Genomic DNA, 134981 nt, shown 5'->3' on the forward strand with positions numbered 1-134981 from the left:
CCAAAAAATGCTAAAAAATTCATATGGATACAGTGTTGCATGACCGCGCAATTGTCATTCAAAGTATGATAGCACTGAAAGCTGAAAATTGGCCTGGACAGGAAGGGGGTGAAGGTGTCTGAACTTGAAGTGGTTAAAGGGCCCCAATGATAGCTGGCCCCTTCCTCTACCATCCTCCTTTTCTTGTGGACAGTGCATACCCATTCGGCCCAGGACTAGCATCGCAGCCATAAATATACTCTGGCAGTATAGTTCCAGCACTCGGTAGATTAAACTTTACTACTGCTCACTGCTGCACTTGAGGTGGCCTTGCTACCAGGGATGCTGTTAGAAACCATGTGGCCCCTTACAGCCAACCTTACAGGCCTCCCCAAATCACAGGGCGACATACAGCCGACCTAACAGGGCTCCCTTATCCCCACAAAAAAAACACAGTTTACTGTGCTTCAGTTATGAATAAACACAGTGAGTGATGATCACTCACTGTGTTCATTCAGGAGTGGAAGAGGCTGGTAAATTGCTGGAACCGATCCCCTATATGTTTCTCTCTGCAGCAGCTGAAAGCCAGCTGGGGGGAGGGGAGAGAGGAGAAGAACCCAGCTTTCAGCAGCTTCAAGGAGAGCCATAGAGGGGATTGGTTCCCGTAATTTTCCCGTTCACCCTTCCTGCCCACATCTGATTCACCCAGCTGCCTGGGCCCCCCTGCTGGCCTGGGCCCCGTACAGGAGGACTGATGGTACCCCCTTATCCATGGCCCTTCTTGCTACTGTTTATGCTGATCTGGACGCCAAATGCCATCTTATGCCTAACGCTTACTGGTAATCACTTTGTATGTGTCATTACCATTGTTCATTTATTTTATGCTTGCCTAGTTACCAACCAAATTGGGTGGCAATTATATTAAGTTTGCCTTTGCTACCGAGTTTGGTGCTGGTTTTCCTAGATATAGCACTACTATTGAGTACTGAGCATTACTTTCAGTGATTCCCTGTGTTGTATGTGTTTATCTGGTGTGTCAGAGGGGCTGAGGTGTGTTTATTTATTTATTATAGGTACTTATATAGCGCTGTCAATTTACACAGCACTTTACATACAGTATATATTGTATATTGTACATTCATAAGGTTCTTGAGAAGGTGAAGGCAAAAAACAGGGGACCCAGCCTATCCAGCTGCTCCTACGGGGGTAGTGCCCCAAACCACAACAGGAATGGGAAGAAATCCCTCCAAAGTGAGGAAATCCTGGGGTGCCCCCATTGGAAGATTTCCCATCCATTACTGTTCTGGGGACAACCCAAAATTTGGGATTTTCTTTTCCTTTCACTTTTGATGGTAATGGTAAACGTGACAAATAGGGTGAAATGCGCAGACAACAGTAAAAACCTGAGGTGTTGTGATCCATCTCCTCTATCCAAAAAAAAAAAAAAAAAAAAAAAAAAAAGGTTTTGCCTTTAGTTATAATTCAAAGTGGAACTTTACTCTGCAAATCGGCTGGGGATGCGCTTCCTCTACGGTGAATACTGCTGCCAGACTCATCCACCTTACTAACCGTTCCATATCTGCCATCCCTCTCTGCCAATCCCTCCACTGGCTTCCCATTGCCCAACGGATAAAATTGAAAACACTAACAATAACATATAAAGCCATTTATAACTCTGCCCCGAATTACATCACCGATCTTGTGTCCAAATATTACCCAAACCTTACTCTCCGCTCCTCCCACGACCTCCTACTCTCTAGCTCCCTTGTCTCCTCCTCCCATGCTCGTCTCCAGGACTTCTCCACAGCTTCCCCCATCCTCTGGAACTCTCTACCCCAATTTATCAGACTATCGCCTACTCTGCTCAGTTTTAGGTGATCTCTGAAAACCTATCTCTTCAGGGAAGCCTATCCTGCCTTCAACTAATCATGGAATCATCTCTTCCTCCTGCCAGTCCAACCCCCCACATATTACCTTTTGTACCACTAGCCCCTCCCTCTTAGATTGTAAGCTCCAAGGAGCAGAGCCCATCTAACCCTCTTATATTGAACTGTATTGTTGCTGTAAAGTGCTGAGCAAACTGTTGGCGCTATATAAATCCTGTATAATAATAATAACCAATGTTTTTATAAACGGGGGCTTTTCCTGTTTGTTTTTTTTTCCGCCTAGGCCAGAATGAGGTGTCATGCTCCAGCAGCCCCTTGGGACAATCTTGTCACATATCCCAGGAGGCCGTAGGAGTCCATTCAGAACAGCCGAAAGGCAGAGACACATGCATCATTGTGATGCGGCTGCCTGAACCTGAAAGAGGCTGCCAGCTGAAGAGGACCAAGATGGCGGCGCTGGGACACCAGCTATATCACCTAAACAGTGGATTGCTGCATGAGAACTATGAATCCACCGGCAGGTGTGTTTAAGGCTAGGTTTACCTTAGTGGCAGTGCTGCGGAATGCTTTTCAGAGACATTTGACAGGCAGTGAGGAGGCAATATGTCACTACATGCAATACATTAGGTTGCAGAGTGGTTGCGATGTAGCCTCATTCGCTGGAATGGGTTGCGTTCAGTGGCAGTACTATAGGGGTGGGACATGACATGGGGATCATTTTTCCTGTAGTTTGTATACACCCCCATTCAGTTGCCTTTGCAGCTTATGGGGAGCGGTTGGGAGACTTGGCTCAACCACCTAGTTTTTTTACTCCCCCCCAACTGCAAGTCTAAACGAGCGCTAAGGGCCAATTTACATAAAAACACATGCATTCCTGTGGGGTCCCATGCATTAGGTAGGTTTAGTGCCAGCAGTTTGTACTGCGCTTTACAATATAAAGGGAGCAGTACAATTACAATGTAATACAATACAAGAGGGTTAGGAAGGCCCTGCTCATAAGAGCTTATAATCTAATAAGGTGGGCAAATCATACAAAAGGTAATAATTGTGAGGAATCTTTTATTTTAAATAACACACGTTATATTTACCTGCTATATGCAGTGGTTCTGCACAGAGCAGTCCTGATCCTCCTCTTCTCGGATCCCCCGCTGGCTGTCCTGGCCCCTCCCTCTTGCCAATTGCACCTACAGCAAGCAACTTGCTATGAGGGCACCCATGCAGGCTCACTCCCGAGCCACTGCTCTGTGTGTCCATACTCACACAGACGCAGCTAGGCCCCGCCCCCCTGCTCTCTACTCATTGGCCCACTGGCTGTTTGACAGTAGCCAATGAGGAGAGAGAGACCCAGGACAGCTGAGGATCTCATACACACTGCTGGATCGAGAGGGGGCTCAGGGAATTATTGGGGGGACTGCTGCACAAAGAAGGTTTTTTTTTACCTTCATGTGTAGAATGCAAAAAATTCCAAAGTTCAGTTGTTAGGTGGAGGTGGGATAGGCTTCCCTGAAGAGATGAGTTTTCAGGCATCGTCTAAAGGTAGCCAGAGTAAGAGATAGCTGGACAGATTGGGGTAGAGAGTTCCAGAGGATGTGAGAGGCTCTGGATAAGTCCTGGAGATGAGAATGGGAGGAGGAGACCAGAGAGCTTGAGAGTAGGAGGTCTTGGGAGGAGAGGAGGGGACAATTTGGGTGATACTTGGAGCCAAGATTGGTGATGTAGCTGGGAACCGAGTTGTGGATGGTTTTGTATGTTGTTAGTATTTTGAATTTAATTTGTTGGGCAATCAGAAGCTAGCAGAAGGATTGGCAGAGAAAGATGGCAAACACTGAGCAGTGTTATTATACAGAATACAGAACACACAAGAACACGGAAGAAGTAGTGCAAGCACTACTTTTGCAAATCGCACCGTACCAAACTGCTTGGAGATTCGCCTTCTCTATTTATCCTGTAGACTATTATCACCAAGAGAAAAACTGAAAGAAACTTCCAAAATTTGGGTTGTCACCAGAACAGGACCAGAGGAGAAATCTTTTAATGGGGACACTAGTTCTGGTGACAACTAGGGATTTCCTCTCACTTCCTGCTTTGGCTTTGGGACAAGACGTGAAGGGAAATCTCCCCAATGGGACACAGATGGCAAAAAAACCTGACGGGGTTGTTAACTCTTTTTTATCCAAAATGAAAAAAAGTTTTGCCTTTAGTTACACTTTAGTCTTGGTTCACACTGATGTGGTGCGAAATTTGCAGCGTTTTCAGAATCGCACCCTGTTCATAGGAACTGATACTGGTGTGTATGTTAAGTTAACAACATCCCGACATCGGTCTGCAAAACGCGGTGCGATGTGCAGAATCGGATTGCATGGGTGTGAATATCCATGCGATCTGATTCTAGTGCGAACCAAAAAAAGGGTTCTGTGTGTTTTTGGTGCGGGTGCGGTGGGAATAGAGCCATACAAAATGTATGGCTCCGATCGCACCGCACACAAATCGCATGTGATTTGCACAGGAATGCGGTGTGGTTCCTGTGCGAATCACATGGGATTTCCGCACCACTGTAGTGTGAACCCAGGCTTAATGACAAACTGTAGCCAACTGGGTGAGTTGGGGAGGTAATCTGATACATTAGCAAGTTTGGAATGGGCACCAGTGGTTGTTCCCCTAGGGGCCCATCCTCAAGCTGTATAGGGCATCATGCCAGGTGGTCTAACACATTGATGCCCAGGCATGATTTCTATTGCTTCTCTACATCTAATGCAGTATAAGCACAGCCCATTTGGTCAAACCATTTCTACAGGTAGCTAATCAGCATTTGAGCTGAACAGGATTTTTTTATTGGCCAAGGGTTGATGGTTTTGATTAATGGAGTCTGGTGGTTCATGGCTGTATACCCAATCTCCATTTTACAATTCTTATGGTAAGGTGACCAGATTTTTAAAATGAAATCTGGGGACACCCTATTGACCATACCCACAAATCATGCTCACAGGAGCCAATGCCACGATCAGAAACCACGCCACAAGTTTTAGCACACCCTCAAACAATTGGTCACAAACTTTTGGAACAAGAAACAGACAATCTATACAGATTTCAAACTTCAGGCCCCAAGATATACAAGCATAGCTAAAATGAGGTGCACGTAGCAGCAGATCTAGCTGTCACTGCTGGAGGTAACCATGCTGTCATGGCCAAGGACTCCATTACAAAGAATGGGGACACATCCAGGGACACTTTTATCTGGAGATCACCTCCTAAATTCCAGAGGAATTCTGGGACACCTGTTTAGCTTAAATAATGGGAACTTGGCAGCCATGATGGTTCAGCAGTTTGATCCTCCTGCAGGATAGTCCTTGCAGTGATGGTTTACTGCCTACAGTCCATTATGTGACATGATGTTAGAATTTGTTACTTTGTTTCCACGCGCACACCGCACCGATATGAATCGAATATAGCAGCGGCTTGTTGTTCCGTGTCTTGTGTGTCGCAGTGGCCTCTCCCTCCTTGTCCTTCCCTGCGTTGTGGCCTCTCTCTGACCTTGCGATGGAATTCAGCCACCACGGTTCCCGGACTCCTTTGAAATCCCATCAGACATTTTTGGCCGCGCTGTGAGCTTGTTATAGAGATGAAGGCGAAGGTACCTTCAGGCCAACATCGAGAGCCGAGCACAGCAGGAAATCACAAGACTGCCATGAAAATGCGTTTTCTGGTCAAAGCCGAATGATTGGGAAACTGATGATGAACTACAAGGCCCATCATTCCTCTTCAGATGATGGCTCAGACATCGGCATTGGGTGTCTTCAGCAGGTTGTTGACTCACCTCCCATTTCAGTGTGAAATTATTGATGAACATCCATCTATATAAATCCACCAGAGGCAGGAAGCGAAGGTTTACTCACTGTATTGTGATATAAAGCGATGAGAATGAGACATTCACCAAATATTCACTGCAGGCCAATCTTCCTGTTTTTATTGTGGGTGATTGACTAACCTAGGCAGAATGTCTGAAGAATGTCACATTCTATCTACAGTATTTGTCTATCCACCCAACCACTATTTTTTTACCCACTTAGCATCTATCTATCTATCTATCTATCTGTCCGTCCGTCCATCTGTCCGTCTATCTGTCTATCCATCCCTTCATTTTTCTTTCTATCAACTCAACCACTATTTTTCAAACCACTTAGCCACTATCTATTTATTGCACCATTCTAGTTTGCTAGTTTGTTAGGTAAATTTAGTTGCCTCCTCTGTAGGCAGAGGAGTAAGGGTTAGTTAGTTGTGTTAGGAGGTTGTGTTAGGAGGGTTCCAGAACATAGTGGGAGGGAGGGCAGGTCTTTCAGCCTGAACATTTATGGCTCTCTAGCCAATCCCTGAGGAGGTGTGCTCAGTACATGGAAGGAAAACCCATAAATACTATGAGGCCTTGCAGGTAGAGAGCAGAGTCCAGTGTCCAGCCATCTGGAGATGAGAGAAGTCTTAGTAGTCCAGAAGATGGAGAGAAGTCTCAGGAGCCCAGTCCAGCTTTAGGATCTCAGCTAGACTTAGCTGAAGACCCACCAGAGCAAGAGTCAGCCTGAGCCAGCATGACGGAGACAGCCAGGGAATCGAGTCAGGAAGCTCCATGTGTGGGACTGGGTGAATCCTTGATCAAGCCATCTTTAAAAGAGAAGTGATTGTGGAGTGCAATACGCTACAAGTCAGGACCAGGTGCAGCCGAGAGCAGTGCAAGTCAGCCAGTGGCACACCACTACTGAGTGCAGCAAGGTGCAGTGCAAGGTACCAGGCATTGTACTACTGCTACTACAAGTACTACTACTACTACTACTAAGCAAGACACAGGGCATTGCAGCCAAAAGCTGCGCAGCACAGTTTGCAACCTGTACAAAGCAGCCAGAAGTTCAGCAGTCCACATGTTTTTTCAAGTTACAGTTTCTTCAGTTCGGGGCATCCCATGTTCCCATCCCTATCCAAGTTCATTCTTCCTCAATAAAAATACCAAAATCAAAACCCCCAGACTTTTTATTGAGCCTGAGGAAGAGTGGGGAAAATACCGTGTGCTTGGCTGTGGGTGCTAAGGGGGAAATAGGCCCAATCACAAGTGGCCCCTTTTGGGGGTAGCGCTACATCTACAGTTGTGTTCAAAATAATAGCAGTCAGACATCACTAACCTGATCAATCACTGTTTTTGGTAGAAATGATATTTCTACATGGCAAATAATTTACTAGCAGGTGTAGTAGAGTAATAGAAATCCAACAGACCCAACAGTCATGACATGCATGCTGCTGATTCTGTGTAATTGAATCACTAATTGAAAGGGGCATGTTCAAAATAATAGCAGTGTGGAGTTCTATTAGTGAGGTCATTCAGTCTTTGAAAAACAGGTGGCAATTATTGCCCTTATTTAAGGAAGGAAGGCAGCAAATGTTGTACATGCTGGTTACAGTGCATTTCTCTCTGAAAGTCTGAGGAAAATGGGTCGTTCCAGACATTGTTCAGAAGAACAGCGTACCTTGATTAAAAATTTGATTGGAGAGGGGAAAACATATAAAGAAGTGCAGAAAATGATCGGCTGCTCAGCTAAAATGATCGCAAATGCTTTAAAATGGCAACCAAAACCTGAAAGACGTGGAAGAAAGCGAAAAACTACCAATGGAATGGATAGAAGAATAGCCAAAATGGCAAGGACTCAGCCAACAATCAGCTCCAAGAAGATCAAAGAAGGTGTAAAGTTCCCTGTGAGGACTGTTACAATTAGAAGACGCCTATGTGAAGCCAAGCTATCTGCAAGAAGCCCCCGCAAAGTCCCACTGTTGAAAAAAAGACGTGCTGAAGAGGTTACAATTTATCAAAGAGCACATTGACTGGCCTAAAGAGAAATGGCGCAACATTTTGTGGACTGATGAAAGTAAGATTGTTCTTTTTGGGTCTAGTGGCCGGAGACAGTTTGTCAGACGACCCCAAACACTGAATTCAAGCCACAGTACACTGTGAAGACAGTGAAGCATGGTGGTGCAAGCATCATGATATGGGGATGTTTCTCATACTACGGTGTTGGGCCTATTTATCGCATACCAGGGATCATGGATCAGTTTGAATACATCAGAATACTTGAAGAGGTCATGCTGCCTTATGCTGAAGAGGAAATGCCCTTGAAATGGGTGTTCCAACAAGACAACGACCCCAAACACACCAGTAAACGTGCAACATCTTGGTTCCAGACCAACAAGATTGACGTTATGGAGTGGCCAGCCCAATCCCCGGATCTTAATCCAATAGAAAACTTGTGGGGTGACATAAAAAATGCAGTTTCTGAGGCAAAACCAAGAAATAGAGAAGAACTGTGGAATGTAGTCCAATCATCCTGGGCTGGAATACCTGTTCACAGGGGCCAGAAGTTGGGTGACTCCATGCAACACAGATGTACAGCAGTTCTCAGAAACAGTGCGACTACAACCAAATATTCATTAAGGGATTCAAAGGAAAGCAAAATCTTCAAACATTTTTCAGTTTATATATTGAATGTCTGAGTTTGTAAAGAAGAATACAAACACTGCTATTTTTTTTTTTTGAACAGTCTAATATTCACTTTTCTTCAAATGTTTTAGAGGAACAACACAAATTTGATATATTTTTCTTCATGTTTTGATTTGGAATAGAATGTGTCGTGTTCCCAATGCATTTGTGTGGATGGAAATAAAAGCTATTAGAAGGATTTTGAGCTTTATTCATTTTTTTCAACACACTGCTATTATTTTGAACACAACTGTATCTATCTATCTATCTATCTATCTATCTATCTATCTATCTATCTATCTATGTATCTATGTATCTATCTATCTATCTATCTATCTATCTATCTATCTATCTATCTATCTATCTGCAGTGTATCTATCTATCTATCTATCTATCTATCTATCTATCTATCTATCTATCTATCTAGTGTCAGCCCTAGAGTCTGCACATTTAAAAACCAGTTCAGTAATGGCAGCACCCATACTTCTGTCTTCACTGGTCACTTTAAAGAGAACCTGTCATCAATTTTACAGCAGCTGAACATAGCAATTTAAAATAATATATACAGAATAGTAAAAAAAGATACAAAATATAAATTTAAAATCTTACAAAAAAAACAAAAAACGAAGTTGAACCTAAGCTGTTAGGCAGCCCAGACATAAATCAGTTTTTTTTTGTTCAAACAGTGGGTTGAATAGAAAAAGCAAACTTAATTCCCCCATCTACACAGTCGAGGTGGATGGGGGATTCCTTCCCGCTGTGTTATTGTATTCTGACAGTGGGGAGACTTCCCCGCCTTTAGATCGGCATTGCAGGCTCTATCGTTACAGGGCTGATCAAGCGGCAAAAATCCAACACAGTGGTTGTAAAGAAGTTCATCGGTAATCGACTGTACTACCAGTCTGCTCATACACAGATCAAAATTCTTCCTACCCCTGCTGAACCAGACAAATTTCAATTCATGTATGGCCGGTTTTATAGTTTCCCAAAACTTTTTTTCTCCCTGCTATGGCTCCTCAGTCCTGCCAGTGTGAACTGAAGACATACAAGTGCCATCTATATTGTTCTAATCTCCTCTGCAGCATGGCGGCCTTATGACGGGCCCTTGTGAAAAACTGGTCGCAGAACGAGGAAACGTAAAAGGACAGTTTTATTCCCCACCTGATTGTCTGAAAAGAGGAAATTAAAGCAAAGAGTAAACCATGTATAAAAATATAACAGGGAAGACCACTAACAGATCAACTGACACTTTCCAACCGCATGGCCCTTTTTCTGGTTTAGACTCAAGTTCCCGAAGAATGAAATAATCAGCATCTTTCTTCTTCAATGAACCAAATCCTCCATTCTCCATTGCAGATAAGGAGAGAAATTGGTCTCATCTATGAGGTGTGAAGAATTTTACCGCAGAAGATGAGACGCAGGAAGCCCTGGAGTTCGCTATCAACCGCCATGAAATTGTATCTATTGCTGCAGCGCTTTCACAGCAAGAAACATGGATTATCCTAACAAAACGTAGAGGGAAAAGCCGTCTATCAATCACACGTCATCCACAGTATGAAATGATTCTCCTCTACGAAGGTGACATTGCGCTAGGTAGCCATCCAAAAAACAATGGTGACCGGGGGGAAGGGCCACATTTGTTATACTTTTAATTTTTTAGGGCAGATTAATTTCATACATTTGCGGTGTATTCTGTTAACATGCGTTGTGTGTGTAACACATCATAGCATATATTTTAACGCACGCACACGTTTTTTAACTGAGTCCCTGGGTCTTTTTCTTCCTAAATCCTAAGTACCCAGGCGGTCTGTATTTTTGCTTTGGCACTTTCTCTGTTTAACATTTTAATCGACCCTAACATAGTATACATCTGAACAGATAGGATTTTCATTCAGTAGCAGATTTGGATGTACATATTTTAATCCAGACCCTCCATACAGCTGTGCAGCAGCAGATCACTTCTGCAATCACCCAGCTATTGATCATCATAGCAGTGATCTATTGCTGCAACAGATGACTGTTCAGAGTCCTGAGCTTCTATATTAATGGGAAATGCTGTGAAACTTTTGATGTCACACTCCTTCCAGTGTAAGAGATTGTGGATGATCCACTAATGGAGCTCCTATTGAGCACTATGTAGCAAGATTGAAAATGCAGGAGATGATCATTTCACCTCCTGGGCTTAGTGCTGGATAGGTCCCCGCTATCGCTGACAGCCGGCAATTCCAGCGCTAGTGCCAATGGAAGTCTGCAGGAGCCTCAATGCACTGTTTAATTGGGCAACTATGTGGAAAATGAGGTTTAATGTTGATAAATGTAAGGTTCAGCACTTGGGGGCTAAGAATATGCATGCATCATACATACTGGGGGGGTACAACTGGGGGAATCAATGGTGGAGAAGGATCTGGGAGTTCTGGTAGATCACAAGCTTAATAATGGCATGCAATGCCAAGCTGCGGGTTCTAGAGATGGTCTTTAAAGGAGAATTTCAGGCAAAAACATGTTTGTACCATGCAGTGGGGTTGTGCCTAGGTGTGATAAGAGCAAAGATATACTTTACAATGCCAAGCTGCAGTTTCTAAAGCGAGCAAAATCCTCTCTTGTATTAGAAGAGGTATAGACTCCAGAGAGAGAGATATCATTCCCCCGGTACAAATCATTAGTAAGACCTCATCTGGAATATGCAGTTCAGTTTTGGGCACCAATTCACAAAAAGAACATTGAGGAACTGGAGAAAGTACAGAGAAGGGCAACTAAACTGATACGAGGCATGGAGGAGCTCAGCTATGAGGAAAGATTAGAGGAACTGAAAGTATTCTCTCTTGAGAAGAGGAGATTAAGGGGGGATATGATCACCATGTATAATACATAAGGGGGGATATGATCTCCATGTATAATACATAAGGGGGGATATGATCTCCATGTATAATACATAAGGGGGGATATGATCACCATGTATAATACATAAGGGGGATATGATCTCCATGTATAATACATAAGGGGGGATATGATCTCCATGTATAATACATAAGGGGGGATATGATCTCCATGTATAATACATAAGGGGGGATATGATCTCCATGTATAATACATAAGGGGGGATATGATCACCATGTATAATACATAAGGGGGGATATGATCTCCATGTATAATACATAAGGGGGGATATGATCTCCATGTATAATACATAAGGGGGGGATATGATCTCCATGTATAATACATAAGGGGGGAGATGATCTCCATGTATAATACATAAGGGGGGATAAGATCACCATGTATAATACATAAGGGGGGATATGATCTCCATGTATAATACATAAGGGGGGATATGATCACCATGTATAATACATAAGGGGGGATATGATCTCCATGTATAATACATGAGGGGGGAAATGATCACCATGTATAATACATAAGGGGGGATATGATCACCATGTATAATACATAAGGGGGGATATGATCACCATGTATAATACATAAGGGGGGATATGATCTCCATGTATAATACATAAGGGGGGATATGATCACCATGTATAATACATAAGGGGGGATATGATCTCCATGTATAATACATAAGGGGGGATATGATCTCCATGTATAATACATAAGGGGGGATAAGATCACCATGTATAATACATAAGGGGGGATATGATCTCCATGTATAATACATAAGGGGGGATATGATCTCCATGTATAATACATAAGGGGGGATATGATCTCCATGTATAATACATAAGGGGGGATATGATCTCCATGTATAATACATAAGGGGGATATGATCACCATGTATAATACATAAGGGGGATATGATCACCATGTATAATACATAAGGGGGATATGATCTCCATGTATAATACATAAGGGGGGATATGATCTCCATGTATAATACATAAGGGGGGATATGATCTCCATGTATAATACATAAGGGGGGATAAGATCACCATGTATAATACATAAGGGGGGATATGATCTCCATGTATAATACATAAGGGGGGATATGATCTCCATGTATAATACATAAGGGGGGATATGATCTCCATGTATAATACATAAGGGGGATATGATCTCCATGTATAATACATAAGGGGGGATATGATCTCCATGTATAATACATAAGGGGGATATGATCACCATGTATAATACATAAGGGGGGATATGATCTCCATGTATAATACATAAGGGGGGATATGATCTCCATGTATAATACATAAGGGGGATATGATCTCCATGTATAATACATAAGGGGGGATATGATCTCCATGTATAATACATCAGTGTTTCATATACTGAACTCATTGTAGAGCTAGTTACTCTGAGGTCATCACAGAGGACAAGGGGGCACTCTTTACGTCTGGAGGAAAAGAAATGTAATCTCCAAACACGGAAAGGTTTCTTCACAGTGAGAGCTGTGAAAATGTGGAATAGACTCCCTCAAGAGTTGGTTCTGGCCAGCTCAGTGGATTGCTTTAAAAAAGTCCTGGATTGCTTCCTAGATACAGAGAATATAACTGGATATAACATTTATAGGTAAAGTTGATCCAGGGAACATCCGATTGCCTCTCGAGGGATCAGGAAGGATTTTTTTGCCCTGCAGGAGCAAATTGGATCATGCTTTGCTGGTTTTTTTTTGCCTTCCTCTGGATCAACTGTGGGTATAGGATTATAACTTTTTTTTTTTTTTAATGGTTGAACTGGATGGACTTTTGTCTTTTTTCAGCCAGACTAACTATGTAACTGTTTTAAAACAGCACTTGGAAAAGCAACAACTGTTCCCTCGCCATTTTAAAACACTCAGCGCACCTCAACACACAAATGGTTCATCTCTATGCACTATGGAACACTGAAATGCACATGTTGCGGTGAGGTGCCATTCAGAATGTATACTGTGATGCACTCTCATCAATTCCTGGTGTGATGCAGCAAGACGTGATGTGCGCAGAAAGACGAGTGATGCGTGACCCCGGCTTTTTATATCTTTAGGGGCTTATTTACTAAATGTATTTGTTTTTGTGTGCACATTGGCACAGATTTTAGGGCATTACTTACTCATTTTCATGGGGCCATCAACCTGCATAAATGGGCCAAAATATGTACTTGCCTCATTTTCTTCCATTGTGCCCTGCGGTGTGCTGAAGGGCGGATGTGTTTTTTCAATCTGTTTAAGTGTGTTTGGGTGCCGCTAAAATGAATAGCAACGCAACATGCATAAACCGAATGCTGCACAATCTACAACAATGTGGAAATAATAATCAGAAGATATCAGGGAAAAAAACTATAGTGTGTCCTGAAGGTGGGACTGGGACACATTTAAAAAAATGATTTTAGGGCTTATTCACATTTATGTGTAGGGTTGCCACCTTTTCTTCAATCCAAACCCGACACAACAATTTCTCTTTGTATTATACGGTATAGGATTGTAAAAGACCTCTGACAGGTTTGAGCTCCCAAGGACCGTAGTAATTCACCTTGCAGCGTCACACAAGTGTACGCTGTAGTATGTGTGAACAAGGCCTTGCTATGTTTTTTTTCCCCTACAATTTGTTTTACTTTTTTTTCGACGGACGGATTTTTTTGATGACATCAACAGACCCCTGATGTCCTGTTTTTTTCAGACACACAAAGGAACTGAAAACATAGTCCTCATTCCCTTTTTCTGTAACCTCAGCTGCACTGCATATGAATGAAGTCTCTGTACAGAGACTTTTTATTCATTCACAAGCTGAAGCATAGTAAACACTGTTTGCTATGCTTCAGTGATGAATGAACACAGGAGCGATCGGTACCGACCACTCATTGTGTTCATTCAGGAAGGGGCTAGTAAACATGACAGCAGTATAAGAGGGATTGGAGCAGTGGGGGATCTACTTTTGGAGATAAATTTCTCTGTGGCTCCCTTGCAGCAGTCAAAGCCGTCAGGAGAGGAGAGAAGGGGAAGCTGGAAGCTGCAGGGTAGCCACAGAGAAATGGTGCTGCAGGGCTGCCACTGATGTGTCTGGGCTTCAGGTGAACCGAAACCTGGACACGTGATTCAAAACCTGGACTGTCCGGGTGAATCCTGGACAGGTGGCAACCCTACCTATGTGCATATTTTTGGAATTGTGTTGATGTAGGTTGTGGTGTGTTGCCTGTTTATTTTCAGTGGGCAACATACATCAGTGGGTCAGAGAAAAGTATCCAACTAATTGTTTTTTCCAGCTCAAGGCAATGTATGTATACTTTATTACATGTGCTGGCATGCCCTGAGGGGTGTTTTTTACTCCATGTGTGCGTGTCGGGGTGCATTAAATAATAAACAGTAATGCACTGGTACATGCATAGGAAGTACAAGAACACATGCACAACCACATGACAATGACTTTAACCTCCTCTCGCTGGAGGTATGCATATATGCCGCCCTAAGTAAACAGTTGTCTGTGCTGAGAGCGCTTGCCCTGCATGCTTCCAGTCAGGTACTGACAGGGACTCCGATCATGTGACCGCTATGATTGGCAGTCACAGCAGTCACATGATTGGAAAGCTCCCAATTGCAAGTATGCATCAGGAGCTTTCCAACCATGTGACTGCTATGACTGCCAATCACAGCGGTCACATGATTGGAATACCCATAGTTTAGAACCTCCTTAAGGGCCAGGAGGCGGTTGTGGGAAGGGGATAAAGGATAAAAATGGCAGTTAAAATGTAACAAAAAGCGAAACTTTTGTTGTTAGTTTTGGAAAGTGGAAATGGATTAGAACTCCTATCAGTTTTGATTGAGTAAAAGAAAATCCCACATTTTGGGTTGACACCATAACAGTAATAGAGGGGAAATCTTCCATTAGGGACACCCAGGGATTCCCTCACTTTGAAGGGATTTTCTCTCACTTCCCCTTTTGGCTCTGGGACAGGAAGTGAAGGGAAATCTCCCCAATGGAACACAGATGACAAAAAAACTGACAGGGATCCTCTAATCTTTCTTATTGTACTAAGAGCCCAGAAGAAGGGGGGGGGGGGGGTAGTTGTCCAATTACTTCAAATATTCTGTTTTGTAGCAGAGGATTGTGGGAAGTATGCAAAGTGAGCAGCCATGACAACTCAGGGGTTTTATCCTCATGCTGGTTAGTCCTGTGAATGGACAGCTGTGGCTCCATGTTTGACATTGGCAAATTCCAGAGAAGGTAGGGGCAGTATTTATCAGTGTTATCCTCTTATGGGAGAGCCTATACAACTACCCACAATTCCAGAACAAGGGGATTATGGGAGATAAGAGGAGTGCAATATACCATAATGACTCAGAAATTGCAGAGATTTTCCAGCATGCTGGTTAATTCTGGCAGCCTGCTCAACCCCTCCCTTTTCTCAGCATGAAGGTGATAATTGTTTTTATCATAGGAAGCAAGAGGATGACCCCCAATACATTGGCTTTATCAGGGTCTCTATGGATATGCTTGCTGAGTAAGAAAAATAATCATTTACAGCCATGCTGCAAATAATATCAGACTTACCAAAACTTACATTCAGCTGGGGTAGTACTGTGCAGTGCACTACAGAATTAGAACAGATACCGAGAATTATGGCCAACATACAGGACAAGAGAAGTGGTGCTGTACAGAGTCCATACATACAGAATAATGTCTTAGATTGTAAGCTCCAAGGATCAGGGCCCTCCTATCCCTCTTGTATTGAACTGTATTGTTGCTGTATTGTCTCCAGTTATATTGCAAAGCACTGAGCAATCTGTTGGCGCTATATAAATCCTGTATAATAATAATAATATATAAATCCTGTATAGTAATAATAATGAGAGATAATGAGAATTACACCCGGCATACAGGACAGGAGAAAGGCTGATTAGTGTCTGTAGACAGGGTAGTACACACATGCACAGCTGCAGCACTGGGGACCTGGTTTGCATTCCCTGCAGAACACAATCTGCATATTCTCCATATCTGTGCAGATTTCCTCCCACAGACCAAATATCTAGCTGTGGGGTACCCGGCATTGGACCAGACTGGCTGTAAGCAGTGTGTGTGTTTGTTGCATTAGACAGTATATACAATATATATATATATATATATATGTCACTTTTCTATATTCACATCTTTGATCGATCTCAGCTCTCACGCTTGCTCTGTCTGCGCATACCGTCCCCCCGATATTTCATGTACAATGGCACAGATGCATACCATGCCCACAGATCAGATCTATCTGCTACAAGCCTGTCTAGACAGTTTTCTCCGCCCCTTTCGCCAGAACCCGGAGGCTGGTCATGCCGAGGAAGCCAGTCTGATTTTCAGATTCACCGACTTCCAGATCCATTTAATTACAATATCGCCTTTTATTAAAAAAAAAGAAAAACAAGCAAAATAAATCATGCCAATTCGTCTGCTTACATGAAAAAAAAATTGAATTTATAAACCAGAATAAGGAAATGCTCGCTATCGTCTCCCTTTTATAAACTCCGTATCCGGCCAACCAACAAAGGAATAAAAATCTTGCTGCGATTTATGGTAAATGAATCAGAATAATGCTACCCAATTTTTCCAGGAGGTGCCAAGGACAGTATTCGGGTGACAGATGAGCACCAGGTGAGGAATTAGCAATGATTTGGTGGCAGAATCTTACATCTAGAGAGCGTTTTAGAGAAGAAAATGTCACAGCGAGAATTTCAATGTATCAAAAAAAATAAATAAATGGGGAAAAAAATGTATCAGCTTCTAAGGACAACGGGTAAGTCAGACTTTTGTCATGTAATGTTACTTTAGGATGAAAAATGTCAGGGAAGGTGATTGGCATCCTGATTCCTTCACATCTTCAATAGATTACAAAAAAAAAACCTCTAGATATTATCGGAGAGGCATCTTGGGCGACCCGTGTCACATGGTTTTTAAACTGGAGGTGCAAGGCATGATGGGAATTCCGATGAGATGCTATGAGGTCAGGCTGCATTGTACTGAGCTGTATGTCGTACGCTCCGGGGTACGTTGCGCTGCTCTCAAAAGGCGGAAAACATTAAAAGGAAAAAAGAAGACCTGGAAATATATTCACTCCAACCATTGTATGTTTTTTTTTTTTTTTCCTCTCCTCCTTCTCTCCGTTGTCGTCAGCTTGAATAATTCATTGCAAGCCCTGTCCCTTTAATTGCGGGGGAAAGTGGGTGGAGCCCCGCTGAGCCCTATGCAAATAAAGGCGAACATTAATCCCCCTGCAAAGTGCACAGGAGGTAACAATGCACCGGCAAAGGCGCTAGTAGAAAAGGGTCCCACGCCAGCCTCCGGAGGTGGGCGCCAACCTTGGCGAACGCACTTTTTTTCACCAAATTTCCCCCTCCTTCCCTGGTATCGATGAATGTGCACCGCTCTTAGCTCCCAAGAACCTAACTCGTGGATTTCACAAGCAAAACATCACAAGTTAGGGTCTCAGGGACTGAGAGGGGGGCTAGAGAACACCTAGGTAGCGGAAAACACAACCCTTGGAGGCGCCTCGGCACGGCAAGGGTTAAAGAGGCACCTCCGTGCTTCCGAAAGCATTTCCCACCATGAAACACAAAACGCCTCGATGTTAGCAGGCGATGACCCCCCACATGCCTTCTTGGGGAAGGAGGGGGGATTAGTTATCTCATTACGATTCTTGTCGCTCTGCCGTGATGGGGTAAAATATCAGCCGACCGGTTCCAGATAATAAAATCTGATTTTTTTTTTTTCCATTTGTTTTCATTGACCAGGGTAGTGATACAATAGACGATAGATGGGGGGGGCAGACGTTCTGATAAATATATATATAATGCTCAGCTCTACTCAGCAGGCTAAGCACGCTGCAGGTCCTCTCCAGGGTACTGGGGCCTCTCTGTTTCTTGGCTGGGTGTCAAGACAAGTCCTCACAGCCCTCTGTCATCTGTATCCACTAAACTCCGAGAAGGGGGGGAAGGGATCAGGGGAAAAAAAAAATAAAATAAAATCCCTTTCCAGCCTCAGTTCACCGACACCCTGCACCCCCTCCGGCCGCGCACCCCACCGCAGCGCGGCGCATACCTGCATGTCTGTGTGCATTGCACACATTGTCCGGTGCATGCACAGTGCAATGTAGCTCCCCCCCCCCATCCTCCTCCTATAGAGGCAGCTCTCCACATCCAGGTTTCTTTTCATGTTGTCTCGGGGGGCCCTGCGTTGGGCATCTTCAGGCAAAAAAAAAAAAAAAGGGGGGGGGTCCACATTAACCGCGTGGCGTAACCGGGCGAAAATATCGGTAAAGAGAAAAATGAAAAAGTCCTCAAGACGATGGCTAAAACCCAACGTTCAAATCAGGACGGCGGCGAAGGATCCACCGGTATTCTGAAATGCGATGAATAAGCCCCTTGCTTACCTTTCTCATCTTTTTTTATTTTTTATTTTTTCTGCAGCCGGCACCTTGGACGCGTTTCCCTTCTGCTCAACCGTAAAGCAGAGGTGATGTCCGCTCCGGCCGTCGCGCCCTTGCGTGCTCTTCTTTCGCCGGCCAGGCTTAACGGTGGTTTTTCTGGCCCCCGATTTTTCGCCTGGTGGGCCCCCTCGATGTACCAGCATGCAGCCCCTGCCTTGCAGAAACCCATTTCATCTTCAGTGACTCCCTTTGCTTAAGCAGAAAGAAGTGGAGAGGGCTGGATGGGGGGGGAGGGGGGGTGAGCGCCAACGAGGGGGAAGCTGAGGGACAACAGTGCGAGGAACAAATCATGGACAAGATGAAATTCTCCAGCCCACACCGCCTCCCCCCCACAACCCCCCTCCTTCTCCTTGTTCTGCTAGCTCTTTGCTCCTGGAAAGCTGCAGGCGCTGGTAACAGTACTTCCCTGCCAGTCATAACAGATTCTATGCATGCCCCCCCCCCACCCTGCACATTTACATTCAGGGACCCCCACTTCGCCTGCTCCCGATCCACCGCCCACCAGCGCTACCCATCCCCTTCTTCTGGCTGGTACCTGCGACTATCTCTGGTGCAATGCTCAGATGCCGCCTCCCCAGACACCGAAATACACCGGGCCGTCCCTTAAAAATACTCGCAGCCCAGACGCTGACCCCGTGTCCATTTTAAACCCAGCGGCGTGGTTAAAAAAAGCAACGGGATCGTCTCTTAGACCGCCGCTAGCATTCAACCCATTCGCAGCCATAGATTGGAGCCGCAAGGTCGTCGGTGAAAATAACTTCAGGTTCTAATGAGCCTCCTGGGGGTTAATGTGCTAAAAAAAAAAAGAGCCATTTATTTCTGCGTTCAGCGGAATTCTCCCACGTGATCGTCACGGAGGGGCGTAGAGATTTCGTGTCTGGCTTTTTTTTTTTTTTTTACCACGGTGGTAAGTTCGCCGAAAGCTGCCTTGAATGTGCAGTAGGTGACGTGCCAAGCTGGTTAGTGTTACAACGGACGTTGATGATTAGAGATAGGGAGCTGGTGTCGGTTACGCGGGGCTGAGCGGAAACTTTAGCTCGACTTCGGCCATCTTGACAGGTGTGACGTGCTACCTAGATGCATTACGGGCTAAAATCCAGGGTTGGAATATTTAGAAGTAGCGATTAGGCCAAGGTCAAAGTCAGGTCAGGCACAATTAGCAGTATTTGGATGCTTAGTGCTCTTGGAGATGCCTGCAAGGAATTGCCAGCATGCTGGAAAATATTGATACACATTGATGAGGAAAATAATGATCATAGAATGTTCTGAACTCAGATCAACAACAAGCAGATGTTCGATGTCTCTGTCTGTATTTCACATACGATAGTATACGTGGACCACAGAATACAGTTGTGTTCAAAATAATAGCAGTCAGACATCACTAACCGGATCAATCACTGTTTTTGGTAGAAATGATATTTCTACATGGCAAATAATTTACTAGCAGGTGTAGTAGAGTAATAGAAATCCAACAGACCCAACAGTCATGACATGCATGCTGCTGATTCTGTGTGATTGAATCACTAATTGAAAGAGGCATGTTCAATATAATAGCAGTGTGGAGTTCTATTAGTGAGGTCATTCATTCTTTGAAAAACAGGTGGTAATTATTGCCCTTATTTAAGGAAGGAAGGCAGCAAATGTTGTACATGCTGGTTACAGTAAATGTTGTACATGCTGGTTACAGTGCATTTCTCTTTAAAATTCTGAGGAAAATGGGTCGTTCCAGACATTGTTCAGAAGAACAGCGTACCTTGATTAAAAAGTTGATTGGAGAGGGGAAAACATATAAAGAAGTGCAGAAAATGATAGGCTGCTCAGCTAAAATGATCGCAAATGCTTTAAAATGGCAACCAAAACCTGAAAGACGTGGAAGAAAGCGAAAAACTACCATTCGAATGGATAGAAGAATAGCCAAAATGGCAAGGACTCAGCCAACAATCAGCTCCAGGAAGAGGAAAGAAGGTGTAAAGTTCCCTGTGAGGACTGTTACAATTAGAAGACGCCTATGTGAAGCCAGGCTATCTGCAAGAAGCCCCCGCAAAGTCCCGCTGTTGAAAAAAAGACGTGCTGAAGAGGTTACAATTTGCCAAAGAGCACATTAACTGGCCTAAAGAGAAATGGCGCAACATTTTGTGGACTGATGAAAGTAAGATTGTTCTTTTTGGGTCTAGTGGGCGGAGACAGTTTGTCAGACGACCCCCAAACATTGAATTCAAGCCACAGTACACTGTGAAGACAGTGAAGCATGGTGGTGCAAGCATCATGATATGGGGATGTTTCTCATACTACGGTGTTGGGCCTATTTGTCGCATACCAGGGATCATGGATCAGTTTGAATACATCAGAATACTTGAAGAGGTCATGCTGCCTTATGCTGAAGAGGAAATGCCCTTGAAATGGGTGTTCCAACAAGACAACGACCCCAAACACACCAGTAAACGTGCAACATCTTGGTTCCAGACCAACAAGATTGACGTTATGGAGTGGCCAGCCCAATCCCCGGATCTTAATCCAATAGAAAACTTGTGGGGTGACATCAAAAATGCAGTTTCTGAGGCAAAACCAAGAAATAGAGAAGAACTGTGGAATGTCATCCAATCATCCTGGGCTGGAATACCTGATCACAGGGGCCAGAAATTCGGTGACTCCATGCAACACAGATGTACAGCAGTTCTCAGAAACAGTGCTTATACAACCAAATATTCATTAAGGGATTCAAAGGAAAGCAAAATCTTCAAACATTTTTCAGTTTATATAGTGAATGTTTGAGTTTGTAAAGAAGAATACAAACACTGCTATTTTTTTGAACAGTCTAATATTCACTTTTCTTCAATTTTGTTTTAGAGGAACAACACAAATTTGATATATTTTTCTTCATGTTTTGATTTGGAATAGAATGTGTCGTGTTCCCAATGCATTTGTGTGGATGGAAATAAAAGCTATTAGAAGGATTTTCAGCTTTATTCACTTTTTTCAACACACTGCTAATATTTTGAACACAACTGTACATATACCATGTAATCAACATATCATAGTATACATCTGATAACTGGTAATACAGGGCCCAATACTGGACTCCCTCCTTCATGGTGGCACAACACAGGACTACCTCCTCCCTGGGGGCCCAACACAGGACTCCCTCCTCCCTGGGGGCCCAACACAGGACTCCCTCCTCCCTGGGGGCCCAATACAGGACTCCCTCCTCCCTGGGGCAGGATGAGTCCAGACATAAGGGTATGTTTAATAAAGTGAGAAAGATCTAGAAATAAAACCCAAATTAGGGCAGTTTCCCAATCCTTTCTTTCTTCCATCTTTCATCAATCCTCCCCTTCTTTAATTTTTATTCCTTCCTTCCTTCCCTCCTCTTCTCTCTTCCATCTTTCCTTTCATCTCCTTTGTTCCTTACTTCACTGTTTTTTCTCTCCTTCCTTCCCTAACTCATTCTTTCCTCCTCTCCTATCCTTTTTTTGCTTCCTCCCTCCCTCCCTCTGGCCTTCCTTCCTCCTTTCCTTATATACTCTTGCCTTTATTCCTTACTCCCTCCCTACTCTCCTTCCTTTATCCCTCTCGGCCTTTCTCCCTCCCCACCTTCCTTTCTCCATCCTTCTCTACCTTCATCCCTCCCCACCTTCCTTACTCCATCCCTTCTTGCTTTCTTTCCTTCCTCTATCACTCCCAACCTTCCTTCCTTTGTTCCTCTATCCCTCCCTACCTTTTTACATCCCTCCCCACCTTCCCCCCATCCTTCCCTACTTTCTTTTCTTCCTTCCATCCCTCCCCACCTTCCTCCATTCCTCCTTACCCTCCTTCCTTCATCCCTTCCTACTTTCCCCCATCTTCCCTTCCTTCCTTCCTTCCCTCACTACCTTCTTACATCCCTCCTTACCTTCCCCCATCCCTCCCTACCTTCCTTCCTTCTTCCATCCCTCTCCACCTTTCTTCCTTTTTCCATCCCCCTCCACCTTTCTTCCTTCTTCCATCCCCCTCCACCTTCCTTCCTTTATTCCTCCCTACCTTCCTTCTTTCCTCCATCACTCTCCACCTAGCTTTCTTCACCCCTCCCCACCTTCCCCCATGCCTCCTTACCTTCCTTGCTCCATCCCTCCCTCCCTTCCTACATTCCTCTCCACTTTTCTTTTCTCCATCCCTCCCCTTCCTTCCTTTCTTCATCCCTCCCTACTTTCCTTTCCCATCCCTTTTTCCATCCCTCTCCACCTAGCTTTCTTCATCCCTCCCTCCCTTCCCTCATCTGTCATTATCTTCCTTTCACCCCCGATCCCTCCCCACCTTCCTTCTTGCATCCTTCCCTACCTTCTTACATTCTTACCTACTGCCCCCCCCCCCCCCACACACACACACACATTTTCCTTGTTCCATCCCTCCTTTCTACACCTCTCCTTACCTTCCTTCCACCATCACTACCTTCCTTCCTCCATCCCTCTCCACCTTCCTTCCTCCATCCTTCACCTTCCTTCCTCCATCCCTCCCCACCTTCTTTTCTCTATCCTTCACCTTCCTTTCTCTATCCTTCACCTTCCTTCCTCCATCCTTCACCTTCCTTCCTCCATACTTCACCTTCCTTCCTCCATCCTTCACCTTCCTTCCTCCATCCTTCACCTTCCTTCCTCCATACTTCACCTTCCTTCCTTCATCCTTTACCTTCCTTCCTCCATCCCTCTCTACTGCCCTTACTCTATCCCTCCCTACCTTCTTTCCTCTATTTCTCCCTACCTTCTTTCATCCCAACCTACCTTCTTTCCCCCATCCCTCCCTCCCTTTCTTCCTCCATCCCTCCCTCCTTTTCTTCCTCCATCCCTCTCCACTTTCCTTTTTTCCATCCCTCCTGACCTTCCTACCTCCTTCTCTACCTTCCTTCCTTTTTCCATCTCTCCCTGTATCCCATCCTCCATTCTTCCCTGCTTTCTCCCCTCCATCCCTCCCCACCTTCCTTCTTCCATCCCTCCTTCCTTCCCCCCATCACTACCTTACTTCCTCCATCCCTCTGTACATTCAACTCTTCATCACTCCCCACCTTTATTCCCTCCTCCATCCATCCGTACCCTCTATCCTCCATCCCTACCTTTCTTCCCTTCTTTTCATCTGCCCCCCCCAATACTCCAGTTAGAAGAGGATGAATATCAGGCAATGAAATCCAAGCTCTCCCACATCTGTAGTGTGTAACCTCCAGCTCCAGAATGATGACATATGATAGAGATTTAGAGCAGTGACTGCAGTGTGGCATCCTGGGAGATTCCCACGGTCCACTTCCCACGCTGTCACTGTTAATTGGGCCATTGCTTTGTAGTCACAATGTTTACTTTGGCCTTTCACACTCACTTGACCTTCCTCAGACAGTTGTGTCTAAGAACAATCTGAACGATCTTTATTTGTATGATGCATCATATAACGCCTAGGAGTCGATTATAAATCAGAGGTAAATCACCTTCCTAGGAACCTAAATCCCACCCCCCCAACACTGTCTGTATGTAGAAGTCACTGAGCGTTCTGCCAGTAAATATCTGAGTAAGCGGAGAGGACGCGTGTGTCTGGAAGTGTAATAGGGCCCATTCACACCCCACAGTGTGCGTTAAAAACCTATTTGTAATTGTATTCACAGAGGCATGTAGCGAGGCATTGACGCGCGTTGTAACACTAATTTTGCAATACGCATGAAACAAATACGGCATGGCTTCATTTTTCCCCCATCGCACACCCAGTGCTTTCATGTAAATTGGGTCTATACACCATAGTATTTGCCACATGCTTGGGTTGGGCCTCTGCTGATCAACACGGAGCACGCAATTCATTTCACGTCTTTCTCTGCTACATCTTCTCACTACTGACAATTGGCGGTTGATTGTGATAAGTCTGAACTTTTATTACAGGGAAACAAAAACAAAAAAAAAATATTATTAATAATGATAATAATAATGTCATTGATGAGTTTTGGGATTTCACAAGTGTTTTATTCGTAATGAAGTCAAGTCAGGTAAAAGGAGGTGTGCATTAAATCTTTACTGTCAGATTTCCTTTAAGAACGGTTTATACATTCATACCAAGCACTCCCCTGGGGCTATTTGGAGTGTTTGTGGGCAGCTGATGACCTGGAAATTCTGCGTGCTGTGCCTAATTTAATGTGTCCTAATGGGACGCTACTTAAGCGCCCAGTGTGTGTACTGGGCTGGTGATTAGCTGCGAGGAGTAAATAGAACCTGTCCCCATTGGGCATCGTATTCATCTGGATCAGCACTCTTGATGTTACTAGCACTGCCTTTTCAGCGATACGTTTTTCATTTTTTTCATATTTACTTTTTTTTTCTCCCTGTCGGAGCTGAGAGTGTCAGGTAGTAAGCATGCTGTTATTCTCTTGAATTCTCTCCCTGGAAAAGAATACAGAGCAGCCCATTATCAGGCTGTAACAGCCCAACTGTCTGCTCACCTGCCTGAGCTCAGGGTTTATGACAAACAGTAAAAAAAGAGATTCGTATGATTGCTGTCAGTATTGATTGAAAGGAAAGAAAAGGCTTTTTTGAACTGATAGCTTTACTCCTCCACCAGCAGCCTGAACAGATCATCATTTATCAGTTCTAAACACACGCAGGGGACATGAGGGCCATAGGCCAGCCATAGATGGAGTGATTTTCTTTCCTCCACAGGTTGCAGGAAAGAAAATCGCTCTATTCCCTTGTCAACATAGTCAGTGTTGATGGGGGAATCTCACTAGCAGTTCTCCTGGGGAGCCGTTCCCACCTGGAGAACACATTTATTACTGCTATCACCTATAATAACCACTAACAATAATCACATGTAAAATCCAACAGGCTGGTTGTACCTAAGTTGATAGATCAATCAACTTGGGTACATTCAGCCTGCTCATACATGGTTCGGATCTGGTTCGATTTGAACCATCCCAAATGGAAGAAATATATATTTGAAATATATTCTTCAGATTTTTTTTAACATATAAAAAAGTAGATTTGAAATGTATTTTAAAAAATATATGTGTATTTATTGAAATATATTGAATATGGCCAAAATTGTAGCATTTCAATATATATATTTTTTTATTACAGGTACTTTTATAGCACCATCAATTTACGCAGCGCTTTACATATATATTGTACATTCACATCAGTCCCTGACCCTCAAGGGGTGTACAATCTAAGGTCCCTAACGTACATATATACATATTAGGGCCAATTTAGACAGGAGCCAATTCACCTACCAGCATGTCTTTGGAGTGTGGGAGGAAACCCACACAGGGAGAACATGCAAACTCCAGGCAGGTGGTGCTGTGGTTGGGATTTGAACTGGTGACCCTGGTACTGCCAGATGGAAGTGCTAACCATTTAGCCACTGTGCTGCCCATATTTTTGTTACAATATTTTTAAAATATATTTCACATATATTTTTCTTCCATGTGGGATATATGGCCAGCTTAGGCTGGCCATACATGGGTTGAAATGCGACCGATTTTTCATCCGAAAATTGGACCTAAGAATAATCAGCCAATTTTCACTCTTAGTTGGTCAATGGCACTGGCCGATTTTCGTGGTTCATCCCTTTTTCGGTGATTGGGCATGTTGGAAAATTCGTGAAAAACTACCGATTTTCGACTCAATGATGGTCAAATCGTGATTGTTTTTCCAAAAAGAATATACCCATGAGCCGTGACCTGGAAGGAACAGAAGTTGCGCCTGTTATATGGGGTGAACTTTATGACTTGGTCAGCTGATTTTTTATATCATTCATGGCACCATTGGATTACCGAGTGAACTACGTTTTCGATTTGCGGATGAAAAATCCTTCGGAATTCGAACCATGTAATACAAGTGAATATCACTATTTCTGAGTGGTAAGGCTGCACTAATATAATAATCCAAAAATGGAGATCCTAAGACTCTAGTGCCCAATTTTTGGCCCAAGGGCCACATGCAGCCCTTTGGTGATGATGGGCGGCCCTTTGATCTCAGCAGCCTGTAATGGGAGCATTGATTAGGGTAATAACATTGATCTCTACTAGCCTCATGTAACATGTTCCCAGTTTCGTATTGTCTTCTGCAGCATTTCCCCAGCCAACAATGTATCCTGTCCACACTCTCTGACCATCATTCCTCTATTAGGTTTCTTACAGTCTTCTCCAGCATTACATACACTCAATGGCCACTTTATTATGTACACCTTGCTAGTGCCAAGGAAATCTCCCCCACACCATTACACCACCAGCAGCCTGAACCATTGATGCAAGACAGGATGGATCCATGCTTTCAGGATGTTTACGCCAAATTCTGACCCTACCATCTGAATGTTGTAGCAACCAGTCTGCCCATTCTCCTCTGACATCAGCAAGGCATTTTCATCCACACAACTGCCACTCACTGGATATTTTCTCTTTTTCAGACCATTCTCTGTAAACTCTAGAGATGGTTGTGTGTGAAAATCCCAGTAGATCAGCAATTTTTGAAGTACTCCGACCAGCCCATCTGGCACCAACAACCATGCCATATTCAGAGTCATTTAAATCCCCTTTCTTCCCCATTCTTATGCTCAGTTTGAACTTCAGCAAGTTGTCTTCACCACATCTAGATGCCTAAATTCATCAAATTGCTGCCATGTGATTGGCTGATTAGCAATTTGTGTTACCAAGCAATTGAACAGGTGTACCTAATAAAGAGGTCGATGAGTGTATATTGAGCGTTATGTGCGGCCTTTTAGTTGATACCAAAAGCCGCATTTGAGGTCCTCTTTAGCTCATAAATTGACAACCACTGTCCGAAGAAATGCTAATTTCTGTCTGGTTCTCTATAAAGCTCACTGCACTTGTCAGGCTGTTAAGCCATGTGTGGATAAGTGTCCCAGCCTGTAAGATGACCTTCACCAGTCTGGGCTGACCTGGGCAGGACAAGAAGGATAAGGTAGCCAGTCCAGTGCCACTGGAACTACCACTCCCAGCATGAGGCAGCAGCTGATGGACACTTACCTTATGTCATGCCACAAAGATTGACCAGGGTTGCCATCTATCCAGTTTTCATAATCATTGTCTCGTTCTTAAATGTAGCCCACCAGACCTCCTCAAAATGGTGCTGTGCCAGTCATGTGCAGCTCTGTCTTCCAGGAGTGTTAGCAGCAGCTTAGTTGTGAATAAAGCCTGCAATCAATATTTGAAGACCACGTTCAGAAATATGAGGGGCATTCAAGTCAAACCGGGACTTCTGAGTTTATATAATAAAAGAACAAATTTCAAGGAGTGGAAACTGCATTTATTTTTTGACATACTCCCCTGCTTCATTTATGCCAGCGTTTAACTAATGCCTGTAAAGCTTCGGCATAGAAAGATTTGTCAGTACGCCTGAACCATCCCAGGACAATCGTGGTTGAATGTGTTCACCATTCCCACAGAAAGATTCATCTCGTGCAATTTCTTTCCAGGTTGATGTGTCGACTATCCATGATCAGGCGTTCCATGCAGTGAATGTTCACAGGAATGACTGCTATGGGCTGGGAACAGGGGCGGACTGACAACTCATGGGGCCCCTGGGCAATAGGGGATCATGGGGCCCCTGTTTCCTTGCCAAAACTCAAAAAAGCCTATGAAAAATGTACCAGGGGCATCTCATGGGGCCCCCTACTGACCCTGGGCCCCCGGGCAGTGCCCGAGTTTCCAAATGGTCAGTCCGCCCGTGGCTGGGAACCACCACAGCCGGGATCGCCACTGATGGACGTACAGCCATCGTCAAAACGTTTACACCATTCAAATGTCTTACTGCGGCTGAGCGTCTCATCCTGCACTGTGCTTGAAGTCTTCTGTAGATGTCCGCAGGTTTTTTGCCTTCGTTCACAAGAAATGTCATCACCACCATTGCTCCATGCACGCACTAGCACTGTTGTCTGCCATCTTGATTATCGGTCTCTGGACTGGCCCGTCACATGTGTGCCCCCTATCAGTAATAGGACACACTTGCCACTTACTATTGCGTGTAATCCCGCCACGCTAGCATCCCTTTTTATACCTGTAACATTGAAAGTCCCGGTTTGACTTCATCACCAGTCATACTTTTGTTATAATTGTTACATTGTATATTACTGTAAGATTGTATTATTATTTAATAGCTCTGTGTAGACACTTCAGCTGTTTTGGAACTACAATTCCCATGAGGCATTGCAAGACTAACAGCCACAGGCATGACTCACAGAGACAAGACAGGATTTGTAGTTGGTGTCAGGGCTGTTGTTAGAAACCGCAGGGCCCCATACAACTAACCTGACAGGGCCTCCCCCGTCAAAATAAAAAAAACACATTTTTATTACACTTCAATTATGAATGAACACAGCGAGTGATTGGTACCGATCACTCGCTGTGTTCATTCAGGAATGAAAGGGGCTGGTGAATGTGACAGCTGGGGGGAACAATTACTGGAACTGATCCCCTGTTGGCTTTCTCTGCAGCAGCTGAAAGCCAGCAGGCGGTAGAGGAGAAGAAGGTAGCTTTCAGCTGCTGCAGAGAGCCATACAGGGGATCAATTCCAGTAATTGTTCCCCCGTTGTAATGATCACCCTCCCTGCCCACATCCGCTTCATCCAGCTGCCTGGGCCCCTCTGCTGGCCTGGGCCCCGTACAGGAGGACTGGTGGTACCCCCTTATCCAGGGCCCTGGTTGGAGTGCCAAGGTTGCCTACCTCTAGTGTAGACTAAAGACTTGTCCTGGGTTTCTACAGATCAGAAGGTGACAACCCTGGGATTGGTGCACCCTTCCAGTGATAGGTGCTCCCTCAATTGCCAGGTAAGCGTTCCGGCTGTATCGGAGAACTGTGCCCAGTGATTGACACTACTGTCCTTGTAAAGGGATTTCTCCTGTCTTCTATTTTTACTTGTTACATAACTGCACAATAGGGAGCCTCCTGTTCAGTGTCCATTGCGGGCAGCACAGTAGCTAAGTGGTTAGCACTTCCACTTGGCAGTACTAGGGTTGTTGGTTTGAATCCCAACCATGGCACCACCTGCCTGGATTTTGCATGTTCTCCCTGTGCCTGTATGGGTTTCCTCCGGGTACTCCAATTTCCTCCCACACTCCAAAGACATGCTGGTAGGTTAACTGTTTAATAGGTATGTGTATGTATGAATGTGATTGGGACTTTAGATTGTACACTCCTTGAGGGTTAGGGACTGATGTGAATGTATAATATATATGTAAAGTGCTGCATAAGTATAAGTACCTCTGATAAATGAAAGCTGAACTTTGGGATATGTAAATATTGTCTAAATACAAGAGGAATGTATATTCCAAAGCTCCGAACACAAGTTACAATTTGATTGTACAATCTGCTTTAGATCTACCAACAACTATGTAGTGTAGGGGCCTGCCCGAGTAGCTACAGATTGATTGGATAGTTCAGGTAGGCCCTCATATTACATTTATAGTTTTGATAAATCTAAGGTGGATTGTACAAAGATTGTATGATCAGATTGTAACATGTATGGTGAGCCTTACTTGAATCTTGGTGTGCTTTATGTATTTCCTCCAGATCTGTGCTGTAATTTAGTGTAAAACGTTCCCTCTGTGCCGGAGCTTCCTGTAATAAAGACCAGGCACTGCTGCTCTCTCTGGTTGTGCAGGGTGACTGGTCTTGTCTCTGCCTCCTGCCTGTAGGCAGCCTGTAGTGGGTGGAGTCTGTTGGGCCCCTCCCAGAGCTCCTCTCACACTATGGGATTGGTTTATTAAAGGGAAATAGATTGTGCACTCTGTAAGTACAGTTGCTCCAGAGCTTAGTGAATGAGGTAAAGCTTCACTTTGCAAGAATGCCCAATCACATGAAAGGAACAAAAAACAGCATTTTTGCTTGTATATGATTGGATGATGGAAGTCAGCACAGCTTCTGCTCATATACTAAGCTCTGGAGCAACTGCACTTCCAGACTGCAACTGTACTTTGCAAAGTGCACAGTCTATTTGCCTTTAGTAAATCAACCCCTATGTACTGCGGTGATGGTGTCTCTGATACTTTTACAAGGTAATATCCAGGTTTTCAAGGACATTAAATACAGACAAAGTGGTTTTATATCCTTTGTGGCTACTGAATAATCTATTTAAAGGAAAAATGTTGTGCCTGGAGTTCAGCTTTAAATAAGTGCAGTTCTGTACTACCCCTAATGCATTTAAAGTGTTACTAAACCCACAACAGTACAATCAGTCTGTAGATGCAGTAAAGCACGCTTGTTATACTCACTGTGGAACCTAAGGGGTTAATCCTCTGCCTTGTGTAAAAATAATGTTTGATCCTTACTCTCTGATCCTCCCCTTCTTCCAGTGTCCCCCTCTCATCTCCTGGTAAGACATATCGTGTGGAGACACTCTGCACATGCTCATTTTGGGTGTATTGCTAGAGAGGTTTTTTTTTCTTGGGAGAGTACATGTGATCAGCACAGAGCCAATCAGCACTGTACAGACAGAGGTCAGGGGTTCTGCATCCTCTTAGAGCAGAACGAAAACTCCTCCTACAAGCTTTATCAAGTGCTCTGCTGGACACTGATAGAAGTCACAAGACTACTCTAACTGCTAATGAGAAAATAGTGAATGCAGGGTCTGGGAAGACAAGATATAGGGAATGCAGGGTCTGGAGAGACCAGATATAGTGAATGCAGGGTACGGGGAAACCAGATATAGTGAATGCAGGGTCCGGGGAGACCAGATATAGTGAATGCAGGGTCCGGGGAGACCAGATATAGTGAATGCAGGGTCTGGGAAGACAAGATATAGTGAATGCAGGGTACGGGGAAACCAGATATAGTGAATGCAGGGTCCGGGGAGACCAGATATAGTGAATGCAGGGTCCGGGAGACCAGATATAGGGAATGCAGGGTCCGGGGAGACCAGATATAGTGAATGTAGGGTCCGGGGAGACCAGATATAGTGAATGCAGGGTCCGGGGAGACCAGATATAGTGGAATGCAGGGTCTGGGGAGACCAGATATAGTGAATGCTGGGTCCAGGGAGACCAGATATAGTGAATGCAGGGTTCGGGGAGACCAGATATAGTGAATGCAGGGTCTGGGGAGACCAGATATAGTGAATGCAGGGTCTGGGGAGACCAGATATAGTGAATGCAGGGTCCGGAGAGACCAGATATAGTGAATGCTGGGTCTGGGGAGACCAGATATAGTGAATGCTGGGTCTGGGGAGACCAGATATAGTGAATGCAGGGTCCGGGGAGACCAGATATAGTGAATGCTGGGTCTGGGGAGACCAGATATAGTGAATGCTGGGTCTGGGGAGACCAGATATAGTGAATGCTGGGTCCGGGGTTTAGTAACACTTTAAATGCAGGACATGCTAAGGCTTGCGGTTCCACAGCAGCTGGAGATTCGCGGGTCACCTAAAGATCTGTTGCGTGTCTTTATGTTTTTCTTTTTACAAATTGCTGATAACTTTCTTCAAACAAGGATTAAGGGGTGACATGGCGCAGGCTGCGAGTGCCGCAAATGGGAGTTAGCTGAGTAAATACCGCCATCTGCTGGACACCTGTATTTACAGCAATCTGTCATCGGGGATTAGAGGGTCCTCATTTTTCCTGCAGGACAATGACATGTTTGTTGGAGGAGATTTGTAGAAATTCTGGAAGAGCCTGGGAGAAGTGTTATCTGAGACTCATCTGTGCCAGGAGTGACATAAGCATTCCCAGACTGGAGAAGAGACGCTTATATACAACAAGGGTAGAGAGTCGCAGAGAATTTGGCTCAGTCTAGTTTCGAGGAGGAATTTCTGTACAGATAGACATATGTGGGGGCTGCCATTACTCTGACCTCCTCTTCTAAAAATGCTAGTTCCTGGGCTGATCCAAAGGCTTCAACACTTTCTATGCTGATGTCCAGGAACTACATGCAGAGATATGGCTTTAAATATCCCATTCTTCTCACTTGTTCCATGTCAGTGACTCACCCCCAGATACAGCCAGGCAATTAGCATGTTCACACTGAGGTCATTAATGGTGGCCATGGTAGGTGTCTTCAAATAGAAATGCCAGGCTATATGCCTGGCAGTACTAGGGTTGTTGGTTCCAATCCCAACCAGGGCACCACCTGCCTGGAGTTTGCATGTTATCCATGTGCCTGCGTGGGTTTCCTCCAGGTACTCCAGTTTCCTCCCACACTCCAAGGACAGGCTGGTGGGTTAATTGGCTCCTGTCTAAATTGTCCCTAGTATGTGTATGTATGAATGTAAATTAGGGACCTTAATTTTTACACCCCTAGAGGGTTAGGGACTGATGTGAATGTACAATATATATGTAAATTGATGGGGGTATATAAGTACCTGAAATAAATGAACAAATAAATAAATATGGGAGCTGCCTATAGGTGCAGCCAGCCTCTTGCTCCAGACCCACTGCACAGCTGGACCAGTGATTTTACTTTACTTCCCACAGTGGCTAAATGGTTAGCACTTCTGCCTGGCAGTACTAGAGTCATCGGTTCAAATCCAAACCACGGCACCACCTGCCTGGTGTTTGCATGTTCTCCCTGTGCTTGTGTGGGTTTCCTCCGGGTACTCTGATTTTCTCCCACACTCCAAAGACATGATGATATGTGAATTGGCTCCTGTCTAAATTGTCCCTAGTATGTGTATGTATGAATGTGAGTTAGGGACCTTAGATTGTACACCCCTTGAGGGTTAGGGACTGATGTGAATGTACAATATATATGTAAAGCTCTGTGTAGACTGACGGTGCTATATAGGTACCTGTAATAAATAAATAAATACTTCCATTGTATTTCAGCAATACAGCATGGTCACTGACCGATAGGGTCAACCTGCTCACTCTGATCTCTCCTCCCAGCAAGTTCTAACTTTTATTTTCCAATATCAAAGAAATCCTTACAGCGCTGTGTGCACAATAAAGTGCTGTCAATCAATATATATCAATAGAAAAAAAGGGAAAACATGGAAAAGTGAAAAAAAAATTTTAAATAAAGAAAAGGCCACTAAATTGTATGGTCTGTGCCACCGCATGGCTAACATAACATGTCCGTGCAATCAGTTACAAATAAAATCGTGCTTCCATGCAATCTTCAAAAACACAACCATGTGCTCTTGTGCTGTTTTTCCAGTGATCCTCCACCACCAACACAGAGAAGTCAACAGATAAATATGGCCACCCACTACAGGTAAGTCATAATACGCTGGTTATGCTTGATTTATATGGCACCATCCACCACATCCTAGGATTGGAAGTTCCACTTGTCTTCCAGCCACATTTAGTATATTACATAAAGGAGGAAGTAAAGGGAGACCGCCATAGTGGAAAACCTTAAAACGTTTTTAAAACAATGTAGTCTACTCACAAGCCAGGCGCTAGCCCAGCACTAAGATGAATGCCGAAACCTCGGATGTCCACTCCATAACCGTATAGGGTTCCTCCATCTCAGGTGTACCACGTCACTTCTGTGTGTAATGTTCGTGATGATGTCACTTCCTTGACACAGCGTTTTGTCATCTGGACATTCTCTCTTGAGGTCTTCCTTCCAGGTACGTGGGCTTTGGCGGTATGAATGGCTGAGCTGCAATGACATCACTCCTACGCGTTCCGTCACCAGCTGCTGCCAGAGTAAATATCTACCATACCTATAGGGAAGCCTTATTATAGGTAAAATTCAACCAAGAGAGTTACTCCCACTTTAACCCCTTCATGCCTATGGGTAAAACCAGGGGCGGACTGACAACTCATGGGGCCCCCGGGCAATAGGGGATCATGGGGCCCCTGTGTCCTTGCCCAAACTCAAAAAAGCCTATGAAAAAGGTACCAGGGGCACCTCATGGGGCCCCCTACTGATCCTGGGTCCTCAGGCAGTGCCCGAGTTTCCAAATGGTCAGTCCGCCCCTGGGTAAAACCAATATTAATGCCTAAGCACAATTTTGCAACGTTGACATGTGTTAGTAAAACCGTACATATCATCACAACTACTTTGTACATCTGGGTGAATTATACCGTGTTTTTTTCAGGACAAATTGGGCTTTCATTTGGTGGTAAATGGTAATGGATATCTCCTGATTTTTTTTATTGTCAAAGGAAAACTGGGCCAAAATAGTAAACAAAAATAGTTTGTTTAAATTTAGCTGTGTTTTTCTTGTTACTACCATAACCTACCACCAAAGGACAACCCAAAATAAATTCTCCAGCTCTTGACGATCGCAGCGATACCATATATGTGTATGTTATTTGTTGTTTGTACCCGTAGTACAGCCCAGAAACGTAATACAACCTAAAACACACCGACGCAGACACTAATACTAATTTAAAAATTATCCTGACCTTTGACCTTGACCTTTTGACCTTGACCTTTAACCAAACACTAACCCTGGCACTGAACCAGATCAAACCTTGATCCAGGTATTTTTTAATATTTATTTATCTCTGTTTTTTAACAAACTCCCCCCCCCCCCATGCCAGGAGTTAGAGAGATACAACGTATAATATAATGTATATAATGATACAATGAATCATTCATAGAGAAACAAAAACCATGGGAGCCGGGCTGTACAGTGACTGATCACTGTGATAGCCAATCAGAGGCTATCACAGCAATTATGTGACCCAGAATCGGGAGTCCCAGATCCTGATCGTTAGAACGGGACCCGGGGCTCTCAGTGACACCCCGGTCTTTGTGCTGGGAGCCCGCTGAGCGGTGCACTCCAAGCACAAATAAAGGTACGCAAAAATGTCGCCCCACGGAAAAAAGCCCAGTTCTGTGAGGCCGAATATTTGTGTGACGTCGGCATCAAGGGGTTAAAATACATTTATGGAACTTTCCAGGGGAACAAATGATCAAATTGAAGGAAACGTTGCTTACCACCCCTTCTGAAAATGCTGCTTGCCTGTGTGCCAAAAGTTAGTGACACCAAACTCTGGTTTAAAAAAATTCTATTCAAATGTGTATTTAAAACTCACAAAAGTCCCTTCTGTTGCACTCAGCCTCCTCCAAATGTCCAAATACTTTTTTTCCTTTTTTTTTTTGCTGCTGTGATCTGACTTCCTGTTGTAGTCACATAGTTACATAGTTAGTCTGGCTGAAAAAAGACAAAAGTCCATCCAGTTCAACCTTTAGAAAAAAAAAAAGGGTAAAGTACGTTCATTGTCTGGTCCCCCTGTATGTAGGAACGTAGCCACTAGGGATGCACTGATTTATCGGAGGCAAAATCATATCGAGCAAAGATAATGTTATTGGCATTTTGCCGATAGGAAAAAAAGTGTCGATAATAGTGCCAATAATGGCTTCTCTGTTTTTATTATAAAAGAAATGTGTCAAGGCAACTCACATGCAAAGTGGCAGCGCATAGATTCTCATGCAAAGTTGCGTCCCATAGACTTTTATGCAAAACCCCCTTGTGACTTCAGTGCAAAATCGCGTCCCATAGACTTTCATGCAAAGTCATGTCCCCATAGACTGTAATGCAAAAATGCCCCCTTTTGACTTCAATGTAAAATCGCGTCTCGCAAACATTCTTGCAAAATCATGGCCCCTAGGCTTTCATGCAAAAACACCTGGTGCCTTTAATGTAAAATCACATCCCATAAACTTTCATGCAAAATCGCATCCCCATAGACTTTAAATTGATTCTAAAGGCTTAAATTAAAAAACAAACAAACATGTCTATACTGGCTTGCTGTGTGCAGTGGATTTGCACAGAGCAGCCCGGATCCTCCTCTTCTCGGGTCCCCCGCCAGTGCTCCTGGCCCCTCCCTCCTGTTGGGTGCCCCCACAGCAAGCAGCTTGCTCCTGCCCACTCTCTCTGTGCATTGGTTCACTGGCTGTGATTGACAGCAGTGGAAGCCAATGGCTCCCGCTGCTCTCAGCCATTGAGAGGCAGTCCTGGGATATCTGAAACTTCAGTGCACATTGCTGGATCAAGAGGGGGCTTAGGTGAGTATTGGGTTGGCTGGGGGGGGATGCTGCACAGAGAAGTTTTTTATACCTTCATGCGTAGAATGCACGAAGGTGAAAAACCTTGAGCCTTCAGAACCACTTTAATGCAAAATCGTGTCCCCATAGGAGCAAATTGGATCATGCTTTGCTGGGTTTTTTTGCCTTCCTCTGGATCAACTGTGGGTATAGGATTATAACTTTTTTTTTTAACAGTTGAACTGGATGGACTTTTGTCTTTTTTTAGCCAGACTAACTATGTAACTTCAATGCAAAAACACCCCCTAGTGACTTCAATGCAAAATCGTGTCCCATAGATTTCAATGCAGAATCGTGTCCCATAGACTTCAATGCAAAATGCCCCCTAGTGACATTAATGCAAAATCATATCCCCATAGATTTCAATGCAAAAACACCCTCTAGTGATTTCAATGCAAAATCGCTTTCCATAGATTTCAATGCAAAATCATGTCCCATTAACTGCAATGTATAAAACGCCAACCACACTAATTAAATTACATTTTTTTTAAACTGTCCGTTTCCGTTTCGGTTTTCGCCCAAGTGCATCCTGAATTGTCAGTTTCAGTTTTGGCAGCGGAATCTTCATTTTGGTGCACCACTAGTAGCCACACTTTTTTGCTTACTTCCGATATGGACTAGGGACTATGAGATGGCTGAACATGACAGACAGGCAAGCAATGTCAGGGGGAGTTCGCAGTAGCTGCCTTGATCCTCCTACCAGTACGTTTCCTTCAAAGAGAAACATTTCATAAAAAATACAGGTGTACCTCGGTTTACAAATTTATTGAGTTCTGCAGGATGTTTCGTATTGCGAAAAATTCATAAACTGAAACGCAATTTCTCATAGGAATGCATTGAAAACCAATTAATCCATTCCGGAGGTCAGGAAAAAGTCAAAAAAAGTTTTATCTGTTCAAAACTCTTTATAAAGTGCACTTTAAAGGTATACAGGGACATGATTAAAAAAATTGTAAATGTATTGAAAACCAATTAATCCGTTCCGGAGGTCACAGAAAAAAGTAAAAAAAAAAGTCTTATCTGTTCAAAACTCTTTATAAAGTGCACTTTAAAGGCATAAATACTGTACAGGGACATGATTAAAAATTAATTCGTAAATGCATTGAAAACCAATTAATATGTTCCGGAGGTCAGAAAAAAGTAAAATAAGTTTTATCTGTTCAAAACTCTATTTATAAAGTGCACTTTAAAGGCTCCAACACTCAATGCAAAAACCACTTCAACACCTCCACACTCGATGCCACGTGCTACCCACAGACTCCAGCATGCACGGGGCCGGCGCTATAAACCTCCCAGGTGCAATTCATCCTGGCAAAACTTGCTTCGTATTGTGAAAAAATTTGTAAATGCATTGAAAACCAATGAATCTGTTCCGGAGGTCAGAAAAAAGTAAAAAAAAAGGCATAAATACTGTACAGGGACATGATTAAAAATTTCCAGAATAGCTCCAACACTCCATGCAAAAAACGCTCCAACACCTCCACACTCAACGCCACATGCTACCCATAGACTCCAGCATACACGGGGCTGGCGCTATAAACCTCCCAAGCGCAATGCATCCTGGGGAAACTTGCTTTGTATTGTGAAAAAAAATTGTAAATGCATTGAAAACCAATTAATCTGTTCTGGAGGTCAGAAATTTTTTTAAAAAAAGTCTTTTATCTGTTCAACACTCTTTATAAAGTGCACTTTAAAGGCACAGAGCCAGCGCTATAAACCTCCCAGGCGCAATTCATCGTGGGGAAACTTGCTTCGTATTGCGAAAAAAAATCATAAATTCATTGAAAACCAATTAATCCGTTCCGGAGGTCAGAAAAAAGTAAAAAAAAGTCTTTATCTGTTCAAAACTCTTTATAAAGTGCACTTTAAAGGCACGGAGCCAGCGCTATAAAACTCCCAGGCGCAATGCATCCTGGGGAAACTTGCTTCGTATTGCGGAAAAAAATCATAAATTCATTGAAAACCAATTAATCCGTTCCGGAGGTCAGAAAAAAGTAAAAAAAAGTCTTTATCTGTTCAAAACTCTTTATAAAGTGCAGTTTAAAGGCACGGAGCCAGCGCTATAAAACTCCCAGGCGCAATGCATCCTGGGGAAACTTGCTTTGTATTGCGGAAAAAATGTATAAACCGAGGCATTATTTTCAATGGATTTTCATTGTAAAACAAAAATTACGTTAACTGAGGCGTTTGTAAACGGAGGTACGCCTGTAGAAGTAAAAAAAGAGTGCTTGCAGCAGTTCACTTTCTTGGTAAATAAAGAATGATGCCGAAGAGCCAATCAACGACCAGATAAATGTTACATCTCTGGGAAGATCTATCAGTCTAAGGCAGGGGTGCTAATCCTGTGGCCCTCGGAGCCCTCCCATGTGGCCCTCAACCTCAAACCAGGGAAGCACATGGTTTGCAACCCGTTGATCACAATCTGGGCTTGCCAACCTGCCATCCCAGAGCATCGGAGTGCATGCAGCCAGCACTGTAGGAAGTGGGCAGCTGCCAAGAGGGTAAATGTTTTGTTTATTTAAAATTTTGCAAACATACAACGTAGTAATAAAAGCATATTTACATATATACAACAAATAAAAATGAATATATATCTATATAAATAAACAAAACCAAACAAGTTTACATCAGCAAATAACAGAAAAGAAAACGTTTTTTTTCAGAAAATAATATAAATAGAACTATATACAAAGAAACATTATTTTATTATCCGAAAACTTATTAAATTATGCAAAACACAACCCGACCTTCACCTATACCCCCTGTCAGGGTCCACCTTGGCGCAGGGCTCGGCGCAGGTGCAATGTGCCGACTCGTGCTGGAGTACGGGCACTAGGTCCTGGCCGGCCGCGGCAAAGAAAACTCATACATGCGCACTCGCGGGTTGCGCGCCTGGCACCAATGACAGCGCAGGGCGCGGTATTTAAATCCGCCCTGCGCTGACATGGATTGCCGTTTGGTCTTTCCTGTGTTCCTGTAGCCTCTGTATTTGATTGTTGCTGACCCGGATTGTCCCTGACTGTGCTGATTTCTCTGCTCTGACCCCCTGGCTTGCGTGACCTCTCTTTTGGATGCCCCCTTTTGGATTGGATCTTCTGTTGCTGACCCGGCGAGTGACTCGACTATTCTCTGTCCACTGCATTGTACCGCGCTGCTCCCGCGATTACCGACTCGGCTTGTCTGACCACGCTTCTGCTCATCCATCCATCCAGTTCGAGGCCATCCGCCTCTTCACATCAGGCTTTTTCTTTGCAGATACCTCTGGCGGTCCCCTCTACCACAGGTGGGTGTACTCAGCGGCCGCGACCTGGTCTCGGCCCGCTCCAAGTCCATCCCCACCATCAGGGGCCCTGGTGAACAAGCGGACTGGGACTTAGACTTTGTGCTCTGGGGAATCCTATCCTGTGGTCCTGTGTGTTGCTAGAGGTCCCGCCAGGTGGTTCTTTACACCCCCCCCCCCATCAGGCTAAGAAACGATGAAACATTGATCCCATACATGCAGCTTTTTTCCTAAAATCTGATTTTACAAAAATCTAGGGGATGTGAAAGGACAGAAAGAGAAGCCACACCCCCAGAGACTGACAGCAGCTACGGGGACCTGACATTCCTCCACGCCTTTGTCCAGGCTCCCGGCCGCCACCTGTCCTTCTCAAGACCCCGAATCTTCCCAACTTCACCCAGAATGTTGTGCACCACCACCTCGACAGGAAGCACTTTTTTGCGAATGGAAACCTGACACAGTGCATTCCACGTGTAGTAAATGACTACTAAGCTAACTAGAAAAAGTGTCTCAAAGTCCCAGTGAGTCTGAAAGGCCCCGTAAGACCACTCCGCATAACTCAAGCGGGCAAGGAAAGGCATACCCAGAAACTGAGAAATGTCCATGGCGTCCAAAAAGCGTCCCTTTAGGTCAAAAGCGGTTTTAGACCGGCTAGAGAACAGCGATAGTAAATCAGAACCACTTGCAGAATTGAGTGATAATGATTCGTGGGGGAAATTCGTCATCAGACACTGAAAACGATTCTGTGACTGAGCTCAGCGATGTGCGAACTTGGCACTATATTCCAAATTTCAGTGTTTTTGGTTTATTATATTATTGAATTAAATTTATTATTATTATATTATTATTTTTTATAATTATTTATTAAATTATAATTTATGATTTCGTGTTTCAAGTTTTATCATACACGGGATGTTTACTAGACTCTTGTTCGGACAGATTTCAGTGAGTTATTCCTAAAAATTACAGCCTACAATAAAAAAAAATACATATTTCCATGCAAAAAATGTACCGCTTTGAGCACAGAAATATGGACATAATCAGACCACTAGGGAGGTTAAAGGCCACTGATTTTCCACTGTGTATTAGTCAGCAATGGCAGCACAAGTTCAACAAATGAAAGCCTTCCTACGTTGTTCCAACTGTTTAACAATACTGAGATTTGGCATTGTGTGATAAGTTAGGTTTGAACTGAAGTTATGTCTGTCATTGGGGCAGAAAGTGACAGGAAATCTGAAAGGTTACCGTTGTCACTCAAACAGGGGAAGGTGAGTCTCTCAAATGGGACATGAATGGCCAAACAAAGTTTTGGCTTTAAAACAACCCTAACACATTCCCTCTGTCCTCAGCTGCATAGGAGCTGAGGAAGGAGAAACAGCAATACACTGATCTTCCCAGTGAATGGCTGTGCGGAAAGGGGTGGGGGCAGGTCAAGCTAGAGAATTGACGATGGTGTTCTCTCATGCCTAGTGTGGTCAGTTTTTAATAGGAAAGCAGAGGGACTGGCAGGGACACCAGGGATTTCACAAAAAGGAAGCAATAGAGAGAGAACAGGAGACTTTTTCATACAAGTACATGGCACAGCAGGCACATATCAGGAATATGAAATGTTGGAGCATTATATTCTTTTATATATCATTCCACTCCGGCTCACTCAGGTGGGTGTGCGAATGTAAGCCTCAGATCTGTTATTCCCATTTCATTCATTATATTATAAAAAATGTTATGACATTGTAATGATTAAGGCACCCTGGATATGGCTGCAGGGGGTGTGAAGGTCTTAACAAAGTCCTCATAGAGATATAGAAAAGTTCTCGGCAGTTTAACTCTCCAGCATCTACCAAAATCATTTCTCAGAATTCACGCCTTTCACAAGCAAATATTCTGGAGCAGGGGCGGACTGACCATTTGGAAACTTGGGCACTGCCCGAGGGCCCTGGGTCAGAAGGGGGCCCCATGAGATGCCCCTGGTACCTTTTTCATAGGCTTTTTTGAGTTTAGGCAAGGACACAGGGGCTCCATGATCCCCTATTGCCCGGGGGCCCCATGAGTTGTCAGTCCGCCCCTGTTCTGGAGTACATTGTGGGAAAAAGAATGGATGCACCCAATGTGGGTTTACAGGCCAATGCCGCCATCTGCTGGACAACTGCGTTTACTGCAATTTGTCTTCCCTGCACTTTAAAGGATAAGTTCACCTTTTATTACATGTTACACCCATATTCAGGGTGTAACATGTAACATGTTATGAATAGACCGGCCCCTGCTCCTTTGATTTAACAGCTAGCTACAAGTCCTCTGTAAATGGAAAACTACAATCCCGACAGCCGTAGTGGCTGTCAGCTTGTAATTCTCCACGAACTACCACAGCGCTGTGGTGTGCTATGTAGTTCACTGATTCTTTTTGTCTGTATATCTGCTTGCCCGTACATCCCGTATGGGCAAGCAGATATACTGACAGGTCTGCAGGAGACCTGCATGGCACCAGCGATCTGCTAACCGCTGGTGCAATGGTTTACAGGCTACCTGCAACAAAATGTGCATTTCTTATATTTAGTAAAAGGTTCACTTATCCTTTTAAAACAAAGTACCTGTATCCTTTTCGCACCATTTCATTGACCTAATTTAACCCAACCTTCCCCATCCACAGCTGCATTCTGAATTCGATCCAATGGATGCAGGTTTCCTGTTTGTTTACATTCAGCACCTCAAGACTTTCATGCCTTGGCCACGCCGGCACATTACAGTCTCATAGACTTCTTGTTTTGTACCAGTGTTGAAATTAAGAAACTAAAACCAGCATCTCCGCCTTTATGGCTCCAACACAAACTAACAATCTGGCTGCTGTGATCTCACCCTTTAATGAAGGGAGCTGGCTTATCTACAGTATTCCTTCAGATTATTAGCTTTGGTGACCCATCTGGCCAAGGGAAAAGACAAGGGGATCATACAAAAATACAAGACACGGGAAACAACTGAAGTCAGCATTAAGCACAGGCAGAAGTATCCTTTAAATAGTCTGTCTAGTGCCAACATACACTGTGCGTGTGCGCATGCCTGTGCACGATATCGCATTTCTGTGCGCGATCTCGCATTTCTGTGCGCATGTCCATGCCTGGATACCATTCTGCAGAGATTGCTGCACGCATGTGCATTTCTATTAGCCGGCCGTCTCACAGGAATTCCCTTACAGGAGGTGAAGCTAGAGAAGGGGATCGAGAACAAACCCTTTGGGGACCCCTACAGAAAGATCAAGTGGAGAGGAATAGACAGAGTTATAGGTAACAGGGAAGGAGTGCTGTGACAGGATAGAGCAAAATCTTGAAGGCCAAGGCAGTGGAGTTTATTAAAAAGCAGCAGGTAGTCATCAGTATCAAAAGCCGCATAGAGGTCTAGTAGTAAGAGTATGGCCATTGGCTTCCACAGTTAGTAAATTGTTAGTTAATTTTTTTTATGGCATTTTCTGTGGAGTGTTGCAAGTGACAGCCAGACTGTAAGGGGTCAAGAAGGTTATTTTCAGTGAGGTAGGTACAGGGGCGGACTGACAACTCATGGGGCCCCTGGGCAATAGGGGATCTTGGGGCCCCTGTGTCCTTGCCCAAACTCAAAAAAGCCTATGAAAAAGGTACCAGGGGCATCTCATGGGGCCCCCTACTGACCCCCTGGGCAATAGGGGATCATGAGGGCCCTGTGTCCTTGCCCAAACTCAAAAAAGCCTATGAAAAAGGTACCAGGGGCATCTTTTGGGGCCCCCTACTGACCCCGGGCCCTCGGGCAGTGCCCGAGTTTCCAAATGGTCAGTCCGCCCCTGGGTAGGTAAGATATGTTCTCCAAAAAGAAGAGGATATTTTGATAAAGAATTAATAAGATGTGAAAAATTGTGGATTTATAAGTTGGATCTTATCTCCAAGTATTTTTGAAAAGTTAAGTATATGGTATCTATTGTTAGTTACCAATAGTAACATGATTTTTGCTTGGGTTCTTAGAAGCCAAAAAGATATCCTGGTCTATGTATAATGCCATTGTGGATCTGTTAATAAGTAATAATTGGGGAGAAATATATAGTATATTAGACGTACGTCTTATGATAGAAATCCTAAAGTAATACCACGTCTTATACGGTCCCTGTATAGATACATGTATGCATGGTCTGCTTTAAGAAATTCTAATTGGCATAGTTAGGTGGAGTTACCACTATAAAGTTTTGTACAACAAAACAGCCCATTGGTCCTGATGAAGCTGAGAGGGAAACGCAATGACGTCAGTGATATCACGGATGGTGCAGGTGCCCATCTGGCTATGTGTGAGGCAGCCTAATTATGTGCACCTAGTTCTATTAGGCATACTCCTATCATTCGTTTTTGCTAGTGTTAGCTCACAGGGCATCTATGGGAGATGGTTGAATTAGTGAGAATTTCACAATCCAGCCATATACTCCCAGTCTAGTGGCCATTAATTGATGTCATTTCTGTCTGGGGACAGACAACATTGTCTGAGGTGGGGTGATGGAGGTGGTTGCATTATCTATTTATTTAGAATGAGTTATGTACAGTATATTTGCATGTTCTATTTGTTGATAATTTTGTAATAAACATTTTAATATACCGCATTGGTTCCTTTAAGGTGACCCCTTTTTGGTGGACTTCTTGTTCACAAAAACTTTTCTGTGTAGTGTGTTGGGTTGCATGAAACCGCACTTATGTAGTGTGAGCGCATATCATTAATGTTATTGCTCCTATTCTTTTATTTATTTTGAATATACTGTCTGCAGCTGACCCATCTCAATCACTGCCATCAATGGGAACTATTTCTCCCACTGACATCATCGATGGGGAACTATTCCTCCCACTGACACCAGCAATAGGGCACTATTCCTCCAACTGACACAGACAATGAGGCACTAGTCCTTCCACTGACAACAGGGATGGGTCACTAATCGTCTGACTGACTCCAGTGATGGGGCACTATTTCCCCAAAATGATGGGGTACTTTTTCTCCCATTGACAGCAATGATGTGGCAATGACACTAACAGTGGGGAACTATTCCTTCCACATATAACAATGATAGGGCAATATCCCTTCCATTGATACCAATGATGGGGCATTATTCTCTTCCCACTTACCAAAGGTGCTAGATAATTTTTTTTACTCCCACTAACCACTGATTACGATTGCCACCTCATCCCTTTAAAACACACATTAATTACATGGGTTCTAAGGCTGATTTAATGCAGATAAGGCACTAGGTGAGTTTAATTACCACCTTAATCAGCCCCAGAACCTGTGTAATTAATGTTTTTGGTTTTAAAGGGATGAGGTGGCAATCCTACCACTGATTCAGGAGTATTTTCTACTTCCACTGGCCACAGTCTGGCCATCTAAAGTCTGAAACAGATACTGGCCCTTTGAATAGAAAATGTGAAAATTTGGAGACCCCTATCAGAGCTTCAAACCTGCAAGGTATAGATAGCAATGAATACACCGAGAACAAGTATGTTTCCTCCTTAACCCCCCTGGCGGTATTCCCGAGTGTAGCTCGGGGTAAAGTTTCAGCACCACAAGCGGTAACCCCGAGCAACACTCGGGAATACACTGCAGTGCTGCTCCGGGATCTTTTCTGCACTTACTTTGTCCTGCGCTCCCACGATGTCCCTCCTGAAGTGTCCCCTGTAATGTCCTCCGGCCGATGCCGGTGTCCGTCTTCCGGGTTCCATTTCCTGCGAGCATCGGGACGTACGAGGATGGAACCGGTGGGAAATTTGATAATTTTAAAAGTGACATTCACTAAATACACTAAAATCACATAGTAAAACATTACTGTATCAAACCATTTCACATACATATTGTCCCGAGTGCTTTGTCCTGCATTTTTACCTTTCTTTCTGCCTGGAAACTGAGAAACGTCTATGGCGTCCAAAAAGCGTCCCTTTAGGTCAAAAGCGGTTTTAGACCGGCTAGAGAACAGCGATAGGAAATCAGAACCACTTGCAGAATTGAGTGATAATGATTCGTGGGGGAAATTCGTCATCAGACACTGAAAATGATTCTGAAACTTTGCTCAGTGATGTGCGAACTTGGCGCTATATTTCAAATTTCAGTGTTTTTGGTTTGATTACATTATTGAATTAAATTTATTATTATTATTTTTTATGATTATTTAATAAATTATAATTTATGATTTCGTGTTTCAAATTTTAACATATCCGGGATGTTTACTAGACTCTTGTTCGGACAGATTTCAGTGAGTTATTCCTAAAAATTACAGCCTACAATAAAAAAACGACATATTTCCATGCAAAAAAATGTATCGCTTTGAGCACAGAAATATGGACATAATCAGACCGCTAGGGAGGCTACAGGTGCAGCAACACACCAGAAAGTCCAAACATGCTCAAGGCAGCTGAAGACCCTCAGTGTCTGCCTCAAATCCAGCAAAACAAAAATGATAAGATGCACATTGGCTGCCAAATTGACTGCGTTGTCAATTTCTGATGCCCCCCATCCCCGAGCTATAGCCTATGCTCACCATTAAAGACAACTGGAACTTGAAGACAACTGAAAGTTAATTAAAGTTATGAATTACAGTGACACTAAACTTTGGTTTACAGAATCTATTCTTATCTCTAACTTCCTGTTAGAGGCTTACTATGTTCATTTTCCATGGTCCCACGGTATGTAGGAACACATCCACCTTCTCTTGTGCTCTCACAGGTCGGAGTAGGGACTATGGGATTTGGAGTGCGAATGGAGCGGTGCACATGACTGCAACTAACATACACTGCTCATTCCAATCAAAAGGAAGTGAGGAGGAAAAGGAGAGCTCACAGAAGACATTGTTATTGTTGTGATACTGGTGCTTTGTACAAGTTCAAATTCAATAAACAGCACCTTTAAAAAAAAAAAAAAGAAATGATTTAATGAAAAATAGATTACAGGGCCATTAAGTAGTGGAAGTGTATGGGTTACATTTGGAGAATAAGAATATCGTAGAGTTAATATATTAATGCAGATTGTTACTTCTGAACATACATGAGGATAGGGTGTATGAAAACACATTAATCCTAAAAAGGAAATTGATAATTATATTTAAACAGATATTTATTTGTAATACTGAAGAATATCTTTGCATAAAGTTAATATCAGCATTTTCCTTGCCAAAGGATTGAGCTAAACGGAAATTTATTATTTGAATTGTGCAGCGGACACATTTGTATACTTCCCTGTAACACTTTCCTCGTAACGCCTTGTGGCAGCTCCATGGCCTCTTCCAGAGCCTCCAGATCGTCTGTTTCAAGGACCATTTAACCAATCTGCTTTATGATCGCTGACTTGCATGCCAGACAGAGGCCTCTCTGAATCAGAGATTCCTACAATGCTAAAGGCTAGGAAGTCACAGACCTCTCCCTGCATCATGGAAGGCATACTTTGCTTGGTGCACTGTGAGAGGCTTTGACCACAGGAAATTCTCCTTGGGATGGATCCCAGCCTTTTTATAACTTTTGGCCCTCAAGACCACCCAAGGTCAGGTCTTTGCGCTTGCAATTTTGTTCCAAAAACCACTGACTTTAAAATTATTGATCAAGACTTGTGTAGGGTGTTTCTTATGTGACTTTCCCTGTTTGCTCCCCTGTGAATGCGGAATATAAATTTGGCTCTTTCTGCACTTCCAAAAGGATATTCCCTTGACCAATCTCACACACAAAGTTGCATTTCTTGTTGCCATCAACTCTGCGATGCTGGTTTCTGAGCTGATGACCTAATTCTGTAAAGTACACTTTCTGACCTTGTACATGGACAAGGTGGCATTGAGGCCCAAAACTTCCTTCCTGAGGTAGTTTTGGTCTTTTACCTCAGCCAGGACATTGTTCTTCTATGTCTCGGTCCTACTTTGGTTCTTTAGGAGATCTCCCTTCATTGTCTGGATGTAGTTCAGGCTGTGAGGGTTTACCTTGCAGGTACTTCTTTCTTAAGAATGACTGACTTTTTGTTATTTGGTGGTCCTCACATGGTTGACCCAGCTTCTCATTCCACCATATCTCAGTAACTCAGACAGACCATTATTCAAAGTTATTGCCTCAAGGATTGGGTGCCATGCTTTTGTAAGGGTGTGACGCATGGATAAATACTGACATCTAATGTTAAACTATATTGTGCCTGTAATATGCTCTTTGGTCAGTAGATGGCAGCAAAGTACAAGAATCGATTTTGTAGTGACTTTTGCTAAGACAAGATAAATGCTTATTTACCCTATAAAGTTTAATGAATACTAATTTAGGGGCCGAGTAGGACCCTCAGAAGGGTCATAGTGAACTGTAAATGCAGGTTTGAGGCTGCAATTAAGAAATGACTTACTGCATCACAAACTCTATGGGAAGGGGAGGAGTTCCTGTGCTGAGGAGGAAGTGGAGTCTGGGTCTGGCTGTTGGATGCTGAGGACATCTGGAGAATCTGTGTGGGGCCTGGAAGAGGATTTACGGCTCACAGTGGAATCTGGCGAGGGCACCTAAGGAAGATTCACAACGAGACCAGGAAACAAGTGACTGTATGGTCCGGTTCTGGAGTGGGTCAGGAGAAAGCACCAAGAGCCTGCCAGGGAACCGTAAGTGCGGCTTTGCCGCAGCACATCGCACCACATGTGGTCAGTGACATTTTGGATATACCGGAAAGTTACAAGAGACACACTCCACTTTCCTTTGGATTACAAATAGTATTGCGCAATACTTAGGGTGCACCCAAACGTTATATCTTGCTCAGGAACATTCAGGCGCAGCCAGGCTGCTTTCTGGACATTGGGGAAAGTCCGCAAGTACGGGGTTAGTGTTAGACAGTATTATTCTTACTGTATGGTTATGCACTGTTATCATTCTGTTTACGTATGCTCAGCTACATGATCACTATAACTGTTCAGTAAACGTAATTGTTTTAAAAGAACCGCTGTCTGTGTCTGTGTGGCATCGTGTACCCTCTGAATCTGTGGGCCCAGCCCTCGGTCTTCCTTCACTTTCCTGCCAAGGCACAATCCACTAAATCTGTAAGTACCCCTTTGGCATCCGGTTTCTGTTTCTTAGATGTGCAAGCCTGCCACCTGGTCTTCTGTTCACACATTCTCCAAGTTCTGCCAGGTGGATTTTCAGCCCTTATCTAAAGCCAGCTTTAGGGGTATGGTGTTTCAGGCAGAATTTTAAGCAGCAGGCGGTCACCAGGTCTGTTGTTTTTCTTGTAGGCTTGTTAGAGTTTTGTTTGCTGTGTTGCCCACCCCTCAGTTGGGCTGCTTTTGGACATCCTGACAGTACAGTATTTTAATTCCTGCGTCCTTCAATAGATGAGAAAGAAAATAGAATTTCTTGTACTAACGGTAAAATCATTTTCTTGGAGTCCAATGGAATTGACATATTAACAGTGACTACATAATATAAGTGAACGCACACACAAAACAATCTCTGAATTTTAACCACTTCAAGTCCGGATGTTTTTACCCCCTTCTTGTCCAGGCCAATTTTCAGCTATCAGTGCTATCACACTTTGAATGAAAATTGCGCGGTCATGCAATATTGTACCCATATGAATTTTTTATGCACCGCTGGGATTTTTATTTTTTTTGCTATGTAAATGAAAAAGTCCAAAAATTTTGAAAAAAAGTGTTTTTCTTTTAAAATTTTGCAAATAAATAATATTTCATCATAAATCTTGGCCAAAATGTATTCCATTATCGTTTTAGTAAAAAAAAAAATAACCCAAATTAGTTTATAGCCAAAAATTAAAATTAGTATTTATGTTTTTTTTTTTACATACTGTCACCCTAGCAGTACAGTGTCACCATGGTGACACTGTACTACTTGTGGGGGGTGATGAAGATTTTTTTTTTTTTACACTGATTGCTTTTACACCCATAAAGGCTGTAAAAGCAATCATTTCTCCTTCTCTCTGGCTGCATTCTTGCAGTCATTGAGAAATACTGTGTGAGCTGTGATTGGTCACAGCTTGTCACATGGTACAAGGCTGTTTTGAATAGCCTTGTACCATGTGATCTCTGTGATCATTCACAGATTTCACACGTAGTAAGCAATGATGTCACAAGTGACATCTTGCTTACTACTCTGAATGTGATCACTGATTGGCCAATCAGCGATCACATGATCGGGACCTCATACAGAGGTCCCGTCCGACGATCGGTGTTCCACTGTGTCCGGAGGACACAGCGGGCACTGGATTGCGGTGCTGCGTGCTCCCAGGGAGCGCGCACAAGCAGGGGGCGGGGAGGCCATTTATAAATGGCCGCCTGACCCTGCACTGCCACCATCCAGCCGTTTATATACAACAGCCGGATGGGAGGTGGTTAAGTTACTAATTTCGTTTTGTTGTATTCTTAACAAAATTTGTTTTGTTTAGTTTCATTTCGTTCATTTTTAACCAGATTCTAATTTTTTCTAATGCATTTGAAGTATTTAAATCAAATCAAAAATAATAAATAGATCTGATTTCATTGTGAAGAATAGCTGGTTCTATTCTATGTGAAATTCAAATTTCAGAAGGCGGCTTTATTCTTTCTATTCTATCCTTTGTTTTTTATTCTATTCTTTTCTATTCTATTCTTTTATTTTCTATTCTACCCTAGTCTGTTCTATTCTATTCTTTTATTTTTTATTCTACTCTATTTTGTTCTATTTCTATTTTGTTATTTCTACTCTTCTTCTATTCTGTTGTATTTCTTTATTTTCTATTCTGTTTTTTCCGAAATTTGAATTTCAAAAGACAGCTACATTCTCTCGATTTTATTCTATTCGAAATTAAAATTTCGGAAGGCAGCAATATTCTATTTTACTATATTCTTTTTTATTCTATTCCTTTATTTTCTATTCTTTTTTCTCTCTTCTGTTCTGTTTTATTCATTTCTATTCTTTTTGAAGTTCGAATTTTGGAAGACGGCTATATTCTAACACAATATGAAAACAAAGACTTTTGTGCTAGATACGTGATAGCCAAAATATATCAAACGATAAAAATATATGAATTAAATATGAATTACGACCGCGCTTTTTCTTCTGCTTGCTTGTGGATCCAGAAGAGAGAAGTTCTTGTGGTCAGTGAGGTTAAGGAGAAGGAGAATGTTATTTATATGGGTATAGATCCTCATTATTAGGAATCTGTTAATCTATGAAGTGGTGTGAGCTGATCATGGGAATGAGAGGCATGGAGATATGAGGATAAACAGAAAGGAGCAGGGGCGGACTGACCATTTGGAAACTCGGGCACTGCCCGAGGGCCCGGGGTCAGTAGGGGGCCCCATGAGATGCCCCTGGTACCTTTCATTGGCTTTTTCATAGGCTTTTTTGGGTGCGGGCGAGGACACAGGGGCCCCATGATCCCCTATTGCCCGGGGGCCCCATGAGTTGTCAGTCCACCCCTGGAGAGAAGTGAAACAATATCGATACTGGTCGACTTCCTTACCACCTGGATTAATATAATAAGCGATTCCAGCCAACTATGAGAATGGGGGGGGGGGGCATGGTTATTCGGTGAGTGCATACCTGAAAGGGGGAACGCCGTCTTTATGAGCACGTGGTGATTTCTTTTTGGGAATTAGAATTGTTTGGTGGAAGAGACATTTATGGACTTTTCATTTCACTTATGTTGAATGGGAGGATCAGAGAAGACAGGATCAAACAGCTTTTTTACACAATGTGGAGGATTAACCCCTTAGGTTCCACAGTGAGCATAACAAGCGTGCTTTACTGTATATACCAGGCATGTCCAAAGTCCGGCCCGCAGGCCATTTACGGCCCGGGGGTCGGTTTAATACGGCCCTCCAACAGCCCTCCCTGCTCTGTGTAATGTGGCCCTCCCACGGCCCTCCCTTCTATGGCAGACAGTCTTCTGCTTGAGAGCAGAGGGCAGTGCACATGCCTGACTGCGGCGCGTTCTCCCTGGTCTGTGTAAATGCGGCTGTCGCACGGCCCTTCCTTCTGTGGCAGACAGTCTTCTGCTTGAGAGCAGTGCGCATGCGTGACTGCGCCGCGCTGGGAGCGACAGAGGGCGGTGATGTCAGGGCCGGGCTTCCAGCGTGAAGTGTGTTTCTCTTCCCCTCCCGGCTGCCGAGCAGAGACTTCAGCTCCAGCTACCTTTTTCACCCTTCACATTAGTACAGGTAAGTTTTTTTAAAATTTATTTTCAACACATTGTGAAAACTCAGCTGTCAGTTGATCTTAATGTTATGAAATGAAAAGTATGTCGTTTGCAATTAACTTGGCATAAAATAATTTATTTGCATTTAATTGTAATGGTTCAAAGAATGTTCGGAAAAATGTTCGGCCCTCCACCATGTTCACTTCATCCAATCTGGCCCTCTTTGAAAAACGTTTGGACACCCCTGGTATATACAGACTGATTGTACTGTTGTGGGTTTATTAACACTTTAAAATAGAAAAATGTTTCAGATTGTTTATAGAATTGATTAAAAAATGTAACATACTACAAATAAACTTTGACTTATTTATAGTTTCTTTTTTGGCATACACTGCCTCTTCCTTGATTTTTTCTGGACTTTACCCATTTAGCAGATCCACTTGTTCAGTGGGGGATCTCTCTGCTGATCCCCAATGAGCAAGCAGATGACAGCTCTGTGACCCCTCCGCTGCTGCAGAGCAGACACAGAGCTGCTCACTCTCCTCAATGGGCGGTCGGATGAAAACAGACCGCCTGTCCCTTTTCATCCGATCTGAAGTGATGGACGGAAGGGGAATTGGATGCCCATCTGTCCCTTTTTGGAGGATTGGATGTCCATAGAGGAGAATAGAGGTTCAGATCGGGTACGCCTGAAAAACGGTCAGGTGGACCCGATCGGAACGTCTGTGTGAAAGAGCCCTGACAGTACATAAGGGGAATTCTCTTCAATGGAGCCCAACATAGTAGTAACAACCTGACAGGGGTTCCAATCCTGCCCCACTCTATGCAAAACTAAAATGGCTTGACTTGTAGTTGTAAGCAAAACACTGATGCAATGGGGAGGATTTATTAACACCGGAGCACTCAGAATCTGGTGCAGCTTTGCATGGTAGCCAATCAGCTTCTAACTTCAGCTTATTCAGTTAAGCTTTGACAGTAATGCAGCCCATAGACGGGTCGAACATCGGCCGATTTTTCGAACAATAAACGAAAAATCGGTTGGTAAGCTGACGTTACAACGACGATTAAAAAAATCGGCAGACTAAATCATAAAGTTCACCCCATAACTTCTGTCCTTTGCAGGCCACGGCTCATGCACAGATTTTTAATCGTTAAAATTTTCTAGAATTTTTTTGAATTTTCCAACATGACCGATAATCTCAAAGTGCAAAAAACCCGAAAAACGACCGACCAATTAACCCGCTAACAGTGCACAAATCGACCGTTTTTTTTTCGGCCGATTTTCGAACCGTCTATGGCCGGCATAAGTCCCCGGTCACACCAATCCGACTTTGTAATCATGCGACATCTAGTGAAGTTGCACAATTTCAAACTTTGGTCATTCCGGCTTGGGGTGCGACTGGCAAGACATCTGTCACAGATGTCTATGCAAGTTGCACCTGCAGTAGTCCATGCACTACTTTAGAAATCGGTGCAGCTCCAACCAAGTCCACCGATATGACTGCTTTAATTGTGGACCATAGGGTGCAACTTGCCATGCGACTTGAAAGTCACATGGCAAATCGCATCCGGTATGGCCCGGTACTAAAACCTGGAAGATGATTGGTTTCTATACACAGCTGCACCAGATTTTTCTCTCTCCAGTTTTAGTAAATAACCCCCACTGCGTATTAACAGCCAATTTCTGGAACAAGTAGAAAAAAGGTTTAGTGTTGTTGTTTCATATCATTTCCTATCTAACCCTTTATTATCCCATTATTATACTTAATCAGCTTTCAATAACTTCTTCCACTTTCTGCACTCCTTAACTTTTTTTCCCATTTTTTAAAAAGTGGCTGTGTACCCTTACATACACTCAGTGAAGTGGCCTCAGATGATACACAGCGATGAAACAAATCCTCCTACATAAGTTGTATCTGTTTATCTGCAGTTTTTTCTCTTCTCGACATCCGTGCAAAGGGCTACATTTACAAAGCTTTTCTGAGATTTTAGAAAAAAGGGGGCGGAGAGATGAAATTACACTCTGCAGAGCTCAGTGAATTCTGAGGTCAGGGCAATTTGCAAACACGTGTTAGCCAATAGACAGTTCCAAGGTCGGGGCAGGTAGCGAGCAAGCATAGTCCAGTAAACAATCCAAACTTCTGATAGCAATCCAAAGAGTAATCCAGGTACAAGCCAGGAGTCAGCAACAAGAAAACCATTGACATGTAGCATAGCAGAAGTAAGATGCTATCACCACCCAGAGACCTGGAGACTGTCAGAATGGAGGGTAGGAACAGATAACACAGTGCTGCCTAGTAACCAGGATGCTGTGGTGGTGGTGGGGGGGTTAGGGGGCGGCATCATCAGCCAATGGGAAGAGAGGAGGTGACGTTGGCTGGTGAGAAGACTGAAAGAGAGGGGGTGCTATCTTCATTGCTCAGCAACTGGTCTAGGGAACCGAGTAGGAACCGGAGCCCAGCTCACCCCAAACTGTGAAAAGAGATTGGGGGAGTAATACTGCACACCACACCACCCTTAATTTTCCCATAGTTTGCAAGTTGGTAACAAAATGGTCAAATTTAAATATCATGTCTATGCTAGGCAGCCAGAGAAAGGTGAGAAACTTGACAAACCACAGCCCCGCTTAAGACATGTATAATAGGCAGACAGCCCAAAACATCAAAATGAATGCAGACACATCATAAACCTCCACTAGTTGCACTAGTTGCAGTCTTCAAAAGATGACTAATGAGATCCTATCATACATAGTTACACAATAAGGTTGACACAGGTCCATCTATTCCAATCTAAATTTGTATGTAATGCATGCACACTGTACATATCATTACGGATTCCCATATCCCTCTATATGAAGTTTGAATTTTTTAGGTTAACTACCCTCTTCGCTGACACCACTAACTGTGGAAGGGAGTTCCATTATTTTACCACTCTAACTGTAAAGAAACCTGTATGATATTTGAAAATTTATTGGATTCTCACCCAACACAATGCTGTGGCTACTTCTCCTTCAGAGACCTTAAAGTGAACAATTTATTCCCAATAATGAAGTTGTAATTGCTAAACTTGTATAATGCTATCATACTCCATCTTTAAAACTTAGGTTTTCCTTCCCCTTACCAATTTTATTGCCCTTCTCTGAACTCTCTTAAGTTCAAGGACATTTTTCCTGAGGATTGGTGATCAAAACTGAACCACATACTGAGGATGAGGTCCAACCAGTTTTTTGTAAAGTACAAAATTATAGATCTATCTCTTGAGTAAACAACTTTTTTATTGCATGATAGCAGTCTTCTGATTTTCTTATCTGCAGCCCGGCATTCCATGCAATTTTTGAGTCTATGGTCAACAAAGACCCCAGAGGAGCATGACTTTACACTTTTCAATATTGAACCCAGGGGTGGACTGACAACTCATGGGGCCCCCGGGCAATAGGGGATCATGGGGCCCCTGTGTCCTTGCCCAAACTCAAAAAAGCCTATGAAAAAGGTACCAGGGGCATCTCATGGGGCCCCCTTCTGACCCCCCGTGTAATAGGGTTTCCAAATGGTCAGTCCGCCCCTGATTGAACCTCATCTGCTATGTAGTTGCCCACCCCTCAGTTTTATCAAGGTTTTCTTGAAAAAGATTCTAAATCCTTGTGAAGTAATGTTCACCTCTTTATCATTTATAAATATAAATTTGGGGCACCCTGCTTACTATCTTAGACCATTTTTAAAACAACACATGGGAATGATACTCAGGAGTGCTCAGATCCTAGACCAAACCCAACTGAGCTATCCCACCAGGGAGCTGTCATTGCACAAAGCCTATCACAAGCGGATAAGGCATTTCCTGCTACAGCCTCTTCTGTACAGAGGGCTTGGATACATGCAGCTGAGGGATTGAGAATGCTTCACTCACTTATGATTGGCTTTGTGCAGTGACAGTTTCCTGGTGGGATAGCTCAGGTGGGTTCAAACTAGTATCCCAACACGCTCATTACTGATCACTACCATCTGGACGCGTTCCTGCATCTAGTTTTCTTTCCATGTACAAACAATTCCTTCAATGCCAATAGGCCTTAGCTTGTAACATGAGCAATTGTGTTGTTGCTTTAGCAAAGTCCAGATAAACCACTTTCACTGGCCTCCCCCATCTCAATTGCTGCTCAATTCCTCAAAGAAGTTAGCAGGTTGGTCTGACAAGTACGCTCCATCATCAATCAATGCCATTCGTTACTAATGATACAATTTTCACAGACAAATTCTTGGATATAATTCCTTTTGTTCCTTCCATTCCATTCCATCCTTCCATTTCTTCCTATACTTGCATACTAATGATGTAAGCCTGAGTGGTCTGTAGTTACCTTGTATACATCTTGGTCCTTTTTTGAACATCATTTCTGGTGCATATTTGGCGAGTTAAAAAAAAATACCAAAACCGCACTTCCCCATTGAGGCCTGGTTCACACCAATGCATTTTTTTAGGGCTTTTTGCAGAAACACACTACAGTCCATTTAACATGGTTTCCTATGGAACATGTTCTCATCTATGCTTTTTTGAGCTGCTGCATTTTTGGAAAGGGTCAGGGACTTTTTTAAAGGCAAAACATTGCATTTGTGTTTCAATAGACTTCAATGGAGACGCTGCAGAAAATGCATATAGAGTGTTTTCGATGCTTTTTAATGCATTTGTTGTGTTATTTATGCATTTTGTGTTTTTAATCTGCCCAGCAATAAATTGGCCAAAAAAAAACATTAACAAAACGCAAAATGTATAAAAAATGCACGTGCAAAAATGCAAAACGCACTGCAAAACAGACAAACTGCATTGGTTGTTAACCAGGTCTGAAATGCATTGAAAACGCATAAAAAATGCACATGTGTTGCGTTTTTGATGTGTTTTGCTTTTTTAACCTGCCCAGCAACTAAGTGGCCAAAAAATAAATAAAACATAAAAAAGTGTGCGTGCAAAACCGCAAAGCGCACTGCAAAAAGCACTGCAGAACAGCTAATATGCAAACTGCATTGGCGTGAAATGCATTGAAAACCCATCAAAAACACAGGTATGATGTTTTTTTTTAGTCACATGACCTATGAAAAATGCACACATGGTAAAGTCGTGGCAAAATCTCCGGTAAAATCACGGCAAAATAGTGTGTTTTCGGCACCTTTTTTCCCTATTGCTAAAAAGCCGATAATACTATTATTATTATACAGGATTTACATAGCGCCAACGGTTTGCTCAGCACTTTACATTATAGTGGGAGACAATACAGTTCAATACAAGAGGGATTTGAGGACCCTGCTGTTGGAGGGAGGGGTGAATGGTACAATAGGTAAAACTGTGGGGGATGGAGTGGTTGGAGGCATGGAGGATACCAGTATTAACAGAGGGAGGGATAGGCTTCCCTGAAGAGATAGGTTTTCAATGATCGCCTAAAGGTAAGTACAGTAGGTGAGAGTCTGATATATTGGGGTAGGGAGTTCCAGAGGATGGGTGACGCCCTAGAGAAGTCTTGGAGACGAGCATGGGAGGAGGAGATAAGGGAACTAGAGAGTAGGAGGTCTTGCGAGGAGCGGAGTGTACGGTTTGGGTGATATTTAGAGATTAGATCGGATATGTAAATTGGGGCAGTGTTGTGGGTGGCTTTATATGTCAATGTTTTCAGCTGATACATTTGGCTGCCAGTATATTGGTGCATCCCTAACACAAACTAGTTAATATACCTTTACTGGGATTTTTTTTTTTTCACCAAAGATGTAGCAGAATGCATTATTGGCCTAAATTTAGGAAGAAATTTGATATTTTGATTCTTTTTATTGGATATGTTTTAAAACAAAATGTATGAAATATTTTTTTCTCAGAGGTTTTGGTCTTTTTTTTCATTTATATAATAAAAAAAACAGTGGTGATCAAATACCAACAAAAGAAAGCTCTATTTATGTGAAAAAAAATTATATATAATTTAGGTACAGTGTTGCAGGACCGAACAATCACCAGTTAAAGTAGCACCGTGCTGAATAGCGGTTTTAATTTTTTTTTAAGTCTGTGGAGGTGCGAAAAAACGAAATCCCCTAAGTATACAAAAAATATGCAAGTGCAAAAACACAAAAAAAGTGCACTTAAGGGTGTGCTTTTGTCCACCCCCCAAAGGGGTAGGACCTCTATCCTGATCCCCCGGGCCCAAGGCTCCTGACAGGGACAAAGGGTTTCCAACATGGTCCACTTGGCGGGCCCCTTTCCTTGTGGCTAGCTGAAGCCAACCACCAAGTACTAGGTCAGGGAGCTCTCCCCAAGAGAGACCCCCCCCCAGGAACAGAAGAGGAAGGAACCTGACCCACATCCTCCATCGTAATGAGAAAAAAAAACAAACACAAAAGTGAAAGGTGACAAAACAGTGAGGAAAAAATAAATGAATAAGTGTCCATGCAATTGTGCACTGGCTAGGCCCTGAGGCCCGTAGCAAAAAAAATTGCCCTGGGCTTAGCCATGCCCTGGTCATGCTGGTCATGAAGAGAGTAAAGCCTACCAGCGGTCAAGTGGTTAATCCCCCCCCCCTTCCCACAGCGTGCAGGGCTGCTATTAGAAATCATGGGGTCCCATACAGCCAACCTGACAGGCCCCCCAAAAAAAATAGTTTACTATGCTTTGGTTATGAATGAAAACAATGAGTGATCGGTACTGAGCACTCATTGTGTTCGTCCATAAAAGAAAGGGGATGGCAAAATGTGACATATTTACCGAACCTTTCCCCCACTCTCCATCCTGAAATATCCTATTGTGTGCTTGCAGCTGCTGGTAGTAAGGAGGGGAGGATAGCTGGCAGCACTGTAGGGGGTGGGGGCACACAGGGGGCTTGAGCAGCAGGGGGAAAGGTATGGTGCACAGGGAGGGTGATGGGTGTGACGGGGGTGTAATGACTGGAACCAATCCCCTGTATGGCTCTCTGTAGCAGCTAAAAGCCAACGGGAGGGAGAGGAGAAGAAGCTGCTGCAGAGAGAGCCATAGAGGGGATCGGTTCCAGTCATTGCACCCCCCACTGTGCCAATCACCGTACTGTCCACATACGATTCACCCAGCTGCCTGGGTCCCCGTTGGCCTGGGCCCCGTACAAGAGGACTGGTGGTACCCCCGTATCCACGGCCCTGCTAGTGTGTTGTATAGTGGTGTAGCGGGTTAGGATCGAAGAGATCAAACAGTCCCAGACACGATCACAGAGTTTATTTAGCATTGTTACAGCAGGTCAGGGAGAGATTACAAGGGACTGGTAATATGATGGTGGTCACTGCAGAAAACATCCATATGTACACTGAGACAGAGGGGTTATCAATAAAAAGTGAATGATAAATGAAAAAAATCGGCTTTTACATTTTCTAAGCTCTGTAGAAAAAAAATGAAAGACCTGGTAGCCAGAAATCCTGCTGAATGATAGGGGACCAAATACTTATTTCCCTTGTGAACATGAGGTGATTGTAGCCCTATTAGTGCATTTGCGGCAGAAACAATTGAGTACTGATGTGATACTTTTTATTTGCACTAACAAACAATTTTGAGGACAAGCTTTCGGGGAGTGTCCCCTTCTTCAGGTCAGAGCAGTACTGATCACAAAGGTATAGCAGAATGTTCAGTGCATCATTTGTTAGACATGCATTTCTTTTGACTTTTTTGTTGCTATTCTGTCTCTCAGTGTTACAATACATCTACCATTCGATTTTTAGACCGATCATTTCTTTGTGAGTGGGCAAACATTCAAAATCAGCAGGAGATCAAATACTTATTTCCTTCACTGTATATAAAATGCAGTGACATGCAAAAGTATGAACTAAAAAGTAACATTAAACACAGTAAGCTTTCTAAAGAAAGTTTAATTCATACTAAACTGAAAATTCAACAAATTAACGATATGGCTAAAAGTTTGTGAACGCCTGTCCATCACTCCGGCCTTATGATGGAAGGTTTGTGGACAACTGGATAGCCCCCAGACGACTGAGTTCAGGTGTTTCCATTGAAGGGCGCTGTTCAATGTAAAGATACAAGGAAATTCTCAACAACTGTGAATTTTAAAGTGATATTAAAGGTATTTAAAAAAAAAAAAATAACCAACATGTTATACTTACCTGCTTTGTGCAGTGGTGTTGTGCTGTGTAGCCTCGATCCTTTTCTTCTGATGTCCCCCACCAGTGCTCCCAGCCCTTCTCTCCTGCCAAGAGCCCCCAAAGCAAGCAGTTTACTATGGGGGCACCCAAGCAGGCTCGCTCCTGAGCTGCTGCTCTGCATGTCCATTCACACTCAGAGCCGTGGCTCAGCCTCGCTCTCACTATCGGCTCATTGGCTGTGATAGCAGCAGGAGCCACTGCTGTCTCAGCCAATGATGAGGGAGAGTCTTCGGGGAGCCAAAGCTCTCGTGCACAATGTTGGAGCACAATGGGGCTCAGGTATCAGGAACATAATGGGGGGGGGGGTGCTGAGGGGGCAGCTACACAATTAAGGATTTTACCTTCATGCATAGCATGCATGAAGGTAAAAAACCTTCAGCCTTTACAACCACTTTAACCTTGTGGCCACAGTTTGCGGAAGGCCCTTTTCTGTTTCAGTATGACCGTGCCTTCTAGTCAAATGAGGTTTTAGTGACATACAGGGGGAAATTTACTGAAACTGGTGCAGTCAGAATCTCGTGCAACTGTGCATGGCAGCCAATCAGCTTCTAACTTCAACTCATTCAATTAAGCTTTGCCAATAAAACCTGGAAACTGATTGGTTTCCATGCAGAGTTTCATTGGATTTTGCACTCTCCAGTTTTAGTAAATAATCCCATAGAATGTCTGAAAGGGAAGGACTTGTACTGCTTTCTCTCATTAGAAACTTGTATTAAATCTTTATTTGGAAAACTAATATTGTGTACACATAGTAAAAAAAAAGAAGATATTTAACAGTTTAAAAAACATAAAATAAATAATATTAGAGGACAATAACTCTCTGTATCAAAGGCAAGAGGGTCTAATTAAATCATTTACATCCACACTCCCAAACCGGTGAGCTACATTTTTACAGTGTTGGCTAGTGCATAGAAAATAAATTAAAAGTTTAATATCCATTGTCTTCAATCTGCACATTAATGCAATATTTGTTACGTGACCTTTGGACCCACATCCAATCACTCTCCAAGGCCTCATCCACATGGGTCCTGAGGCCAGTACACCCTGAGTCAGCTATTTTGTATGTGGATGGAACTACTGGTGCTGCGTACAGGCAGACAATGTAAGTCTATAGGGCATAAACCAATGGCCAATTCACAGTGTATGGGCCTCAGCACCCATGTGAAGGAGGCCCATCTTGCCGCCTTAACCTCCATAACAGTTCTAAAATTCTTAATTATTGGTATCACAAAACTATTTATTTGTTCTCTGGCTATCACCCTCCTTGACTATTGCAACTCCCTTCTCGTTGGCCTACCTCTACACTGGCTATCCCCCTTAGAGCGGAGTTCCACCTAAAAAAAAAAAATTAAAAGTCAGCAGCTACAAAAACTGTAGCTACTGACTTTTAAAAAGCAGACACTTTCCTGTCCCTCGGTCCCGTGGTGTCTTCACCACCGCTGGTTTCATTGGCCATCTTCTCTGCCTGGTGCCGGCATCTTCAGTGTGGGCACCCGGCTGTGACAGCTTGCTGCTTCACAGCCGGGTGCCCACTGTGCATGTGCGAGAGGCGCTGCACTTTTTGAATGGTCCTGTAGTCTTCTGGGACCTGTCATGTGTCCCAGAAGACTACAGGGAGGGGAGGACAACTTCTGCTTCCGATCGCCCAGGCGATCACAGCGGAAGTGGGAGCGGGTACCGTGCCAATCCTTCGTGGGGAGCGGGGGACAAAGGCTTAAAGCGGAACTTCCCCTTTTGGGTGGAACTCCACTTTAAGTCTATCATGAATGCTGTTGTCAGACTCATCTATATTACTAAGTGATCTGCGGCTGCTGCCCTTCTCTTGTCAGTTCGCCCCTGCTTCTACCCTCTCCCATCAGCTCACCCTTTTGTACATCTTGCCCATTCTTTTAAGATTGTAAGCTCCCACAAGCAGGGCCCTTCTAATCCTCCTATATTAAATAGTATTGTAATTGTTCTGTGCCCCTTTCATTTGAGCATTGCTGCACGCACTATTGACACTATATACTGTAAATCCTGTATAATAATAATAAAAACCGAGAAATACAAAAAAGTATTTGACAGACCCAGTTACAATAATGAATTATTTCATATACTGTAACTTACAATAAAGTCCATAGTATGCAGCAGTCACAAGTATGAAATCACAATAGTTAATTTGAAATGGCCACAAATATTTTCATTTAAATGTATCCTTAATAGATCAAGAGTCTAAGTAAAACTTGTGTGCACCAAAAGCATTTGTAGCTCTAAATATTTGTAAAGTAGCAGTCACATCATCACTTTGCTGTACACAGCCTGTGCAAAAAACAGGGCTGTGGGAGGAGCCCATCAGGCTCCACCCACTACATTCAGCCTGTAGAAAACTACAGGAGGGGCAGACACAAGACCAGTTACCCTGCACAAGGAGAAAGAGCAGCAGTGACCGGTCTCTATTACAGGAAGCTCCTGCACAGAGGCAAAATGCAAGTGTTTCATGGGTAATTTTCCGCACAGATCTGGGAGAAACACACAAAGGTTGCCAAAATATTAAAGAAGAGTACTCATGGCTTTTGTATTTAGGCAATTTTTGTTTAGCCAATAGTTCAGCTTAAAAATCATGGTGCCCACTGCTTCTTCAGGACCCGGTGATCCAGGCTGGAAAAGCTCCCGGTTTAGAGGTGTTTATGATGTGTAGATGGGCTCATCGGCTTCCTGCGGTATGGCTGAAAAATGTGGATTCTTCTTACGTACAAAGCAGAGGGTGACAATCACCAGTACTGCAAACAGCAGGATCACCAGGACCGGGATGAACCATATCTTCGTCCTCTTATGATCTGTGAGAGCGACAAACATCATTGTTACAATATATTTGTGTGCATTAAAGGCTCAGTCCAGATATAACTGACATATTAGCTGCAAATATATCCCTGACTGAACCATTGGCTTCACTTGGTGATAATATATCACAAGAGTTCCTAGCTACGGCCACCATAATCCCTAGCTAGGGCCATAGTCCCTAGCTATGGCCACCATAAAAAAACAAAATAAAAACAAAACAAACAAAAAAACACCCCACCCTCCAAAAAAAACCCAACAAAAAAAAATGGCAGACTCGATGGACCACTCTGCATTTTTCTGCCGTCACTTTTCCGTGTCTCTATATTTCATTATTGGCCTCTCCCACCCTTTGATGAACTATTTTGCCCTTTTGTACTCTCAGCTGATTATAACAATATCTAGTCACCACAAGTAAATGTGATAAATAAAAAACATAAAGTTAAAGAGCATCAAAGTAGAATGAGGACAAAGACAAACATAGATGAAGGTTTCCCACGTTGCAAGGATCTTAGTGGCCTGGCCAGATAGTACTGGAATCTTTGTATACAGTACAGTGGGGATCGAAAGTTTGGGCACCCCAGCTAAACATTTGTATTAATGTGCATAAAGAAGCCAAGGAAAGATGGAAAAATCTCCAAAAGGCATCAAATTACATACAAAAGAGAAGGGCGCAGCGCTAGAATACAATATAATAATAAACCATATATATATGAAGTGGTGACAAAGTGCTAGAAACTGTGCATAAAAGCAATGATAGTCCTTAAACATCAAACGGTGACTGAAAAAACGTGCGTCTTCCGGTGATCAGAATGATTGAATCATGCACTCACCAGATGCATAATTCAAATATGCATATAGATGGTATCCCGATATCCATACGCAGTTGTCTCATGAACGGATCAGGTCATCATCTAAGTGCAGCAGTCCATCCAAAGAATCTTCTTTATGGATCGTGTGTTGCCACACTAAGACACCCCTCAGCTGTCCCCTAAGAGACTCTGCAAGTAATGGACTCAGCAGGGTCCCAAGAAAAAAGCCAGGATGGTGTGATACCGTTTAAAATGAAAATTTATTGGTCCAAAAGAAAGACAAGGACTGCATAGATAAACTGACCATAGAAATGCATAAAGATGTCCCCCGCTCCATGCGGTGGCGTAATGTCTGGGATATGCTGCTATTACCCTGACGCGTTTCGTGCCATGTGCACATATTCATAGGGAGTGTGTCAGCTAACCAGACATCTACTCCAAACCCTGTATAAATAATGTCTGGCAATCGTGTAAGCGCGTCCGCCATTTTCCCGGCGTCCCCGCGCATGCGCAGAGCAGACATCGCTATGATGTCCGCATCTCGGTCCAGCGCCATTTTGTTGTGGTCTTGATTACCAACAACTACGATGCCAGATACAAGCACAGCTGTGCAGTGAATATATTATCAGCAGTGAACGGCTGTTTGCCAAATACAATACATACAGGGCTGGAAACAACACACAAAAAATATATAATGAGGACACCTAACAGAATAATATAAACGCATGTATATAGATGAGTCAACATCGATATACCATAATTGTTAAAGCATAAAAGCTAATAAAATAATTCTAAGGTGTCTCCAGTATAAATATACAATAAATGCAGTTACACAAATTACAAAAGATATACAAATATGTTAAAAATAGATATACATGTAAATAAACAATGTCCATATAAACAAGATTGTATACTCGAGCATATATTCACAACGACCAAGAACCACATAATTGCATAATTGAACAATAATGTATAAAAAATTAATATATAAAAAAACAGGTAAATACAAGGTTGCATTGTATCTACGGTTAATATTAAAATATGATAATAAAATACTTGATAAAAATGTAAAGGTATCAAGCGTTAATTGTGTAAAATCACACAGATAACAATGCAAAATAATGAGCCCATCAAATGATAATAAGAAATTGTGTAAGAATATATAAAAGTGTAAATTAATAGCACATGCAAATAATCAACCAAAATCAGCTATTATCAATAAAACTGTTGATATCAAACTCAACATTATGTCTTTTGGGATAAAAAGTGTCCAATTCATAAATCCACTTTGATTCTTTTTGTGAGACTGTTCTCTTTCTATTAGTTCCCCTCCAATGAGTTTTAACTATATCAATACCAGCAAAAGTCAATAAAGTGGGGTCATTATTATGGAATAAACGAAAATGTTTTGACAAGGAATGTTCCTTGTTCCCCTTCTTAACATTACTGACATGCTCTCTCAAACGGTCCTTTAATTTCCTCGTAGTTCTCCCAATATATTGTTTTCTACACGGGCACTGCAATAAGTAGACCACAAATCTACTATTGCATGTAATGAAGCCATCAATATTATAGCTTCTTCCTGTAACTGCTGAATCGAAAGTGTCAATACTCCTCTTTCTAATTCCATTACATCTACAAATGATACATTTGTTACATGGAAAAAATCCTTTAAGCCCTGAGAAAAAGGAAATACTAGTGGGGGGATTGACCACATTAGGGGCTAACTTGTCTCGCAATGTTGGTGCCTTTCTGAATGTTATTTCAGGCTTATCAGGCAAAAAATCTGTTAAAACAGGGTCGGCTTTTAATATTTTCCAGTTTGCCTTAATTATTTTAGAAACAGCCTTATGTTGGATGGAAAAGCCAGTTATAAATGGGCATACTTTCTGTTGTCTCTGCTTATTAGCCCCATATAAAATAGAGTCTCTCTCTAAATGGGTAACCTCCTTAATAGTGTTATCCAGTTTGTTCCCATTATAACCCTTTTCTAAAAAGCATTCCTTGAGGATGGAAGCTTGATGAAGAAAGGTATTTTGATCAGTACAATTTCTCCTGATCCTCAGGAACTGGCTTTTGGGTATATTGCTCAACCACATTGGATGGTGGCAACTATCAAGGGGGATATAGCTATTTCTGTCAGTAACCTTAAAAAAGGTTTCAGTGACAATCCTCCCTTCATAATTAAACAAGGTTAAGTCCAAAAAATGGATGCTTGTTGTGCTATACTCAAACGTGAGCTTAATTGTTATGATCCGCCGGTGGTGCCTCAGGCTGCCAACTGGCGGACCTACTCAGAGCGTGGGGTCTAAGCCCGGGCTGTGCTTTCACCAGGGCCCCTGATGGTGGGGATGGACTTAAAACAGTCCCGGGCCAGGTCACGACCTCCGAGCAGGCCCCCCAGCGGCCGAGGAGACCTTTGGGGACAGGTACCGGGAGAGCCAGATGTGAAGTGGCTAACGGCCCTAGCAGGGTAACAACTGATCGTGAGCCCGTGAGGCAAGCGGGGTACAGGATCGGTAGGCCAAGAGTAGTCGGGTCACACGCAGGGTCAGCAGGGGGTATCAATCCGTAGAATGGTCAGGGCAATCCGGGTCAAACGCAGGAGCAGGCAGAATAGTCAGGGTCAATCCAGGTCAAAACGCAGGGGCAGGCAGAATAGTCAGGTTCAATCCGGGTCAATCACAGGGGCAGGCAGCGTAGTCAGGGTCAATCAGGGTCTCAGGCAGGTACAGGAACTTCAGGATCACAGGAAGACCTTGCGGCAACTTGTGACAGTGCAGGGCATCTTTAAATAGTGCGCCCTGCACTGTCATTGGCCGGCTAGGACGCGCCCCCGGCTGTCATTGGACGCCTGAGGCGCGCCCGCGGCTCCTACTGCGCATGCGCGGCGTCCTGTCAGCCGCGGCTCGCCGGGCCCTGGTGCCTGTGTCCCGGCGCGATCTGCCGCCACCGCGCATGCGCGAGGGACGGAGCCGCGATCGCGGCTCCATGGGCCGTGATCCCTGACATTGCCCCCCCCCAATGGGCACCCTCCGGGAGCCCCACTGATCTCTCCACCGCGGGTGAGCACGAAAAAACTCCCGGATGAGCCTGGGCGCGTGAACGTTCCGGGCGGGTTCCCATGAGTTCTCCTCAGGACCATACCCCTTCCATTTTATCAGGAACTGCGTCTGGCCTCCCCTCCTTCGGCAACTGAGGACAGTCTCCACTTCATATTCCTCCTGGTCACCTATGGTGACTGCCTCGGGAGGTCTAGATTCACGGTCCGGGAAGGGATCCGGTCTAGATGGCTTCAGGAGGGACACATGGAACACAGGATGTATCCTGAGTGTCTGCGGAAGCTCGAGCTCGTAGGCCACCCTGTTGATGACTCGTTTTACAGGAAACGGCCCAATGTACTTGGGTCCCAGCTTCCTTGAAGGGCACAGCATCTTCAAATTGGTTGTTGCTAGCCAAACCCGATCTCCTGGTCGAAGCAGTAATTCTCCTCTTCTCTTACCGTCGAATGCTCGTTTACTGTCCTCTTGGGCTTTAGCGATGGCTTCCTGAATTGTCTTGTTATTGACTGAAAGGAATTCCAAGACGTCTTGAGATGCCGGTACCGGATTCTCAGGCATAAGGTCAGGGAGGAATGTGGGATGATACCCGTAATTGGCATAGAACGGGGATTGACCCGTAGCTGAATGACTCGAGTTATTGTACGAGAATTCCGCGGAAGGCAGCAACGACAGCCAGTCATCCTGGAGGTAAGACGTGTAGCACCGCAAGTATTGTTCCATCGTCTGGTTGGTCCTCTCAGTTTGGCCGTTGGTCTGTGGATGGTAGGCGGATGAAAGCGATAGCTTGATTCCCAGCGATTTACATAAGGCTTTCCAGAATCTGGAGGTGAATTGGACCCCCCGATCGGACACTATATCTTCGGGAACCCCATGAAGCCTCACCACTTCCTTGATGAAGATCCGTGCCGTTTCTGGTGCTGATGGGGTCTTCTCCAAGGGCACGAAATGTGCCATCTTTGAAAAGCGGTCGACGACCACCATTATTGCAGTGTAGCCCTGGGATGGTGGAAGTTCGACCACGAAATCCATGGCTATCATCTGCCAGGACCGCTTGGGTATGGGCAATGGACGTAACAGTCCCCATGCCCTAGTTCTGGAGGGCTTGTTCTTTTGACAGGTGGGACAGGTTCGGACGTAATGCTCACAATCCTTGATCATGTCTGGCCACCAGAACGAGCGCCGTAATAGATCCAGAGTTTTCGTTACCCCGAAGTGGCCCGCCATGGGATGGTCGTGGCAGTGCCCCAGGACCAAGGTTCGCACTTCTTCTGGGACCATGATCCGGTTTTCCTTCCAAAACAGCCCCCCCTGGCTCTGGAGGGGTGACCCAGACGGAACTGGTAATCCTACGGAAGCATCGAGAAGCCGGGAGCGAAGTTCCGTTTGTAGAGCGAGGAAACTCCCAGAAGGCAAGATGGTGTCCGGCAGCACAGCGTCGTCGGGGTCCTCGAACATGCGGGACAGAGCGTCTGGTTTAGTGTTCTTAGACCCGGGTCGGTACGTTATATGGAATGAGAATCGAGAAAAGAAAAGGGCCCATCTTGCTTGGCGAGGTCTCAGTCGTTTCGCCGTTCTTAAATATTCAAGGTTTTTGTGATCTGTGAATATTAGAATTGGGTGCGTGGCTCCCTCCAATAAATACCTCCATTCTTCAAGAGCAGTCTTTATGGCCAGAAGCTCCCGATCTCCAATGTCATAGTTACGTTCCGCTGGTGTCAACTTCCTGGAGAAGAACGCCACGGGGTGCAGTAGTTCCTTGGTACCATTCCTTTGGGATAACACCGCTCCTACCGCATTTTCGGAGGCGTCCACTTCCAAAACATATGGGAGGGAAGAATCTGGATGGCAGAGAATGGGAGCAGAGGTGAACAATTCTTTGAGTCTTTCAAATGCCGTCTGCGCTTCGGGAGTCCACTTAAAGCGGACCCCTAGTTTCGTCAGTTGTGTGATTGGGGAGACCAGACCGGAGAAGTTCCTAATAAACTTCCTGTAAAAGTTAGAGAACCCAATGAAGCGCTGTACCCCTTTTTTGTCGGCGGGTATTGGCCAATCCAAGATCGCCGTGACCTTCTGGGGATCCATCGCGACCCCCGCGGAAGAGAGAACCAGTCCCAAGAACGTTATCTCGTGCTGTTCAAAACAGCATTTTTCTGCCTTCGCGTATAGCCCGTGTAGACGCAACCGTTCTAGTACCCGTATTACGTGACCCCGATGAACCTCCCGTGAGGGGGAAAAAATTAGGATGTCATCCAAGTAGACCACCACGAAAATGTCGAGAAAATCACGAAAAACATCGTTGATAAAGTGCTGAAAGGTCGCCGGAGCATTACAGAGCCCGAACGGCATCACCAAATATTCATAGTGGCCGAATCTCGTACGGAATGCCGTCTTCCACTCATCCCCTTCCCTGATACGGACTAGGTTATAGGCCCCCCGCAGGTCTAACTTAGTAAATATCGTTGCGGATCTCAATCTCTGGAGGAGCTCGGGGACTAGGGGCAAAGGATAACGATTTTTTACTGTTATTTTGTTCAGGTCACGGTAGTCAATGCAAGGCCGTAACGATTTGTCTTTCTTCTCTACGAAGAATAATCCGGCCCCGGCTGGGGATGTGGATGGACGAATAAATCCCTTCCGTAGGTTTTCGTCAATATAATCCCTCAGCACACCCGATTCTGTTTCGGACAAGGGGAAGATACGGCCGAATGAGATTTCAGATCCGGGTAGGAGGTCTATGGGGCAGTCGTAGGAACGGTGCGGAGGGAGAACATCTGCTCCTCGCTTACTAAAGACGTCTAAGAAGTCGTGGTAGGCCGGAGGAATAACCTGGGATAGATTGGTGTCGCCATCCAAGCACAGGAGGAACCGGGGCACTATGGGTCCTGTGACGTGGCAGTGACTCAAACAATAAGGGGAGCGAAATTGAATTGTCCCCCTTTCCCAGTCAATCTGGGGGTTATGGGCCCTCAGCCAAGGGAGCCCCAGAATGACTGGAAAAAGGGGGGATGCGATGGCATCCAGGCGGAGGAACTCCTGGTGATGGTCTGCCATTGTGGTGAAAATGGGTGGTGTCTCCTGGTCCACCACCCCTGATTTTATACGGGACCCATCTGCCAAGAAGATGTTGAACCCCCTTTCTTTGGTCTGGAGTGGGATCTTTTGCCGGTGGGCAAAGGTCAGGTCGATGAAGCAACTACAGGCTCCTGAGTCAACGATTGCGGTCACCGACAATGTTCCTCCGGGGAGCTGCAAAGACACAGGAATGGCCAGGTAACTCGACTGATCATCCCTTCCTGCCGGTAAAGTAAGAGAAACGGGCGTGGACTTACTCATTTTAGCAGGACACGAGCGCACCTGATGACCAGCTTCCCCGCAGTACAGACATAGGTTCCGTGATAGTCTCCTCTGACGTTCCTCGACCGATAAGTGGGAACGGGCCAATCCCAGTTGCATGGGTTCCGGGTTGTCCCCTGTTTCCGTGCTTCGCGGATGGTTCCCTGGGGTTGGAGCTGTATCTCTGGACGGAATCCATGCCACCCTTTGACCCTGGCTGCTCCTTTCCAGCCGACGTTCCCTTAGTCTACGGTCAATTTGTATGGCCAATTCGATCAGTTTTTCCAGGGTGTCAGGTAGACCTACTCGTGCGAGTTCGTCTTTGAGAGACTCAGACAGCCCGATGCGGAACTGGTGACATAAGGCCGCATCGTTCCATCTGGTGTCTCCCATGCAACGTCTAAAGTCGGCCGCATATTCCTCGGCTGCCCGGCGGCCCTGCCGCAGTGAGTATAGGGTAGTCTCTGCGGATGCAGCCCGCTGAGGGTCGTCATACAAGACGGCCATGGCCCGAAAGAACTCGGTCACGGAGTCAAGATGTGGGTCGTGCCCCTCCATCAGACGATGAGCCCAATCCTGGGGCTCATCCTGCAGGAGAGAGACTATAAACCCCACCTTGATGGACTCGGTGGTGAACGTGCGGGGCTGTAAGTCAAAGTACAGGGTACACGCACTTCGGAAGGCTCGGAAGCGGTTCCGGTCACCACGGAATCGCTCTGGCAGGGGAACGCGGGGTTCGGGAGCTAGGGGTGTGGCAACCGCTCCGGATCCCGGGTTAGCGGGAGGTTCTGCAGGTGGAGGACTCTGCGCAGGGGGAGTCAGGGGAGCTAATGAATCCATGCGGTTCTCCAGTCGGGCGCAGCGACTGTGGAAGTTCTGGAAAGCTTGGGTCAAGGTTGCCAGGTGCTGACAAATATCCTCTAGGGACGCCGGTACACTTCCTGGCTCTGTCATGGCCGCAAGGTACTGTTATGATCCGCCGGTGGTGCCTCAGGCTGCCAACTGGCGGACCTACTCAGAGCGTGGGGTCTAAGCCCGGGCTGTGCTTTCACCAGGGCCCCTGATGGTGGGGATGGACTTAAAACAGTCCCGGGCCAGGTCACGACCTCCGAGCAGGCCCCCCAGCGGCCGAGGAGACCTTTGGGGACAGGTACCGGGAGAGCCAGATGTGAAGTGGCTAACGGCCCTAGCAGGGTAACAACTGATCGTGAGCCCGTGAGGCAAGCGGGGTACAGGATCGGTAGGCCAAGAGTAGTCGGGTCACACGCAGGGTCAGCAGGGGGTATCAATCCGTAGAATGGTCAGGGCAATCCGGGTCAAACGCAGGAGCAGGCAGAATAGTCAGGGTCAATCCAGGTCAAAACGCAGGGGCAGGCAGAATAGTCAGGTTCAATCCGGGTCAATCACAGGGGCAGGCAGCGTAGTCAGGGTCAATCAGGGTCTCAGGCAGGTACAGGAACTTCAGGATCACAGGAAGACCTTGCGGCAACTTGTGACAGTGCAGGGCATCTTTAAATAGTGCGCCCTGCACTGTCATTGGCCGGCTAGGACGCGCCCCCGGCTGTCATTGGACGCCTGAGGCGCGCCCGCGGCTCCTACTGCGCATGCGCGGCGTCCTGTCAGCCGCGGCTCGCCGGGCCCTGGTGCCTGTGTCCCGGCGCGATCTGCCGCCACCGCGCATGCGCGAGGGACGGAGCCGCGATCGCGGCTCCATGGGCCGTGATCCCTGACATTAATGTTAAGTGTGTTAAAATTCAAAGTGTCAAAAAAATTCAGTAACGCTTGTTCCTCACCGTTCCAAATTAAAAATATATCGTCGATATATCGTCTATAAAACAAAAGCTCTGGCCAATCTCTTCCATATATCATGTCTTCCTCCCACCTAGACATGAAGAGATTGGCCAGGCTGGGAGCAAACTTCGCTCCCATTGCAACCCCCTTAGTCTGTAAATAAAACTGGTTATTAAACCAAAAGTAGTTCTTGGTCATCGTGAATTGCAACAACTCAAGAATAAAATCCTTCTGTAAACTCGGCATCCCATTAAAATCCTCAAGGTAAAACTTCACTGCTTCCATACCATCTAAGTGGTCAATATTAGTGTACAAAGATGTGACATCAGCAGTCACTAAAAAAGTACCACATTTGATGCTGATGTTATTAATGTCCTGTAAGACCTGTTTTGTATCGCGTAAATATGAGGGGGTGCCAGTGACTAGAGGTTGCAAAAAATGATCGATGTATTCACCTGCTCTAGAACCTAGTGAACCAATGCCACTGATGATCGGTCTTCCCGGAGGATTGGTCATGCTCTTATGTATTTTAGGTAAAATGTAGAGTATGGGTAATTTCGGTGCAGAGGGGCATAAAAAATCTTTCTCTTTTTTATTTATGATCTTATTATCATAACCTTTGTTTAAAATAGTTTTCAATAATTTTTTATATGAGTGAAGTGGATTTTTTGACAAAAGAGAATAGGTGTCATTATCACTTAAGATATTATTAACCTCGTTAATATAATCAATTTTAGATAAGACCACGACACCTCCCCCCTTGTCTGCTGGTCTAATCACCAAATCTTTATTTTCCAACAAGGTATCCATAGCTTTCTTACAGGCTACATTGGTTCTCGCTTTCTTTACTTCCAGTGTGCTAAGGTCCTTTAAGACTGTATCACGGAAGGCATTGATATAAGTCAATGATTGCACGGGAGGATTAAACAACGAAGCATTTCTCAAATGAGAATGAATGCTAGTGTTTGGAGGGTCATTACGTACAATAGGATTGGTCAAAAAATACTTTTTAAGAGTTAATTTTCTGACATATTTCCTAATATCAATGTAAGTTTGAAATTTACTCAAAGGAGCTGTGGGTGCATATTTGAGGCCTTTACCAAGAAGGTTAAGTTCATCTGGTGATAATTCTGTGTTACTAAGATTAAAAATGCCTAATTCATTTACATCTTTCTTTTTTTGGAGTTTATTGACCCTCTGGCCTCCTCTTTTTCCTCTCCGTGGGCGCTCCTTTTTTGTGCCCGTCCTGGGCCTAAAAAAGGCTGCTGTGTCTGTTTGCCCTCGTTATTCTGATTGCCGGAATGAGAGGGGCCAGTTTGTGGGGTTCTAGATTGCTCATAGTAAGGTCTAAAGCCAGGTTTTTTAAAACCAGGTTTTTTAAAATTACGACCATTTTTTCTTTTATTCCCTGGGATGTAAGGTTTGTAATGGTGTTGGTAATAGTTATCACCATTATAATAATGTGGCCTTGGATAATAATTATCCCTGTGCTGTTGCCAATTAGGGTGCCAATTATTGCTTCGTGAGCCTATGTTATAATCAGCCATAGGGTTCAAAGTATCGTACCTATTTGATGTAGGTACATTGAATTCAATGCGCTGTTTCACAGGTGTTTCATAGTAATTGTTATTACTTTTATTATGTTTAGATGGATAACCTCTATTGTTGCGAGGAAATTTAGAAGGTTTGTTTGAAGGAGTAATAAGAGGTGTAGGTGGAACAGGTGTATTAACCTCATCCTTTTGCCATCTAAAAACATAATCATCCTGATAATCTTTTACATCCCTAGCATACTTCTTTTGTTTTTTGACTCTTTGTTCATTTTCTAAATGTTCCATATATGTTTTTAATCGATCTGACTCTGACTTATATTCGTCTTTATCTTTATGTGATGTAAGTTGTTCTTTAAGTTTATTGATCTCTATATCCAGGTAGGAAAGTTTCTTTTTCTTTCTGGATATAAGAAATTTCAATAATTCAATACCAGAATTGTTGAAAAATTGAAACCATTCGGCTGAACTATTAATGTCCTCATGTTCCGGAGGTACATCCCAACGCAGGGATCTCGGGACCATTTTTTCTTTGACATATCTGTCCAAGAATGATATATCCCATAACGTTCTAATTTCAGCAGAGGTAAGATTTTTTAGGTGAACGAATAAACCTTTCAAATCAAATTGTTCAATGGGTGTGGAAAATACATCATCTGATATGATGGACCTCATTGATCTAATATCAAAGATATCTGCCATTATTATATTAAATTGAATTAATAAGGCAAAGTAAAATATAATCCAGCTGCTACAACTTAATAGGTAATAAAACAAATCAGGAAATAAAGATAAAAGTGAGCGCTAGATGGAGAAGCTGCTATGCGCCAATAAGTACCAAAAGACTTAAAAAGACATACAAAAGAGAAGGGCGCAGCGCTAGAATACAATATAATAATAAACCATATATATATGAAGTGGTGACAAAGTGCTAGAAACTGTGCATAAAAGCAATGATAGTCCTTAAACATCAAACGGTGACTGAAAAAACGTGCGTCTTCCGGTGATCAGAATGATTGAATCATGCACTCACCAGATGCATAATTCAAATATGCATATAGATGGTATCCCGATATCCATACGCAGTTGTCTCATGAACGGATCAGGTCATCATCTAAGTGCAGCAGTCCATCCAAAGAATCTTCTTTATGGATCGTGTGTTGCCACACTAAGACACCCCTCAGCTGTCCCCTAAGAGACTCTGCAAGTAATGGACTCAGCAGGGTCCCAAGAAAAAAGCCAGGATGGTGTGATACCGTTTAAAATGAAAATTTATTGGTCCAAAAGAAAGACAAGGACTGCATAGATAAACTGACCATAGAAATGCATAAAGATGTTAGATTTTATTTCCATCATTTACACTTTCAAAATAACAGAAAACAAAAAAATGGCGTCTGCAAAAGTTTGGGCACCCTGCAGAATTTATAGCATGCACTGCCCCCTTTGCAAAGCTGAGACCTGCCAGTGTCATGGATTGTTCTCAATCATCGTCTGGGAAGACCAGGTGATGTCAATCTCAAAGGTTTTAAATGCCCAGACTCATCTGACCTTGCCCCAACAATCAGCACCATAGGTTCTTCTAAGCAGTTGTCTAGAAAACTGAAACTGAAAATAGTTGACGCTCACAAAGCTGGAGAAGGCTATAAGAAGATAGCAAAGCGTTTTCAGATGTCAATATCCTCTGTTCGGAATGTAATTAAGAAATGGCAGTCATCAGGAACAGTGGAAGTTAAAGCAAGATCTGGAAGACCAAGAAAAATATCAGACAGAACAGCTCGCAGGATTGTGAGAAAAACAATTCAAAACCCACGTTTGACTACACGATCCCTCCAGAAAGATCTGGCAGACACTGGAGTTGTGGTACACCATTCCACTATAAAGAGATACTTGTACACATATAGTCTTCATGGAAGAGTCATCAGAAGAAAACCTCTTCTACGTCCTCACCACAAAAATCATAATTTGAACTTTGCAAATGAACATATAGACAAGCCTGATGCATTTTGGAAACAAGTTCTGTGGACCGATAAGGTTAAAATTGAACTTTTTGGCCGGAATGAGCAAAGGTACGTTTGGAGAAGGGGCACAGAATTTAATGAAAAGAACCTCTGTCCAACTGTTAAGCATGGGGTTGGATCAATCATGCTTTGGGGTTGTGTTGCAGCCAGTGGCACAGGGAACATCTCACGAGTAGAAGGAAAAATGGATTCAATAAAATTTCAGCAAATTTTGGATGGTAACTTGATGCCATCTGTGAAAAAGCTGAAGTTAAAGAGAGGCTGGCTTCTACAAATGGATAATGATCCTAAACACACCTCGAAATCCACGGGGGATTACATCAAGAGGTGTAAACTGAAGGTTTTGCCATGGCCTTCACAATCTCCTGACCTCAACATAATTGAAAATCTATGGATAGACCTTAAAAGAGCAGTGTGTGACAGACAGCCCAGAAATCTCAAAGAACTGGAAGACTTTTGTAAGGAAGAATGGGCAAAGATACCTCAAACAAGAATTGAAAGACTCTTGGCTGGCTACAAAAAGCGTTTACAAGCTGTGATACTTGCCAAAGGGGGCAGTACAAGATATTAACTCTGCAGGGTGCCCAAACTTTTGCAGACGCCATTTTTTTGTTTTCTGTTATTTTGAAAGTGTAAATGATGGAAATAAAATCTAACTTTTGTTGACATATTATAAGAATGTCTAATCTGTAATTTGATGCCTTTTGGAGATTTTTCCATCTTTCCTTGGCTTCTTTATGCACATTAATACAAATTTTTAGCTGGGGTGCCCAAACTTTCGATCCCCACTGTATGTTTTATTAGTGAACAAATCCTAAAGCTGGGAATTTTTCCCATAAAGGTTGACAGTAAAAGGATAATATTTAAAGTGGACCCTTTTATAAACTTTGCAAGAATAAAATCCTGGTATGCCACAATAAGCAGTACCATTTTTCAGGTAAGCTCCAACTTTTATCATTAAAAAGCCTTCTTTGAGCTCCAGTGAGTGACTTTGCCTAGACTGAGATGGTGTCATTAGTCTGCTGCAGGCAGACGGAAGCATTTCCTCAGTCTCCTCTCTTCCCAGTGATCAGAGTGCAAGTCACAAGATGAGAGGCTGCAGCAGGGGCTGACCCATTTCTTGCATTTGAAAACACAACCAAGACCTACACAGGCACCAGGATTAACATAATTGTGTCATCTCTGAGCCCACATCTTTGTCCAAGAAGTAGGGGGTGACCCTGGATGATACCTAAATAAAGGTAGGTCTGGTCTGTCCATCTGGGGCGAAGATCAGATGAAGGCATTGTCAGTACTGTGACCACTATGACAGGTAATATCTGGAAGTGATACACCTACATATTACTTAGCATGCTGCACTTAACATGACAACCAGGGATGAGCTCAGACAGATCTTATTCCATACCCACTTTAGCTATTCTACCTGAAACCTTTCACTGCACAAAGTAAATCATAAGCTGCTCAAGCATTTCCCACCTTGCAGCTACACGTATGCACACCGCTTGTATACGTGTGGCTGCGGGGCAGGGAATGCCTCAGCTGCTTATGATTGGCTTTGTGCCTTGACAGCTTCCTGGCTGGATTGCTCAGGTAGGTTCGGACCAGGGACGGACTGACCATTCGGGCACTGCCCAAGGGCCCAGGGTCAGTAGGGGACCCCATTAGATGCCCCTATTACCTTTCATAGGCTTTTTTGGGCCCCATGATCCCCTATTGCCCGGGGGCCCCATGAGTTCTCAGTCCGCCCCTGGTTCGGACTAGAATCTGTGTAATTAGCAGTAAAGGTCTGCACACAGGGCTGCTGTTATAAACCATGGGCCCCATACAGCCAACCTGACTGCCCCCCCTCCCCCCAAAAAGCTCAGTTTACTATGCTTCAGTTATGAATGAACACAGTGAGTGGTCGGTATTGATCACTCATTGTGTTCATTCAGGAAAGGGGCTGGTAAATTTAATATATTTACTGGACTCTTCCCCCCACATCCTGAAGGTTCTTATTGTGTGCTTGCAGCTGCCGGTGGCATGGAAAGGAGCACACTGGGGGCCTGGGCAACAAGGGGAAAGGTACAGTTGCAAGAAAAAGTATGTGAACCCCTTGGGATTACGTGGAGTTTTGCATGAACTGGGCATAAAATGTGCTCTGAACCTCATCTAAGTCACAACAATAGAAGAACACAGTCTGCTGAACATAATACTACACAAACATTAGATGTTGCCATGGTTTAATTGCACATAACATGTAAACATTCACAGTGCAGGGAGGAAAATGTATGTGAGGCCCTAACTTAATGACTTCTCCCATAGCTAATGGGAGCCAGGAGTGAGCCAACCTTGACTCCAATCAGTGTGATGATATTGGATGTGTTGCTGACAGCTGTCCTGCCCTTAAAAAACACACACCTGTTTTGGGTTTACTGGTTTTAAGAAGCACTGTCTGATGTGAACCATGCCTCGCAGAAAAGAGCTCTCAGAAGACCTACGATCAAGAATTGTTGACTTGCATGAAGCTGGAAAGGGTTACAAAAGTATCTCCAAAAGCCTTGATGTTCATGTGTCCACGGTAAAACAGACTGTCTACAAATGGAGAAAGTTTAGCACTGTTGCTACTCTCCCTAGGTGTGGTCGTCCTGTAAAAATGACTGCAAGAGCACAGCGCAGAATGCTGCATGAGGTAAAGAAGAATCCCAGAGTGTCAGCTAAAGACCTACAGAAATCTCTGGCACATGCTAACATTTTTGTTGACACATCTACAATAAAGAAAACATTAAACAAGAATGGAGTACATGGGAAGACACCACGGAGGAAGCCAATGCTGTCCAAAAAGAATATTGCAGCACGTTTGAAGTTTGCAAAAGAGCACCTGGATGTTCCACAGCACTACTGGCAAAATATACTGTGGACAGATGAAACCAAGATTGAGTTGTTTGGGAAGAACACACAACACTATGTGTGGAGAAAAAAAGGCACAGCACACCAACATCAAAACCTGATCCCCACTGTAAAACATGGCGGAGGGAGCATCATGGTTTTGGGCTGCTTTGCTGCCTCAGGGCCTGGACGGATTGTTGTCATTGATGGGAAAATGAATTCCAGAGTTTATCAAGACATTTTGCAGGAAAACGTACGAACATCTGTCCGCCAACTGAAGCTCCGCAGAGGATGGGTGATGCAACAGGACAATGACCCAAAGCATACAAGTAATTCAACAAAACAATGGCTGCAACAGCACAGAATACGCCTTCTGGAGTGGCCCAGTCAGAGTCCTGACCTCAACCCGATTGAAATGCTGTGGCATGACCTTAAGAGAGCGATTCACACCAGACATCCCAAGAATACTGCTACACTGAAACAGTTTTGTAAAGGGGAGTGGTCCAAAATTACTCCAGATCGTTGTGCAGGTCTGATCTGCAACTACAGGAAATGTTTGGTTGAGGTTATTGCTGCCAAGGGAGGGTCAACCAGTTATTAAGTCCAAAGGTTCACATACTTTTTCCTCCCTGCACTGTGAATGTTTACATGTTATGTGCAACTAAACCATGGCAACATCTAATGTTTGTGTAGTATTATGTTCAGCAGACTGTGTTCTTCTATTGTTGTGACTTAGATGAGGTTCAGAGCACATTTTATGCCCAATTCATGCAAAACTCCACGTAATCCCAAGGGGTTCACATACTTTTTCTTGCAACTGTATGGTGCACAGGGAGGGTGATGGGTGCAGTTGGGGGTAGGGCAAACACTGGAACCAATCCCCTGTATAGCTCTCTCTCTGTAGCAGTTAAAATCAGAGAGAAGAGAGCCATACAGGGGATTGGTTCCAGTAGCTGCCCCCCCCCATGCTGATCACCCTCCCTGCCTATATCCAATTCACCTATCTGCCTGAGCCCCCCTGCTGGCCTGGGCCCTGTACAAGAGGATTGGTGGTACCAACCTTATCCATGGCCCTGTCTGCACACCACTATTATCTACATCATTTAGCAACCAACAATAGATTATTTTTCAGGGTGCGTAAGCCCCTCCACAGTGTATCAATCTGTTAGTCCAATAGTTTAAAATATATAGAGTAAGTACCACATAACAAAAATAATTTGACAATAAATTTGAATTAGGTATAAGCATACAAAAGGTACAAATATCCAGGTATATCATATCATATCAAGCAGCATAGGTATTCATTGCCAGGGACATCCCTAGGGTTGGTATCACCCGGTGCGGTAACACTTGGTGTCATCCCTCCAACGATCCCCGCAGAATGGATCAAACTCCAATCCATTATGCTCAATCCGCAGATCCAGTCCATCATGTGGGGATCGTCGGCTTGCTTTAAAACTTACCTTTTTGTAGAGCGGGTCTGGTGTTACCTCGTGCGATAGGTGTCACCCGATGCAGCGTGCACCCCCTGCACCTGGCTAGGGATGCCACTGTTTATTGCACTGTTATTGCCAACCAACAAAAATACATGCATTTAAACAGGTATAGTGAGCACCACTAAAGTCATATAATGGCTGATGTTCAGAAATACATACAGTTGTGTTCAAAATAATAGCAGTGTGTTGAAAAAAGTGAATAAAGCTCAAAATCCTTCTCATAGCTTTTATTTCCATCCACACAAATGCATTGGGAACACTACACATTCTATTCCAAATCAAAACATGAAGAAAAATACATAAAATTTGTGTTGTTCCTCTAAAAAAATTGAAGAAAAGTGAATATTAGACGGTTCAAAAAAATAGCAGTGTTTGTATTCTTCTTTACAAACTCAGACATTCAATATATAAACTGAAAAATGTTTGAAGATTTTGCTTTCCTTTGAATCACTTAATGAATATTTGGTTGTAGTCGCACTGTTTCTGAGAACTGCTGTACATCTGTGTTGCATGGAGTCACCCAACTTCTGGCCCCTGTGAACAGGTATTCCAGCCCAGGATGATTGGACTACATTCCACAGTTCTCCTCTATTTCTTGGTTTTGCCTCAGAAACTGCATTTTTGATGTCACCCCACAAGTTTTCTATTGGATTAAGATCCGGGGATTGGGTTGGCCACTCCATAACGTCAATCTTGTTGGTCTGGAACCAAGATGTTGCACGTTTACTGGTGTGTTTGGGGTTGTTGTCTTGTTGGAACACCCATTTCAAGGGCATTTCCTCTTCAGCATAAGGCAGCATGACCTCTTCAAGTATTCTGATGTATCCAAACTGATCCATGATCCCTGGTATGCGATAAATAGGCCCAACACCGTAGTATGAGAAACATCCCCATATCATGATGCTTGCACCACCATGCTTCACTGTCTGCACAGTGTACTGTGGCTTGAATTCAGTGTTTGGGGGTCGTCTGACAAACTGTCTCTGGCCACTAGACCCAAAAAGAACAATCTTACTTTCATCAGTCCACAAAATGTTGTGCCATTTCTCTTGCAATTGCTGGGGTGTAATACCACCTTAACAGAACCTTGTGTGAGTTTTCCAGGGCCACTACATTACACAAACGGTGAAATAGTGTCTCCCATATTGCATGCCAGTCCTCAGGGGACAGCAAAGTGCGAGGTTTGATTCCCAACATGTGCAAAAAGAAGGGGCCTTGGTGGTGGAAAAACTCAAAAGACAGGAGTCTAGTAAAGACACTAAGCCTTGGGTTGCGGGATGAATGTGGCATCTAGTTTCAAAGGCTGTAGAGGGTGTGAATCAAGACTGTGAATCTTCAACAAGCCACTGTTTGGAAGCTAATACTGAAACGTCCCCATCAGAGTTCTTGACAATCATTATTTGTACTACACTACATGCATCTGTTCACTTTTGCTGTTCTTAGTCAAGCTAGGCTACACCCCGCTCCCATGCCATCTTGCCTTAGCACAAGCCAGTTGGCACATGATCCAGCCATGCTTTGGTTGGCAAACCTTGGGAGCAGAGTACAACCAGAAGTGATGTCACTCCCAGAAACAGAAACCGGAAGTGATGTGGCTGGCTGGGGGAAGTAGTTGCTAGTAGCAGCCATTGTATATATGGAACATATACTTACCGTATTTGCCGGCGTATAAGACGACTGGGCGTATAAGACGACCCCCCTACTTTTCCTGCTAAAATGTAGTGTTTGGGCTATACTCGCCGTATAAGACTACCCCTCTTCCAATGCACACCAGTGGGAGGAATAGTGCCCCATCATTGATGTCAGTGGGAGGAATAGTGCCCCGTCATTGGTGTCAGTGGGAGGAATAGTGCCCCATCATTGATGTCAGTGGGAGGAATAGTGCCCCATCATTGGTATCAGTGGGAGGAATAGTGCCCCATCATTGGTATCAGTGGGGGGAATAGGTGCCCCATCATTGGTATCAGTGGCAGGAATGGTGCCCCATCATTGGCATCAGTGGGAGGAATAGTGCCCCATCATTGGTATCAGTGGGGGAAATAGGTGCCCCATCATTGGTATCAGTGGGAGGAATAGTGCCCCATCATTGGTGTCAGTGGCAGGAATAGTGCCCCATCATTGGTATCAGTGGCAGGAATAGTGCCCCATCATTGGTGTCAGTGGGAGGAATGGTGTGCCATCATTGGTGTCAGTGAGGGGTGGAATAGTGCCCCATCATTGGTGTCAGTGGGGGGAGGAATAGTGCCCCATCGTTGGTGTCAGTGGGGGGGGGGGAATAGTGCCCCATCGTTGGTGTCAGTGGGGGGGAGGAATAGTGCCCCATCGTTGGTGTCAGTGGGAGGAATAGTGCCCCATCGTTGGTATCAGTGGGAGGAATAGTGCCCCATCATTGGTATCAGTGACACCAATGATGGGGCACTATTCCTCCCACTGAGACTTGCTGACCCTGTTCTCGTATGGTGCTGCTGCAGCCAGCATATGTGGTTGCAGCAGCACCTCTACACAGAGCACTTACCTGCTGCTCTGGCACTCAATTTTCGCGGGGCCGCTCGGCTCCGCCCCCTCGCCGGTGATTGGCCGCCTGTGTGCCTTTCCTGAGCTACAGTTCTGGCGGCCAATCACCGGTGAGGAGGCGGAGCCGCGCAGCCGCACGAACATCCAGTGGCCGAACTGAAGGAGACGCCGCGCTTCCTGGACCGGATCGTCGTGGGACTGGATCCAGGTAAGAGACGTCAGCCCCTGCAAACCCCTGTACTTAATGCCGCAGCCCCCCTAACATGTGTACCGGCGTATAAGACGACCCCCAACTTTTGAGAAGATTTTCAAGGGTCAAAAAGTCGTCTTATACGCCGGCAAATACGGTAGGTGCTTATCCTGTTAGGAGGTTCTTGAGTAAGGGAGTTCTCTCACCCCTAAAATATTGGGTTTTTTCTCCTCTTCTCTCTTTTCACCAGGGCCTGGCTCAGCTATCCTTCCCATTATTCCATTTTGGGTACTAAATTCCTATTTGTATGTTGTATTTCTGAACATCAGCCACTATATGACTTTAGTGGTGCTCACTATACCTATATACATGCATGTATTTTTGTTGGTTGGTTTTAACAATGGAGTGAATACCTGTTGTATTATGCTTGATGTGATATGACATGTTTGAATATTTGTACCTATTGTATATTGTATTGGGCAGAACAGTGGCTAAATGGTTAGCACTTACACCTGGCAATACTAGGGTCGCTCATTCGAATTTCAACCATGGCACCACCTGCCTGGAGCTTGCATGTTCTGCCTGTGTTGGTTTCCTCCAGGCACTCTGTTTCCTCCTACATTCCAAAGATATGCTGGTAGGTTAATTGGCTCCAGTCTAAATTGTCCCTAGTATATGAATGTATGTTAGGGACTTTAGATTGTACACCCCTTGAGAGTTAGGGACCAATATGAATGTACAATATATATGTAAAGTGCTACATAAATTGATGGCGCTATATAAGTACATAAAATAAATATTGTAAAATTGTATATATATGCCTTGACTTGTGAGCTACTCCCCTGCCTGACTTCAATCCTCCGACATATAAAACCACTTCAATGGCCATTAAGGGAAATTTTATGGGACCGAGTGTGAAAATGTGGGTCAAGCTCAACTATAAATTAAACCTCTGGTAACATTATAATTAAACCAGAGAGGCAGTCTCCTAATATATGCATGTGTGTACACGAACAAATTATTTGTATGCATACAAGGGAGAGGTGCAGCGCTAATTAAATGAATAAATATATATATGCTTAGGTAAACATACAATATAAATCAATCAATAAAAGTGCTATTAAAGTGCAAAACAGTGACTAAAACGGTGACTAAACGATGAATCTAGTCCATAGCGTGCTCAGAATCCAAGAGAGTCCTTAAGAGCTCCAATCCCTGGATTCGTGGATGAGGTGATAAAAGGTAAAAATTGCGCACTCACCAAATGTGCAATTCAAAAGCGCATTAAAAGCTGATATTCCAGGGTCCTCATATGGATCTGGTCAGATCTGGTCACAGAAAGCCCTCCGTCACCTGATAGTGTATTCCACACATAGAAGAGGCCGCTCTGCAGATGTAAAGGACTCCCACCAGAGCCCAAAGAACAAAGGAGGCCAAAATAGTGTGATACCTTATAGGCAAGGGGTGTTTATTCCCAAAAACACACAATATATACAGGCAGAGGCAGGAAGGATACTGACCATGCAATGGATATGTAAATAGATGGCCGCCGGGGCCCTCGTGGCGCCGGTCGGCGTGACGTCACACCGCTTGTAGCCGCTCCCTAATTGTTATTAATTGTTTTTTATTAATTGTTTTAAGCGCTCACTTATTCTGAATATTAAATTATTTGTATGGTTCATGCTCACCCCATGGTACAATAAGTTCCTCTACAAGAATACAATGATCGATGTGACAGGAGTAGGTACTGCCATCTTTTGGTGTCACTTTTATGGAGACTATGAACTGGTACGTGCCATCATTATTCGGCAGGATAGGCGTAGACTCAAGTAGGTGGACCACATCTTTCCCATTCTTCACCCATTTCACATCCACCTCCTGCGGGTAGAACCCGTAGACCCGACAGTGAAGGTTTGTGACATCGCCTAATTCCTGAGACGAAATCTTTACCTGTGGAGAAACTAAACGGGCAAGACCAGTTTTAGAATAATAATCATCTGCAACTGTTCTTTAAAAAATTCTAAATTCATTCTAATTCTACTTTTAGGTGAATAGTTGGCTGAAAATGACCCATACCGGTTACTGTACCCTCAAAGGACAAATATTTCTATATGTAATGCAAAGAGAACTGGCCATTGGAGCCTCAATGGGATTGTCCAGGTAAAACTGGAGACAATCTACGTAATTTGCTAATAGTTAACAATAGACTGCTCATAATGCCTGCAGTCTTTATCAGAATGAATATATAAGCCTTCTAAATTAATAATACATACAATTATTTTTTTTAAACGCTAACAATCCCTTAATAAACATCAAATACATGTAAAATAGAAACATTATGGGCTCAATCATCGTCGTGGAGGGGTTTCAAGGAAAAAAGTGAAGGGGCATAAACCCAAGAACAAAAATATTATATAATGTAGTTTAGCTGCCTTCAGATGTGATGTTTGCAGTTGTTTTCTTTTTTCAGGTTCTTTATTACCACCAGGTAATCCTGCCAGTAACACACTTCCTGTCCGAGGGTGACAACACTCACTGTACTGAATCTATGGAGTAGCAGCGTAGTCACCCTAGGACAGGAAGTATGGTTAGGAATAGAGAAAACTTCTCCCTGTTTTCCATCACATAGAGAAGTTGTTCTGTAGTCTACACAAATAGTTGGGAACAATCTCACCTAACACTCAGCACAGGCAGACAGTATGGGAAGTTATCATCTCACAAGATTTATTTTTCTCATTTGAAGTTTTACTAAGTTCAAAAATGTGGAATATAGAATGATTAGTTCTGCATATTGTAAAACAAAACATTAAGAGTGCACAGGCTCAGCACCTTAGAAATATGCAAAAGCTAATAGTCAAAATTCAGAATATTATGAAGCAGTTTTAAAGAGCAGAGGAGGAAGAGCAGTGGTTCCCAACCTCAGTCCTCAAGTACCCCCAACATGTCAATTTTTCAGAATTTCCTTCACCTCCGTCAATGCAAAATGTCCGTATACTGCTGTAATCTTCTGCTGCTCTTATGTCAATACTAGCCCCCCCCCCCTCCATTCATAGAAGCCCTGCTAAAGCTTACATCAATTAAATGCACTCTATGAATGGAGGAGACAGACCTCTCATTCATCTGCTTGTCCTCCATCACAGATAGCCTTAGATTTTAGCTAAAACCACAGCCATCAGGACAAAGGACACTTTGCATTGACTGTAAGCACCATCCCTTGTGCTGATTTTTTTTCTTTTTTTAAGTTTTGACTAAACTTAGGCTTTAACATATTTAGAAGTAGCAAATAAAAGATGTTCATTGTTAAAATTTACATATGCTGACATTGTGCTAAGTCTTGTTGCCTTATGATCTCACCTCTCCTCTCCAGCTCTCTTCTTCCATAATCAAAGTATTTCTTCAGTAATTCCACACACCTCATTTCCAGAATATATTTCCATCTCTGACCTGCCCCATCCTCTGCGGAGTTCCATCGCTGCGTGCTAATCTGAGCTTCGTATACGCTGGGCTCAAATACCCATCTCTCAGTATCCAGTGTGAGAAAATCTCTGCCATCGTAGCCATATCGATAATACAGCCTAGAACTGTTATCATGCCTCAGCTCGCATCCGTACATCAGCTGGCAGATATGGAAACCTGGGGAGAAGACCAGGAGAAAGCTTCTCTAAAGAGTGTCTGTCAGGAAAGATAGATAGATAGATAGATAGATAGATAGATAGATAGATAGATAGATAGGTAATAGAAGATACTGTAGATAGATCACTCTAACCTCCAGTCTGGTTAAATCGACTCATGGCTGTCTTGATATTGTGTTTGAACACCATCTTCCACCAGTCTTTGTCTTCATACAAAGTATCTGCCCAGTTTTCCAGATCTCCACTGTCCATCCATGGAACCCCAGGTCGAGTTGCACTGGTGTTGCTGCTGTAAATGGTTGTCATCTGGTCATCCAAGTACTGGACAATAGAAAACACAGGCAGTCCAGGCACTGGATTGGAGACCCCCGTGAAGGAATAATGGAGTTGATGGCTACCTGCAAGGGGCATACAAGAAATTCGGGTCAAAAAGTGTCTGCATTTCCAGTCCAGTTCAAGAAAGCCTATGGCTGTGTTTATACATTTGCCCTTTAGAAATGCTGGCTCTGCTTCCTATTAGAAATGTTGTACATTAACTATATTTTACTATTCCTTTCTCTTGTTGCAAGTCTATGAGTCAAGGTTGGCTGATTTAAAACAAAATAAACATGTGACTATGTATTCCTAAGGAACTCTTCATACTGATCAGTTACTGGTCAGGTACGTTTTTCAAAGTCCTGCTTGCTGCATTTTTGGTGCAGGTTTGGTGCGGTAAAAAACGGCAAAAATACATCAAAAATGCACCTCTCCATTGAAATCAATGTAAAACACGGAAAAAATGCATCACAAATGCACCTCCCCATTTAAATCAATGTAAAAAACGGCAAAAATACATCAAAAATACACCTCCCCATTGAAATCAATGTAAAACACGGAAAAAATGCATCAAAAATGCACTTCCCCATTGAAATCAATGTAAAACACGGAAAAAATGCACCACAAATGCACCTCCCCATTGAAATCAATGTAAAACACGGAAAAATGCATCACAAATGCACCTCCCCATTGAAATCCATGTAAAAAATGGCAAAAATACATCAAAAATACACCTCCCCATTGAAATCAATGTAAAACACGGAAAAAATGCATCAAAAATGCACTTCCCCATTGAAATCAAGGTAAAACACGGAAAAAATGCATCACAAATGCACATCCCCATTGAAATCAATGTAAAACACGGAAAAATGCATCACAAATGCACCTCCCCATTGAAATCAATGTAAAAAACTGCAAAAATACATCAAAAATACACCGCCCCATTGAAATCAATGTAAAACGTGGAAAAAATGCATCAAAAATGCACTTCCCCATTGAAATCAATGTAAAACACGGAAAAAATGCATCAAAATTGCACCAGTGGTTCATTTTTGGTACGTTTTTCTAGTTACATGCCATGTTAAAATTGCACTGCAAACATGATAAAAACTAGGCAAAAACACTGTAAAAACACATATGTGTTTTTGCCACGTTATTGCCGCGGATCAGTGTGAAAGCAGCCTAAAACTTATATACACGATGAGAATATCGGACGAATTATTGTTTTTTTTGGGTTTTTTTGCATGCTAGTCTCATATCGAAAAATGAATAGGTTACTAGAGGAGTTAAGAAAATTTCTCATAAGACAAAATACAACTTCCTGCGATGGTGTAAAGCAAGGGCGTCCCATTACATTTCAATCTCATCACGGGCCGCATTAGCATTATGGTTGCCTTCAAAGGGCCAGTTGTATCTGTAAGACTATATATATATATATGTGTGTATCTACTGTTTATTATATTAAATAATTGCCTCTGCATTCGATTATTACTGGTTTTAGCAATAACGTAAGATTTAAAGCGTTACTAAAGTGTTACTAAACCCACAACAGTAAAATCAGTCTGTATATGCAGTAAAGTTTACTTGTTATATTCACTGTGGGGTTAATCCTCTGCATTGTGTAAAAAGGCTGTTTTATCCTGCCTTCTCTGATCCTCCCCTTCTTCTACTGTCCCCAGTCCATCTGCTAATAGAACAGAGCTCTAGGAAACACTCTGTACATGCTCAGTTTGGTGTGTATTGCTAGAGGTATTTTTTTTTTCTTTGGGAGGTGCATGTGAGCAGCAAAAGGCCAATTAGCACCTTCCAAAGGTTATGCAGCCTCATAGCAGAATCACAGCAAAATAAAAACTCCTCCTACAAGCTTTAACCAGTGCTCAGCTGGACACTGATAGAAGTCACAAGACTGCTCTATACTATTGATGAGAAAAGGTATTTAGCAATTTGCATTTTCTACATTAATTGTGTAGCATTACCCCGTCGCTAGAAGACTTGAGTCCCCCTATAGTCATGCACAGCCAGGCATCACACACGGCCATAAAAGCATCCAGAATCAGAAATCAGTTTTTGAGCTTTGGTTTTGTTATATTTAGGGGGATTTTCCCTGGGATAGGGTTAGGGGTGTACAGGATGCCCAATGGTGCCGATGAACTGAGGACAACTTCCTGGATCTATTTACAAGCCTCTATAGCAGTCTCTGTTAGAGAGCTAGCCAGCGTCTCCTTAGTGTACCACCCCAGACCCTGGATGAACTTCTCCTCTTCACCCAGCAATTTGGAGGTATCCCTGAACAGGGGATCCATTTCCTGCCCCATTAAGAAATAGATAGTCACTGGTAGGTGGCTAATCTGGTTTCCCACCAGAGTGTTCCTTCCCCTATCCGCCCAGGGGGTGCAGGTGTACTCACTCAGATCACCACCTATACCGCTTGCTTGTTGGCTGCTGCTACCAGGCCTGACAGCTGGGCCCCTCCTTCCCTGCCATACAGGTAGTCCTCTCTCAGGGAGCCAGAGAGGTCTGAGTTTTCCTTATTTCCGATTCCAGGCCTGCATGTAGGCCCCATACCACTGCCCACTGGGCCTCCTTGTAGCCTCCTTCCTTCAGCCTCACATCTTCCATCTGAACTCTCTCCAACTCTCCTGCAACTGAGCAGGCTCCGACACTTTTGGTAGTCCAGCCCGTTGCCAACCTCTTTTTGGGGATTGGCTAGGATCCTTCTAGAGTGCAGTCAGCCGATCCTCAGATCCACCCATTGCCTCTAGAGCAGCAATGGGCAAACTACGGCCCGCGGGCCGTATACAGCCCGGCGGACCTTTTAATCCGGCCCGCGGAGCTAGGCTCCCACTAGGCTCCCGCTAGGCTCCTCTCACAGTCCGCCCTGAAGACCGGTGTAGCGTGAAAATCTGTCTCCTATGAGGATCTGTCCCCCTCGACGTATCTGCGCATGTGCCGGAGATCGCCGATCGGCTGCTAATGCCTGAAACTGGCACATGCGCAGATACGTCGAGGGGGACAGATCCTCATAGGAGACAGATTTTCATGCTACACCGGAGCGGCGCGGGAACACGGCGAGAGGAACGCGCGGAGCAAAGGTAAGTGAATTGACACAGGGGGGACTTGGGGACTTAATATGGGGGATGAATTACTATAGGGGGGATGAATTACTATAGGGGGGATGAATTACTATGGGGGATGAATTACTATAGGGGGGATGAATTACTATAGGGGGGATGAATTACTATATGGGGGATGAATTACTAGGGGGGATGAATTACTATGGGGGATGAATTACTATGGGGGATGAATTACTATATGGGGGATGAATTACTATGGGGGATGAATTACTATATGGGGGATGAATTACTATGGGGGATGAATTACTATATGGGGGATGAATTACTATGGGGGATGAATTACTATGGGGGATGAATTACTATATGGGGGATGAATTACTATGGGGGATGAATTATTATGGGGGATGAATTACTATGGGGGATGAATTACTATATGGGGGATGAATTACTATATGGGGGATGAATTACTATGGGGGATGAATTACTATATGCGGGATGAATTACTATATGGGGTATTAATTACTATGCTTACTATGGGGGAATATTACTATACTTACTATGGATGACACATACACATCATTCATCTACTCTTGGTCCGGCCCCTGGGTCCAATATATGAACCCATTGCGGCCCTCAAGTCAAAAAGTTTGCCCACCCCTGCTCTAGAGCCTTCCTCCAAATGTCCATATAGTGAATGCAGGGTCTGGGGAGACCAGATATAGTGAATGCAGAGTCTGGGGAGACCAGATATAGTGAGTGCAGGGTCCGGGGAGACCAGATATAGTGAATGCAGGGTCTGGGGAGACCAGATATAGTGAATGCAGGGTCCGGGGAGACCGGATATAGTGAATGCAGGGTCCTGGGAGACCTGATATAGTGAATGCAGGGTCCGGGGAGACCAGATATAGTGAATGCAGGGTCCGGGGAGACCGGATATAGTGAATGCAGGGTCCTGGGAGACCAGATATAGTGAATGCAGGGTCCGGGGAGACCGGATATAGTGAATGCAGGGTCCGGGGAGACCGGATATAGTGAATGCAGGGTCTGGGGAGACCAGATATAGTGAATGCAGAGTCCGGGGAGACCAGATATAGTGAGTGCAGGGTCCGGGGAGACCAGATATAGTGAATGCAGAGTCTGGGGAGACCAGATATAGTGAGTGCAGGGTCCGGGGAGACCAGATATAGTGAATGCAGGGTCCGGGGAGACCAGATATAGTGAATGCAGGGTCCGGGGAGACCGGATATAGTGAATGCAGGGTCCTGGGAGACCTGATATAGTGAATGCAGGGTCCGGGGAGACCAGATATAGTGAATGCACGGTCCGGGGAGACCGGATATAGTGAATGCAGGGTCCTGGGAGACCAGATATAGTGATTGCAGGGTCCGGGGAGACCGGATATAGTGAATGCAGGGTCCGGGGAGACCGGATATAGTGAATGCAGGGTCCTGGGAGACCTGATATAGTGAATGCAGGGTCCGGGGAGACCATATATAGTGAATGCAGGGTCCGGGGAGACCGGATATAGTGAATGCAGGGTCCTGGGAGACCGGATATAGTGAATGCAGGGTCCGGGGAGACCGGATATAGTGAATGCAGGGTCCGGGGAGACCGGATATAGTGAATGCAGGGTCCGGGGAGACAGGATATAGTGAATGCAGGGTCCGGGGAGACCAGATATAGTGAATGCAGGGTCCGAGGAGACAGATATAGTGAATGCAGGGTCCGGGGAGGCCAGATATAGTGAATGCAGGGTCCTGGGAGACCAGATATAGTGAATGCAGGGTCCGGGGAGACCAGATATAGTGAATGCAGGGTCCTGGGAGACCGGATATAGTGAATGCAGGGTCCGGGGAGACCGGATATAGTGAATGCAGGGTCCGGGGAGACCAGATATAGTGAATGCAGGGTCCGGGGAGACCAGATATAGTGAATGCACGGTCCGAGGAGACAGATATAGTGAATGCAGGGTCCTGAGAGACCAGATATAGTGAATGCAGGGTCCAGGGAGACCAGATATAGGGAATGCGGGGACCGGGGAGACCAAATCCATAACACAGAATCTAAAAATCTGCATATAAAAACATGTCCTTTTCACCCTTAGGGTTCATGTACACTGCAGCTCCTAAACTGACCTTCAGGAGCTGTTCAGCGTTTTTTTCAGCAGCCCCTGAACTCTCCGTAATATTTTCCTATGTGTCTATGTACACATCGTCGTTTACAGGCAGTTGAGTTTACAGTTTTTTTTTTTAACGCACCATACTTGCGTTCAGGAGTAGATTTTATTGGTGTCTCATACGCCAAATGCTTGTAAATGCTTGTAAATGCTTGTAAATGTTGTTAACCGCATTTATAAGCGTTTGCATTTAGATGTGTTTTTTTAACTGTTCCATGTCCAGATGCTGTCCAGAGCCTTTTTTCATCATCAGAAATGCATGCAAAGCGTTTTCCATGTATTCAAATGACCCGGTACACCAGCGCAGTCAGATCCAGGTTTCGTGTGAAGGAAAAAATGGTAGAACGTGCCGCATTACGCTCATGATGGGATCCATAGTGAATACAAACAGAAAAGACAGGTCATCTCAACACATACTGCTCTCCCTGCTTCTGCTCTCTCTATTCCTCTCAAAATGTCTGAAATAGTTAATTTTTTATTATTTTTCAGTCCATGCTGGGCATTTGGGAATGTCTCCTGAGGTTATCTTTTAAAAACGCTTCTGAACGCAAACACGCATAAATGCGGTATGCAAACGCTACTAAACTGACGTTTTTTAACCTATGTTTTCCAGCAGTCAGTTTCCATTGTTCAGAAGTGTTTTCCAAAAGCCCCGTGTACATGAGCCCTTACACATAAACGCATGTATACACATTTGTCTGCGCATCTAAGCATAGGGGAAAATAAATGATCACAAAAACAAGTTATGTAGGGATATGTCTTTACACGGCTTGCATTTGTTTATTATGCAATTATTATTATTATATAGCACCAACAGTTTGCGCAGCGCTTTACAATATAAAGGGAGACAGTACAATTACAATATATTTCAGTACAGAAGGACTTGTGGAGCTTGCAATCAAAAGGGCATTTAAATGTATCTGCAGTTCAGTTTTGGGCACCAATTTACAAAAAGAACATTGGGGAACTGGAGAAAGTACAGAGAAGGGCAACCAAACTGATAAGAGGCATGAAGGAGCTCAGCTATGAGGAAAGATTAGAGGAACTGAATGTATTCTCTCTTCAGAAGAGGAGATTAAGGGGGGATATGATCTCCATGTATAATAAATTAGGGGGGATATAATCTCCATGTATAATACATTAGGGGGGGATATGATCTCCATGTATAATACATTAGGGGGGGATATGATCTCCATGTATAATACATAAGGGGGATATGATCTCCATGTATAATACATAAGGGGGGATATGATCACCATGTATAATACATAAGGGGGGATATGATCTCCATGTATAATACATAAGGGGGGATATGATCTCCATGTATAATACATAAGGGGGGATATGATCTCCATGTATAATACATAAGGGGGATATGATCTCCATGTATAATACATAAGGGGGATATGATCACCATGTATAATACATAAGGGGGGATATGATCTCCATGTATAATACATAATTGGGGGATATGATCTCCATGTATAATACATAAGGGGGATATGATCTCCATGTATAATACATGAGGGGGGATATGATCTCCATGTATAATACATGAGGGGGGATATGATCACCATGTATAATACATAAGGGGGGATATGATCTCCATGTATAATACATAAGGGGGGGATATGATCTCCATGTATAATACATAAGGGGGATATGATCTCCATGTATAATACATAAGGGGGATATGATCTCCATGTATAATACATAAGGGGGGATATGATCTCCATGTATAATACATAAGGGGGGATATGATCTCCATGTATAATACATAAGGGGGGGTTATGATCTCCATGTATAATACATAAGGGGGGGTGATGATCTCCATGTATAATACATAAGGGGGGATATGATCATCATGTATAATACATAAGGGGGGATATGATCAACATGTATAATACATAAGGGGGGGATATGATCAACATGTATAATACATAAGGGGGGGATATGATCAACATGTATAAATACATCAGTGGTTCATATAGTGAATGCGGTGTAGAGTTATTCACCCTGAGGTCATCACACAGGACAAGGGGGCACTCTTTACGTCTGGAGGAAAAGAGGTTTAATCTCCAAACACGGAAAGGTTTCTTCACAGACAGAGCTGTGAGAATGTGGAATAGACTCCCTCAAGAGTGGGTTCTGCCCAGCTCAGTGGATTGCTTTAAAAAAGTCCTGGATTCTTTCCTAGATACACAGAATATAACTGGATACTAACATTTATAGGTAAAGTTGATCCAGGGAATATCCGATTGCCTCTCGGGGGATCAGGAAGGAATTTTTTTCCCAGCAGGAGCAAATTGGATCATACTTTGCATGGGTTTTTTGCCTTCCTCTGGATCAACTGTGGGTGTAAGACTATAACTCTTTTTTTTTAATGGTTGAACACTTCTGAACGATGGAAACTGACTGCTGGAAAACGTAGCTTAAAAAAGTCTGTTTAGCTGCGTTTGCATACTGCGTTTATGCATGTTTATGTGTGTTTGCATTTAGAAGCATTTTTTAAAAGATAACATCAGGCGACCTTCCAAAATGCCCAGAATGCACTGAAAAACAGTAAAAAATTAACTATTTCAGACATTTTGCAAGAAATAGAGAGAGCAGAAGCAGAGAGAGCAGTATGTGTTGAGATGACCTATCCTTTCTGGTTGTATTCACTATGGATCCCATCATGAGCATAATGTGGCATGTTATGCCATTTTTTCCTTCACACAACGCCTGGAACTGACTGCGCTGGTGTACCGGGTCCATTTGAATACATGGAAAACACTTGGCATGCATTTCTGATGATGAAAAAAGGATCTGGACAGCATCTGGACATGGAACAGTTAAAAAACGCTTCTAAACGCAAACGCATATAAACGCGGCTAGCCGCCTTTATAAGCATTTACAAGCATTTGGTGTTTGAAACGCTGATAAAATCTACTCCTGAATGCAAGTTTGGTGCATTCAAAAAAATGACTGTAAACTCAACTGCCTGTAAACGATGATGTGTACACGGACACATAGGAATACGTTAGGGAGAGTTCAGGGGCTGCTGAAAAAAAACGCAGAAAAGGTCCTAAATGTGAGTTTATCAGCTACAGTGTACATGAGCCCTTACTATGTATCTGTGTATCTAGACACAAGTATTTTACAGATCATTATGCAGGAGCCTTTCTCCTAGAAAATGTGTGTAATAACATTCGTAAAATGTTTAGGGCCATGTGAATGAAGCCTGACCACAACGGGAAACTCTCCAATAAAATATAGATGGCTTCTACTCACCGGCATACTCTCCAGCCACAGCCCAGGCACAGAGCAGAAGAAAGCTGACTCCTCTCATTCTGCGGTATAAGAAGTGTTGGCTCTCCTTTACTGGAGATCAGAATACACAGCCTGCTTGTGCATGATTGCGCACCTTCACCAGTGATTCCTATCACCCCAATATGTCGCAGATACCAAGCCCAGCACTGTATTCCTCACCGATATTCCTGGAAGTTTAAAGCCTTTGCTGCCTTGTTTCCTGTACTTGGTGGGGGAGGGGAGAAGACAGCTCAGCTTACACCCATATTCACATAACATAACCATGAATCAGACCATGCCTCTACATTGCTATTGGAAAGAAGCACGCAGGTGGTGCAAATACCTAGTGCATTATCCAAGGTTTATTACAATTTTATTTTTGTTACCCTTTGCATGCTTGCAATCTAAATGTATTCCCCCTGTACAGATGCATTTCTATTATCTACAGTTAAGACAAACGGTAATGTCCCGGCACTTTTCTCAGGACTTCTTCCTTTACCCTACCCCCATTTTTAAATTGATGAAACAGGTTTATGTCGAATTGCTACAGAAAGAACAAATCGCCGCTGGGAGGGGACCACACGTGTGAAAATCTAAATAAGGTTAGTGACAAAATGCAGATAAAGCAGAGGAGATATAAGTATATAGAAAAATACAATGATAATGAGACTAAAAATTAATAGCGATAAGGCGAAAAAGTGACAAGCAAGACATAACAGTCAATAGTCCAGGGGTCCTAGGTAGAGGATGATGGGCGAAGGAGGTAAGCGGAGACCGCAGTCTGGACGGGGGTAATACAGACTGCAGCCGCCACTTCCCGCTGTGCGACTATGCCCAAGACAGGAGGAGCGGCAGTGACGGCTCCTGAAGCCAAGCAGGAAGCGCTGCTGACACACGGACACCTCCTCGGCCGGCCGATGCACTGAAGGGAGAACTGCGGCCTCTGTTCTTCAACCGCGGCCGCCAGCACACTGAGACAGGTCTGTAGCGGTGGTGGATGGGGCTGTCTCTTTGCTGGAGGAGCTGTCTCTTTGCAGGAGGGGCTGGATGGGCTGTCTCTTTTCTGGAGGAGCTGTCTCTTTGCAGGAGGGGCTGTCTCTTTGTTGGAGCAGCTGTCTCTTTTCTGGAGGGTCTGTCTCTTTGCTGGAGGGGCTGTCTCTTTGCTGGAGGGGCTGTCTCTTTGCTGGACAGACTGTCTCTTTGCTGGAGGGGCTGTCTCCTTGCTGGAAGGGATGTCTCTTTGCTGGATAGGCTGTCTCTTTGCTGGAAGGGCTGTCTCTTTGCTGGATGGGCTGTCTCTTTTCTGGAGGAGCTGTCTCTTTGCTGGATGGGCTGTCTCTGCTGGAGGAGCTGTTTCTTTGCTGGATGACCTGTATCATAGCTAGAGGGGCTGTCTCTTTGCTTGGTGGGCTGTTTCTTTGCTGGAGGGGTTGTCTCTTTGCTGGATGATCTGTCTCTTTGCTGGAGGGGCTGTTTCTTTTCTGGAATAGCTGTCTCTTTGCTGGATGAGCTGTCTCTTTGATGGAGGGGCTGTCTCTTTGCTGGATGGGCTGTCTCTTTGCTGGACAGACTGTTTCTTTGCTGGAGGGGCCATTTGCTGGATGGACTGTTTCTTTGATGAACGGCTGTCTCTTTGCTGGACTGGGCAAAGAGACATCCCAGTCCAGCAATGAGACATCCCAATCCAGGAAAGAGACAGCCCAGTCCAAGAAGGGACATCCCCATCCAGCAAAGAGACATCCCCATCCAGCAAAGAGACATCCCTGTCCAGCAAAGAGACATCCTGTCTTTGCTATATGGGGATGGCTCCTTGCTGGACAGGCTGTCTCTTTGCTGGATGGTCTGTCACTTTGCTGGACTGGGCTGTCTCTTTGCCCAGTTGGGTTCAGCAAAGAGACATCCCAATGCAGCAAAGAGACAGCCAAGTCCAAGAAGGGACATCCCCATCCAGCAAAGAGACAGCCAAGTCCAAGAAGGGACATCCCCACCCAGCAAAGAGACATCCCTGTCTAGCAAAGAGACATCCTGGATTGGGCCATCTCTTTGAATATATATGGGGCACTGTGATTAGATCTCTAGGGGCACTGTAATGTAAAGGGGAATTGTGATATAAAGGGGACTGTGCTGTAAAGGGGCACTGTAATCAATACAGTGCCCCTTTACAGTGCACTCCCCTTTATATCACAGTGCCCCTTTTAAATTATAGTGCAGAGGACCGACTCTGTGAATATTCCATCACCAACTGCCCTTGCGAATGCCCTTGCATTGGGGCTACAGGCTACAGTATTGGAGATTAATTGCCATTGTGTCTGAGAGATGGTGTAGCTATCCAAACAATCTACCTATATATGTAATAGTCCAAACAATGCAAACCAGAGTTCAGAAGATAAAAACATATTTATTTAGAAAAATAATTTTAAATAAAGCTTTAAAAGTGTAAAAAAAAAAATAAAGGATTAAATAAGCCAGAATAGAAAATGTTTAAGATAATTATATGACATAGTGACAATTTTTACTAAAATTGTTTTAAAATACTAAAACTATATATACAGTATAAATTAAAAAGACGTTTCAAGCACTATAAAAATCAGGAAACTGGGACAATAACATAAAATCTAACATGGTAAAGTAGAAGTGAACTTTCAGGGCTAGTTCACACGAGACGCAGTTCAGTGCACTTATTTTTCTTGCATCAAAAATGCATGCACAGTGTTTTCCATGTATTGCAACGGCCCTGGTTCACACCAGTGCAGTGCAGAAAAATAAAGAAGAACATGCTGCATTTTTTCTGCACAGAACCATACTGGACCATAGCAAACTGCAATGGAACTGCGTGTGGTGTGAACTGTAAGCAAAAACATATCCAGAGTTCATTTTTGTAGTGTGAACCGGCCCTCAGACATATCTCATCCGTATAGAAATTAGTGAGAGAATGAATATTGTACAAATATCAGTCCCATCATGTCCTCAGGATGAATTCTGGGGTGGTCTTGCTCCTGCTGTCCCAGGTGGTTCTGGTTCTCCGAGTTGGACCCCTGATCCCATAACAAATTAAGAGTTCAGTATCAGTTATCTATGAAGAAGCTAATCTGTATCCTTGCGGTTCTCTTGATTGGCTATTCTTGACTTCTGTGGTTGGATCCTTGACCTTCTTCAGGGATATGGTTCACTATAATGGTGATGGCTCTCCATCACTCCCATCATGTCCTCTGGATGAATTCTGGGGTGGTCTTGCTCCTGCTGATCCCGCTGGTTCTGGTTCTCTAGGTTGGACCCCTGACCTTCTCCTGGGCTCTGCTCCATGGTGATGGCTCTCCATCACTCCCATCATGTCCTCTGGATGAATTCTGGGGTGGTCTTGCTCCTGCTGATCCCGCTGGTTCTGGCTCTCTAGGTTGGACCCCTGACCTTCTCCTGGACTCTGCTCCATGGTGATGGTGATGGTTCTGTCTTTGGCAGCGGGCAGTGCCAGGCGATGTGCCCAGAAGTGGAGTCGCCCATCCTTGGACATGGAGCACAGCACGTCCTCGGGATTCACGTCTTCCGGGAGCTCAGCTTCTCTGCGCCACTCTCTGTATTCCTGGAAGAAGCCGCCATTCTCCGTCTCCCTTTTCTTGTCGGATTTTCCCGTCATGATCAGTCTCCTTCCTTCTGTCTTCACTGTCAGTTCTTCTGGAGAAAAGGGACTCACATCCAGGGAGAGCTCAAAGTTCTCCTTCCCGTCTTTGCCCTCGGTGGGGAATTTGTCTTGGGGGGCAGCGGGGTGTCCACTCTGAGCCGCCCTCCCCCTCTTGATGTCCGGGTCATTGGCCAGGAGCTGGTGAGTCTGGTGGGGGCGCTGCATTCTCCTCTCCATGTCGCTGCTCATGCTCAGCATGTCGTCTTCCAGCTGGCGGAGGATGAGGAGTGTGGTGGTCCAGTGGGGGAGCTCGGGCTGGCGGTAGACATACACAGGACTGTGCGAGGACTGGAGGAGGCTGAGAGGGAACATGTCGCTCTGCTGCTGCTTTTCTTGGAGCTTCTTGTCACCGTTCAGCTGAAGGACGTCTGCCTGTGTGTCAGCGTCTGCTCTCTGCTGCTGCTGCTCGCTGTACTGCAACCTTTCCCAGCCCGGCTCCTTTTATACTGCCTGAGCCACTTCTGGATGCCTCCATGTGCTCTCCATATATGGAGCCAGGGGAGGGGCCTGGGGGACATCATGAATAATGCAAGGCGGGGCCAGGAACTTCTGAGTGATGGCTGGAACTCTGTAGTCTGTGCTGGAGATTGCTGGAGAGTTCTGAGATAGGAGGAGAAGTAGGAGGGGCCAACCTAAACTTGGAGGATTACAACACTAGTGGGCGGGACCAAGGTGACAACTGGAGATTGCCAGAGAATTCTTTATACTACGTAGATCTTCACCCTATTCTTTTGCACTTTATTGTTTTGTTATGTCATCCCAGTCTTCTCTGTAGTTGTATGTTTCTGGAAGACACACTCAGCCAAACATTATAGAATTATTTTTTTAAAATGTAATTTCACTTTGCTGCTTTTGTATTTGTGTTTTACTGCAAGTGTATCTAAATACAAATACTAATATATTGCAGTTTTCCAATCTTTAACACTAGTGGGCGGGACCAAGGTGACAACTGGAGACTGCCAGAGAATTCTACGTAGATCTTCACTCTATTCTTCTGTACTTTAGTGTTCTGTTATATCATCTTCCACATTATAGAAGTACTATTTTAAAATGTAGTTTCATTTTGCCACTTTTACAATTTGTGTTTTATTCAAAGTTTACCTAAATCAAAAAACAAAATAGCAATATATTGCAGTTTACCAGTCTTTAGATGTGGTGGTTGCATTCATTTTCTTTTTTTTTTTAGGTTTTTGTTCTCTTTGTTTTCACCTGCCAGGTGACACCGTTCCTCGGGTGACACCTCTAACTGTACTGTATGGAGAAGCAGCATTATGACCCTAGGACAGGAACTGTGATTATGCGGAACTAAACGTTTTGCTGTTACATACTGTGAGCAGGCAGGCTTTTTATTGTAGATGGGACCTGCAATGTTCCTTCTGCAATAAACTACACTTGCTATACCTGCCTGCTCACAGTGATCCCTGGAATATAATCTGAGCTGCCCATGTGCATCTCACTTTACAGCAGCACACCAAATCCCTGTGTGCCAGAATGACTAGATCCTGCTCATGCACAAATGTGATATCCTCTTATGCCAGACATTAAAGATGGATGAAAACCAGTACACAGGAGAGGATGCAGACACCAGTGATGGATTGTTGGAAAGGTGAGTATTGATCCCTATTGATAGTTCCTCCTCAGACTACAGAACACCTTCCCCATTCATCATCTCCATACCTTTTACTACATATGAACTTTAGGTTCGGATCAGAATGCAGCTGGTCCACAGCTCAGTGAAGTACCGAACAAATTGCCTATATTTGGTAGACGTGCAGTTTGTTTCGTTCCAAATCAAAATTCGGACACATTTCCCTGTATTCGGAGATTCGGATGTATCCGAATTCTATTACAATAGTAACTAATTTAAACGAATCTAAAATAACTAAACGAAATTCAGCCAAAATTCGAATAGAAAAACAACTCAAATTTGAAAACAAGAATAGAACAGAAAATAAAGACATAGAAAAGAATAGAAAATAAAGAATAGAATGGAATAGAAATTTTAGAATAGAATTTAAAGTGGAGTTCCACTCACTCTGTAAAAAAATAAAAGTCAGCAGCTACAAAAACTGTAGCTGCTGACTTTTAAAAAACAGCCACTTACCTGTCCCTCGGTCCCGTGGTATGTCCCCCGCAGCCCGTTTCACGGGCCGTCCTGTATTCCATCTTCAGTATGGGTGCCCGGCTGTGATAGCTTGCGGCTTCAAAACCGGGTACCCACTGCGCATGCGCGAGTAGCGCTGGGCTTCATGAATGGTCCTGTAGTCTTCTGGGACCTGTCACGTCTCCCAATAGACTACAGGGAGGGAGGATACCTTCCGTTTCCGATCGAGGCGGAAGTGGAAGCGGGTACCTGTCAAATTCGGGTACCCGCTCCCCCCCCGCCCCCCAAAGGTGCCAATCCTTAATGAGGAGCGATGGAGCAGTCCTTAAAGTGGAACTTCCCCTTTTGGGTGGAGCTCCGCTTTAAGAAACAACCCCACACCAAAATTTAAAAAAAAAAATGGCCCTTAGGCTCAGTTCACACTAGCTTTGTTAGCAGGCATTAGACAGGCATTTTGGGAAGTGTTTTTAATGCTCCTCAAACACCTATGAAAGTTCTACACATGGCAGCACACAGTACTGTTCATACTGAAGCGTTAGCGTCGCAGCAAAATTGACGCCTTATGTGGAGTCAGGAGGGCTTGAAGCTTCCCATTCAAGTCTATGGTGATGCTCCTCAAATGCCTGGCAGGCGTTTGCGGAGTTTTTGTGAGGCTTTGGCAGAGCGTTAATACCATTAAAATTCATTGTAGGCGTTTGTGGTGCTGTTTTAACGCTTGGCAAATGCCTATAAAATGCCTCAAAAACATTTATAGGGCATTTGGGGAGTGTTAAAAATGCTTCCCAAATGCCTGTCAAACGCTATAGAGGCGTTTGGCAAGAGTTAGAAATTAGTCAAGTGTGAACAAGCCCTTAAGTCTGGAATAGATATTGGGGCAACCCCACACCAAATGAAAAAAAAAATGGCGTACAGGGGGACCCCACGCCATTTTTCTTTAAATTTTGACATGGGGTTCCCCTTAATATCCATACCAGACCCCTAGGGTATCTGGTTGTGAAGCCACAAGCTGTCACAGCCGGGTGCCCACACTGAAGATGCCGGCACCTGGAATACAGGACGGCCGGTGAAACGGGCTGCGGGGGACACACGGAGGGACAGGTAAGTGGCTGTTTTTTAAAAGTCATCAGCTACAGTTTTTGTAGCTCCTGACTTTCATTTTTTTACAGGGTGAGTGGAACTCCGCTTTAATAAACCCGGGGATTTCATTTTTTACTGTATAAGTGAAAAATGTCAAAATTAAAAAAACGTTTCTTTTAGGTTTCCCTTATATAGTTATATATATGTAAAAAAACATGGCAAGGGTGCACTAGATACAACGTATCATTAATGTACAAGTCATACACCAAAGGAGGAGGGGGTGAAGGGGCTAATGTACAGGTCACATACAGTGCAAGGATGGAGGTGAAGGGGTTAATGTGCAGGATAAGGGAGGTGAAGGGTGTTAATATACAGGTCGGAACAGAGACAAGTTTGCAGGACATGCTGAGACTTGTAGTTCCACCGCATGGCGCCGTATTTCAGATTCATTCTAAATATATAAACGTTTAACAATCTATAACTTAAGAGTACACTGGAATAATCGCTCATCGTTCGGAGAGATTATCTCACTGTTCGGTTTTATTTTTTCATTGCCTGCGGGGCTCTTCCATAACATGACTATTAATAGCACACAGAAAGATCAAGAAAGATTCTAGCTGGCCCTTGGTCCCGCCCACTGGGGAGGTACTCCCCAACTCCAACTATGCCAGCCCTGCTTGCTCCTCCCTCTTCATGTATTATTCATTATTTACATGCAGACTCCTCCCCTTCACTACAGATATACAGAGAGCACATGGCTAGGGGGGCAGATCTTAGCTGCATTGATGTTAACCCTGTAAAGTCTGGAATAGAAGACTGGATAGTGATTTACGAACAATTGTGAACTTATGAACTCTAGATAATGCTTTATGAACAGTTACAGCGACAGATTTATTTATTTTTTTTAGTTTGGGATAAAGGTTTTACATAAATGAATAAAAGCTGATGATTGTAAGTACCCCTATTGACTGTATCATATGGTATTTGTCATTTTTGATTTTGCCCAGAGTTCCCCATTCACTCTCTCTATAATGTATCTTATCTATAAAAGACATGCAGAATATCAGGAAGGGTTTATGAAAACTGGAACAACATGCCGCCAAAAGCAGCCAATCAGAGTTCGTATTAGCCAGGGTTCACATATATGCGGTGCGGTATATCGCATGTGATTCGCACAGGAACCACATTTCGATTTGTGCGATTTGTGCATTTTATACATTTTGTATGGCTCTAATTGCACTGCATCCACACCAAAAAGGTGCATGACCCTTTTTTTGGTCCGCACTAGAATCGGATCACATGGGTATTCACACCCATGCGATCTGATTCTGCACATCGCACCGCATTTTGCGGTGTTCAGGGTGTTGTTAACTTAACATACACACCAGCAGCAGTTTGCATGAAAGGGAAGCGATTCTGATGCGGTGCAGAATTTGCACAGAAATTCCGCACTGCATCAGTGTAAACCAGGGCTTACAAATGAATCCAGAAATCTGACCGGATGCTAAGGATGCAGCTTCAGTTTACATTCCTCTTCATTCTTTAAACCAACGATTAGGAGATTTCTAATTAAAAAAAAATTTTAAATTCTGGTCCATGCAAACAACAACAAAAGGTAGATATAAAATGAAAATATTTATTTGGAAAACTGTATACAGTATAAATTAAAAAGTGTTTCAAGTAATATAAAAATCAGGAAACTGGAACAATAACATAAAATCTACCATGGAAAAGTAGAAGTGAACTTTCTGACATATCTCATCTGGAGAGAAATTAGTGAAAGAGAATCTATTAATATTTTACAAATCTCAGTCCCAACGTGTCCTCAGGATGAATTCTGGGGGGGGTCTTGCTCCTGCTGTCCCTGGTGGTTCTGGTTCTCCGCAAAGCCCACCAGAAAACAGATTCTACTCTTGTCCTATATAGAGAGTGAAACAATGTTACGGGGATTATAGGCAGAAGGGAGTTTTCCTATTGGCTGGAAATACAGGCTACTGTCCATAAAACCCAAAGTAAAGGAGTCTGGGAGTAGAAGGAAAGCATTAGGAAATGATCCTGTAATAGAGTTCAATATCAGTTCTTTATGAAGAAGCTAATCTGTTTTCTTGCGGTTCTGTTGATTGGCTATTCTTGACTTCTGTGGTGCATCCTTGACCTTCTTCAGGGACATGCTTCACTATAATGTTGATGGCTCTCCATCACTCCCATCATGCCCTCTGGATGAATTCTGGGGTGGTCTTGGTCCTGCTGTTCCCGGTGGTTCTGGTTCTCTGGGTTGGACCCCTGACCTTCTCCTGGACTCTGCTCCATGGTGATGGTTCTGTCTTTGGCAGCGGGCAGTGCCAGGCGATGTGCCCAGAAGTGGAGTCGCCCATCCTTGGACATGGAGCACAGCACGTCCTCAGGATTCACGTCTTCCGGGAGCTCGGCTTCTCTGCGCCACTCTCTGTATTCCTGGAAGAAGCCGCCATTCTCTGTCTCCCTTTTCTTGTCGGATTTTCCCGCCACGATCAGTCTCCTTCCTTCTGTCTTCACTGTCAGTTCTTCTGGAGAAAATGGACTCACATCCAGGGAGAGCTCAAAGTTCTCCTTCCCGTCTTTGCCCTCGGCAGGGGATTTGTTTTGGGGGGTGGCAGGGTGTCCACTCTGTGCCATCCTCCCCCTCCTGATGTCCAGGTCATTGGCCAGGAGCTGGTGAGCCTGGTGGGGGCGCTGCATTCTCCTCTCCATGTCGCTGCTCATGCTCAGCATGTCGTCTTCCAGCTGGCGGAGGATGAGGAGTGTGGTGGTCCAGTGGGGGAGCTCGGGCTGGCGGTAGACATACACAGGACTGTGCGAGGACTGGAGGAGGCTGAGAGGGAACATGTCGCTCTGCTGCTGCTTTTCTTGGAGCTTCTTGTCACCGTTCAGCTGAAGGACGTCTGCCTGTGTGTCAGCGTCAGCTCTCTGCTGCTGCTGCTCTCTGTACTGCAACCTCTCCCAGCCCGGCTCCTTTTATACTGCCTGAGCCACTTCTGGATGCCTCCATGTGCTCTCCATATATGGAGCCAGGGGAGGGGCCTGGGGGACATCATGAATAATACAAGGCGGGGCCAGGAACTTCTGAGTGAGGGCTGGAACTCTGTAGTCTGTGCTGGAGATTGCTGGAGAGTTCTGAGATAGGAGGAGGAGTAGGAGGGGCCAACCTAAATTTGGAGGATTACAACACTAGTGGGCGGGACCAAGGTGACAACTGGAGATTGCCAGAGAATTCTTTATACTACGTAGATCTTCACTCTATTCATCTGTACTTTATTGTTTTATTATGTCATCCCAGTCTTCTCTGTAGTTGTATGTTTCTGGAAGACACACTCAGCCAAACATTATAGAATTATTTTTTTAAAATGTAGTTTCACTTTGCTGCTTTTGCATTTGTGTTTTATTGCAAGTGTATCTAAATACAAATACTAATATATTGCAGTTTACCAGTCTTTAGATGAGGCAGGTGCATTAATTTTCTTTTTTTTAGGTTTTTGTTCCCTTTATATTCACCTGCTGACCCCACCAGTAAACACACTTCCTGTCCTCGGGTGACAACGTTCACTGTGTTGAGTCAGGTTAGGGGGTCCCCAAACAGGACCTTTCAGATGAGATAGCGAGTCCAAATTGTTAAAGAAAGGTGCATTTATTACACTGCAGTGGAGATAATATAGCATACAGAAGTTCACCTCGTGTCAGGTGGACTAAGGTCATCAATATATCTAAACTATTAAGCTTTAAACTGATATATATATAAAATCATAAAGTCCAGGCGTGCCGTATAAAGTCAAGGCGTGTCGTATAAAGTCCAGGCGTGTCGTATAAAGTCCAGGCGTGTCGTATAAAGTCCAGGCGTGCCCTACAAAGTCCAGGCGTGCCCTACAAAGTCCAGGCGTGCCGTATAAAGTCCAGGTGTGTCGTATAAAGTCCAGGTGTGCCCTATAAAGTCCAGGCGTGCCGTATAAAGTCCAGGCGTGCCGTATAAAGTCCAATCGTGCCGTATAAAGTCCAGGCGTGCCCTAAAAAGTCCAGGCGTGCCGTATAAAGTCCAGGCGTGCCGTATAAAGTCCAGGCGTGCCGTATAAAGTCCAGGCGTGCTGTAAAAAGTCCAATCATGCCGTCTAAAGTCCAGGCGTGCCGTATAAAGTCCAATCGTGACGTATAAAGTCCAGGCGTGCCGTATAAAGTCCAATCGTGACGTATAAAGTCCAGGCGTGCCGTGTAAAGTCCAGGCGTGCCGTATAAAGTCCAGGCGTGCCGTATAAAGTCCAGGCGTGCCGTATAAAGTCCAGGCGTGCCGTATAAAGTCCAATCGTGCCGTATAAAGTCCAGGCATGCCCTAAAAAGTCCAGGCGTGCCGTATAAAGTCCAGGCGTGCCGTATAAAGTCCAGGCGTGCCGTATAAAGTCCAGGCGTGCTGTAAAAAGTCCAATCATGCCGTCTAAAGTCCAGGCGTGCCGTATAAAGTCCAATCGTGACGTATAAAGTCCAGGCGTGCCGTGTAAAGTCCAGGCGTGCCGTATAAAGTCCAGGCGTGCCGTATAAAGTCCAATCGTGACGTATAAAGTCCAGGCGTGCCGTGTAAAGTCCAATCGTGACGTATAAAGTCCAGGCGTGCCGTATAAAGTCCAATCGTGACGTATAAAGTCCAGGCGTGCCGTGTAAAGTCCAATCGTGACGTATAAAGTCCAGGCGTGCCGTATAAAGTCCAATCGTGACGTATAAAGTCCAGGCGTGCCGTATAAAGTCCAATCGTGACGTATAAAGTCCAGGCGTGCCCTATAAAGTCCAGGCGTGCCGTATAAAGACCAGACGCGCCGTATAAAGTCCGGGTGTGCCGTATAAAGTCCGGGCGTGCCGTATAAAGTCCAATCGTGCCGTATAAAGTCCAATCGTGTCGTATAAAGTCCAATTGTGCCGTATAAAGTCCAGGCGTGCCGTATAAAGTCCAGGCGTGCCGTATAAAGTCCAGGCGTGCAGTATAAAGTCCAACGTGCCGTCTAAAGTCCAGGCGTGCCGTATAAAGTCCAATTGTAACGTATAAAGTCCAGGCGTGCTGTATAAAGTCCAATCGTGCCGTATAAAGTCCAGGCGTGCTGTATAAAGTTCAGGCGTGCCGTATAAAGTCCAGGCCTGCCGTATAAATTCACGCGTGCCGTATAAAGTCCAGGCTTGCCGTATAAAGTCCAGGCCTGCCGTATAAAGTCCAGGCCTGCCGTATAAAGTCCAGGCGTGCCGTATAAAGTCCAGGCGTGTCGTATAAAGTCCAGCCGTCCTGTATAAAGTCCAATTGTGCCGTATAAAGTTCAGGCGTGCCGTATAAAGTCCAGGCGTGCCATATAAAGTCCAGGCGTGTCGTATGAAGTTCAGGTGTGCCGTATAAAGTTCAGGTGTGCCGTATAAAGGCCAGGCGTGTCGTATAAAGTCCAGGCGTGTCGTATAAAGTCCAAGCGTGCCGTATAAAGTCCAGGCGTGTCGCATAAAGTCCAGGCGTGCCCTATAAAGTCCAATCGTGCCGTATAACGTCCAGGCGTGCCGTATAACGTTCAGGCGTGTCGTATAAAGTCCAGCCGTCCTGTATAAAGTCCAATTGTGCAGTATAAAGTCCAGGCATGCCGTATAAAGTCCAGGCGTGATTGTATAGAGTCCAGGCGTGATTGTATAGTTTTAGTCCAATCAGATCCATATATGCTTAACAGCAAGCTTAGAGTTAAATGGGTGTCAACATCATGTGACTTGTCCAAAATGGGAACCTGTGGTCATCCGCCATGACAGTTACTGGTTCAACACCCCTCAGTGTCACTAAGTGTAGGTCAATTTAGTGTGGCTCCTTTGTAGTCAGAGAAGAAGGGGTTAATTGTTGCAGTGCCTCAAGGCTGTGGCTCTGTTATCTCCCACTGGCTTCCAGAATTCACTGGATAGTTCTAGAACTTAGAGGATGGAGGAACACAAGCTGCAGCCTGAATATTTATGGAGATTCCACCAATCCCTGAGGGCGGCCAGTCTGGTGGGGGACCCTTGCTGGGGGGCTGAACCGCTGGGCAGAAGGAAGACAAGAAGAAAGAGAAAGAAGGAGCATCTGGAATCCCATTTACCAGCCTCAGCTCGGCTTAGCTGTAGAGACCCTGAAATCGGGTCCAGGTTCATACAGCTATGTGCCTCTACAGCAGCCTCTTGGATTCCAGGATTAATGCAGGCCATACACGGGTTGAATTCTGAACAAATTTTCTTTAGAAAATCGGAAATTTTGCACGTTCTGTAATCCGATGGTGCCGCCACTGTTTTTGAAATTCGACCATCCAAGCCTTTCGTTTCACCTCATGTTACTACAGAAAATAATTTTCATGGCCAAGAATTTTCTTTTCTTTCCAGGTGCGATGGACACAGCCAGGGACAGATCATATGACGTCCACCTGGATCAAAGAAAGTGCCTCCCGGCTGTCATTTTACTATAGGCCATATGGAAATGGGTTAAAGAACTCCAGCTTAGACTAGTCCTTTAGGACTTGTGCACATGGACATCTAGGGGGTGCTAAAAGCAGGCAGTTGAGCCATGGTTTTACTGCGTCACCCAACCACCCTCCTAATCACAGAAATGCAGCCATTCAGGGCTGTACCCTTGCCATGACCATATAACATAGTTTTATTACCTGTAGAGCCATTGCTTTAGCACTTCCTGTAAGTGGGTGACAACACTTTTTGTTCTGTCATGAAATCGCACAGCATCCTGTGGACAGGTTAGTCCTAGATGAAAGGAAGATGCAATAAAGATGTGCCAAAATGAAGGGCGAACTCTCACTGGAGCTGGCTGCGGGGAAAAGCCTTCTGTCCCTTTCTACATGATGATTGTGCTTTATGCAGTTCCAATAAATATGTCTGCAAGAGAGTTAAGCTGTCCATACACATCACAATTGGTTTGTATGATCTCCTTTAAGAAGTCTACACAAGTTACAATCTGACCATACAATCTCCATATAATCAACTTTAGATTTACCAAAACTGTCATAAGAGGGCCAACCTAATCTATCTAATTTATTGTTATCCAATCAGGCAAGCCCTTCTATCTGCTTGTACAATTTCTGTGCCATCTGCTTCAGAGTTACCAAAACTATGTAATATGAGGTCAAGCCTAATAAACCTATTAAATCAGGTACATCCTTGTACTATGTAGCTGATGGTAGATCTAAAAGAGCTTGTATAGCAGGGGCGGACTGACCATTTGGAAACGCGGACACTGCCCGAGGGCCGGGATCAGTAGGGGGCCCCATGAGCTGCCCTGGTACCTTTTTCATAGGCTTTTTTGAGTTTGGGCAAGGACACAGGGGCCCCATGATCCCCTATTGCCCGGGGGCCCCATGAGATGTCAGTCCGCCCCTGATTCAGAGTGTCCTTTCTTTCCACTGCCTCATTCCTCTGTTATCTGCATGAGTCACTTCTGATGAGTTTTCCTGAAACCAAGAGGAAATTGTGACAGGGGAGGGCACAGCCTGTGATTGACAGCCTCAGCTCTGTTCCTGTGTGCTGTGTGAAAGGGGGTGTGTCCCTTCTCTCCAATCAACTCTCAGAGCTCTCCTCATTGATTGTAACTTCAGCTCCCCGACCCCTGCTTTTCAGAGCTGTGAGATCCTGTGTAAATTCTGCACTTTGAATGGATGTAGAGGACAGGTGGCTGTAGATACACAGGTACAACTTATGACGGTGGATTTGTTTAATCTCTGTGTATAACCTGAGGCCAGTTACTTCACTGGGTTATATGTAAGGGTTTGCAACCACTTTAAGCCTACCACAAATGTTACAATCTGATTGTACAATCTTCTTTAGATCTATCAACAAGTATGTAGTGCAGCGGGCTGCTTGACTGGATACAGATTGATTGGCTAGTGTAAGTAGGGCCTCATATTATGTGGTTTTGATAGATCTAAGGTTCACTATAGAGAGTATTCTGACAGCTGACAGCACCAGACGTCAGGATACAAAAGAGCGGGAGATTCATCCATCTGCACTGTTTAGCATGGATGGAGGAATCTACTAGATCTATGTGTTTGTGGTCATCTTTACATAGCACCCTCCTAGTTAGGTGGCTAGGTCTGGAAAGGCAAATTTGGTTCTTTGGCTCTCCTGTAATCATTTCAGCCATGAGTGATTGTTTTGGGCTTCTCTGGGTTCTACAGGCTGCAGGTTTGATTGCTTCCCCTTGTTCTCTGGATATTTCCATAATCTAGTAGGTGGGAGAATCAAACCGGCAGCCTGATTATTTGTGCAGCTCCAACCAATCCCTGGAGAGGTGTGCAGCCAGCATCAGTAAGAGCCAGATTGCCCGCCACACTATCACAGTCACACTATAAGTTGCTGATCACCGCCATTACTAGTATACCATCTGTATGGATCAGTATCTTGATCATGATTAGAACTATACTAGCGTTCCCAAAAACACATTGTTAGATGTGGATTTTTTTTTTTTTTACTAAAAAGATATGTAGCAGAATACATTTTGACCTAAATTTATGAAGAAATTGTATTTTATTAAATATGTTTTATAACAGAAAGTAGAAAATCTAAAAGAAAAAAACTATTTGATCTTTTTTTGGTTTATATCATAAAAGATAAAAAAAACCTAGAGGTGATCAAGTACCACCAACAGAAAGCTGTATTTGTGTGAAAAAAATATTTTGGTACAGTGTTGCATGACCAAGCAATTGCTAGTTAAAGTAGCACAATGCTGAATATCAAAAACTGCCCTGGTCATGAAGTGGGTAAAACCTTCCGGAGGTCAGGTGGTTAGTTACTGGAATTTATCCTTTCGTTTTTCAGAGCTGCAGTACATGGGATGTTTCACTAGAGGCTGCTCAGGGCTGGTTCAATGGTACAAATTGCTGGGTATTTATCCATGTATGTAGATTATATGTGTGCTACGTATTCAGTGTCATGGCAAGAGTATGGAAGAATTACAGAAAACATATCAGGTATTAGAAGATTACAACAAAGATAATAAAAATAGAGAGCGTGAAGGATGGTGGCAGAAACAGGCTACAGTAGGCCCTGTGTAGCAAGAAATATTTCAGACCACTTCTGTCCAATTATAATGTTCATACAGAATATATATATATATATATATATATATATATATATACATATATATATCAGCCATTTTCGGCTTTAGAAAGTAAGTCTTTTAAAAGCACAGATACTACAGCCTGCCACTATCTTAGGCGCTACACTGTTGGACAAATACTATTGACAAATCCCTGAATTAGGATTTTATGCAAGCTACTAAATTACATCAGATTTCTGAACTAGCGCAGATTTTCTCTACACACTTTACTGCTTTACCTTTGTTAGACAGAAATCTTTCCTTTTCAGTGTGCCTTTCTGAAACTTGTTTCAGTGTAGTACTATGGGCCCGATTTTTGTAACAATAGTAGGACATTGGTCTGGTAGTAGGACAGTAGTTGGATAGTGGGATGGTAGTTGGATATTAGGATGGTGTTTAGATAGCTTTACAATAGTTGGTTGGTGGGATGGTGGTTAGATAGCAGGACAATAGTTGGTTGGTGGGATGGTGGCTAGATAACTGTACCATAGTTGGCTGGTAGGATGGTGGTTAGATAGCAGTACAATAGTTGGTTGGTGGGATGGTGGCTAGATAACAGTACCATAGTTGGTTGGTGGGATGGTGGTTAGATAGCAGTACGATAGTTGGTTGGTGGGATGGTGGTTAGATAGCAGTACGATAGTTGGTTGGTGGGATGGTGGTGAGATAGCTGTACGATAGTTGGTTGGTGGGATGGTGGTTAGATAGCAGTACGATGTTTGGTGGGATGGTGGTTAGATAGCAGTACGATAGTTGGTTGGTGGGATGGTGGTTAGATAGCCGTACCATAGTTGGCTGGTAGGATGGTGGTTAGATAGCAGTACGATAGATGGTTCGTGGGATGGTGGTTAGATAATAGTACCATAGTAGGTTGGTGGTATGGTGGTTAGATAGCATTACCATAGTTGGTTGGTGGGATGGTGGTTAGATAGCAGTACGATGGTTGGTGGGAAGGTGGTTAGATACCATTACCATAGTTGGTTGGTAGGATGGTGGTAAGATAGCAGTACGATATTTGGTTGGTGGGATGGTGGTTAGATAGCAGTACGATAGTTGGTTGTTGGGATGGTGGTTAGATAGCAGTATGATAGTTGGTTGTTGGGATGGTGGTTAGATAGCAGTACGATAGTTGGTTCGTGGGATGGTGGTTAGATAGCAGTACGATAGTTGGTTGGTGGGATGGTGGTTAGATAGCAGTACGATAGTTGGTTGGTGGGATGGTGGTTAGATAGCAGTACGATAGTTGGTTGGTGGGATAGTGGTTAGATAGCAGTACGATAGATGGTTGGTGGGATGGTGGTTAGATAGCAGTACGATAGTTGGTTGGTGGGATGGTGGTTAGATAGCAGTACGATATAGTTGGTTGGTGGGTGTTGGTTTGATAGCAGTATGTGAGTTGGTTGGTGGGATGGTGGTTAGATAGCAGTATCATAGTTGGTTGGATGGTGGTTAATAATGTTTTCTGGTTAATAAAGTTAATGGTGGCACCTTGCTGACTTGTCTACTATCCAATTACAGTCCCACTTTCACTACAAAACCACAATTCAACAACCTTCACACTTTTCAGCTGTTGTCAAACTACATAAGTACTGCCTCATTATCTAACCACCATCCCACTAACCAACTATTGTGCTGCTATCTAACCACTGGCCCAATATCCAACCACCATCCCACTATCTTACTACTGTCCTTCTACCACACTACTGTCCCACTATTCAACTACTGTCCCACCATCCAACCACAAACTCACAATCCAACTGCTGCCCCACTATCCACCCACTGTCTTACTATTCAGCTACTGTACTATTGTACTGCTATCCAACCACCCACTATAAAACTACTGTCCCACTATTCAACCATTGTCCCACTATCCTACTTCACTATACTACTTTCCCACTATCTGACTACTATCCTACTATCCAACCACAGTCCTACTATACAACCACAGGCCTACTATCCAACAACAGTACCACTTTCCAAATGCTGTTCCACTATCCAGCCCCCCTGCCACTATCCAACTACTGTCATACTAGTCCTCACTATTAAACTGATGTCTCACTACCCAACTACTCTCTCACTATTCAACTGCTGCCTTGCTATCCAGCCACCACCACATCATCTAGTCACCATCTCATCATCCAATCACCATCCTACTATCACAGAAACAGAGACGAGGGACAGCAGTAAAAGACCAAATGGTCAATCGAGTTTGCCCCTTTTTTTATTTTTTTTTTGTGTAACCTTTTTCAGTATAGATCTATGTTTGTCCCAAGCATGTATGAATTAATTTACTCTTGATTGACTCATTACTAGTGCTAAAAGTCTGTTTTCCAGCAGCAACTACTTGTTCAGTAACATAATACTTTCTATGGTTAGTTCTGAACTTTTCTTCTGCTAGGTTGAGATTGTGTTCCAAAACCATCTCTTGAACCTTATTCATGCCCTTCATGTATTTAAAGGTTTCCCCTTTTCACTCAAGACTACACATTTGAAGTTCTTGCAGACTGTCCTGATATGTTTACCTCTCAGACATTTCACCATTTTCACCAAAACCTTTACCAAGTAATTATAGACCTATTAGTTTACCTTCTATAGGTGGGAAGATACTGGAGAGTTTAATAAAAGACCACATAGATGAGTTCTTGCTGGAAAAAAAATATTTTAAGCAACAGACAGCATGGATTCATGAAAGACAGAAGTTGTCAAACAAATCGGATCGCTTATTATGAGGAGGTGAGCAAAACCTTGGACAGAGGGGTGGTGGTGGACGTGGTATACTTAGACAGAGGAGTGGCGGTGGACGTGGTATACTTGGACAGAGGGGTGGCGGTGGACGTGGTATACTTGGACAGAGGGGCGGCGGTGGACGTGGTATACTTGGACAGAGGGGTGGCGGTGGACGTGGTATACTTGGACAGAGGGGTGGCGGTGGACGTGGTATACTTGGATTTTGCAAAAGCATTTGACACAGTTCCCCACACACGGCTAATGTGTAAGGTAAAGTCTACAGTCTTGGAAAAATCTGTATGTAAATGGATAGAAAACTGGCTCAAAGATCGTATTCAGAGAGTAGTGGTTAATGATTCATACTCTGAATGGTCTAGGGATATCAGTGGTGTACCCCAAGGTTCAGTACTGGGACCCTTACTTTTTAATATATTTATAAACGATATAGGGTCTGGGATTTAAAAAAACATTTCAGTCTTTGCAGATGACACCAAGCTGTGCCGTGGAATAACATTCTTACAGGATGTCTCCAATTTACAAGCCGACCTCAATGCTCTGTTTAATTGGGCAACTATGTGGCAAATGAGGTTTAATGTTGATAAATGTAAGGTTCTGCACTTGGGGGCTAAGAATATGCATGCATCATACATACTAGGGGGGTACAACTGGGGGAATCAATGGTGGAGAAGGATCTGGGAGTTCTGGTAGTTCATAAGCTTAATAATGGCATGCAATGCCAAGCTGCGGGTTCTAAAGTGAGCAAAATCCTCTCTTGTATTAAAAGAGGTATAGACTCCAGAGAGAGAGATATCATTTCCCCCGGTACAAATCATTAGTAAGACCTCATCTGGAATATGCAGTTCAGTTTTGGGCACCAATTCACAAAAAGAACATTGGGAAACTGGAGAAAGTACAGAGAAGGGCAACCAAACTGATACGAGGCATGGAGGAGATCAGCTATGAGGAAAGATTAGAGGAACTGAATTTATTCTCTCTTGAGAAGAGATTACGGGGGGATATGATCTCCATGTATAATACATAAGGGGGGATATGATCACCATGTATAATACATAAGGGGGGATATGATCTCCATGTATAATACATAAGGGGGGATATGATCTGCATGTATAATACATAAGGGGGATATGATCTCCATGTATAATACATAAGGGGGGATATGATCACCATGTATAATACATAAGGGGGGATATGATCTCCATGTATAATACATAAGGGGGATATGATCACCATGTATGATCTCCATGTATAATACATAAGGGGGGATATGATCACCATGTATAATACATAAGGGGGGATATGATCACCATGTATAATACATAAGGGGGGTATGATCACCATGTATAATACATAAGGGGGGATATGATCACCATGTATAATACATAAGGGGGGATATGATCTCCATGTATAATACATAAGGGGGGATATGATCTCCACGTATAATACATAAGGGGGATATGATCACCATGTATAATACATAAGGGGGGATATGATCACCATGTATAATACATAAGGGGGGATATGATCTCCATGTATAATACATAAGGGGGATATGATCACCATGTATGATCTCCATGTATAATACATAAGGGGGGATATGATCACCATGTATAATACATAAGGGGGGATATGATCACCATGTATAATACATAAGGGGGGATATGATCACCATGTATAATACATAAGGGGGGATATGATCTCCATGTATAATACATAAGGGGGGATATGATCACCATGTATAATACATAAGGGGGGATATGATCTCCATGTATAATACATAAGGTGGGATATGATCTCCATGTATAATACATCAGTGATTCATATAGTGAACTCGGTGTAGAGTTATTCACCCTGAGGTCATCACAGAGGATAAGGGGGCACTCTTTACGTCTGGAGGAAAAGAAATGTAATCTTCAAACACAGAAAGGTTTCTTCACAGTGAGAGCTGTGAAAATGTGGAATAGACTCCCTCGAGAGTTGGTTCTGGCCAGCTCAGTGGATTGCTTTAAAAAAGGTCTGGACTCTTCCCTAGATACACAGAATATAACTGGATACTAACATTTATAGGTAAAGTTGATCCAGGGAATATCCGATTGCCTCTCGGGGGATCAGGAAGGATTTTTTTCCCCTGGATCAACTCTGGGTATAGGATTATAACTTTTTTTTTTTTTTTTTTTTAAAGTTGAAATGGATGGACTTTTGTCCTTTTTTCAGCCAGATTAACTATGTAACCATTAAATCTCGTTCTGTCCCATCAATATCTTTTACAAATTAGGTCTCCAGAACTGGACAAAATATTGTAAATCAGATCTAACTAAATACAGGTGAAACTCAAAAAATTAGAAGGTCGTGCAAAAGTTCATTTATTTCAGTAATGCAACTTAAAAGGTGAAACTAATATATGAGATAGACTCATTACATGCAAAGCAAGATAGTTCAAGCCGTGATTTGTCATAATTTTGATGATTATGGCTTACAGCTCATGAAAACCCCAAATCCACAATCTCAGAAAATGAGAATATTGTGAAAAGGTGCGATATTCTCGGCTCAAAGTGTCCCACTCTAATCAGCTAATTAAGCCAGAACACCTGCAAAGGGTTCCTGAGCCTTTAAATGGTCTCTTAGTCTGGTTCAGTAGGAATCACAATCACGGGAAAGACTGCTGACCTGGCAGTTGTGCAGAAAACCATCATTGACACCCTCCATAAGGAGGGAAAGCCTCAAAAGGTAATTTCAAAAGAAGTTGGATGTTCCCAAAGTGCTGTATCAAAGCACATTAATAGAAAGTTATGTGGAAGGGAAAAGTGTGGAAGAAAAATGTGCACAAGCAGCAGGGATGACCGCAGCCTGGAGAGGATTGTCAGGAAAAGGCCATTCAAAAGTGTTGGGGACTTTCACAAGGAGTGGACTGAGGCTGGAGTCAGTGCATCAAGAGCCACCACACACAGATGGATCCTGGACATGGGCTTCAACTGTCGTATTCCTCTTGTCAAGTCGCTCCTGAGCAACAAACAATGTCAGAAGCGTCTTACCTGGGCTAAAGAAAAACAGACCTGGTCTGTTGCTCAGTGGTCCAAAGTCCTCTTTTCTGATGAGAGCAACTTTTGCATCTCATTTGGAAACCAAGGACCCAGAGTATGGAGGAAGAATGGAGAGGCACACACTGCAAGATGCTTGAAGTCCAAGGTGAAGTATCCACAGTCTGTGTTGATTTGGGGAGCCATGTCATCTGCTGGTGTTGGTCCACTGTGCTTCATTAAGTCCAGGGTCAATGCAGCCGTCTACCAGGAGATTTTGGAGCACTTCATGCTTCCTTCCGCAGACGAGCTTTATGGGGATGCTGACTTCATTTTCCAGCAGGACTTGGCACCTGCCCACACTGCCAAAAGCACCAAAACCTGGTTCAATGACCATGGGATTACTGTGCTTGATTGGCCAGCAAACTCACCTGACCTGAACCCCATAGAGAATCTATGGGGCATTGCCAAGAGAAAGATGAGAGAAATGAGACCGAACAATGCAGAAGAGCTGAAGGCCACTATTGAAGCATCCTGGTCTTCCATAACACCTCAGCAGTGCCACAGGCTGATAGCTTCCATGCCACGCCGCATTGAGGCAGTAATTGCTGCAAAAGGGGCCCAAACCAAGTACTGAGTACATATGCATGCTTATACTTTTCAGAGGTCTGATATTGTTCTATGTACAATCCTTGTTTTATTGATTGCATGTAATATTCTCATTTTCTGAGATTGTGGATTTGGGGTTTTCATGAGCTGTAAGCCATAATCATCACAATGATGACAAATCACGGCTTGAACTATCTTGCTTTGCATGTAATGAGTCTATCTCATATATTAGTTTCACCTTTTAAGTTGCATTACTGAAATAAATGAACTTTTACACGATATTCAAATTTTTCGAGTTTCACCTGTATCTACATATGGGAATAAGGACTTCCTTCCTCCTGCTGATGATCCCTCTAGGGAAGCACCATATAATTGTATTTGCTTTCCCCTCTGCCAGGCCACACTATTTGCTCATTTTGCAATCAAATAAAATAAGAACCCTCAAATCTTTTTTCTGCAGCTCTGATGAACACTGTTCATCAGAGCTGCAGAAATATTGTACTTAATTAAAAGATTATTTTTCGTTTAGTGCATTATTTTGAACTGCAGTTTCCACTGCTTTGACCAATCCTGCAGCAATGCCAAATCATGTTCCATGTTAAAACACCTCCAGGCCTTATTACAGTATATACCCTTGTGTCCAACCAACATCTCAGTATCTATCTACCTTCTCTCTATCCAACTGAAGTCTTAATATCCAACCACAATCCCACAATCCAATCACCATCCAATTATCTAAACATAGTCTTAGGATCCATCCATTGTACCACCATCCAGTTGTCATTCCGCATTCCCACCACTGTGCCAATATCCGACTTCCACCCCAGTAACCAACAACAATCGCACTATCTATCCACCATTCTATTGTCCAAGAATCATCCCAATGTCTGACCACCACCCCATTATCCAACCATCTCACTGCCTATTCATTATCTCTCTATCCAACCACAATCCCACTCTCCAATAATTGCCCCTCTATTTAACCATTATCCCACTAATCTGACCACCTACTCACCATCCAACCATTCATTCACACTAGCCAAATACTTACTCATTAACCCACCAAACCCCACTATCCATCTACTGTCCCCTTATCCAAATTATGCATACAGCAGAGAGTCATCCAATTGGTTAATGAGAAGGAAAGAGAGAGGGAACATTATAGCTTAAAGAACTGGGTTCTGGTTTTGCAGCCTGGTCAGGTTAAAAAAGGTCCAAAACCAGACAGAACAATTTTCAGATAACTAAAAAGTGCACACAAGCATCTACATTTTAGAGCTTATAATACTTATTTCTTCCAATATCTCTGACAGGTTCACTTTAAAGTAAAACGTGCAGGCAGTATACGGGCACCTGCCAGATCGGCTGGGGTGTAGGAGATGTTCTATGGTGCTCCACACGTGTCTGCATTAGACGAAACATTTTCATACGTCTGATCAGGTGTGGCCTCTGGGTGTAAAGTTTATTATGTCAGTATGAAAGGGGAGGAGTGTTGATAAGTTATTTTTAAACACTAATTAATGGCTAATGTTTCCTGTGTATTATAATTAACAGATAAATAAGCCTCATTCATTCAGTCTTATTATAGAATTACTATCAGATTTTTTTTAATTCTGTGAAATAGGAGGTATGAGTATGACCTCATATAATAATAACTCTCTAATTCCTGATAATTACACAGGATCTGTGATTTCCCATGCTTCGTCTTCACTGATTAAGTCACACAGATATGAAACCGTCTGTACTCTTTGGATATTACATAGATAATTAGGCTGATAAAAGACACAAGTCCATGTAGTTTAACCAATAGAGATCCAGAGGAAGGAAACAAAAAATATATATATACTGCATAAAGCAGGGGCGGACTGACCATTCGGGATCTCGGGCACTGCCCAAGGGCCCAGGGTCAGTAAGGGGCCTCATGAGATGCCCCTAGTACCTTTCATAGGCTTTTTTTGGGTGTGGTTTGAGTGTGGGTGAGGACACAGGGGCCCCATGATCCCCTATTGCCCAGGGGCCCCATGAGTTGTCAGTCTGCACCTGGTATAAAGCATGATCCAACTTGCTCCAGTGGGGAAAAAAATCCTTCTTGATCCTGCAAGGCAATCAGATATCCTCTAGACCAGTGATGGCGAACCTTTTAGAGACCGATTGCCCAAACTGCAACCCAAAACCCACTTATTTATCGCAAAGTGCCAACACTGCAATTAAATCTGAATACTGAGGTTTTGTTTAGAAAAAACAACCCATACATTAACATATTTTGCCTTAAAAGAAAAACACCATAACATAGCTTCCACTGACCACAGAACAAGGGGGCAAAGTTCCACTTACCACAGCACAAGGGGGCAAAGTTCCACTGACCACCAGCCGAAGGGGGGCAAAGTTCAACTGATCACCAGTACAAGGAGGCCAAGTTCCACTGACCACTAGCACAAGGGGACAAAGTTCCACTGACCACAGCACAAGGGGGCAAAGTTCCACTGACCATAGCACAAGGGGGGCAAAGTTCCACTGACCACAGCACAAGGGGGCAAAGTTCCACTGACCATAGCACGAGGGGGGCAAAGTTCCACTGACCACAGCACAAGGGGGCAAAGTTCCACTGACCACAGCACAAGGGGGCAAAGTTCCACTGACCACAGCACAAGGGGGGCAAAGTTCCACTGACCACCTGCACAAGGGGGCCAAGTTCCACTGACCACCAGCACAAGTGGGCCAAGTTCCACTGACCACCAGCACAAGGGGGCCAAGTTCCACTGACCACCATCACAAGGGGGCAAAGTTCCACTGGCCACAGCACAAGGGGGTTAAAGTTCCAATGACCACAGCACAAGGAGGGCAAAGTTCCACTGACCACCAGCACAAGGGGGCAAAGTTCCACTGACCACCAGCACAAGGGGGCAAGGTTTTACTGACCACCAAGCGTTGTACCGCTTTCCTGTCTCTTGGAATGGGCCATTCTAATACAGAGGTCACCTTTTGGGGATCCATAGCAATGCCGTCAGGAGTGATCACAAGTTCGAGGAACTGAATGGTTTGTTTCTCGAATTCACACTTTTCAGCTTTGGCATAGAGGTGATGTTGGCATAATCTACCCAGTATCTTCCTTACATGATCCCGGTGTCGTTCAATTGAGCTGGAAAAGACTAAGATGTCATCCAAGTAAACAATGACAAATAGATAAAGATAGTCCCAGAAAATATTGTTAACTAAGTGTTGGAATGTTGCCGGGGCATTACAAAGACCAAATGGCATCACCAGGTATTCGAAATGCCCAAAGCATGTTTGAAAGGCCGTCTTCCATTCATCCCCTTCACGAATTCTGACTAAATTGTATGCACCTCTCAGATCTAATTTTGAAAAAGACACAAGCTCCTCGTAGCCTTTGGAACAATTCGGGAATCAGGGGAAGAGGATAACGGTTCTTGACTCTTATCTTATTCAGATCACGATAGTCCACACATGGTCTAAGAGTATGATCTTTCTTTTCGACAAAGAAAATGCCAGCTCCCGCTGGTGATGTAGAGGGCCGAATAAACCCTTTTTCCAGGCTTTCATCTATATAACTTCGGAGGACCTCTAGTTTCAATTCGGAGAGGGGGTAAATTCACCCAAAAAGAATATCAGCACCGGGCAGAAGTTCAATAGGACAATCGTAGGGCCGGTGCAGGGGAAGAGCATTGGCACTCTTCTTGTTGAGTACATCTAAGTAGTCATAGTAAGCGGCAGGGACAAGTTTCATTATCTCCGAATCAGGATGGATGCTAAGAAGAGGAATCACTGCGCATGGTTCCTTTGGAATGCAATGAGTCTGACAGTATTCGGAAGGAAAGAGGATCTCCCCCGACAGCCAATCGATGGATGGGTTGTGTGCCCTTAGCCAGGGCATGCCGAGGATGATTGAAAATATGGGTGAGGTTATGACATCCAGACATAGAAATTCCTGATGTCCCGAGGAGGAGTGGCAGAAAATTGGCATAGTCTCTTGCGTCACTGGGCCAAAACTGATACCAGAGCCATGAGCCAGATGGACTGAAAATCTTTGTTTCTTGGTACGGAGAGGGATATTGTTTTGATTAGCGAAGGTAGAATCCATGAAACAGCTACAGGCACCAGAGTCTATAATTGCTAGAACAGTAATAGTCCTTTCAGCAAGTTGTAAGTGAAGATGGAAGGAGAGGTGCGTTTGACTTGTTCCTTGGGGGTGCATCATATGGAACCAGCTAGGAGAAGGGTTATGAGGTCTCACTGGACATGTCAGTACATAGTAACCCGCATCACCACAGTAGAGGCAAAGATTGGAGTCTTGTCGTCGAAGACGTTCAGAAGAAGATAACGGTTGTCTCCAAAAGCTCCTTCTAGGAGAATTACGATGCCCTCTTTTGCTGGAGAGTATGTCTAATGTAACAGCAGTGGGCGAGGAGACAGGAGTCTCCATTTCTGAGCAGATCAAGACACCCCTGCTAGTTCTTTCATCCCGCCTTTCCCGGGTCCGTCGATCGATTTGAATGGCAAGGTTAATCAGGTCCTCTAGCCTGGTTGGTACCCTAACTCGGGCAAGCTCATCTTTCAGGATGTTGGAGAGACCAAGGCGAAACTGATGGCGGAGAGCAGACTTGTTCCACTGAGTGTCGGAACTCCATATACGGAACTCCGTGACATATTCCTCTATAGGCCTTTGGCCTTGCTGTAGCTTGCTAAGCATAGATTCCGCAGTCTGATGACGGAAGGGATCATCGTAAAGTTGTGACATGGCTGAGCAAAAAGAGTCCATAGACGTCAGAGCCGGATCATGTTGCTCACGAAGGTGGTGTGCCCATGATTGGGGTTCATTCTGAAGGAGTGAAATAATGAATCCCACTTTGGTGCTTTGTGAGGCAAAGGTTGGAAGCAGAGAAAAATATAGCTCACAGGAATTACGAAAGGTTTGAAACTTCCTGCGGTCTCCCGTGAAATACTCAGGTATTGGAACCGGGAGGAGGAGAAGTTCCATGAATCATGCTGAACTCTGTTTGGGTGGTTATGTCTGAGACTGCAGAGGGACCCATGGCTGTTGAGACATCTGACTTGGTTGGTAGTTGGTTTTCCTAGTGCTCAAGGTTTCTTTTCAAACTCTGCACCATGTAAGACAAGGCAGAGATTGATTGACAGATGTCCCCCATTGCAGAGGCCTCCCTTTCAGACTCCATCACTGGCTGACTGGTACTGTCACGTACCTGATTGGAGACTGAAATGACGAGGTCGGCCTCACTTGTGTCACTAGCCCTGACCCCACTGGAAGTGGAATAGAGGGTGTCTAGGGACCAGGGGGACAAGAGCGCCAGCAGATGTTGTTTGCAGATCTTGCAGTTGGACACTTTGGAAGACTGATGAACCTCTGTTTCAGGCACAGTAGTAATATGTAGAGCTGGTATGGTGGATCGCCAGTTGTGCACCAGAGCAAGGCAAGAAGCTGGGATGGGAGACAGGAGCAATGTCATAGGAATAGCCAGGGTCATCAACGGGCAGACAGCGAGGTACCAAATCATAAACAAGCCAAAGTCAGGAGCAGAGGCGAAGTCAGGAACCAGTATCAAGCAGGAGAGCAATCAGAGTCAGGTCAGAAACAAGCTGGGTCAGCAACAAGGAAATCACACAGGAACGAGCAGGAAACAGGGAACAGCTGAAGACCAGTCAGCACTCAGCACAGGCAGAGGCACCTCTTAAATAGTCCATCTGGCACCAATCTTCACCGTGCATGTGCGTGATCGTGCATTTCTGTGCACATGCGCACGTCTATTCACCAGTCGTCTCATGGGAATTCCCTTACTGGGGCAAAGTTCCACTGACCACAGCACAAGGGGGCAAAGTTCCACTTACCACCAGCACAAGGGGACAAAGTTCCACTAACCACCAGTACAAAAGGGGCAAAGTTTCACTGACCACCAGCACAAAGGGAAAAGTTCCACTGACCACCAGCACAAGGGGGCAAAGTTCTACTGACCACCAGCACAAGGGGGAAAAGTTCTACTGACCACCAGCACAAAGGGGAAAAGTTCTACTGACCACCAGCACAAAGGGGAAAAGTTCTACTGACCACCAGCACAAGGGGGAAAAGTTCCACTGACCACCAGCACAAAGGGGAAAAGTTCTACTGACCACCAGCACAAGGCGGCAAAGTTCCACTGACCACCAGCACAAGGGGGCAAAGTTTCACTGACCACCAGCACAAGGGGGCAAAGTTTCGCTGACCACCAGCACAAGGGGGGGGGAGGCAATGTTCCAATGATCATCAGCACAAGGGGGCAAAGTGACATCATCACCTGGTGCCACTACTCCTTTCTGAGCATGCACATGGACGATGCTCGGCTGCTGGGGTGATGCTGGGGTGACTTGACTCATGTGCCAACAGAGAGGGCTCTGCTTGCTCGCTGCGGCACGTGTGCCATAGGTTCCTTGTGCCATTTTTTGTTATTCTGTTTTTTTTTTTTTTAAATCAAAAACTGTCTCTGTGTTTTTATTGATTTTAGACATTTGTTTGGTGATTGAGTAGGGGTACAATGTACACTATACTCATTCACATAGGGAGGGGACAGGATCTAGGGGCCTATTTGTTAAAGGGGGCTTCCAGATTCCGATATGCCCCCTGCTCGCAGACCCCCACAACCATTACCCGGGGTTGTGGGAAGAGGCTCTGTTCCTGTGTGAAGGGAGGTGTGTCCCTTACATCCAATCAGCTCTCAGAATTCTCCTCACTGAGCTCTGCAGAGGGTAATTTCAGCTCTCCACCCTATTTTTATGACAGCTCAGGCAAGCTTTATAAATCCTAGACTTTGAACAGATGTAAAGTAGAAAAGACTGCAGATAAACTGGTACAACCCATGCAGGAGGATTTGTTTTATCTCTATGTATCACTTGAGGCCAGTCACTTCACTGGGTTTATGTAAGGGTTTACAACCACTTTAAGCTGGTCAGTTCTGTCCCCAAGTAAATTTCAATGCGTAAATTTATTTTTCTGGAGAAGGAGATAAAGAATGGATCAGCTTGCCAGTGACAAAGTGTATTTGGGAGCAGGGATATTCAAAGGTCAGTTGTGTCCCCCCATATAAACTTCAAGGCCTCATTTTTATTTCTGGGTAAGGAGCCAAAGACTGGATGGTCACAATAAAGTCCAAAAGACAAATATATTATGAAAAAAAGTTTATTTCATCTTTTTAATCAGTTAAAGTTTTTTTTCCCTTTATGGAGCTCCACAGTGCTGTGCTTGTTGATGTCCTGTGAACAAAAAAAGAGTGAACCATTATATCACAGCAAAAAAGTGCATCAGGGTACAGTGTGGTCGGACCTCTTGTTCCCTGAACCCCCAGGGGTGCAAGGCATCTGACAGGGCGTGGCACTCTAGCCCACCTAGCAGAACCAGATAGACTCCAATCCTTAGGGACCAGCCAAAGCCGCTTCTCCATATACTAGGTGAGGGCTCTCCAGAAGAAAGGGAGAATGTCACCAGCACACCGAGGATCACCAATATGGGTCCAAAAGTTTTAATGAGCAATTACATAGTTACAGCAAGGCAACGTTTTGGAGTCTCACAGGACCCCTTTATCAGGCATCCACCAGAAAGGCCCCCAGTTGGGGGAGGAAAAAAGACCTGTGAAGGCCACAGATCCTCCTCTCAACTTCTGGGCAGCTTCTGATAAACCTGCACCTTCTCTCTGTGGAGTGAAAAAAAAAACAAACTCAAATGCAGTTCAAGTGTTTGTGCAAAAATAGTGAAAAATACATAAAATGTGCAAGGTGAATACACATGACAGGCCTTTTGGCCTGTATAAAAATTGCTCCAGGGTAGCCAAAAATGCCTGCCCAAGAAGCATAGTGCAAGAAAAGCAGCAGTGACTTGACCTGGTGCTAGAGAAATTTAGAGGGATCCCAAGACCATAGTATTCTTCTGACCTACCTGGGTCGTCAGCCCCAAGGGCATACAGTCATGGCCAAAATTGTTGGCACCCTTGATATTTCTCCAGGAAATCATGTATTTCTCACGAAACGTATTGCATTAACACATGTTTTGCTATACACATGTTTATTCCCTTTGTGTGTATTGGGACAAAACAAAAAAAGGGAGGAAAGAAAGCAAATTCGACATAATGTCACACAAACCTCCAAAAATGGGCTGGACAAAAGTATTGGCACCCTTTCACAACTGCGGATAAATAAGAATGTTACAAGCATGTGATGCTCCTGTAAACTCACCTGGGGCAAGTAACAGGTGTGGGCAATATAGAAATCACACCTGAAAGCAGATAAAAAGGAGAGACGTTCACTTAACCTTTGCATTGTGTGTCTGTCTGTGCCACACTAAGCATGGACAACAGAAAGAGGAGACGAGAACTGTCTGAGGACCTGAGAACCAAAATTGTGGCAAAATATCAACAATCTCAAGGTTACAAGTCCATCTCCAGAGAACTAGATTTGCCTTTGTCCACAGTGCGCAACATTATCAAGAAGTTTGCAACCCATGGCACTGTAGCTAATCTCCCTGGTCGTGGACGGATGAGGAAAATTGATGAAAGATTGCAACGCAGAATAGTCCGGATGGTGGATAAGCAGCCCCAAACATGTTCCAAAGACATTCAAGCTGTCCTGCAGGCTCAGGGAGCATCAGTGTCAGCGCGAACTATCCGTCGACATTTAAATGAAATGAAACGCTATGGCAGGAGACCCAGGAGGACCCCACTGCTGACACAGAGACATAAAAAAGCAAGACTACAGTTTGCCAAAATGTACTTGAGTAAGCCAAAAGCCTTCTGGGAAAACGTCTTGTGGACAGATGAGACCAAGATAGAGCTTTTCGGTAAAGCACATCATTCTACTGTTTACCGAAAACGGAATGAGGCCTACAAAGAACAAAACACAGTACCTACGGTAAAATATGGTGGAGGTTCAATGATGTTTTGGGGTTGTTTTGCTGCCTCTGGCACTGGGTGCCTTGACTGTGTGCAAGGCATCATGAAATCTGAGGATTACCAAAGGATTTTGGGTCGCACTGTAGGGCCCAGTGTCAGAAAGCTGGGTTTGCGTCCAAGATCCTGGGTCTTCCAGCAGGACAATGACCCCAAACATACGTCAAAAAGCACTCAGAAATGGATGGCAAAGAAGCGCTGGAGAGTTCTGAAGTGGCCAGCAATGAGCCCAGATCTAAATCCCATTGAACACCTGTGGAGAGATCTTAAAATTGCTGTTGGGAAAAGGTGTCCTTCCAATAAGAGAGACCTGGAGCTGTTTGCAAAGGAAGAGTGGTCCAAAATTCCGGGTGAGAGGTGTCAGAAGCTTATTGATGGTTATAGGAAGCGACTGATTTCAGTTATGTTTTCCAAAGGGTGTGCAACCAAATATTAAGTTAAGGGTGCCAATACTTTTGTCCAGCCCATTTTTGGGGTTTTGTGTGACATTATGTCATATTTGCTTTTCTGCCTCTGTTTTATATTTGTTCCAATACATACAAAGGGAATAAACATGTGTATAGCAAAACATGTGTTAATGCAATACCTTTTTTGTGTGAAATACTTGATTTTCAGGAAAAATATCAAGGGTGCCAACAATTTCGGCCATGACTGTATTACCAGGAGCTTCTTGAACTTCCCAGCCCATAGCCAGGCAAGAACAGTGCCATCCCTTCCAGGAGGCATTAGCACTTAGGAAGAACATTCCTACAACTGTGGGATATGCCTGGTACACCAGGCCAGAAACAACCCAGGAGGAAAGGAACCCACCTATTATATCTGGGATTACTAACTTGAGCACCCCTCCTCTGTACATGGGACAACAGAGTTCTGTTCCTGAAAATGGATAAGAACAGATACTACACTCAATCTTAGCCAAGAGGCCAAGAAGCGCTATCAATGGCAGTCTTCATTATACCAGAATAAGTTTGTCTTTTGGACTTTGAAACTTTGGTGTGGAACTCAAGTCTTAACCTCCTTCTCCAGTCAATCCAAAGATGCCTTAGGAGCTCTCTAGTGTTGGAGAGTGTCCAACAATGTGTCCAAACACTATTACGCCACCACCATTTCATAGTTCTGTGGAATCAGAACCACCCATCTAGCCTTCATTTTTAATTCTGACTGGAGAGTTTACACAATGGTTCAAGTTGTTGCTCTGCCACATTCCCAAGAGACATCTGGGTAGTGCCCGCAGTGTAATCTCTTTAATTATACATGCGGTACAAGTCAGCACCTCCCTTTCTCACCACATGCAGAGAGAACTTCAGGACACGGCTCAGGTAGCAGTGTATATAAGGAGCAGGGATAGATCAGACAGACCAGGAATAGATCAGAATATTGATTCTCTCTATCCAACCTGATCAGAAGTTCCAAGGACAACTAAGCTGAGATGTTCCGCTCCAGCCATCTTCAGCCTTCCTATGAGATCCGTGACTTCGACCCAAGCCATGATGTGGAGATCCTTCATACACAGCTTCAAGAAGAAATGCAAAGAATGCAGAATGATGTGGAGAGGAGGATGCAATGGATGCAGGGGGCTTACCAAATCCCACCTCACCACCTTAACCTAGGACAGAGGGCAATTCAGAATGGACCTCCTGCCACCCCCAGAGAAATGCTCCTCAGCAGACGATTGAATGGAAATGGAAACTTTGAGCTCTCCCTAGATGTGGACCAGGTTCCTCCAGAGGAACTGACTGTAAAGACAGAAGGAAGGAAACTGATTGTGACAGGAAAACACGACAAGAAAAGGGAGGCAGAGGACGGCAGAATTGTCCACGAACACAGAGAGTGGCACAGAGAAGCCGAGCTCCCGGAAGACGTGAACCCCAAGGATGTGCTGTGCTCCATGTCCAGGGATGGACGACTCCACTTCCAGGCACCTCGCCTGGCACTGCCTGCTGCTGAACACCGAATTGTCCCACTCCATAGAGAAATACACATCCCCATCCGGATGGACTCAAAGTGGGCAATACACTGAGGCGAGGCACAACATGAAAGAATCAACATTCTTATCAGCAATAGAGACACTTAGCCTGAAATCCCTGACTCTAATCTATGAATTACTTGTCTGTCTGGTTTAGGCCTGGCTGTTCTGAGAAACTATACAATGTCCTATGTCATGTTCTATATATTAATAAATCTTTCATAGTATTAGTCTGTGCGCCAAAGTCTAACTTTATTAAATGTATCTGAGATTTATGGAGGGAGAAAGGGAAGCAGGGAAGGAAAAGAAGGAGGGAAGGAAGGAAGGAAAGAAAGGAAAGGAAGGGAAGGAAAGGAAAGGAAGGAGGGAAGGAAGGAAGGAAGGAAAGGAAAGGAAGGAAAAGAAGGAAGGAAGGAAAGGAAAGGAAAGGAAGGAAAAGAAGGAGGGAAGGAAGGAAGGAAGGAAGGAAGGAAGGAAGGAAGGAAAGGAAGGAAAAGAAGGAAGGAAGGAAAGGAAAGGAAAGGAAGGAAAAGAAGGAGGGAAGGAAGGAAGGAAGGAAGGAAGGAAGGAAGGAAGGAAGGAAGGAAGGAAGGAAAGAAGGAAAGAAAGAAAGAAAGAAAGAAAGAAAGATAGAAAGAAAGAAAGAAAGAAAGAAAGAAAGAAAGAAAGAAAGAAAGAAAGAAAGAAAGAAAGGAAGAAAGGAAAGAAGGAAGGAAGGTAAGGGAAGGGAAGGGAAGGAAAGGAGGAAGTTTTGTTTGAATAGCCATTTGCTGCATTCAATGTATGTAGGGAGGTTTCTTATCTTATGAATATTACAATTTCAACAATGATTTGATGGCTGATAGATAAACTCTGGATAGAAGACAGAAAAAAAGATATGCTTTGAAAGCTATTTGCTGCACTTAAAGCAGTATTAAACCCCAAAGCAAAAATGTAATATATCGCAGCTTACCAATTATTAGATGTGGTGGTTGTATTAGTTTTTCCTTAGCTTTTACCCCTCTGTTTTCACCTGGTGATCTGGCCTCCTGTATTAGAGTGCCCCCACTCTGGATGAAGGCGCACAGGAGGCACAGCAGACAACAGCATTGTCAATCTTGGGGTTAGAGGGGTGTTAGATGTACTAGCAGATTTAGATACACTAACAAATTGAAGCCAAACTCCAGCTCATGGTCAGTTACAGCAAACAGTTCTGTTTCTTTTGAGATAAAGGTTTTGCATAAATAAATAAAATATACATCTGCAAGAGAGCTTGTTCTTTTAAAAAATAACAGACTTACTGGCTGGATCACCAGATGAAAATAGAAGAAAGAAAGCCTAAAAAAGAAGACTAATGCAGCTATCACATCTAAGAATTGGTAAGCTGTGAAAAATTAAATGTTGCTTCTGGGTTTAATACTGTTTAATACTGTTTTAAAGTATGTAGGGACATTTCTTGTCGTTACAGTTTTAACAATTATTTGATAGATGGAGAGATAGATAGATAGATAGATAGATAGATAGATAGATAGATAGAAAACTGAAAAAAAGGAGAATAAAAATGGAAAGAAAATAGAAATTCAATGTTTGTGGATCACTTCTCATATGAAATTTACAATTAAAAGGATGGTTTGATGCCCAGGTATAATTGTATGGGAGACCCCCCCAGGGCCATGGTAAGGTGGGTCAAGGCAGAATTGTATTGTATATCCTGTATCCTTCTATCCCACATCCCTGCTCCTTGGCTGCTTTTTCATGTTGCTTTACAGCAGTGGTCTCCCAACTGTGGCCCGGGGGCCAGATGCGGCCCTTTGCTTGCGTTTAACTGGCCCTTGGGACAATATACCTCCCACTGATACTAGGAACTATTCTGCCAACTGACATCAACATTGGAGCACCATTTCTCCCACTGACACCAATGATGGGGCACTGTACCTTCCACTGATGCCAATGATGGGGCACTATTTCTCTTACTGACACCAACGATGGGGCACTGTACCTTCCACTGACACCAATGATGGGGCACTATTCCTCCCACTGACACCAATGATGGGCACCACACCATTTCTCCCACTGACACCAACGATGGGGCACTGTACCTTCCACTGATACCAATGATGGGGCACTATTCCTCCCACTGACACCAATGATGGGCACCACACCATTTCTCCCACTGACACCAACGATGGGGCACTGTTCCTTCCACTGATGCCAATGATGGGACACTATTCCTCCCACTGACACCAATGATGGGGCACCACACCATTTCTCCCACTGATACCAACAATGAAGCACTATTCCACTTAATGTGGTGATGTTTACTCCCACTGATGCCAGAAAAATGTATGCTCCCTCTGGCCACAGTTTGGCCCCCTAAAGTCTGAAGGACAGTAAACTGGCCCTTAGTTTAGGAAGTTTGGGGACCCCTGCTTTACACCATGCAAGACATTGGAGTTGATTTACTGAAAGTGGAGAGTGCAAAATCTGGTGCAGCTCTGCAGAGAAACCAATCAGGTTCCAGTTTTGTGTTTTTTGTCAAAGCTTAATTGAACAAGCTGAAGTTAGAATCTGATTGGTTTCTTGGCAGAGCTACACTAGACTTTGCACTCTCCAGTTTTAGTAAATCACCCCCATTGTCTACCACCTGCATTTATGAGAACTAATAAGCTGGAAACAGCATTCTATAAACTATGTATAAACCTTAATTTCTGGGATTGTAGGTAAGTGGGTGCATAATGTATGTTGTCTTCTCTATTTGAAAGAATATGGCTGTCTATACAAGTGACCTCCTGGTGAAACATGCATTTGCCAGCTACTACCAGCAGAGGGCACTGATCCTGTACAGTAACATTCACATGCAGAAATATTAAGGCTGCTGAAGTTATTGAAAATGCTTGTTACCTGGCTGTTGAGTTGATCCAAAGAATTTGAGATCCTTTGAATAACTGACTGACTTTCCTGACCTTACTTTTTGCATACTTGTTTGGGGCAATAATTCAGAAAGTACTGAAACCACAGACAGCCAGGAAACTAGCATTTTCAGAAGGTGAGCAATGGCGATCTTCATTTTATTCTGGTATTGTAGCGCTAGCCTGCCAGGCACCCACCAAGAGGATCTGCTGCAAACATGTGGAAATCATTGCTTATTAAAGTACATCTAAAGCCCACACTTACACCCCGGTCACACCCATCTGACTTTGAAATCGTGCGACTCACAGTGAAGTCACATGATTTCAAAGGCGGATGGTATTCTGACTTAAGGTGCGACTTGCAAGACACAGATGTCAATGCAAGTCGTACCCAGGGGCGGACTGACCATTTGGAAACTCGGGCACTGCCTGAGGACCCGGGGTCAGTAGAGGGCCCCATGAGATGCACCTGTTTTTTTTTTCATAGGCTTTTTTGAGTTCGGGCAAGGACACAGGGGCCCCATGATCCCCTATTGCCCGGGGGCCCCATGAGTTGTCAGTCCGGCCCTGGTCGCACCTGAAGTAGTGTATGCACTACTTTAGAAATCGGTGTGGCTCCGACCAAGTTGGAATCTCACTGATATGACCGATGTAATTGCGGACAATAGGGTGTGACTTGCCATGTGATTTGAAGCTAGTATTGCAAATCGCATCGGGTGTGACTGTTTTTTTTAGTTTTGGATACAGTTGAGAGAGGTTCATTTTTCATGATTAGAGGGGTAGCTGTCTGTGACCCATTAAAGGTTTCTGTTCTTTTCCTGTCCTGGAAGAGAGATACATTCTCTCTTACCCTAGGTTCACACCTAAGCGGTTTTTGCAGCATTTTGCGTTTTGCAGAAACGCAGTACAGTCCATTTAGCATGATTTCCTATGGAACTTGTTCACATCTGTGCGTTTTCACTGGACGCTGTTTTTTTTGGAAAGGGTCATGAACTTTTTTGAATGCAAAAAAGTTGTGTTTTGGGTTCTATAGACTTCAATGGAAATGCTGCAGAAAAGCATTTACTGTGTTTTTGGTGCATTTTTGATGTGCTTTGCAATTTAAATCTGCCTAGCAACAGGAAAAATTGAAAAAAAAAAAGCAAAATGCATCAAAAATGCAAGACAGCTGAAACACAACCTGCAGAGGTGTGAACCTAGCCTTAGACAGTTGTCCCCATTGGAAGATTTCCTTGCACTTCCTGTTTTAGTGACAACAGTAATAGTGGGGATTTTCCATCATTATTATAAATACTTCTATAGTGCCGTCCATTTATGCCATGCTTTACATATATATTGTACATTATTATCAGTACAATCTAAGGTCCCTAACTCACATTCATACATACACATACTAGGGCCAATCTTTAAAGGAGCCAATTACCTACCAGCATGTCTTTGGAGTGTGGGAGAAAACCCACGCAGGCACAGGGAGATTTTAAAACTCCAGGCAGGTGGTGCCGTGGTTGGAACTGATGACCCTAGTACTACCAAGCGCTAACCACTCAGCCACTGTGCTGCCCAGGTACTATGGTGATAAGGACAATGGAGAGGGTGACGTTCCCAACAATATACAAAAACAGCAATAAAACCTGTCAGGGGTTCATTTCATCCAAAACTAAGTTCCGGTTTGAGATGTACATTAATAATGACGGTATTCCAATATCCTCCTCCTGACAGTTCCAGCAACAGATTTCTTTGGAAAGCAGCCACAACCTGAGTAGAAAAGTCTGCCCTCTGCCAGCAAGCTGCAGAGAAGGATGCTTGCCCTCTGTGGGGAAACAGTAGTCTCTCTGCAAAGGTCCAACATACCGGAGCTCTGCAATCGGCAGGGAGCTTCAACTTTGCTAATTGCACAGCTTTGGGTCTGACTCAACAGGGGGTGTATTGGATGCTACAGAGAGACCACTGCTTCCACACAGACAGCAAGGACCCTTCTTTGCAGCATACTGACAAGGGACAGACTTTTCTACTCAGGTATGTTCCCTACTTAGGTAGATCTATCTCTCTTCAGTCATGCTCCCTGCTGATTGGAGAGCTCTAACTTTGACTCCACACAGGGTGTATGGGACCTTTGCAGAGAGACCGCTGCTTCCAGACTCACAACAAAGGCCCTTCTTTGCAGCATGCTGGCAATGGATAGGCTTTTCTACTCAGGTATGTCCCTTACTGAGATAGATCTCTCTTCTCAGCCATGCTCCCTGCTGATGGGAGAGCTCTAACTTTGACTCCGCACAGGGTGTGTGGGACCTTTTCAGAGAGACCACCATGTTCACACTCACAGCAAGGGCCCTTCTTTGCAGCATGCTGGCAAGAGATAGGCTTTTCTACTCAGGTATGTCCCCTACTTAGGTAGATCCCTCTCTCTTCAGCCATGCTCCCTGCTGATTGGAGAGCTCTAACTTTGACTCCATACAGGGTGTGTGGGACCTTTGCAGAGAGACCGCTGCTTCCAGACTCACAACAAGGGCCCTTTTTTGCAGCATGCTGGCAAGCGATAGGCTTCTCTACGCATGTATGTCCCCTACACAGATAGATCTCTCTCTCTTCAGTCATGCTCCCTGCTGATTGGAGAGCTCTAAATCTGATTCTACACAGGGTGTGTGGGACCTTTGCAGAGAGACCGCTGCTGCTTCCACACTCACAGCAAGGGCCCTTTTTTGCAGCATGCTGGCAAGAGATAGGCTTTTCTACTCAGGTATGCCCCCTGCTGAGAAAGACCTATATCTCTTCAGTCATGTTCCCTGTTGATTGGAGAGCTCTAGCGTTGGCTCAGGACAGGGTGTGTGGGACCTTTGCAGAGAGACCATCACTTCCACACACACAGCAAGGGCCCTTCTTTGCAGCATGCTGGCAAGGGATAGGCTTTTCTACTCATGTATGTCCCCTACTTAGATAGATCTCTCTCTTCAGTCATGCTCCCTGCTGATCGGAGAGCTCTAAATCTGACTCTACACAGAGTGTGTGGGCCCTTTGCAGAGAGACTGCTGCTGCTTCCACACTCACAGCAAGGGCCCTTCTTTGCAGCATGCTGGCAAGGGATAGGCTTTTCTACTCAGGTATGCCCCTTGCTGAGAAAGACCTATATCTCTTCAGTCATGTTCCCTGTTGATTGGAGAGCTCTAGCGTTGGCTCAGGACAGGGTGTGTGGGACCTTTGCAGAGAGACCGCTGCTTCCACACTTTGCAGCATGCTGCCAGCGTATAGGCTTTTCTAATCAGACGGTGGCTGCTTTCTATAGAAAATCCCTGTAAGACTTCACACCTGGACTGTATTAGGTCGGTTTAAACAGAGAGTTCCATTGGACAACATACTGGGCCAAGGATTCTCACCAAAGTCGGCAGAATTTGGCACATACTATATGTACAACTGTCATGGGCCAGTTGCACCCAAAGCTCACCCCACACATTGCAATCTGATGGTACTCCATTCTTTAGGTGTGCCTACATATTACATCGGTTCAATAGAGTTGTACAGAAATTGTACAATCATATTGTATGGTGTATGGCCAGCTTAATTGGTGACACATGTCCTGCTCGCTTGTTTATCGCCCAGAAGGTTTGACAGCACCATGAACTCTACAATCTTTACGGCTTGTCCTAGA

The 134981-nt window shown here is 44.1% G+C and overlaps 4 protein-coding genes and 1 pseudogene across 4 annotated transcripts; 1 reads left to right on the top strand and 4 right to left on the bottom strand.

The window, feature by feature from the left end:
• Nucleotides 1-59313: 59313 nt before the first annotated feature.
• Nucleotides 59314-95426, bottom strand: LOC149457370 (zinc-alpha-2-glycoprotein-like). The gene is made up of 5 exons (XM_089683818.1): nucleotides 95185-95426; nucleotides 86481-86744; nucleotides 86069-86347; nucleotides 84403-84675; nucleotides 59314-63079 (listed from the first exon to the last, which is right to left on the bottom strand). The coding sequence occupies exons 1-5, from the start codon at nucleotides 95240-95242 to the stop codon at nucleotides 62928-62930; spliced, it is 1026 nt and encodes a 341-aa protein (XP_089539944.1). The 5' UTR covers nucleotides 95243-95426; the 3' UTR covers nucleotides 59314-62927.
• Nucleotides 95427-97580: 2154 nt separating this feature from the next.
• On the bottom strand, nucleotides 97581-99261 carry LOC149457371 (heat shock protein 30C-like). The gene has a single exon (XM_089683815.1). It carries the CDS (start codon nucleotides 99191-99193, stop codon nucleotides 98372-98374), a length of 822 nt encoding a protein of 273 aa, XP_089539941.1. The 5' UTR covers nucleotides 99194-99261; the 3' UTR covers nucleotides 97581-98371.
• A 4423-nt stretch (nucleotides 99262-103684) lies between these two features.
• On the bottom strand, nucleotides 103685-104990 carry LOC149457372 (heat shock protein 30C-like). Its single transcript, XM_089683816.1, has 2 exons — nucleotides 104336-104990; nucleotides 103685-103946 (listed from the first exon to the last, which is right to left on the bottom strand). The coding sequence occupies exons 1-2, from the start codon at nucleotides 104925-104927 to the stop codon at nucleotides 103888-103890; spliced, it is 651 nt and encodes a 216-aa protein (XP_089539942.1). The 5' UTR covers nucleotides 104928-104990; the 3' UTR covers nucleotides 103685-103887.
• A 22214-nt stretch (nucleotides 104991-127204) lies between these two features.
• LOC149457373 (U2 spliceosomal RNA) lies at nucleotides 127205-127419 on the bottom strand (annotated as a pseudogene).
• Nucleotides 127420-127810: 391 nt separating this feature from the next.
• On the top strand, nucleotides 127811-128680 carry LOC149457374 (heat shock protein 30C-like). Its single transcript, XM_089683817.1, has one exon. The coding sequence runs from the start codon at nucleotides 127914-127916 to the stop codon at nucleotides 128502-128504; it is 591 nt and encodes a 196-aa protein (XP_089539943.1). The 5' UTR covers nucleotides 127811-127913; the 3' UTR covers nucleotides 128505-128680.
• Nucleotides 128681-134981: the final 6301 nt, after the last annotated feature.

Source organism: Staurois parvus, unplaced genomic scaffold (genome assembly GCF_062004578.1).
Source record: "Staurois parvus isolate SC_StPar_1 unplaced genomic scaffold, SC_StPar_1.0 ptg000322l, whole genome shotgun sequence".
NCBI classification, from domain to species: domain Eukaryota; kingdom Metazoa; phylum Chordata; class Amphibia; order Anura; family Ranidae; genus Staurois; species Staurois parvus.

Coding starts and splice junctions, on each gene's coding strand:
- LOC149457371 (XM_089683815.1), bottom strand. CDS start 99,193: ATGTTCCCTCTCAGCCTCCTCCAGTCCTCGCACAGTCCTGTGTATGTC.
- LOC149457374 (XM_089683817.1), top strand. CDS start 127,914: ATGTTCCGCTCCAGCCATCTTCAGCCTTCCTATGAGATCCGTGACTTC.
- LOC149457370 (XM_089683818.1), bottom strand. CDS start 95,242: ATGAGAGGAGTCAGCTTTCTTCTGCTCTGTGCCTGGGCTGTGGCTGGA. Junction 86,745..95,184: donor TGTGGCTGGAGAGTATGCCG/GTGAGTAGAAGC, acceptor TGCCCCTTGCAG/GTAGCCATCAACTCCATTAT. Junction 84,676..86,068: donor AAGAGAGCTGGAGAGGAGAG/GTGAGATCATAA, acceptor TTGCCCGTTTAG/TTTCTCCACAGGTAAAGATT.
- LOC149457372 (XM_089683816.1), bottom strand. CDS start 104,927: ATGTTCCCTCTCAGCCTCCTCCAGTCCTCGCACAGTCCTGTGTATGTC. Junction 103,947..104,335: donor AGAAGGTCAGGGGTCCAACC/CAGAGAACCAGA, acceptor TGGTGGGCTTTG/CGGAGAACCAGAACCACCAG.